A 144179-nucleotide genomic window follows, 5' to 3' on the forward strand; every position below is an offset into this window, starting at 1 on the left:
CTAAAAATATTGAACTTTTGAGAAAATGATAAAGCACTTATTACCAGGAATGTGTCTGTGTTCTTAAGTTATTAGAACCACCTATAGAAAAGTGGGGTATCCTGTCACTTAGACCAATAGACACATTTTTACACGGAGCTAGTTTTTTTATCTACCCTTTATTTTTTCTCCTAGTAGACCCAGGTATTTGGCTCATTTGCATTTCTTTGTAATTGCTTTATACTAATATTCTGCCTGGATTTTGTCCACAAATCCCCCCCCTTTTTTTTTTCTTTTCAGCTTTATCCAGATACAAGCACATGAAAATATAAATTTGGTTGGACAATTAAGTTCACCAATGGGCTGCAACAATCTTGCTAACCTTTTTTGATATCAGAGGGATTATTCATTATGAATTTGTACCAACTGGACAAGTTTACTATTTGGAAGTGCTTAAAAGGTTGTGTGAGAAAATTAGACCTGAACTTTTCGCAAAACAATTCATGGCTCTTGCATCACGACAATGCACCAGCTCACACTGCACTGTCTGTGAGGGAGTTTTTAGCCAGTAAGCAAATAACTGTATTGGAACACGCTGCTCACCTGATCTGGCCCTCAATGACTTCTTTCTTTATGTGAAAATAAAGGAAATATTGAAAGGAAGACATTATGATGATATTCAGGACATCAAGGGTAATACAATGACAGCTCCGATGGCCATTTCAGAAAAAGAGTTCCAAAATTGCTTTAAAGAATGGACTAGGTGCTGGAATCGGTGCATAGCTTCCCAACGGGAGTACTTCGAAGGTGACCATAGTGATACTCAGCAATGAGGTATGTAGTACTTTTTCTAGGATAAGTTCTCAAACTTAGTTGTCTGACCTAGTGTGTATGTATGTGTGTGTGTGTGTGTGTGTGTTTAAATTCAATGCAGAATGCAACAGTAGTACTTATGTAGAATGACAAGAGTTAACACTGCCATATATATTAGAAAAGTAGCTTATTAAAATGAAAATTATATTATAGTAGATTAAGAGCATGTGATTTGTATTCTAATTTTCTTATTACTAGTGTACTGTGGAAGAACCTGAATTCAAATCTTAGCTTCATATTTACCAGTTAGGTAACTTTAGACAAAGCACCATACTATTGCCTCATGCCTTGATTTGTGGTGAAGGGCAAAATATACGTAATATATGGCTCTGCTCACAGGTGTGCATGGGGTTTGGGGAAAGAAAGGGAGAGAGAGAGAGAGAGAGAGAGAGAGAGAGAGAGAGAGAGAGAGAGAGAGAGAGAGAGAGAGAGAAAGTAGGTGTGTGAATTTAAAAATATGGATAGGTAACAGATAATGGAATGCACCCCCCTTCATACAAGAGTTAGACTAGCCACTGGTACTGATGATCCCAAATGATAAGGATTCAAGCCAGATACGCAAATAAGTTTTCTCAATATGTTACCCTTGGTTTTTCCATAATGGGACCACAAGGATAATTACTTGAATGTTATACGTCCTCATGACATTCTCAACATATTCAACCAATGTTTATTAAGTATTTACAGTGTGCAAGGATTTTAAATGTTCTTGAACTGTTTAGACTAAATACCCTGAGCATTCATATTTACTATTGTGTTTGTTTCTTCCCTTGCATATTTTTGTTTTACCTAAATGTATTTTTCCATCTGATTCTACATCTGTTCCCTAGTTGTATAAACTTCAGCCTTATCATCATAGGTCATATTGATGTACCCTCCTAGCAGTATACATAGTTATTACCATATCATTGACTATATTCCCTATGCTTCGCTTTACATCCCCTTCACTATTTTCTAACTACCTATTTGTACTTCTTAATCCCTCCACCTTTTTTACCCTGCCCCCAAACACCTTCCCATCTATAGTATCACCCTGATAAATCTAGTACCCATCTGACACCATACATAATTGTTACAATTCTCAACAAACACCATATTATCATGGGTTATGAATGATTTTATTCTAGATATGACATAACTTCAAATTTCCCTAGTCAATCTTTACTGTTATTTTTCTTATCACTTTTTAAAAGTTTTATAAATTGTTGTCTCTCAGGCAAATTTTTTTCTTACCAATTTGAATTTTATATATATTTTGTCTGAAATTTTTGCCTGAAATTTTGTCAATATATATATATATATATATATATATATATATATATATATATATATATATATATATTATAAAAAAGAAATATATATATAGAAGTTTTAGAGTAGAAAAGACTAATTTTCAAAGTAGAACTACTAGAGTCTAATCCAAAATTGAATTAGACCTTTATAACTTCTAAACCAGTAGTTTCTTCCTTTCTCCCAGATCCTATTTTTGTAATCTGTTACTCAGCAATTCTCCACAGACCCACAGATGCTGCCCAGAATTTTCACTTCAAATTAACTGTTTAGCAAAAAGAGCCTGATTTTCTTTTTCTTTCTTTTTTTTTTTTTTTTTTTTTTTTTGCAAATGGAAAATTACCCCCTCATATCCCCTCATAATTCTGAATTATCTGAAGACAGACATGGATATTAAGGTTAGACATGGATATTAAGGGAACAGATAGATGATTTAAAAAATGACAGAACATTCTAATCTTCATTGAAATTAGCTATGTATTTACAATTGAAGTTCCCCATAGACCACCTCACTTTGTCAATGTGAGTCCCAAGGTCCTGGTAGCAAAGGTATATTTGCTTTTATAGAATACTTGAGAATTTAGAATACATATCTGGGACTCTGTATTCCTAGGTCATTTCTATTTTAATTATAGCACTCTACTCTTCAGTCATTCCAATTAAGTCACACCCATGGCCTGAAATTTTCATTATCCATGGGCTTAGGTCTTTAGAAAATTACTGTTGAAATGTAATCATGTTATTTAGGATAGAATTGAATTTATTGATAGCTTCTTAAATGCCAATGTATTAAGGTAGTTTTAGTTTTAGGACAAATTAAAGACATGTTCTTAAATTTGAATATTAAATTTAAAAAGTTGTGACATCAACACATATTGGTGATATAAATAACTTGATTTGGGAAAGTAGGAAAACTGAGAATGTGATTAATCCAGATTGCACTTTGGAACAGGATCTCATCCAGGGGCAAGTCCTATATTTCTGGAAGTAGAGGGGAGTTAGAGATAAGGGGTCTGCTCTTGATTAGACTGGGTACCAAAACAGAAACAGAGGCAGAAGTAAAAAATTAAGATTATCTTTTTTAATTAGTGTTTTGATTTCTCTAGATAAGCACCCAGAAGTAGAATTTCTGTGTCTTATGGTAGTACGATTTTTAATTTTTGAGGAATCTTCATTCTGTTTTTCATAGTGTAAACCAGTTTACAATCTCACCAATAGTTCATGAGGGTTTCCTTTTCTCCACATCCTCACAAGTACTTATTCTTTGTTGTCTTTTTGATCATAGTCATTCTTTTTTGACATGAGATATTATTTTATATTAATTTCAGGTGTACAGCATGGTGGTTAAAAATTTATGTACTTTAAGAAGTGGTCCCCCTGACTAGTCTCGTACCCACCTAGCAGTATACATAGTTATTACCATATCATTGACTATATTCCCTATATTTTATGTCCCCTTGACTATTTTCTAACTACCAATTTGTACTTCTTAATCCCTTCACCTTTTTTACCCTGCCCCCAAACACCCTCCCATCTACGGTATCACCCTGATAAATCTAGTACCCATCTGACACCATACATAGTTGCTACAATATTATTAACTATATTCTTATGCTATACTGTACATCCCCCGTGACTACTTTGTAACAACCAATTGGTACTTCCTAATGACTTCCACTTTTTCATTCACCCCCAGCCCCTTCCCTTCTGGCAACCATCAAAATGTTCTCTGTATCTATGAGTTTGTTTCTGTTTTGTTTGTTTACCATCAGTGAAATTTTAATACAGTTTTTATCCTTTCTTAAAATGTGTGTACATTTATTTATATATATATATATATATATATATATATATATACAAAGAGAGAGAGAGAGAGAGAGAGAAAGAGAGAGAGAGAGAATAGTGAGACATAGATATAGATATATCAGTTTTTTTTAACACTTCTTTCAATTTAAAATTATTTAAATATAGAAAGCTTAAAGTCGACAGGAACTACCAAAACCAACTGCCTTAATACTGAATTACCTTCACTAATATTTATGTTAAAAGCATTATTTGCAAAAGTACAAGTCTTCAGACTAAAATAGCTTCATTTTGGGAAAGGACAAACACAAAAGTAGCCATTATGAATTCATTTAAAAAATCCCCTTGCCAGAATATTTACTCTGAAAATCTAGAAAATAGAAAAAAAAAAATTGAACTAACCACTTACAAATTTCGAAAGTATTGCTGCATATTTGGTATGAGGTTCTGGGGTTTGATTTCCTGGTCTTTTGAGATAAGAAATATGTTTGTGTCAGATTTTGAGATGAAATTTTTCTTGCATAAGAAAAAAACTAAATTATATTGGAAACCCTATCTTAGGAAACAATTTTAATATTAATTGACCATAAAATGTAATACTGCAAAAAACATTAGCTTCTTTGTCAGTAACTTTTATGACTGCTATCAACTGTCTTTTTTTTTTTTTTTTTGACAACATAGTGAAAATATAAATTGTGTGTTTACACCCACTATATATTTTTGGAATAAAGAAAAAAAATCCTTCTATCCATACCTTTTCTTAACCTAGAAAAATGAATCACTTAAAGAGTTATAGTGTAAAGAACATGGTGATTCCATTTCTAGCATTTACTTTTTTAACCTGAAACAGGTAGTGCAACAATTAAAAGACTGTCATCTTTTTAAGGTTAAAGTAATTAACTTTAACCTTAATGATGTTGAACTTCATTATAGGATTATCAAGTGACTTGATGGGAAAATATATGAAAACTAGTTTATAAACAACTAAAAGAGCAATGTCAGTGTTAATATTACTACTTATATTTCTATAATGATTTATAAGAATAGTATCAATACGATTTATGCCAACTAACATGATGCACAGTGGAAAAAAATTATATTGTTACTAACACTGTGTCCTTATGACAAGTTTCGAGATTAGCTTGAAGATGTGTAACCAAGAAATGTGTAAAATAGTCATTACAAAAGTCTAGGTACACTTGACCTGAACTTTAATCCCATCATCTGACGAAGTCCAAAGTGCTCTCAGTATTTGCAAATTTTCAGGGACATGTTTTCAAACTACTGTCTACTCCTGGTGTCTGTGTTGTTACAAGCAATTCTCCTTTGCCAGCATCAGCCTGGAAGCAAAATTTTCTTCTGTTATGTTTTGGCATGCATGCACATGTGACACACACACTGCACACTCACACATGGTCCAATTACACCAACTACTCTGGACTAGAATAAAATGAACATTTATGGGTCACCATAGATGATTCATACTGTATACAACTGGTACCTCCCTCTCTTTTTACATTCCCTCATCTCCTCATTCTTCCCTCGATGCCTTTCTCTAAAGGACCAATATTGTGTTAGTCATGGTTAGATTCTTTGAAAACTTAGGGTTTCTATATTGAATATTATGTGAATATAATATATATATATCTTTCTTAGATGAATTATGGTGTCAGTGGTAGAAGTAAAATATTTTTGCTATAGTTATCCAAATTTTGGTGGCATGTTAGCCATCTGATGAATATTCAGCCCCATGGGAGAAGCCTGGATACCATTTTAAACTTAATTCAGATAAGAATTATTTCAAAAATATGTTATAAATTAATACTGGCTATAGTAGAATATCTGTTCTAAGCTCATTTTAGGTATCAATTTTCCAATTATTATAAAAGGTGAGTAGCTAGAAATGTCAACAAAAACTTCCCTTCTATGAGTGGTGGAGGGCACTATTTAGAATCTTATTTGACTTTGAAATGCCATTTGTGTCATTCAATTTCAAATGTCTCCAACACACTATAGTATTTTATATCCATATGTTTTGTCTGTGTGCTCAGCATTGTACATTGTGGCTTTCAGGTAAGATTCAATTAATAAAACAGAAGCCATTGTAGGTATTGCAAACATGAAGAGTTTATATCAATAAATAGAAGCTTAAAACATGTTGGCAGGGTTAGGAAAGTAACTATCAGGGAATCTCCCTACCATTGAGTATTCAAGAAATCAGGAAAGCAGTATGGAGGTTCTTCAAGAAATTAAAAATAGAACTACCATATTATCCAGCAATCTCACTTCTGGATATATATATATATATATATATATATATATATATATATATATATATTAATAGGAAACTAAATCATTGTCTTAAAAAGATATCTGAACTCCCATGTTCATTGCAGCATTATTCACAATAGCCAAGTTATGGAAACAACCTAAGAGTTTGTCAACAGATAAATAGATCACAAAAGTGTGGTATATACTGAATGTGCAATGAAATGACATTCTACCTTAAAAAGGAAGGCAACCCTGTTGTTTCTGGTAACATGAATGAACTGGAGAGCATTAGGCTAAGTGTAATAAGATGAAGTATGACAAATACTGCATGGTATCATTTACGTTTGTGTGGAATTAAGAAAAAGTTGAACAGAGTAGAATGGTGGTTGTCAGGGAGGTGGAAATAGGGAGAGGTTGGTAAAAGGGCTCAGACTCCAGTTATGAATAAGGACTGAGGATGTAATGTATAGCATGGTGTTTACTGTTGATGACACTGTACTGTACAATTGAAATTTGCTAACAGAGTAGAACTTAAATGTTCTTACCAAATAATAAATAAATAGATAGATAGATAGATAGATAGATAGATAGATAGATAGATAGATAAAATGAGGTGATGGATTTTTTGATTAACTTAATGGGGAAAATCATTTAGCAATATATGTGTATACAAAATCATCACACTGTACACTTTCAATAACTTACATTTAAAAAAAAATGTACCTCAATAAACCTGAAAAAAGAAAATAAATTTTATGGAGCTAATAAGTGATGGAGCTGGGTTTTAAACCCAGGCAGCTGGGATCCAGAATCCATACTATTAACCACTAATCCTTCTTGGCGGAAACTATTCTCACAAATTACATCTTAATGGCTTTACAATGTATTATGCTTATAGAATAATGTAAGGGCATTAATTAAATTCAAGGCTACTGCAGAACACACAGTGTAGGGACATCCTTTCTTCTGTGGGTTTCAAAGCAATGAAAGGGTTGTTTGAGCAGCAACTGTTCATGAAAATTTTGCCATGTAGAACTTATCTGAGTCAGCTCCCAATACACCAACATACACTATGCTTCTATTAATGAGTGATTTAGCAAACCGCTTCAATGGAGCAAACTTCAGGAACACTGCAGCGACATCCAGCTCCATATGAAATCACAAAGAAAAGAAAAAATACTTGGAATCCTTGATAACTGTAAGGCATGTTTGAGCCATTCTGATACAGGATCCTCCCAAAACTGATGTGAATATACCCTTTTCTTAATGCATGAATCTATTTAAAATAAACATCACTGATAACTTTGAACATTTAAAGCTATGTAATACACATTAGGAAAAAGCAATCTGATAAGGTGTAAAAAAAAAAAGGCAAAGGAGCCACACGTGTATTTCAAGAAGAGAAAAATAGTAGGGAAGCCTATTGCACATTGAAGCTAGAGCAATTTCAAAAGGTAATTCTTAATTGTTTATCATTCATTGCTTGCTAGTTACGATGGGGCTTCAAATTATCAGACTGGTAATTTGAAATGCTCATGTTATGAAAAGTTTTTGTTATTATAAACTAAATTTCATAATAATGTTTTTTTCTCATCTATATTTTATTTTAGTCTTATTGACAATTAACATAAGTCATTATTTCCTCCTCATAGTAAAATAGATGCTTTGGTAGAAACTTGCCAAATATGTGTTTTAAAATGCTTATAACAGGTAGAAAAATAACTCTATGATTCTTTGTTTCATTGTTTTCATCTTTTTTTTTTTTAAATATTTCACAAGTTTAAAGAATTACCTTTTTATAGTTTCCCTAGTTTAAAATTCCAGACATTAATGGAAATACTAAAACAAAATATGATTATAAAAATGATTCTTAAATAATGCCCGAGAGAGGGCCTAAAATCAACTTTATCTATTCCCTGCAGGCACAGCCTTAACATAACATGTGAACTCTATTTAGCTGACACTGGTGGTGTAAGTATTTTTCACAACTAATCAGCACCTGAATAATCAAAGGTGTGTACCATCCATCAGCTTTAATGAAGCATTAAAATACTTTAATGGAACTTAAGGTAATTAGAAAGTCTCTTATGCAGTTCATCCACTAACAAGAAGAAAATCTTCAGGATTAATAATAATGGAGTAAAATTTCCAACAAAGAATGGGCCCTGTGGGGACAGAGCCAGGAGTGCAGTTTCCAGGCTCTCAGCCTCATGTGGAAAGGTGCTCAATCGGGTAGTAAATAGCCATCAACTGTGATTGGATGGCCATCAGCTGTGGCTAGTTAGCCATCAGCTGTAACCAGTGAGCCAGTGGCCACTAATATAACTGCTGTGGCTACGCTAGCAGAAAATGGGGGCTAGCAAGAAGATGGTGGCTGAGCTAGCAAAAGTGGATTTCAGTTAGCAAGTGAGATGGGTTGGCAGAGGGAAGTGGACAGCAGGTTGCAGATTGTGTGGCTCCTGCTTCCTGTGTCTCCAATCCAGCTGCTAGCGAGAATATAGTGGTAAGACTCCCCTATCTATGGCTTCATGGGTGTTCCTTTTTGGCCTAGTCACATCCTGAATTATTATGTGGGGAGTGGGAGCTGAGACCCTTCAGGCCGCCCCGAGTGACAGGCCCCTATTTTACTTCAGCAATCCCATTTGTAAAACTAGATTTTGTGTGTTTCAAGGAGGATATTGGGTCTAATTAATGAGTGAACTGTTATGAAATATTAAAAGCACAGTAGTTGAAATTATTCCTGTTGTTCTTGCTTAAGGATCATAAGAGATAAAAATTTAAAAATACAATACAGTTCTGTAAAGATTCAGAAGTACATTTGAAGAATCTAGTGACTTAGGGGAGATATTTTATCCTATAGAATGATATTTATCTAATAAGGACCTTAAGACTATTGGAACAAAGAAAATTCACTATGTATAAAAGATAGGTTGTGTATTATAATTTAACAAAATTAGTTGTAATAACCGATATTTAACATTATATTTATGATTACTTGACAATCAACCATCAGCTGAAAAGCAGAATTATTAAACAATCTTGTTTTTGAAGCAGCTTTAGTGACAATATGTCAGCAATTGATTTTCTACGGAATCTATTCTCTCTTTACTTATTACTTATAGAGCATTTATTATATTTTGGGTGGCTTTCTAAAAGCCAAATTTCCCAACCTGATTTGTGGCCAATGCAATGATAAAAGTGCATGAACAATTATTCTGCTAGAACTATGGCCTTTTACTTTCCTAACCTCTCTCTTACCTGATGTTTAGAACTTGTGCTCTGGTCATTATTTTCCACATTGAGGTGACCTCTGTGCTCCAAGATGGTGGAGCAGAGAGAAGGAATGAGTCTAGGTCTCTGAATAGTCATGAAACTTGTCACAAGCCCTGGACATCTCACATCAACTTATTTTATGTGAGAGAAAATAAGCAATTCCAATAATTTTACTGAATATAAATTAAGAGATAATATGATTTAAGTTAAATATGTGGTATACAACAGTTTTTAACAATGAAAGATACATATTTAAATTATAAAATAAGTGATATTTTATCAGTGATAATATGTGATAAAATAAGATGTATATTTAAATGATAAAATGAAGTTAATAATATATTATATTAAAAATAAAGATTAAAAAGTAAAAAATAATAATTAATATGATTATAAAGCTCAAATAATATATGTTGAAAAAAAATTAACGTGTAGGTCCTGGATCCAAGATCCTGGGCTTCCAAAAAGCTCCACTACTTATTAGCTGTTTAAACTTGGGCAGTTTATTTTACCCTCTACTTCAATTTTTTAACCTGTAAAATAAGGATACACATTGTGCCAATTTGACTAGCCTTGTTGTGGAGGATCAAATTAGATACAGATAAAATACTTAGAAGACAAGCTTGCCCTTAGTAAATTTCTAAGGTTAAATTTCATTTATAAAATGAAGTTAACTGAAAAATTATGTTGTCATAGTTTTATTTTAATTTCTCATTTTTTAAATCAAAATTATTTTCTCAACCTTGTTTGTTTTACCATTTTATATTGGAGTATTAAAATATTTTTATCTTTTGTAATTGTTTTCCTTCTTGGTTTAAAAATAGTAGGCAAGAATTATATTGCAATAGAAGTGTCTTCCAAAAGAAGAAATAGTTAATTTTTTTCTTCCAATCACTAATAATATTTTAATGTATGTTATTTTTGAAAATAATAGTTCAGATCATTTTGTTCTGGTGCATTTGCATTCCTGGATAGGCATACAGAAGTAACATATGACTGGGAATCTTAGGGGAAGGTGGAAACAGGTCTACTTAGGTTTGTAAAAGGGAACTCACCAAAGAATTTTCACCAAATAGGTGATAATTCAAAGTGAATATGATTTGACTTAACATGTGGCAGTAGAAATGGCAAGACCTACAGCACTGTAGGAATATAGTGACTGGAGGTAGAACTTCCTTATATTGTTTACAAGGGACATGTAAACAGTTAGATATTTAAGTCTGGATTTTAATGTAGAAAGCATTCGGGATTCATCAACCTAGAGTTGAGATTTAATGCCACTGAAATGGGTGAAAGAATAGAAAAAGGAGAGAGTAGTGAGGCTCTTTAATGGAGCCCCAAACCATTGGGCCTACTATAATACAGTGTATGGAATCCTGCCTAAATGATTCATGTGCAAAAATGTATTGTAAAGGATGCTCAGAAAAGAAAAATGTTTAAGAATAAAAGAGTGGCCAACTGGTCAGTCTCTCTCTCTCTCTCTGTCTCTCTCTCTCTGACTAAATTCATAGGACTGAAGCTTCCAGTAGATGTGGTAATATGTGGTCTTTGACCATGACGAGAGAAATTTCAGAAAAGTGCTAAAGAAGAAGCTAGGTTATTTTGGTGGAGTGATTTAAAGAGAAAATGGGTGAAATAAAATAGTGTCATTTGTGACAAAATAGATGGATATTGAAATTACACTAAGGGAAATAAATCAGACAGAAAAAGTAGAGAACCATATGATTTCACAGATATGTAGGATATAAAACTGAAAGCAACAAAGGAAGAAGACAAACAAACAAAGAAACAAAAACTGATAGACATAGACAACAGTTTAGTGGTTACAGAGGGGAAGGGGGAAGGGGGTGGTAGATGAGGGTATAAAGGATCAAATATATGGTGATGGAAGGAGAATTGACTGGGTAGTGAACACGCAATGTGATATACAGATGATGTATTACAGAATTGTACACTTGAAACCTATGTAACTTTATTTACCATTGTCACCTCAATAAACTTAAAAAAAAAAAAAAAGAGCAAGTGGGAAATGAAATGGTGGATCCACAAAGTGCAGACAATACTTCTGAACCAGTTTTGCTCTGGAGAGGGTGGCAGAGGGTTGTGGGCAACAGCACAGTATAGCTTACAAATACTGAAGTTAACAGGACATATCATTATGCCGACTTGAATAAAAGGAGAGTTTGAATGAACTGAAGGTAACATAAATGAGGAATAATGAAATCACAAATTTACTCACCCTAAGTTTGATAGGTAGAGAAAACATAATTTCTTTGTCTCTAACTGATCTGATGTCTTCTTAAGATCTTGCCATCCCGAGTAGCTGATACACTGACTTTTTCCAAATATATTCCTTCAGGTTTAAAAAAAAGTCTTCATTTTAAAACTTGTGTCAATTCAGGACTCAATATTCTGTCAAAATTGGTTCAGGCATCTTTAAATGGTATAGTATATCATCAAATTTTGTACCCTCTCCTTTTTGTCCCATTCTGAATGCGAGGAACAGTGGCTGGCTTGCTGTGTTTTTAAGAAGAAATATGAGAGGGAACGATGTTGTTCCACATGCATTTGCATTTTAGCTGACACTGTCGCTGGTGTCCATTCAGGTGTGATAGCCTCATTACTACACTAGTTGTTCTGAACAATGTATGTGGCCTCAGTGCCACTACCTGTAGCATTTGCTATTTTTCTGTTAGCAAGCAGGATTTGTTAGCAAGCATGTGAGATATGTAGGTATCTCTTCACTGGAGCACAGAGGACATTCACTGTATCCCACAAAAGATATTAGGAGTCAGGAATACTGCCACAATCCCTTTTTTCTACTTCCTCCCCACCATCAGTGCTTTGTTATTTCTTTCACATCACCTGAGACATGAAACCAAATCTATCTTCAAGTTCCCCTAGCTCAATTCTTTCCCATATTAAGTCCAATGAAGAAAGCCATTAGCCTGAAGTCTTCAATTTCTCTCTACATATTCAAATATATCTAAATTACTTCAGGCTCTGTTATCAGCCTTCCTAACTTTGTCTCTCACTTATTTTTCTTCATACAGTCTTTCAGGAATAGAAGGAAATGAATTAAGGATTTTAATATATTTTTATGTCATATCCACCTACCTTCAGTCTGCATACATCATGACCTACGAGTATGTGCCACCTGTTCTTTATCCATTCATCCCTTCAGGGACACCCAGGTAGACTTCATATCTTGGCTATTGTAAACAATGCTGCAATGAACATATGGATGAGCATGTACCCTCGAAGTAGCATTTTGAGTTTCTTTGGCTAAATGCTCAGAAGTGGAATTTGTGGGTCCTTCTTTTTCTCTTGTTATAGGCTTTGTTATAAAGTCTATTTTGTCTGATGTAAGTATTGCTTCCCACACACACACCCACTGCACCCTATTTTCATGAATTTTCTTTTTCCCAGCCCTTTACTTTCAACCTGTGTTTGTCTTTCAATCTGAAGTGAGTTTCTTGTAGGGAGCATATATAAGGGTCTTGTTTTCTTATCCATTCAGCACCTTATGTTTTGATTGGAGCATTTAATCCATTTACATTTAAAATAATTGTTGAGAGAATGTAGTTATTGACATTTTATTATTCATTTTTTATTATTTTTTTTTATTTTGTCTTAAATCCCTCTAAGATTCCTTGTAATACTGGTTTGGTGATGATGAACTCCTTTAGCCTTTTCTTGTTTAGGAAGCTCTTTATTTCTTCTTCCATGCTAAATGACAGCTTTGCTGGATAGAGAATCTGAATTATAGGTCCTTGTTTTTCATCACTTTGAATATTTCCTACCAACCTCTTCTGAAATGCAAAGTTTCTGTTGAGAAATCAGCTGATGGTCTTATGGGAGCTCCCTTGTAGGTAACTGCTTTCTCTTGCTGCTGTGAAGTTTCTCTCATTGTCTTTAACCTTTGGCCTTTAATTATGATGTTTCTTAGTGTTAGACTCTTTGGGTTCATCTTAGTTGGGACTCTCAGTGCTTTCTGGGCTTGTGTATCTATTTCCTTCACCAGGTTAGGGAAGTTTTCTGTCATTATGTTTTGAAATAGGTTTTTTGATCCCTTGCTCTTTCTCTTCTCCTTCTGGTACCCCTATGATGTCAATGTTGGTACACTTGGTGTGGTTTCAAAGTCCCCTTGAACTATCCTCATTTCTTTTGGATTCCTTTTTCTTTTTGCTGTTTTGATTGGGTGTTTTATGCTACCTTATCTTCTAAATTGCTGATTCGATCCTCTGCTTTATCTAATCTACTTTTGATTCCCTATAATTTATTGTTCATTTCTGTTATTGCAGTCTTTATTTCTGACTGTTTCTTTTTTATGTTTTCGATTTCCGTTTTTATGTTTCCTATCTCCTTGCTGAAGTTCTCCCTGAGATCATTGAGCATCCTTGTAACCAGTGTTTGGAACTCTGTGTCTGGTAGATTGCTTGTCTCCATTATATTTAGTTCTTTTTCTGGAGCTCTGTTTTGTTCTTTTACTTGGGACATGTTTCTTTCTCTCCCCATTTTGGCTGCCTCCCTGTGTTTGTTTCTATATATTAGGTAGGGCTGCTATGTCTCCCAATCTTAGTAGAGTGGCCTTATGTAGTAGGTGTCCCATGGGGCTCGGTGGCAATCTTCCTGGTCACATGAACCACACATTCCCGGTGTGTCTCTTGTGTGGGTTGTATGTGCCCTTCTCTTGTAGTTGAGCCTTGGTTGTTGTTTGCTCATTAATGGGAGGGATTGACTCTTGAGTTCATTAATTGTGAGAAATGGCCATGAGTACAGTGGAGGAGGTGAAGTCAGAGGCTGATCCTACAGAACAGGATTTGCCTCAGCAGGGCTCTGGTACCTTCCTAATCTGCCCTTTGGATGTGTCATCCTTGGAGGTGCCTGGATGATGCTCCAACTCATTTGGAAGCTGGCCACTGCGGGACACTAGCCCCAGGACCACCTGGGAGGGGACCCACTACAGTTCAAGTGCCCCACCTGGAGCCACCTGGTAGAAGCCACAAGGCAATCTGCAGATGGCCACTGTCCCCACTCAAGCAGTGATTGGCAGTGTCCTAAGAGGCCAAGCCAAGAACCCAGGCCGGCTCCTGTTAGTGCTGAGCTTATGGATGCTCAGTCAGAGGTGCGGACACACTCAAGCCAGATGCTGCTTGTCTGGGTTCTGAAAACCTTTGACAAACCCTAAGACAGTCTGCAGCATGAGCCAAGGCAGGCAGTCTGTATGAAAAAGCATTGGAAGTGGCTTCGGTTTGCCCAAAGGTTAGGTGGGGCTTGGTCTCAAAATCACCATGGTTTGGCTAAAAAATGGCGTCAGCATGCTGGGAAGGGGGAGCACTCATCAAAGAAACAATGACTTCCACCAGCTCCACTGTCAAGAAAAAAAAACTGCCCCTCCAGCCTTTACTCTGAGGCTAGACAACTCAGTTCCTCCCTGTATGTCGCTGGCACCCTTTGATTTGCTGTCCCGCACTGGAGCTCAGAGTGACTAAGTCCGTCAGCAAATAAGACCTCCCTGCAGGGTCTCTTTAAGTGACTGGAAGTGCAGCCTCCCTCCATCTGACTAAACCACAATCTCATCTGGTTTTCACAGCCAGACGTTATGGGGACTTCTCTCCCTGGCACTGAAACTGAGCTGGGGAGAGGTTGGGACCCCTTGCTCCTCAGGAGGGACCTCTGTAGCTGAGATATCCCTCCTGATTTTTAATGGTCACACGTGGGATTGGGACACCCTTTTCACCTCTCTGCCCCTCCTACCAGTCTCAAGGTGGCTTCTTCTGCACATCCTTAGTTGTAGTGCTTCAGTTCAGCAAGACTTCAGATGACTCTCAGTGAGTTGTAATTTTGATGTGGTCACGAGGGAGGTAAGCACAGCGTTTACCTACTCCACCATCCTGACCAGAATTCCTAAGTGCATCTGTTTTAAATAAAGATAAAACAATTCACTCTAAGCATAGGGAAAAGAAATTAGAAAGTGAAAGAAGACAGAAAGCCTTCAGTTACAATGTTCTGCTCCATATAGAGAGCAATGTCTTTAATTACCAATCAGTGTTTTTGAATTAAATCTTATCAAGTGGAACCAAATCTAAACTACATCTCATTGGAAATTAGTACACTCTTAATGAGAAGTGCAATTTAATAATAATTATAATTTAACCAATCATGAAAGTTAATTGCAAAAAAAAAAAAAAAAAAGCTATGTAATTATTGAGACCCTAAGAACTTAAAATAGTATATTGTATAATACTGAGGGTCTTATATGCTGGTATACATAGTACAAGTTTTGATAGATTAGGTTCAATGGTGTGATGATATATTTTATAATACTTGTATACAATCTTACATAATACGTTTTGTAATAACTTTTTTTTTTAATTTATTAGTTTCAGGTATACAAGACAAGGTAATACTTAGACGTTCATCATTTATATCCCTCACACTGTGAACCCCACTCCCCCCATCCACTATCCCTCCGACCTCACACCGAGCCATCACATTATATATAAAAATTATAGTTGGCATTCATTAATGTTTAGCTTCTGGTGTACAATGCCATGATCAGGCATCCATAGTACCCCTGAGGTGGTCTCCCAAATAGGACACATGTCCATCGGATACCCAACAAAATCTTTACATTATTGAATATGTTCCCCAAATTAATTTTCAAAAAACCCTGAGGCCATCTTGTGGTTACCAGCTGCTTCCTAATCCCTTCTCCTTTCCCCTTATCCACCCCCCCCCCGCCCATCTAACAACTCTCGGTTTTTTCTTGACCATAGAAATAACATACATTCTTCCTTTTCTCAATTTTTATATATTGAATGTTAATCTTGTACATTACCAAGATTTCAATGGATTTTTTTGAAATGTCATTAAGTTCTAATGACATCATGAACAATTGGTTTCCTTTGCATGTTAATCTATCAATCTATTGAGATACCATTAATCTCATTTTGTCTATATATAAACTTACCCCTGCTTTCAGAAGTGAAAACATATTCTACAGTACCTGACAAGAAAGAACATAAATATTGAAATCTATGTGTTGTAAACTTTACCTAGTTATTCAGGATTCAGCAGAATATCATCTCAGAGCAAATACCTAACAAATACTTGCTGATTAGTTGATTCCACAAGTTAAAAAAGCCTCACAGATATGATAAAGAAATTGAAAGTACAGTATCTTGAATCAAATAAGCAGAAGTCAATACACAATTCTCTGATAATGTTATGATCACATCTTTTAAAGTAGATTTTTATTATATTAACATAATTATTTTATGTATATCAACATAGAATATAGATACATAAATCCATGTATCACATTATTCTAGTGTTAAAATACTTGTTAGTTGTAAGTATTTACAAGGTCAAAAAAATCAAATATAGATCTTCAAGTTTTAGTTTCCATACCCTTAAGAATGCTATAGCCAGATTTCTCAGTAACTGAGTTCTAATATCTTCATCCTCCTTTTCCTGTGCTTTATTTTCTCAACTTAAAGAAAGCATAATGGTCAGTGTCATAGCTGAAGATATATAAATATTATCTAGAGATTTGCATACCTTGCTAGGTATTTGAAGAACAAACAGAGGGTCTCTTCTATTTGGTGCTCAGAAACTGCATAGTTTATGTTATGTTATCATTGCAAAATGATAGCATAAAGAATTGTCTTTTTTATTTGGCAAATTAGAAAACAAAGTACAACACAACATGGCTACCAGTACCTTATTACTTTTACCATTTTAAATAGATCTATTTCAATATAAATATTTCAGCCATCTTAAAGAAAATACACTGCATGTAATTTAACTTTAAAGATTTGCTCATGTGACTCAACATAGACTCTGAACACTGATTGCATTGTTGTGTTTTGACAGGATGATAGCCCTTAAATTATAAAGACATGTGCTTTTGTTCTGAAACATTGATTGTAAAGTTCTGCTCCATAGTCCTGAAGCTTTCAAGGAAGCACCATACAATTAACCTCTTAGGAAAATGTTTAAATAAACAGTGACTTTTAATCAAGTTATCACAAAATCTGTATACCACTCTTTATGTAGTGTCTCTCTAATGTCAATGCACATATAAATCAGCTGGGGATCATGTTAAAATGTTGGTAAATGATTTTTATTGAAGAAATTTGAGCTATCACTAGAGAGCCTACATTTCAAACAAACTCTAAGGTATTGTTCATGCCACTGATACAATGACCACAGTTTATGTAGCAAGATTTTACCAAATGATGTACACTTATTACCACTTATACATGTGACATTTGGAGAATTATATGTAATGTTGCAACTGCAGAAAAGAAAGGAAGCTGCCCATGGATTCTGTCTCAAACAAGATAATAACATTTTTCATTTGTTGTAAATATGATCCATTATTTCTGCTCCAGATAAAGTCATAAAATAGGCCTCTACTTCTTTGAGGTAACCTGGTTTTGACCTGTGTGTCACAAACTGCCACCTTTAAAATGAATGTTCCATATCTATTTTTTTCTAAAAAGAAATCTATCTCAGTAGCCACTACCTCAGTGTAAGTACTACATTAAATTTAGTTAATATAAGTACAGTGAAAATACATAGGAAATATACAACAGTTTGGCTCTTGCTATTATTAAATGTCTGCTTTGATTAATTGGGACTTATATTCTCCCCTGATTTTAGCGAGGTCCAAACAATACCTGTTCAATAAATATCCCCAACTGTCATGCTCTGACATCTTGTGTCAACTTTAAGCAGTGTTTCTTTCTTACTGTCTCTCCTGATTTTCCAGCTGTCATGTCTCACAACTGTCAATTTGCCTGCTTCTTGTAAAATTACCCCCTTTTAATTTATTGTTTTTGTTGTGGCTTAACAATCCAAATGAATGGTCTCATTAGGTTCATATTTAAAATAAGAAAATAGACTGTGTATAAAGAAGGAAATTTGGGGTATTTTATGAATAGTGTAAGACCTTTTAGTGATTTCATTTCATACTTCCTTTCTAGTTCATGAAATACTTGAATCTTAGCTCTGGGTTTTTGTCTAAATTCCAGATATTTGATGTTGGATAGCAATTGCTAGAAAAATTGTCTCTTATTGGTTTTAAACCAATAATAAGTAGCATAAGTTGATAAAAAAAATCCAAGTTATTTAACATAACGGGTGTATTCTATCCCTGGATCTCATGATTCATAGTTTACAGATGAAGAAACTTGAGAGTCTCTCTTCCTTATTCAACATGAAAAACTTAACAAAACTTAACAAGCAAATGCCATTTTATATTGCTGAAAAACTGAAAAAAAGATTTCTAAAATCTTCAGCTAAAAAGCAATTTGAAATTCCAGACCTCATCTGTATTTTAATTTCTGCTCTTGGATCTAATAGCCTTGCACTGAATTGTGGTTAGTCTATTCACAGAGACCTATATCTATGGTCATGTCAATATAAATAAATACAAAACATAATGAAAAATAGATTTCCATCAATTTATTTTATTGTGTGGCTAAGATCCAGAAATCCTACTTCCATTGTTACCCTAGCATTCTTATTCTCGGCAAATTAAATCACCTCATTTCATGCTCATGTTCACAATTCACCCACAATGTAAAAATCTGAAGTATAACTTAGCTCCATATGAGGAAACTGGTGGTGGACATGTAATGTAAAATAAAACATTCTTGTAGACTGCTGGTTTGTGCATGCCTCTCCAGAACTATCCCCCAATATCAATAATAAAAAGAACTCCATTGGCTTGGCAGATCTAATGCTTATGGGAAAGATTTTAAAGTCTTGGCAAGCTGATCATCCAAACTGATCACCCAAACTGATCACCATAGTCCAGATGTTACCACGCTAAATTCTGTGCTCTAAATGTCCTGACATTACTTGTATAATTCATCTTAAGTTTTTTTAAATCTACTTAGCCTGTCATTCTATGTTCTTTTCTGTTTCTTAATTCTTCCCTTCCTTTCCATCTATCTACTCTCTACCATGTGCCATACATTATATTAGGCACTGGTGATGTTGTGATACTTGTGTCTTTCACGTATCCTCAAAAAATTCAAAATCTTAATTCTCAGGTCATTTGAAAATACTCTCAGAAGTTTCTTTATTACTAGATTCATTTGTAATTTTTCTCAGCAAATTATGTTTTTAAGATTCTACTCATTGTCTTGAATTTTTATCAACTTCTCTCTCTCTCTCTCTCATGGGATTGCAACCTCAGTTTGTCTTCCTTTATTTATTATGTGGATTACAATATCACCTGTTTCATAGAGTTGTCATCAGGATTAAATGGGAAAACCATATGAAGTGCTTTGATTATTACCTGGCATATAATAAGAGTTCAATACATTTATCTAAATAATTATCAGTATTAACATCATTATAATTATTACATCTATATTATCTCTGCAATTAAAAATCCTAGAAACATCTGCCATTAGAGAGAGCAATCAGGAGAAATCATTGAGCCTGGCGAGATGCCCACACCTGATAGATACTGCATTAAATAAATGCAAAGAGGTTTATCCCCTTTTAACTCCCTTTTGAGTATTTGGATTATGTTGAGGAAATAGATAATTTGATTTAAGTTGTCTTTGACATTGCTCTAACAGGAGCTAATCTTCTTTTTCCCCAAAGAGAGATCAAACCACAGAATAAGTCTTGCCTGTGCAAGACTACTCAACTCTATTTTAATTACAATGCGTGGTTATCTTCTATTAATAAAAAGTCACATGACTTCCATGTGTGATATAATATTATACTTTCAATTTAAAAGTCATATTTGTAATAAAAAATGAGTTAATTAAAATATTAAGTAAATAAAATTAACAAATAACTTGTGGATATCTCAATGATGATATGTGCAGCATTTGAATAACTTAAGTTTGGGAAATACCAATATAGCCCGACATCTTTATTTTACATAAGGGTAATCTGAGTCCTTGAAAGAGCAAGTAGTTTATCTAAGATTAGGATACAGGCCTAATTACTTTAAAAACTTACTAATGTGTACCAATATCATACCAGTTTTTATTATAGAGAATAATGTTCCGTATGTTTTCATTCTAACCCTATTAGACAGTTTAGATATTTTTTTATAAAGAAGGAACTATTACCATTATGTATACTCATGTGCCTGCTTTATGTACAAGAACTCAATACTATTTGAACTAATCTGAAAATTAAGAAGGAAAAATGCCTACCAAAATAAAAATTTTAAAAGAGATCAACTTAAGAATTCTTAAACCTAGATCACATTTAACCTAAGATATGATAGAGAAATGTAGTGTTGATAAACATACTGGAGTGTAAAAATGATTGTCTCTGATGGAGCACTAGTTTTGAAACTTGTTTTATGGAGCAAACAGAATATACTTCAAAATATTAAAGGAAGGGGGATTTCTATTCATGAAAATTATTTACAGAAATGGTATGTTTCTCAAACTTCACTAGCTAAATTATCATAAATATGTTATTAAAGCTGAAGCCTGAATCTTTTGCTCGCATTTTTACAGAAATTAATTCAATATGAATTGGCTTGCTGAATCATAGCCTAGAAGCTAAGGGTCAATCTGAGAACTGATGATTTGGTGTGAGAAAGGAGAATTTCTTTCGAAAGAAAGAACTAAATCTTTTCAATCCTAGAAATTTTGAAACACACTTTGACAACTCTGACACAAAATTGGAAGAAAATGAGAAAGTTTTGAAAAACAAATTTTCTAGAATGGTGAATAAATTTTAAAATTCTCCATAACTTTTCAATAGTAAGATAGAGGATTAATTATTTATCATTGATATAAGAATATCCACAGCTTGTACAACTTTGAAATATGTCTGTATGAGGGCACAGTGTATGAATTAATTTATAATGATACCATCATTTATTGACTGCTTACTTGGAAGTCACTGGGCTTAACAATTGGAACTATCTCATGTAATCATGAAAATATTCTACAATACCCTAATAAGGAGAAAACTGAGGTCTATACCGGTTATAAGGTGAGTCAGAATTTGAACCCAGACTCCAAAGCCGTGAATCTTAGCTGTACTCTTCTTTGCTGACTCATATGTATATTTATGCCTTACATCTTATCTTTATTCTAAAAATATACTTTGATAACTTCTGAGGCTACCTGACTATAGTCTTTGATTTTCCTTTTTTTTTTAAGACTAAAGCCACTTTGATATGTTTTAAAATAACATTTTATTCTTTGTAATTGGAAAAGTAGCTGTAAAATGTATTTGTCCTTTGATGATTGATTATCATAGTTTCAAAGTTAGTTATTCATACTGTGTTGCTTTTCTTTTATTCTGTCCTTGAATTGCTTTGAGTTTGTATTTTAAGTAGGGAGGAGACAGTCCTTTGCTCAGCATATTCAGAGGAGAAAGATCAGGACAGTGAGAGGATATTAAAACTGTTTTTATGCTGAATGGTTAGTGAAATTGAGTTTGTTTGTTTTGAGTAAAACAAAAATGGAGATGTGATTAAAAACAAGGGAACATGACTATTGTATTTTAAAACACCATATTTATAACACTCACAGAGAATCTTTATATAAATTAACTTTAATAATTAATCTTCAAAACAACCTAGGAGTTATAAAGAGTCAAGAGTCAAAAGCGTTCTAGTCGTTTGGCAATATGACACAATTAGCAAAGTGAAAATTCTACTCATGAACTGAAATTTTCTGACTCCAAACTCTATGTATGTGTCCATGTACGATAACTAAATTATCATAAACATATTATCAAAGCTGCAGCCTGATGCTTTTGCTTGCATTTTTAAAGAAATTAATTCAATATGAAATGGCTTTCACAGATACCTCTATAAAAATATGCATAAGATTTTGACTATATAAACCCAGGAATAAATTAAAAAATGAAGGATGGGAGCTATGAGAGAGAGATTATGGGTAAAAATAAGGAGGGTCTTTCTAATAATGATGCATACTTCCTAAATATGATAAAATGGTTTTTTTTAGAAGAAAAAGAGATTTTGTAATTCTAGTTGTTTGACTATAAGTGTGATAACCCCTTGAAAGGACATTCTTAAAACAAAAACAATCATAAATGAATCTAATACTAGGTGACTGGAACCTTCTGCTCAATCATAGAATTCAGTAATTATATGGGATTTCATTATATTTTCTGGTTTGGATTAAATGTATATGCAAAAGTTAAATTAATAATAATAATAATACAATAAATAACCACTTACCCAACCCCTAAGTTAATAATTTACCATTTTACTCAGATAATTTTTTTTTTATTTATTAGTTTCAGGTGTACAAGACAAGGTAATACTTAGACGTTCATCATTTATATCCCTCACACTGTGAAACCCCCTCCCCCCATCCACTATCCCTCCGACCTCACACTGAACCATCACATTATATATATATATAATTATAGTTGGCATTCATTAATGTTTAGCTTCTGGTGTACAATGCCATGATCAGGTATCCACAGTATCCCTGAGGTGGTCTCCCAAATAGGACGCATGTCCATACTCAGATAATTTTTAAAAAGGTAAAAATTATATAAAAAGATAGTACTGAAGAGCCTCATTTGTAATTTCCCTTGATTCCATTTCTCTCTTCTCCTTCCATCCCAAAAGTATTAGTGTGATCTATGCATCGATGCATCCAATTCAAGCTTACTTGGTGTGTGCATGTGTGTACGGTTGTGTGTGTGTGTGTGTGTGTGTATAAAATTATCAACATGTATTGTCAAAAACTGTGAAGAGTCTGAAACATCACTCTACTTGAATGCTAACAAAATGAGCCTGCCACATTTCGTGAATGCTGGTAGAAGACGCTCCTGGATCAAAAAAAAAAAAAAAAAAGACTCTATTATTCACAGCAATAATAGTAGAAAGAATAATAGCATTTTCATGCATGGTTTTTCCAAATCCCTGTTCTCACGGGTAATACAAAGAGAGCCAGGGACTCCTATATATTCAATGGATATCATTACAGGGGAGGAATCATGAGCTAAAAGATGCCAAAGTTTTTATAATGCACAGTAGATATGTCTGCCTTTTGCTCCAGAGGGAGACATTGTCTCTATCTTTGAAGGATGTTCCCTACTTAAAAAGTCCTTGAAAAGATAGTCTAGTATATTTGGGGATGATTTATATCACAGCACTGTTTTATGCTTTATTCCATATTGTTTCACAGGAATAAAATATTATATTTTGAGATTAGGCAGAGATTTGGGCACCACTTTTGGATTATCCTTTTCATTTAAGAAATGTTAAATTCTATTTGATTCAAATTATAAGGTACATATTATATATGTACCTTAGCTCCTGAATCTTGTAATTTCATACACATACATAGGAAATAGTTTTTGAAGAGTTGTTTAATATTACAGCAATTATAATGACTTAAATATATAGTAGTTAATCCTTTTGATTGGATTTTAAATTTGCTTAGAAACAGGATGGATTATATCTCTAAAAGAAAGTACTGAAATGATTGTAATAAATTGAAATTTTATTATTATGCCATTCTCCTATGTATATTTTAACAGCTATTTAGTATGCCACAAAGTATGATTATGATTATCCATTTCTTTCCTAACTTGATATGGGTATATGAAATATGAGCAAAACATAAAAGAAAAAAGAAAATGAAAAGAATATTTGTAAACAATATTTAAAGTGTTACTCAAGAAATAAAATAGAATGTCATTATATATATATATATATATATATATATATATATATATATATATATATATATATAAAATTTCTTATTGCCTGGGAAGTATGTTCCCCTTAAGAGATTAATGATTTTACAAATAAGGAAACACAATTAATTTGGGAACTTAGCTTGATATAATCAAAGCTGGATAAGTGTCATAGTAGCGTCTGATCTGAGACTACCCAAGATGCTGAAATTAGAAACCCTGAATATAACCACCACTGGGAGAATCCCAGTCTGTTCTTTTCATCTTATTTATGCATTAAAGAAAAAGATCAGCTTCCAGGAAAAGAATATTCAAGTGTAACTCCAAAAAGCCAGAAAATAAACAACCAGATATCTTCACCTTACTGGATAATCAGAGAACATTCCGAGATAAATCCAAAATTTTATCTGACCTCAATTCCAGAAATAACTCAGAAAGAATATGTTCCTTTCTGATTACTTGGGAAAAGGCTGATTTTCTGTAATATTTTAATAATAACAAGAACACATTGTATAAATCCATGTATATCACAGTGACTTTCTGTAGATATTTATATTTTTCAGAACTATATTAAGTTCAAGAAGGTATTTAGTAAAAGTAATCAGGTATATAATCATTAGAACATCTTCATTTCTAGAATTAGTCTTTTGGCTCTGTGACTATAGTAATGCATAATTATATTGGTTCCATTTAAATTATAATAGCATAAAGTAATTCATTAAATAACTACTAAGAGTGGCATGATGCTAAGCAGTATTTTTGTGTGTCTCCTTTGTTTTTATCAACAGTCTAATAAATATGTGCAGTACTTAGTCTTATTTATAAACAATTTCTATTATAGACACTTGCACCCATGTTTTCTAACACTTTCATCATCTAAGACGAGTCAAATTTTGCTTAGACTAGCTTATTAGTCTATTTTCTAGACCAAATGACATATGTAAACATATATATATATATATATATATATATATATATATATATATATATATATATATATATATTCCTCACATATAAAGAAATGTACTAGATTATTTGTAAGATTCTTCCATTTCTTGATATGCTGCTGGGGAAAAACAATTGTTGAGTAGAAGAGTAGAGTGGAAAACCCAGGGGTTTGGCTCTTATCTCTGTAACCTTCATCAAACTGCCTTATGTTTCTCAGCCTCAGTGTCCTCACTTGCAAACAATCAATATGAATATTTTGGAGAAAGTTAAATGTGATTAAAAATATACCATATTTAGCATACTCTTTGGCACATGCAGTGAAAACATAATATAGTGTTAACTACTTTAATTAGTGTCATTTTATAGTTGATAATTAATTGTAAGTAGTCAAGGACTAGCTTGCTGGGATATTTGGACATAAAATCCTTAGGAGAATGTGCACGTCTTGGCAGAATTAAGAAAGGGAATGACATGCTTATATCGGTATTTTATAAATATCACTGGGGTAACACTCGGGAGGCCAGATAAAAATGATACATTGGCAAATTTTCCCTCATTAACTGTTTTGAAAAGTACCCCAGCTTCCATGATTTGGCTTATATTGTTGCCATCCTTGATTAAGAGTTAACCAGTTTAGTTTAAACCAATCATCAGATCTTATCCTGTTGGACAGTATTACTTCATAAGTAGGTACATGACACAATTCAGAGAAGTCAAATAAAGAAACTGTATTCTGGACCTTTTTCTATTTAATGTTTTGTTTGTTTGTTTGCTTTTTTCCTATTTCTTTCTGGAGTTTATAGTTTCAGGAACTCCTGACAGCCATGTTGAGACAACAACAGAATGCCAAAAATGGAGTCAATACCACCCAAAATGATGAAGGCTTAGACCAAAGATGTAGCAGTAAATACAGCTTAGTGCTTTGTCCTAAATATTAGAGAAGACAATGATATGGATTTAGTAGTTGTTGTTTCATTTGGAGAAGGGGATGGAGATGAAAGAAAAGAGAAGATAATGATCCCAAGTTTTCTAGCTTCTGCTCTTAGGACTCTAGTGCCATTTGCTGAAGCAGTGAATACTAAAGAACATTCAATAGGGGATAGATAGATGACAGACAGACAGACAGACAGACAGATAGATAGATAGATAGATAGATAGATAGATAGATAGATAGATAGATAGATGATAGACAGACAGACCGACAGATAGATGATAGAAAGAGAGAGAGAGGGAAGGAGGGAGGGAGGGAGGGAAGGAAGAGAAAGGAAAGGAAAGGAAAGGAAAGAAAAGGAGAGAGAGAGAGAGAGGGAGGGAGGGAGGGAGGGAGGGAGGGAGGGAGGAAGGAAGGAAGGAAGGAAGAAAGAAAGAAAGAAAACAGATGGGCACATTTTAGAATGCTTTATCAGTCAGGATTTAGTTCAGGAAATAGGAAATAAAAACTACTCCTGTTAGTTCAAATGAAAAGAAATTTAATTCAGAATTAGATCCTTATAAAGTCATGGAGAGCACTACAGATGCCTAAAGTCATGATAGATCATGTGCTTTTGGTTTCAAGGTCATTATCTATTAGTTCTGACCTAGAGATCAGGAAGCTATCATAGGGTCTACCTCTACTGTTCACGCTATAATCTCTCACATCCATGAAGCCTGACACCAAGTGGTAGAATATTGGTATCCAGTGCTGCAAATGCTCACTTCTGTTTTACCTGGATTGCCACAAAACATGGCAGAAGGAAAGTAGCCTTCACCTCGTCTATATCTTTCAGATATCAAACCAGGACACCTCATTGTCACAGTCAAAATTAAATCTGAAGCATTATTTAAAAAACAAACAAACAAAAACAACAACAACAACAACAAAACAACTTTATAGTCTCTGTGATATAGATAGAAATACAGACAGGCTTCAGATAGATGCTATGTGGCAAGAGATCACCTCTAGTTAAAGTGCTCGCAGGTCTCTCAGATAGAAATTACTAGTGTGAACAACGGGATACACAGGTCTGAAACCTGTGTTTATAGGTTTCAGAATGTACAGAACTTGTAAATTGGGCGAGAAAAGATGAGCTATTGTTCTGAATTGTTAGAAACAAAACTAACCTCTTTAGAGTAAGGATTTTAGACTAAATTTAAAAGAAAACGACATCTACCTGGATATAAAACCAAACATTTGCTTCCCACAAGGGGACTAGGTTGTCTCTATGGGAGCTGGAAGTCTCAACCCAAGATCCATGTTGTGAGGACCCAAATAGTCTTTAGGCAGTCAAACTGTAACAAAGCAGGTATGTGCAAACATATGCTTTTTCTTCTGAGGAGAGAACAAATAGCTTTAATCAGATTATTTAACACAATAAATGGTAAGAACCTTTGTTTGGAGTTTCTGTCACTCTAACACAAAAGATAATAAGCTAACTTCCAATTGGGTCGGGTCAGAAGAGGGCTCCTTAAGGCCTTCACTTTAAATGTGAAGCTTAGTCTACTTAGACCAACTACAAAGTGCACTTTTGTCAAGGAGAAAAGCAATGGTGAGGTCAGGACTTTTGCCTCAATATAATTTCTATCAACAGGAAATTGGATTAGCCTCACAAGATTGGATCTGAGAAGGGACTCATACTAGTGGAGCTTATTCTAGGAATTAAGAAAGGCAAGGGGGGTATTATGAGTCATTGAAATCCCCAGGCATTTATGCTACTTCTATAAAAGTTAATTCTGTTTGACTGTTTCTTAATTAGGTTCCAAATGCCAACTTTGTCAGGGAGAATAGAATTTTGATTACCTCATATTTCCTACCAAGCAATAGTAGTTTGATACCCTCAGAAAGGTAATCTAACACTGAGTACTTACTTGTGTTCTATCTGGCACAGGTCTGGGAATTCATATAGCACAACCTACTTTGTAAAGTTTCTTTATTTTGGCATCAAACATTGGGAATTAATTATGGCTGTAGCTATAATCAATGTGTATATGCTCACACCTAAGTTCATTAAAAAATGAACGAGAATAAAGAACATTTTAGGATCCAAAATATTTGGTAACAAAAATATACAGGCTTTAAGCTATGTAAAGCTGTATAAATATTCCAATTGAGTTCACTTTTTAAAATGAGTGAATAAGAGTGAGAAGGACAAGAGGGAATAGAATGAGCTGGAGCAGAGAAGGGAGAAAGAGCTTTGCAAAAGAAAGGAGAAAAAGAAAAGAGATAAATTTCAGTAAAAGGATATAGCTTGCAGTTTATCATAATAATTATATCATATCAGCAGGAATTCTTCCCTACAGAAAGGCCTATAAAATCACATTTCATGTTCTCAATGAAGTCAGTTGCCTGGTGTCTTCTTCCAAATGCTGTTAAGAAGCAGTTGCCCTGAAATTGATCAATGTAAAACATGATATAGTATGGGAAATCATGCTATATTATAAAAGAATATTGAAATTTTTAAAAAGGAAAAGTAATGCTAAATGCTAAAAGGTGAGCATTTAAAGATCACAAAACGGAGCCCTCTGTGAAACATTTCTCTTGTATTAGAGTAAGCGGAAAATCAAATATATTGCCATAGTATCTTTATCACATTTTAGAGGAGAGTATTTATCATACTGATAAACACAAGTTTTCCTGTTGTCCTGATAAGTGTATTCCTTTATATACTGGTGACTGAGGAAGCTGCCATGCCTTTTTGAAATGCATTGTAGAATCATTCAACTCTCTTAACACATTCACCATGTTAAAAAAAAAAAAAAAAAAGTTTGGCTTTTGAAGTGATTTTGAGGTAGCTTTCCCACCTGGGATGATAATATAGTGAGCAACTAATATGTATTCTGACCTGCTTAGCAATAATATTTTTTGTGTAAATTAGTTTTCTTTCATGAACTAAATTTGATGGAAGTGTGGGTTTCAAAAACTCACTTTCCCAGAGTTTCATGAGCCCAGTAGAAGCTGATTACAAAAGATGAGGCACTTGCATATGTGATAAACATCCTAAGGTGCACAGATTCATTAATTGCAGTATAAATAATAGAGTTACTACTATACTAAAAACAGTTAATTTTCAAGAAAATGAATCTGTCTCATTAGGACATTAATTAAATAAATTAAACATAATTATATTATTTTTACTGAAAAATAACATGGATAAGACCACAATGCTTAAAATTAATGGGAAAACATTGCAGAGCTCAACAGTAAAGAAAAATAATCAATGCCTGCAAACTCACTCCACATTAATCTGTTTTATTTTATTTCGTTAAAATTTTCATTAAACTTATTGGGGTGACATTGCTTAGTAAAATGACACAGGTTTCAAGTGTACAATTCTATAATACACATCTATATATTGGATGTTCACCACCCAGAGTTAGTTCTTCCATCACGGTATATTTGACCCTCTTTACCCACTTCTACTACCCCTCTCCTCCTTTGCCCTCTGGTAACCACTAAACTATTGTCTGATCTTCTTTAAATGACTCTCAAACAGTGTGGTTTATATGCCTCACCTAAAAAAGTGAACACCTAATGTAAACATCCACAGTTTAATTGAATTGTTGTAGGAATTCTTTCGGCTACTTTGAATTTGCATTTGTCATGTATGATTTATTAGTTTTGCTTACTTTAGGGTAATGGGTATGCTTGGCAGGAAGGAGAATGACGGATGACTCACCATATGAAGATTTCCCTAACACAGAGTAGTTGTACAGCAACACAACTGAGAGGTAAACAAACAACTGAGGTAAAAATAAGTAAGCCTTCAGCTGAAAATGTGCATTATGCAATACCAATTCCTTGAGCTGACTATAAACAGATACCAGTATCACGTTTCCACTGCTTTCTGGCTTAGGGTTCATTTTCTGCCAAGAAATGAAATTCATTCTGAATTTTCCCCAGAAATTAATCTTCTGCTATGTGTTAAATCATATGTATGAACTAGGGACAGGAAGCTGATGCAATAGTTTGTACCTTGAAGTCAGAAAATTTACCAATGCACATGCTTTTTATAGTCAGTGTAACAGAGAGCAGGCCTTTGGCTTCACATAAAATATACATTAATAGCCTACCCTGAACATTATGCATTCTTTACCTCCCTTTAATTCTCTGTTCACAGTGATTTTCTTCATCTTACTGTTTCAGTACCCAATATCTGTGCTCCAGGTTGAGTCTCCAGGCAAGCCGTCTTCACAATCATTTGTGTGGTGATCTAATCCTCTTGTTTAAAGGGTTCACAGAACTGGATCAATAATCTATTTCTTTCTGACATGGGCCTACAGCCCTACCGCCACTTTGTTCTACATAGGAGAAATGCTCTAAGTTGTTGTCATTTTTCCTTTTGAAGGTAACAACTCCAAGTTTAGGAGATATTCTTTGTATTTCTATTTGTATAGTCTTCGTTCTAGTTTTCTTTTTGGGCTTAAGGAGTGTCGAGGAAGCAACACTCTAGGTGTCATCCTAGCAGCTGGACTGAAGATTTATTTTTCTTCAATTTCCACAGCATACTCTCCTCCTGTTCCGACTCCACATTCTGCACAAATTTTCACTCTGTCTCATCTTTCATCTTTCCATTAAATATATCTGTAACTCTCTCTATACTTCTGCAGTAGGTTTCTTGTCACTGCCGATGTGCAAGGGCAAATGAAATCAGTGCTTTAGCACCAGAGGAGACCTGGGGTAAGGGTTTATGCTCTGGAGAATCTACTAGAAAGGAATAAATTTATTCTGTGAAATTCACTCCTTCCCACTAAGAATACTATTGGATAAATCCTGATTTCACAAAGTTTTATTTCCATTTTTCATCAAATGACTGTCAAATGTAAGGAAATATTGTGAGATAGAAAGAGACATGGGCTGATAGATCATGTCACATTAACATTCTTGGAGAGCAGCAACTGACTACTTCTCACAGACAAAGAATATGTAAGATTTGTACCTTTTTTTTTCCCCCGCATACAGCCTAGATAAGGTAAAATAGAGATATTTCACTTTATTTCTGGAAAGAAGGAATATTGTAAGCAGACAATAATTTTATATTTTAAAGCTGCAGTCAACAATGATCTATCATTTTTAAAGTAGTCATTAACTAAAAATAGCTCATTCCTTTGTAATTGCCAATAAAACACTTATGTGTACCACCCTCCCCCCCAAAAAAACTGGGTTGATTCTAAATGCTTGAATTGCATAAATCTACTTAGCCTCTTTATAACTATGGGGCAGATAGGCTGATACATGCCTTAATGTCCTTACCTGGCAAGGTGAGAATTCATAAATAAAACTTTAAGAAGTCACTAACAGTTTCTAGACCTACTAAAATATGACTACCAAGCATGTGAAAGAGAAACAAATAGAAAACTCATGAACAATGTGTTTTATTCTTTATAATTCTATCATGCATTAAACTTCCCCCTAGCCTCACCTTGTGCTTTACAAGCTCATGGTTTTATTTTTCCCTTGGCTCCAAAAGATAGCAAAACAGTGACAAAGAAATATGTATATACTATGCATATACTATATATATATATATATATATATATATATATATATATATATACATGTATATATACATATATATGTATGTACGTATATATGTATATATGTATATATATACTCACATATATATATACTATGTACTTTGCTATACTATACATACTATATATGTTATATATATATATGTATATATATAGAGAACAAGTTATTGCAAAGTATTTCTACATAAAAAATAAATTGCAATAATCACTGTAAAAGAATAATCATATATTTAGAGTAAAAAGAAATTCAGATTTCCCTTTATGTCAGGTACTGTATTGACTATTTTAATTATATTCTCTCTGCTGTATTATCTTCATCTCCACAATAACCAAACCCATGAGGGTAGATATTGTTATCCCCATTACGTAAATAAGGAAAATTAAACTTAGTTTAAATATCTTGTGGAAAAACACCCTTTGAGTTAGGGGCACGTTCAAAATTTTGATCCACGATTGCCTGACTTCAAAGCACTTGTCCTTTTTTAAATACCATCCTGTCTCTTATTCCACATGAAAGGGTCCATTATCTGAGATCTGCTTAAGAGCGTTTGCTAATGATTTACAGGGCATATTTGAAACCATGAAAAGTGTAGTCTTATTTTAAAATAATGTTTATTTTTTTTTTTACTAGTTTTAGGTGTATAAAACAACATAGTGATTAGACATTTATATACCTCACAAAGTGATAACCCCAATAAGTGTATTACTCATCCAACACTCTATATACTTAATTACAATATTATTGACTGTATTCCTTATGTTGTACTTTATATCTCCATGACTATTTTTAAAATTTCAGTTGACATTCAGTATTATTTTATATTAGTTCTTGGTGTATAGTATAGTGGTTAGACACTTATATAATTTAAGAAGTAACATTCCTGAGTAGTCTAGTACCCACCTAGCATTATACGTAGTTATTACCATATTAATGACTATATTCCTTACGCTATACCCCACATCCCCATGATTATTTTCTAATTACCAATTTGTACTTCTAAATCTCTTTTCCCTTTTTCACTCACACCCACAATCCCTCTCCGATTTCACAACAATTAAAATAATTTCTGTATCTATGAGTTTGGGAGGGTGTCTGGTGGTATTTTCTTCTTTAGATTCCACATATAAGCAAAATCACATTGCATTTGTCTTTTTCTGACACTCCACTCAGCACAGTACCTTCCAGGTCCATCCATGCCACCAGAGATGACAAGAACCTGTTCCCTTCCATGGTCAAGCAATATCTCATTGTATATATGTACCACCTACTCTTTATCCATTCTTCCATTGATGTCAGGCTGCCTCCACATTTTGGCCATTGTAAACAATGCTTCAATGAACATATGGATGTACACGTCTCCTTGAAGTAGTGTTTTGGGATTCTTTGGATAAATACCCAGAAGTGGGATTACTGAGTCCTTCTTTGTTTCTTGTTATAGTCTTTATTCTAAAGTTTACTTTGTCTGGTATAAATAATGCTACCCCAGCTTTTTTGTTTTCTTTTGTTTGCATTTTCATGAAATTACTTTTTCCGTCTTTTTGCTTTCTGTCTATGTGTGTTTTTTTTTTTTCACCTGAAGTGGGTTTCTCATAGGCAGCAGAGATTTTCTTTTTTTTTTAATCCATTCACCTCTTTGTCTTTTTTATTGGAACATTTAATCCATTTACAATGAAAATAATTATTGATAGATAGGTAGCTATCGCCATTTTATTATGCATAATCTTAATTCTTTTTGTCTTAACAAAGTCCCTGTAACATTTTTTGTGTTACTAATTTAGTCATGATAAACTCCTGTAGCTCTTTCTTGTCTGGGAAGTTTTTATCTGTCCTTCCATTCTAAATGATAGACTTACTGGGTAGAGTACCTTTGGTTGCAGGTCCTTTGTTTTTCATCACATTGAAAATTTTGTGCCAATTCCTTCTGGCCTGCAAAGTTTCTGTTGACAATCTTATGGGAGCTCCCTTGTAAGTAACTAATTGTTTTGTTTTGGGTTTTTTCCTGCTTTTAAAAGTCTTTTTCTTTCTTTCTTTCTTTCTTTTTTTTTTTTTTTCTTTTTGTCTTTAAACTTTGCTATTTTAATTATAATGTGTCTTGGTGTGGGACTGTTTGGGTTCATTTTGTTTGGGACTCTCTGTGCTTCCTGGGCTTCTATATCTCTTTCCTTCACAGGTTTGGACAGTTTTCAGTCATTATTTCTATGTTCTCATATGTTCTCAATCCCTTGTTTTCTCTCTTCTTTTTCTGGTACGCTTATGAAGTGAATGTTGTTATGCTTGATGTTATCCCACAGGTCTCTTAAACTATCTTAATTTGGGGGGATTCTTTTTTCTTTTTGCTGTTCCAAATTATTTTTTTCTGCTACCTTGTCTTCTAAATCGTTTATTTGATCCTCTAATTCATCTAGTCTGCTGGTGATTTCTTCTAGAACATTCTTCATTTTACTTATTGTATTCTTCATTTTTGACTGGTTCTTTTTTATGGTTTCTATGTCCTTCTTTATGCTTGCTATCTCTCTGTTGAAGTTTTCATGAGTTTCTTAAGCTTCCTTATAAACATTGTTTTGAACTCTGTCTCTGGTAGGTTGCTTACCTCCATTTTGTTGAGTTCTTTTTCTGGAGTTTTCTCCTGTTTTTTCATTTGTGACATCTCTTTAGTCACCTGTTCTGGGTGTTCCAGGAGTGTCCCTTGGTGGGTTGTGTATGCCCTCCTATTATAGTTGAGTGTTTGTTGCTATTGGCATGTCAGTGGGAGGGATTGGCCTTCACGATGATTGGCTGTGGGCCTTCAAGATGATTGCCCACAGGTATTGGCTGCTGTGCAAGGGGGCTTACCCCACTGAGTAGGATTTACCCCAGTGGGCTCTGGTGCCTGTTGAGACTGCCCTTTGTGTGTGCCTCTGGTGGGGCTAATTTAGTGGTGCTCTACTGTGGTCTAAAGCAACCTCCAAGTATGTTGGTTTTGGGACCTTTTGGAAGGGGCTCTGGTGCAGACCCACGTAACCCACTGCCTGTGACTATCAGTAGCTACTTGGTAGGAGCTACAAAGTGATCCACAGTTGTTTGCTTCCTGTGCTAAAGTTAGAGGTATGTTGGAGAGGCCTCTAACTGTGAAACAAGGATGACAGCCTCCAGTCCCAGGCCTGGAATAGCTTCACAAAAAGCCAAGAAAGATATTCTGAGGCCTGCTGCCACTGGGCTCCTTAAAGTTTATCCACTGGTAAAATGTGTGGTATGCAAGTTGGGTGAGGCAGGGTCTCAAAGAGTCACTAGAGTGGGAAGGGTTGTGTTCATCAGGTTAATGTAGACTCTGGTTTGGTGCCATTGCTGAGCCTGGACCTACTCAGCTAAAGTTTCAGAGCACACTGCAGCCAGTTGCTGGCCACCTGGGGGCCAATGGGCTCTCATAGTTTTCTAAAAAAGAGTGCAATGCAGGCTGGCAGCTCATTGCTTGAGAAAGTGCCCCTGGCTTTGGGGGAGTTGGGTGGGGCAGGGTCCCAGTGAGCTCACCAGGCCAATCAGATTCAGATTTTGTGGTGGTGGGGGGAGGGCTCAACACAAGAAAAATGGTGCCCATCTGCTCACTGGATGGGAGGAGGCCCCCTCACAGGAAAACTGGAGACTGTCCTCCAGCCCTCACTTCAAAGCCACACACCTCAGTCTGCACACCATATGCCTCTGATGCCTCCCTAGACACCGTCCCACCACCGGAGCCCATGGTGATTCCCTGTGAGCAACTGAGTCTGTGTGCACACTGCTCAAGTGTATGTCTGTGTTTCCCTCAGCCTTCATCACACTCAGATGGTCCAGAATCACCACTGTTTTTTACAGCCAGATGTTGTGGGGGTTCCTCTTCCCAGAATAAGTACTGTGGGCTGTGGAGGCCAGTGTAGGGCTGGGGTCCCTCACTCACCCAGGAGGAAGCCTCTGCAGCTGAGATATCCCTCCTGATTCTCAACTGCCACAAAGAAGTTTGGGGCCAGCCTATTTCACATTTATTATGCATGGTTCCTACCTATGTCGATGTGGCTTCTTTCTTATATCCTTACTTATGAAACTTCTATTCAGGCAGACTTCAGTTGATTCTCCAGGTTGATTATTCTATAATTTAATTATAGTCGTAATTTTATTTTTATTTTTATTTTTATTTTTTTTTTGTTTTCAGGTGTACAAAACAATGTAATAGTTAGACATTTACACCCGTGGGTGTCTATCCTAAGAAATCGAAAACACTAATTCAAAAAAATATGTGCACTCCTATGCTTATTGCAGTGCTATTCACAATAGTCAAGACATGGAAACAATTGAAATTTAGTTGTCATTTTAATGTGTTCATGGAAGGAAGCACACATAGTGTTTATCCACTCTGCCATCTTGGATCAGCCTGTTTCTGTTTTGTTTGTTTGTTTATTTTGTTCTTTAGAGCCAACATATAAGTGAGATGATATGGTATTTGTCTTTCTCCGTCTGGCTTATTTCATTTAGCACAATACTCTCTAGGTCCATCTATGTAGTCACAAATGGTAAAATTTTATTCCTTTTTATGGCAGAATAATATTTCATTATATAAATATGTACCACGTCTTTACTTAATCTTCTATTGATGGGTACTTCAGATGTTACCATATCCTGACTTTTGTAAATAGTACTTCAGTGAATACAGGGTTGCATATATCTTTTCAAATTAGTGTTTTGGATGTCTTTGGAAAAATACCTAGAAGTAGAATTGTTGGGTCATAAGGTAGTTCTATTTTTAAATTTTTGAGGAAACTCCATACGATTTTTCATAGTGGCTGAACAAATTTACAATCTCACCAACAGTTCCTTTTTCTCCACATCCTCACCTACACTTATTATTTGTTGATTTATTGATGGCCATTTTGACAGGTGTGAGGTGGTATCTCATTGTAGTTTTTATTGGAATTTCTCTGATGATTAGTGATGTTGAACATCTTTTCTTAAGTCTATTGGCCATCTCTTTGTCCTGTTTAGAGAAATGTCTATTCAGGTCCCCTGTCCATTTGTTAATTTATTATTATTTTTTTTATGTTCAGTTGCATGAGTTTTTTTTGTTTTTTTAAATAAATTTTATATTTTATTAATACAAAATTAACCCCTCATCAGATGTGTCATTTGTGAATATCTTCTCCCACTCATTAGGATATCTTTTTGTTTTTTTTAAAGGTTTCCTTTGTTGTGCAAAAACTTTTTGGTTTGAGGTAGTCCCAGTTGTTTATTTTTGTTGTTGCTGTTGTTTGCCTTGCCCAGGGAGATGTATTAATAAAAATATTACTAAGGGTAATATTTGAAAGTTTACTGCCTATGCTTTCTTCTAGGAGTTCTGTGGTTCCTGATCTTAAAGGTAATGTTTTGAGCTTTTCCCCTTTGGGTTTGATATAAGCTGTAGGTTTGCTAAAATAATGTTTATGTCTTACATTTTTTTAAAGTAGCACATGAGTATTGTAGAATTAAAATATATATATATATATATATATATATATATATATATATATATATATATATATATATATATATAAATGAAGAGCATTTTCCTTGGACTTGGAGATTGACAGCCAACATAGTGTATCTACTCCAGTTACATCTTCACTTTTCACTAATTTTTCAGGACTTATTCAAATCCCATGTTCAAATGAATTTTGCTTTGCAGAGCCCATGTTAAAATGTTGGTGGTTTAGCTGTTCACTCTATTGAATTGGGTCTGAAATATCCTTTACTCTTATTGCCTGCCTCTCTGTGAGCAAGTCACACAATTATTTCCAAAGAATAAAAGTTGTTTGCATTTTTTTATTTATCTGGAAATGATTTCTGAAAAGCCAGAAACTCTTGACAGCACTGATCTCAGTATTCTCTCTTTCTCTCCACTATCAATAGCAAACTTGATATCTAAAAATATTGCATCCCTTACCCACCATTGCCTTTTATCTTTGATATTCTTGCATTACTGGGAGTTAGAATCTTTTGATTGCATATGGCATGAAAGATTCTGAGAAGAGGGGATAAAAAATTTAAATAACATTAGTTATTCAGAAATTATTTTCTCTTTGTATATTTGTACCTGAATATGAATAGATTTGAGACAGAGACAGCTTCTCATACATTTTTAGGGCTCCCATGCTCTGGTAGCCTGTCATTATTTCTCCTATCTTTTTTTCTAATTGGATGTATAGATCTCAATAAATGCTAGCTAACTATTGTAATAATGATACATAGTAATGTGAAATAACTTACCAGACTTACCATAGTTAGAAATAATTCTTCTCAGAAGTCGACAAAGTATTGATTATTGTGTTCATGGTATCTGTGGTCACATCTTTCCTGAAGGAAAATTAGAAAGCCTTAGAAGAAATAACTAACTTCTATAACTTTGGGAGAACTTCCAAGGTATTTTTTAAATTTTTATAACTTCCTTCCTGATATATCATTACTCCTTCACCAAAGAGGTCTGTATATAAAACACAATATCTTCTGAATTGCTAAATATTTAAATAAATACATTAATTACATGCTCCAAAGCTTTTGTAAGAATTGTAATTTATAAACATAATTAATAAAAATTACTAAGCATCTACTGAATTCACAAAATGAACTATAGGACATTTGCTAAACCCATTCAGAATGGAACTATAAATAATTTAAACCTCTATACTTGTCAGAGTAAATGAGCAAAATCTATTTTGATGTAATGGTCTTGTTAACTCACTAATTTGGTGGAACTACTATTTTCCCATAGATTTTCTGTCAAGGAAAATAAAGGCATATCTACATATTTTATGCATATGTAAAACATATAGTATGGGTTATATTTATACCACATAATGGAAGCATATCACAGTAAACTGCATTTCCTCTGTAGATAAACCACATAATGTTGATCTAATTCATGGTTAATAGGATGGCAAGCAGGGGTTATTCCAGTTTGATAGTACAGAGTTTTTCAGAGTCTAGTCTAAGTCAACATTATGTTTAATTTTTAACCTAATTTAATATTCATGTGGCAATTTGTAAAAAAAAAAATATTACTCAATGTTTTTTTTATTAAAATGATTATGTTTTCCCAAATAGTTACTATCATAGCATATATATCGTACATCTATTACCATCCTCTTTCAGGGTAAAATCTGATGCTTCTGGGAAACACTGTGGTAAAACCTTCCTGTGCAGATTATCTCTAGAGTAAAAATCTTTCATTACCTCCTCACCGGTTTGCTAGTGAAAATGCTAAGATACTTTCTTGACCCTGTCCATTTTCTTATCCCTCGTGTGTGGAAAAGCTGCCTTCAGTTTCACTAAAAAAGCAGCAAAAGATGTTGTGGTCTCATCACATATGTTAGACAGCAGGGTGAGCTGCATTAATTCATCTTCTTGTCAAGGAAAGTTTTTAAAGTTTCCTTCTCTTTTCAATCAGATATTCTGGTGTTTGACATTGCTCATTTTTACAACCCCATATGGATTCCTTCATTTACTAACATCTGAGGATATAAAACACCTTGGAAATCTGCTTCCAATTTTCAAACAGTTGAGACTCCTTTATACATACAGAGACACATTAGCACACACATTCACAAACAGCCTATCATACTTATGATTTTCAAACATAGATGTAATGATTTAAATTGCAAAATGAACCAACAGAATCTCTAAATACCTGCAGAAGCAAGAAGGGAAGAAAGAACATGTACTATATGTGTAACATCCTCAATTTCACGGAGGAGAATTCACTTAACACCAACAATAAGTTTGTACCTTAAAACAGCATCTGGGGCACAAATGCAGATATCATCAAATATGCAGTGCTGAAAGGAGACAAATAAGTGATATGAACTTGAAGAACCATTTATATCCAATCTTTTATATTATTGCAAAAATATTAGTATAATTTTTATATATGAGATTAATTTTATTTCAGAGTACATACTACAAATATTAAGTAAAAATGTCATGTACATGATTAAAAAGTATAAACCTTTATGTCTGTTGTCCATAAATTAAAAGATTATCAGCCAGAAGTTATCTATCACTTAATGACTTTAAATCACGTTCATGCTATCAAATAGTAATGGAAAGTTTACACATTGTTTCATATTGTGTAGAGCAAAATTAAACCCTAACTGTATTACCAAGTTTAATTTTGTAATGTTAATTTGTAAAGTTTTGTTTACAAGTTAATTTCATAAACATATATTTTTCAAATTATTTTACGAGACACAATATGAATCTATCCTTTCTTCTTTTAACTGCTCCTTCTGTAACCACTTTCATCTACTTTTCCCCAGTTCTCATTCCTCTTTTCACTAGTTTCTCTTTCATTTCTAATCGTGGAAAATAAAAGAGACACACCCACACACACACACACACACACACACACACACACGTTCATATACACATAGAGTAAATAGTATTGCCATGAAAACAAATATCAAGAATTAATTGAAAACATGTGATAACAGTATTAATCTTCTAATTCTGAAGAAACCTAATCTATAGCATGCATCTATAGAGTTATGCATATAAAGATACAAAGCAAATTGAGTGTGACATGATAGAAATGGTTGGTGTATTTTTCTTAGACAAGAATTTTTCATATATAAACTTAGTTGAAACTAAATTAACCATGAAAATTATTTGTTACATTTGGCATGAAAGTAGTTGCAAATGGTGCTTGAGTAGCTTAGCAACATCAGAGTTCTGACATATTCATAAATGAATATTTTCATAAACTAGGCTTTAATGAATGTATATTTATATCCATAATCCAAATAGAACATTGTGTTGTAGTTAAATTAATCACTGCATATGCCCCAAATTTTAGTATATACTAAAAATTACCCTAATGATATAATTAAGGAAAATAAGTATCAGGAGCAAAATCAATGAAAAAAATTGTAGTAACATTTACTCTCTCTCTCTCTCTCTCTCTCTCTCTCTCTCTCTCTCTCTCCATATATAAATATATACACACTTGTATATACATCTATATATGTGTGTGTGTATATATATATATATATATATATATATATCCGTATATGTATATATGCATACATTTGTGTGTGAATAGTATTTTTTCAATGTAAAATAAAAATATGAATACTATTCATTTAGTTTCACCTTAGTCTATTGCTTGCCATCTTTTGGAATACATGAAATCACAAAAATTCACATGCAGAATTTAAAATATTTATTATGAGGTCCATCCTTTCTATGTGAGCAAATTATGAGGAATTATACTTTAAACTTAGAATATATAGAACTATGAAAAACTAAGGGTAGTTTAACTAAAATATGTTTATTCATTATGCATTTACTGATTGAGATTACGGATTTTTTTAAAATTAATTTTTTATTTATTAAGTTGTTTTACATGATAATCTGAATGTACACATGGTGCCAAAAAAATGTATACACATTTTAAGAAAGGAAAAAAAAAACTATTAAAATTCTAAGACTCAATATATATACCAATAACAAAAGATGAATACAAGTCACATTTGACTTCTGCAATTACAAGAGATGCTCAAAGTGGTTACCGTCAGCATTCAGACACTTCTGATTATAGCGAACTACTGCTTGAGCAACATTGACCAAAGTGTCTACTTATATACATTTTTGGCATCCCTGATATATATTAAAAAGAAATAAAATATTGTCATTCTAACACAATGATATTTCAGGCTTTGTTATTAGTGCAGCATAATCTGGCCTAACCTGATAGAAATATTTTATAAATCACTTCTCAATATATATTTTGATACCACTGAGAATGGACATGATGAGGGAAATGGGGCAATGGATAGCATGGCACTTGTGAAGGAAAGGTTGGATTTGAGAAAGCTGATTAAACAAAATTAGAATACAAGTTCCTACTCTTTGTGTCTTGCATGATCCCACTTATTTAGTAGAAACTCCAGGTCCATGTTGAATAAAAGTAATGAGAGAACTTATCTTCATCTTGGTTCCAATCTTAGGGGAAAATCATTCACCCTTTTAAAATAAAGTAGAAGCTAGGCCTAATTTTTTTATAGATTGCTTTAGAAGGCTAGGGAAGTTAGTATTTATTTTTAATTAACTCAGAATTTTTATCATGAAGGAAAGTTGAATTTTATCATGTGAGTTTTCTACATCTGATAATATCATATGATTTTCCTTGTTTAGTCTGTCATGGTAAGTTATATATATTGCTTTTTTAAATGTCTAAGCAAGTTTTCATTCTGGAATGATCCAAACTTGGTCATGACGTCTTATCAATTTTATACATTATTGGATTTGATTTGGTAAAATATTATTAAGAATTATCACACCTCTGGTCATGAATAAAATTGGTTTATGGTATTTTGCTTTGTTTTGTTATTAATGTCTGTCTGGTTTTAGTATTGGACTCATAAGATGAGTGAGTAAATGCTTTGCTTTCTTTTATTTTCCAGAAGAGTTTGTGTAAGAATCATATTATTTCTTCCTTAAATGTTTAGTTACTTAATTCACTAGTGAAAGCACCTAGTCATGGTGGGGATTTTCATTATGGGAGTGTTTTATTTCAAATTTCATTTTATTTTTATTTAAAAATATAGGGTAATTCAGATATCTAGGATAATTTAGCATCCTAGGATAATCGAGTTTTCCTCGAATGAGAATTGGTAGTGTTTTTTTTTTCTTTTTATAATATCATTCCTTTTAATGTGAATTTTTGAATCTTTGGCCCTAAGTTGTTCATAAAATCTTCCTATAATGTCTATAATCTGTAACGATGTCCATGCTTTAATTCTTGATATTAGTTAGTCTGACACAGTTTTATAGATGCTGGTAGAAGACAAGGGATTCCTATGACAGAGACAGAGCTCTTTATCTCATCAGTTTGCCAAGTCCCCATTGAAGTTGCTCCTAGCTTCAATGCGGGCATATGAAGTAAATTTGCATCACAGCTGAAAAAATCCAAGCTCAAGAATTCACAGTCTTTTAAAGGGAACTACTGGCAAACTTGCCCTATACGTACCCCAGAGGGAGACATTATCTTTATTATCTCAGCAGCAAACAGCTCTGTCCTCTGCTCTGGGGGGAGACACCATGTTTATTTATTTATTTATTTTTCATGGTGTTTGTTATGCAGACATTATTATGAAGTAGTCCAGAACAAAACCTATTAATGCCTTTACGTAGAAGACCCTTAGAAAAGTGAGATATCTGTGGAGAATCATTTCCCAACTGATTTCTCCTTTCTTTCCATGGTTTATTAGCCTTGCTAGATTTTATCACATTTATTAAAATTTACAAAGGATCAACAATTGGTTTCACTGATTTTTTTTACTTTTTGGTTGTTCTTACTTTTTAGTATTTACTTCTTTTTTCTTGCTTTGGATTGAATTCATTTTTCTTTTTCTAGTTTATTTTTTAATTAAAAATATCTCATATATAAGGTGGGAATATAGATCATTCATTTGAACCTCTATTTGTAATATAAGCATACAATTGTATAAACTTTTTTGTTAAACATTGACTTAACTGCATCCCATAAATATTAATATGTTGTATTTTCATATCATTCATCTAAAACATTTTCTAATTTCTGTGAATTTTTTTGACCCATGGATTATATAGAATTGTATTTTGTTTTGTTTACCCTCAGTGTGTATGAATGAAACTAGTATATTTTCAGTTCAAATATTGTTTTATTTTTAGATCCAAATTTATTATTTTTTGTTTTTGTTTTCTTTTTGTATCTTCTCTGTCTCTCCTCTTCATAATTATGTTTTCCTCTACATTCTTAAATGTATAGAGTATATTTATAATGGCTGTTTAAAATCTTTGTTACTATTCCATTGTCTGGATCTTTTTTCTATTGATTAATTTTTTTCATAGTTATGGGTTATATTTTCTGTTTCCTGAAATACTTGGACATTTTTAATTCAATGGTGGACATTGTAAATTTTACATTTGTGTCTGGATTTTATAGTATTCCTTGGAGAAGTGCTTAATTTTATTCTGACACACAGTTGAGTGATATATGATCAATTTTATTATTTTGAGTGTCACTTTTAAGTTTATTAAATTGCAAAAGAGGAACCATTTGTGTGAATCTAACCACTGCTCAGGCTAGAACTCTTGAGGACTCTTCCTGCTTATCCATATATTGTGAGGTCTTTCCATTCTGGCTAATTGGAATATAAACTATTATCAGCTCTTGTTATTTCTAGAAATTATTTAGTCTACTGCTTTTTCTAACATTTGGTAGTCTTACTACACACATGTACAGATCAACATTCAGACAAAGATTTAGGGGGATTCACCTTCAGATTCCCAGATATTTCTCTTGAAACTCTCCTCTGGCACTATTCACAGATTGTAAGTGTCTTCATTTTTCTGAGGTGCAATATCTATCTCCTCAACTCAAAAAGACCACTGGGCAGTATTTTTGTTAACCCATCCCTGAACTGAAGCATAGAAATGGCCTCTAGTCAGTAAATTAAATTTGGGGAGTTAGGTAGAGAGAGAAAGAAATGATAACCAAGAGAGACTGATAATAAACAATCTTTACCACTTCTTGCCCCTTCAAAAGTTAACTTGTACATGTTAAACTTTTATCATTCATTCTTATCACTAAATCTTCTGGGTGGTCATATTGGGTTAGGAGGTGGAGTAAATGGCAGGCACTTTTTGCCAGAATCCTTACTGAAGAAGGTAAATATTCACAGCATTTCTCAAGAGTCTGAAATGGTTGATGTAAAATATATTACTTGTGTTCAAAACATAACTAGAAGAGACATAGTAGCAAAGGCAAATTTCAGGGTTTCTTGCTATCTTGGTGTTAATCATTATTACAAGTATTTTTAAAAACCTAAAGTTAAGATATATCCCTGAAGATGCTGAAATAATAAATTGTAAAAAAACCTACACAAAGCAAGATTTAAAATCCATATGATTTCTCAGTCAGAAATGTGTTTTTTTTAAAAAAATGACATTTAATTCAGTATTAAACTCAAGTTCAGGTAAGATGTCATGTTCCACAACTGTTAGTATGATATCAAGATTACCCACAGGTATCTATAGAGAGTTTATTAATATTAACAAATAGATTATCTGTAAAAACGTAACTAAACCTCAAAATTAGAATTCTTATAGAAGTAAATATATAATTCTAATAAAAGTGATTGCCTACTTGTAGTCTAGTTCTATAAATGAAAAAAAAAAAGAAAACAAAGAAAAAAGTCTCAGGATTCTAGTAGCCTCTCAGCTTGTAACCTGAACCTGCTTAAATTGAAATAGACCAGTGTTTAAAATATTAGGGTATTTGTGCCTCCAACACCTGCCATACTTTCATGGGACAGAGCAGGCAGGCATCATGTAGCTATAGGACACCTCTAATACAACCTAGTTTCCTGATAGCTACACATAAATTAAAATACATTTAGATAATTTGTTGTAACTGCTGCTGCTTTTGTCATGAAACATCATGTCAGAGAAACATACCATGTCACAAAAATTCATCTACATTCATCTCATTTTTTTTCTGGTAAATCTCTGTCATTATTCAGTTTTTTCCCTATTTCCTCACATGTACTGGCTATGAAAGTGCACCTCTCATGTCTCCAAATTAAGGAGTTTAATTGACCAACTGTCCTAGATGCTGTAATCTGAAGTATATCATTGTGTTTTTCTGTGACCGTGCTTTCAATGACAATTACTGCAAAAGTATTGAGCACGGCAATATGAGGCTGACCTGTTCCTAGAAGATGTGCAACTCTTCTGATGGCTGACTTTGGTTGAAGGACTCCCTTAAGTCTTGACAAAAACTTCATAGAAATCTGCTACACTCTAAATTCTTCTTTCTGTATTTTCTTCTCTCATTCACTAAGGTCAGGCCTGCATTATAAAAAAGATCTGGAACTTTGAAGCATGACATGAAGAAATGTAGATGAATGCTCCTGAGGATATTGGCTCTGAGTTCCTCTGAACCTTCTAGGGTTACAGAGATAGCCTGTTATTCCCTTGTGAGGGTTAGCACATCTTTCAAGATAGAAGATGCAGCAGAAGCATTATTTATACAAAGCAATGGATCTCTCCTCACTCAGGAACTGTCCTTGCCACACCTTCTGGCTTCTCAGACAATAAGTGGGTAAATTTCCCAACATAACCTTGTAGGAAAAGTTCAGGGTCTAGTAAGAATATAAAAAGACTACCCATTGAAAGAATTACAACAATTAGCTGGCATTTATAAGTAAGACCCAGAGAAGTATTTTAGGAATATATTATGGGATTTCTTCATTAAGGCACTAAAGTATAAAATTGAATAAGCCAGAATTTATTGACTTCAGGGTACTTTCTTAGGCCAAGGGGTATCTTCTCAATGGCTGGGACAAAGTTATTGTTAGTGTGGCTCTTAGAAGCAAAACATATGATACAGATTTGATTAAAAATGTGAAAATACCTTAGATGCTTTGGTAGGTAGTAGAGGGAGGACTACAGAGGCGGAAGGAAGTAGGAATCCAGAAATGCATGTATTATGTGAGGCCAGTGGTCCCACCCAAAGGTAATGTCCAGTAGGAGTGCCCAGAGCACAAGTCTTTCACCAAAGCCATTAAGAATGCATAGGTAAGAGTAGCACCAGATTTACTAAGAAATTTAATTGTGGCCTTCTTTTGCAGATCAAGTTTAGTGGTAGGAGAAGGGGTCATAGAGAAGAGTTTATTAATATTCGCATGAATGACGTGATCCTAGAGTAATACAGTTTCAGCCACCAAAGTCGGTACATGTCAATTACCATAATGACCTGCAAAATGGAAGGGGTAGCCAATAGGGTTTGATATACAGGAACTTGTGAAGATGGTTAATGAACTCTGGAACCCATAGGGGTAAGATATACAGGCAACCAACAAGGGTATCTATTAACATCTGTAGCCAAAAATTATAATAGTGAAACAAACAAATAAACAACAAAACAAAACCAAAAAAAAAAAAAAAAAACATGAGATTGAAGGCCATCACCAAAACAAAAAGTCACAATTTCTTGATTAATTTCTGAACCCAAAGATATGGTTATGTCCCAGGGAGGAAGAATTCTGCAATAGTGTGGTAAGAACCTACCATAATAATACACACAGTTTTGTTTTTTTCTTTTTATTTTAATAATCTTATACTCATTCACACAAGTGACTGAATACTGGACTAAGAGGGGAGTGAATACACAGACATCATTAAGGACCATTAGCCTGGGTTCTGAGTTGACATTAATACTGAAGATACAAGGCATTATCTTCAAACTCGTGTTAGAGAGCCATGTGTACAGTCAAGGCATCATATTCTACTTAAACTAAGTATACTTAGAACATATAATGAACAATCAGAATAACAAATATACACCTTTCCAAAACTTCCCCAAATGTATTGATCCTCAGGTATGTATTATATATCTTGGTTACTAGCACCGCCATCTGCCAATTGTCCAAACTAAGGACTCGAGTGTCATCCATAACTCCCTACTCCTTACCTCTTACTCTCAATCAATCTTCCAAATCTGCTGATTCTACTGGTTTTATGTGTCTTGAACTGATCAAATCTGCTTCATTTCCTAATCGACCTCCTTCCAGTCTCAGGTTTCCAAAATATATTCCAAAGACATGATGGATAAATCTATCTAAAATACACATTTAGACACTTCTTTTCCCTGCCAAAAATCTTTCAGTGGCTCCAATAGCACTTAGGACAAATTCCAAACTCCTTATTTTTACATACAAGAGCATTCATAGACTGGTTCCCACCTAATTTTCCAACTCCATCTCTCAACACCCCTACTCCCTTGCAAAAACTACAACCCCCACACCATCTGTAAACCCGTGCTCCCGCCATGTTAGAGTGCTTACAGTTTCTCAACTTCCTCCTGGAAGCCTTCCATGATTCTGACAACTAGATTTAAGTGCATTCATATGCACCCTTATAACATCCAGGGCTTTTCCCATCTGAACAGTCATTATGCTTAAACATTAGTATATTTATTTTTCTCTCCCATTAAACTATTCTATTTATCTAGTACCTAGTATTTTCTCAGGTACGCATGTTAGATATCCAGCAGATGGTTTTTAAATGAAACAGCATTTCAAAATATTCTAAAATACTTGAAAGGAAGATAAAGTTCTCTTTGGGAGATTTATTACCTCAAATGGAGAATGTATCACATGCAAATAAATCAGGATTCATAATTTAAATTTAATTTAAATGTAAACTTGGAATTAATAGAAATAATGGTCTCAATTAAACCAGTAAAAGATGTTTCTTCCATCATTGCTCCAGACTGTGGAAATAGGTGTTTAAGATATAAAAACATCTGCAAAAAGTCATGAGCAGTGTAGTTCTTTAACAAAAAAATACTTATTGCATGTGTTTGTTTTCTGTTGGGTTATCAGACATACACACAGTTTTCATATTAAATGTTAGTATTTTAGTTTGAGTTATGGTTGTCAACCCATGTAAACTCCATGAGGTCTGAGAACTGAGAGAAGCAACTCTACTCCACAAAATTCTTAGCTCTTTAATTAACATGGGAGTAGTCATTCTAGACTCAGAACTATGCATTCAATGCGCAATCCTGCGTTGGACACTTAGGAAACTTCTCTTAGGATAATAATATCGTTATTCTCTCTTCTATGCCCTTCAGGTATACTAATTTTTTTGTTTTTCCTACCAAGGATATGTCCTATTCTTCTGAGAAGGCTAGATTGTTTTTTATGTAACTTCATCCAATTTCACAACTGGATGAGGCTGCTTAGTAAGGGTAGAGACATTTCAATTTACATGTGTGGCGGAGATAGGGGGTAAAGGGGCTGTTACTTTAGCCCATTTTGAAGAAAAGAATTATTTGATAACAATCATATATTTCATTGTAGCATTTCTCTTAGAATATTTCCTAAGTGTTATTTTAAATATTGGAATTCATGCTGGGTGGACAGGCACTAATGTCTACCACATTTCGTAAGCATAATTGGAAACTAGGGAGTCAGAGTTAGATATTACTTCACCTTTTTACTCAGTAGCTGTGAGAGTTAATCTGTTACTTGCTTTTCTTAAGTCTCAGTTTCCTCATATCTAAAATTACTTTAATGGTATTTATTCCATCATTTTTTTTGTTGTCGTTGTTGTTGTTTTTAGTTATAAAGGGGATGATCTGTATAATGAACTTAATTTAATGCCTGGTGAACAATAAAAGGCCAAGAATGTAACATCCACTAAGATTAATAGCCTTTCCTCTCTGCTAGACACCCTCAAAAATGGCTTTATCCAACAATGGTTGTACTTTAGGATGCCTGTCTCTTTAAATATCTGCTAATCCATCTGTGGATATCCATCTGTGTCATCCATCTGTGGATACCATTGTAATAACACAACTCACAATATGTTCTGGGTTCTGCTGCTTTTAGCTATTATAATCTAGGATATGTTATTTGTGTTTGTGTTGCTACTGCTGCTACTCATAAATGACAGGTGTAGATGAATATTATTTGATATCATAGATGCAGGATAATTCCCTCTTTAAATTATATCTGTGTTGGTGGGAGGGCATGGAATTAATCTGAATATAGCACTGGATATAAGAATCAAGAAGTCTCAGAAAAACAAAATACTTGAAAATCTTGGAGACTTGGAATTAACATCTCCTTATTTTATGCAAAAGTAATATTAACCACACAGAGAAGGAATCATTTTAAAAATGCATGATATCACTAAAGGCAATATAAAACACATGCGGTGTCTGCACATACCAAAGTACACTAGAAAATATTTATGATATATTTCCAGTATGTCATTAACCTTTAATTATGCCCCAAAGTTTTGGGGAGAAACATTAAGAATGCACCAATAACATAATTGCTATTATCTGCTCATAAGACACCCAGAGTCTCTTGTGTAAAGCAATTTTTACTTTACTTATCAAGTACATATGGGAATTACATTGGATTTGCATTATTGATTTTCATCTCTCTCTGTCTCTCTCTCCCTGATGTCTTAAACTCTTATGTTCTCTAGGAAATCCGCTTTCTTTGCTATTCCTTTTTCTACTCCTCTTTCCTCTCCCAGGGCCTGGAAATACAATAGCATCATATCTTTGAGCCTCTGACCTGCTAGATGAAATTTAAGGACTTCAGAACCTTCAGAGTAAAACACCTACAAGAAAATATTTGTATTTTCCTAGTTAATACTGGTAAATTCTCAGAGCATAATTTTGATGAATTACTTTAATAGAATATGATCTTTACCTGTCTTATGAAAGAACCTTTCTCCCTATATAGTAAGTGAACAGAAAGGGGGGGGGGAAATGGATGACAGGAAAAGAAAATCTTGTATTGCCTACATATGTATTCTCTTCTCTTTTTGACCCTCAAAGTTAATTATTCGTCTCTAAATGCATTTGCAATCAATTTATTTGAGAAAACTTCATAAAAGATCTTACAAATTGCATGTTCTGGTGACTGACTGACTCTAAACTTTCTGCCCCTTACTCATAGTCTTGATAATTTTAATGGATAAAGATAACCTAGATAGAGGTCAAATTTAGGTGGCTTCAAACCTATAAAAAGAAGCCTAATTTCATTTTTTAGTAGATGGAATGGCCTGTGTGGCCTTAAAAGTCATTGCAGTTTTATATGAGGCTTGGCAGATTTCCAGTCCTCTCATAGGAACTCATGCATAGGCATAGAGTACAAAGGCCTTGTGCAGGTTGAGATGATCTCAGTATTTATGTTTCAGCACCAACAATCCGTGAAAAATAAATTACTTATCTTAGAAGGTTTCTTCATATTTTTAAGAAGTCATTTCGTTTTAGCAATATTTCAGATTAAGAACTCCTAAGATTATTAGTAAACTTAAGGGGCTGTCAGTCAAGTTAAATTCTCCATCATGAATTCACTATGTCTGACTCTTTTGTTTTCAAAGACTGTATATGTGGATATAGATGTGTCATTAAGAGTTTAAAAACATTTTCCTAGAAAACATTCTCTGAGTAAAGTCACTAGGTCCCCTTTCTTGATCAGCATTGGTCACACCGGATAGCTTTTATGAAGATTCTCAAGTCTATCAAAAGTCTAGAGATATAAAAACCAAAATTTTTGTTGTTACTGTTTTACTTGTTTTGTTTTCATGTAGTCAAACACAAACTGGAAACATATGCCTCTCCATATGCCCTGCCTATTTTGTTCTTCTTTAGTTGTTTTTCTTTCCCTTGCTCTATACTTTTGCCTTTGCAAACTACATTGATTTAATTAACTTTCATTCCCCACAAGCATAAATTGCTGTTCTCTCCCAATCATACAGAGCCACATAAAACATACAAATGTGAGACAGATGCTTGCCTATTTTGAGGCTCCCCTCGTCATTGACACTACTGAAATATTCATTTGATCTGCAAATGATATTTAGTGAGGAGCTACTAAAATTGAAATATTTTCTAAGAATTTAGAGGACAGAGAAGAAAGCAAACACATACACACAAAAATATGAATGGTCATTTCATTCTCCTCAAGAAGCTTGCAATCATGTAGGATGAATAAAATAAAGATAAAATATATAATTAATTATGTGAAGGATTTTTATTTATTTTTTTTTATCTTATTTTTTTAAGGGATCATAGAAAATCTGCTAGAACCTTACTACTTAGTGTTGTCTTCAAACTAGTGATGCTGGTATCCCGTGGTACCTTGTTATAGATAAAGAGTCTCAGGGCCGAATCCAAACCTAGTTAATCAAAATGTGCATTTTAACAATATCCATAGTTAAATCCTATGCATATTAAAATTTGAGAAGCTCTGTGCTAGAGCTATCAGTTCTAAGAGCAGATCAAAAGCTTATATGTGGAAATGAAAGTATTGGGGCTGGATCGTAAATACAGAAATAAGGCAGGAGCATAATATCAAAATCATGTCAATTGTACAAAGAAAAGTACTATCTTATGTATAGCTTACCATATTTGGACAGATTATGAGTAGGCCGTGTGGAATGAAACCAGAATGATAAGCTTGAATATTTGGTTGATTCAGAAAATGACATATATGACTGCAGAAAGCTGTGAGTACTATTAAGTATCTTTTTTTTTTATTTTCCAGGAAGTTAGAAACCAAAGAAGGAATGCTGCTATACCTAAATTTAATAAGAAGGTACAAACATAATAATCAATAAATTTGAAAGTTCATAGTTATAGAAATTTAGTCCTTTCGGACTGCTATCGCAAAATACCAAATATTGTATTTATTTCTCACATTTCTGGAAGCTGGGAAGTCTAAGATCAAGGCTCGGGGTTAGTCACATTCTGGCGAGAGCCAACAAGTTCATGCCTTCTTCCAACATGTCAAAAGGAAGGAAAAAGAAAGCTCTGTGGAGTCTCTTTTAGAAGAACATTGATCCCGTTTGTGAGGGCTCCACGCTCATGACCTAAGTGTTATGTTATTGGAATTAACCCCTGGTCATTCGCAAAAGGTGAAAAGAATTCACAGACTCAGTCTGAAATGAGGAGAGCAAGAAAGTAAGTTTATTCAAAATGCCAGGGTAGAAGTTGCTGGGGCAGATCACTGTCCCTAACTTTAGGTTAGCTTTTTCTTATATAGGAAAGTGTAGGTAAATTTCCTTATGGCAGGAGATGTAACGCATAGACCGAGGTCATTTGATTGACCTATGTTGGTTATATAAGTAGTTTCTTTCTGTGCATGCTCTTACCCAAAATGCATACAGAAAACCCCACATTGGGGGGCGGGGGGAGCCCAAGCCTTAATGTCCATTCCTATCGAATTGCATTATAATTAGGCTAGAGTTCAACTAACAGGAAGATTTTAACAGTTTGCGCATGTGTGAAGAATCAGTTAATACCAGTTGGGTCTTATCTCTTTTTATAAGGGTTTGGACATCTTAGATTTATTTCTAGGGTATGAGCCTGGGTGGTTGCTGAGGAGAAGATGCAGGCCTGGCCAGTCCCCCTTCAGGTTCACTTTTATTAACCCTTTTCTGTCTCATTACTAAGCACCCTCCCAAAGACCACACCTCCCAATACTATAATCTTAAGGGGTCAGGATTTCAACATATTGATTTTGGGGGGACACAGACATTCAGACTATAGCAGATACTGATACAGGAGAGTTAGCATGTTCCTAGGTAGACAGGGAGATCCCTAGTGGAATAAACAAAGACAGTCATATCCTAAAACTTCAGGTTTTGAAATCACTGTTTTGCTCCAGGACATAATGTAACAAGGCCTTGAGATTTAATCATAAAATTGATTTTGGCCTGACAAATGGAGCAGATCTGATAGATAAAGAGTAGGGTTACTTTGCTAATTCCTTTAGTATGGGCAAGCAGAACAAACCTGGTAGATGAATTTTATTAGAAGGCGTCAGCTCCCTTCTTCAAACAGTTCCCTTCTCCAAAGACATCCCCTTCCTCAAACAGGCAAAGGGAAGGTATAAAAGTAGGAGCTTTTGCCTCAGTCATGGGACATCCCCCATTTGGGACCCCCTCCCACTCGGGAGCTGCAACCTCTTCTCCTGCCTCTAGTACACTATTCTCTTTTAAAAACTTTTTGCCTCTCGCTGGTCCGTGTTTCCATTCTTCAGCTTCACAAGACACAATCCCGGCCCACACTCAGAAACTGCTAGCAGATCCAACATCACTTACATTAATACATTCAAAAGTAACATCCAAATCTACTTTTTATTTACACTCCTAGTAGTTCTATTTCAGACTGGTAATCATGGAAATTGTGGACTTTATATTTGAGACATGGTACTTACTGAGTTTCTTTTCATCTGCCAGTATTGAGATATAACAATTTCATTCTTACTCTGTAATACTATATACTATGAACCCAGGTTTTTGTCAGAACCTTTCTTTTTGGCTACTATACTAGAGAAAACTGAGTGCTGTGGAAAATGAAAAGTCTCCAATTAATATAAAAAAGGACATCTTAGCTGCTTAAAACTGTGTGAGTTGATGGTTAGATCTATTCAAATACACTTATATCATTACTTGAATATAAAAATGTGAATTTCTAGTAAGGTCCACTTATGTTTTCCAAACTCATGTACCAGTACAATCCTCATATATATATTGTGTGTACACACACACACACACACACACACACACACACACACGTATGTATCTTTTTTAAGTAATAAAAAAAAGACAAACTTTTAAACTGAAAAATTTTTATTTCCTAAATTGAAAAATCTTTACATACATCTTTAACAAATAAGTATTGATCTGAGTCCTACTTAGGGAACAGGTAGTGTCATTGATATAAAGTAGATCCCAAAAGACATACACATGTCTTTTTAAGTCATTAGACAAACAATTTGGATAACTAATAATGAATACTTCACCACAGCTAGGAAGATGTAGTCTACTCATCTGTTTTACGTGTTTTTTATCAAAATACATGTGTAGACATGAAGTTAACAAGCACGTTTCATTGATCTCTATATTCTCTAGCAAACTATACAAACAAAGATGCTACTAGGAAGTCTGTCACTGACTCACTCAATTCTAAATTCAATTCAAAACATATGCTAAGCACATCAATGATCCAATATTATAATCAAGTAATTAAGACATCAAAATTAATAATACTAAGTTTCTGTCTTCAAGAAACTATTAAAAGAAACAAGCATATGCAAATAATTGTGATATAAATAAGGCTAATATAAATACTTTGAGATAGATATTAATTGTCTGTGACTGTCTCGATGGATTGGTAGGATATCAGACATTAGAAAAAGGGGGAAAAGACTTTTCAATTCTATTCATTAACTTAACCATAACCCAAAATGTGTGAGCAATCATGGCACATGTAGGAAATGGCAATATTCAGATGTTGCCATTGGGAATGGTGTGTTAAGAGCAGTAATGGGGGGAAAAAGAAACCAATGTTGAAAATGGGTGAATGGATATAAGTATGATACTGTAATTTATAATGAGAAATATGTATTTGTCCCTGTACCTGGCACACAGATCCTAAAAGCCTTGGAATTTCCTAAGTGATAAGAGCAATGAAGGTAAATGGGTAGTCTTCTGTTATTCGTAACAAGCTCCTTTCAACCACAGCTGAGTTTATGTTAATTAAGCGACTTTTGGAAAGCCCCAGGGAAGGAGGCTTCTGGCCTGAGGAAATAATTATGTGACTTTGAGCCCTATCCCTCAACTCCAGGGAGGGGAAAGAGGCTAGAGGTTGGATAAATCACCAATCACAACTATTTAATCAATCATGCCTGTGTAATGGAACCTCCAGATAAAACTTTAACTGTAGGGGTTCAGAGAACATCTAGGTTGCTGAACACATTGAAGTGCTAAGAGATAAGCTTCCTTGGAGAGGGCTGGGAATGCTGTACCCCATCATACATGCCTTGCCTTATGCATATGTCAACATAAGAATGTCCAAACCTGTAGAAAATGTTTAGAAGAGTCAAACTGAAGACAATTAATTGAAGCAGGATATCAAATGCTCAAGAAATGACAGTTTTGCAGTTCCTTTTATATATTTGGAATTAAGGAGGGAAGTAAGGAAGATTATATGAAGGTGGGAGACAGCAAGGTGAAAAAATCTCAATGATTAGATTACAGGATAACAAGATTATACATGCTCCCTTGAAGGTGGTACCTCCAAGGGGTTTGAAAAAGAGGATTACTCTGATATTTCAAAGGCATGTTAATGTAGATGCACAAGAATAATAGACAGGGCTTACTTAAATGGAAGATAAACCTTTTACTAAAGAAATTACATGCCTGGGGTATGACTATCCACCATGACCTGCCCAGTTAGGAATTTGTGATCACATTGCCCTATGAGGTTACTTTCAGTCACGGATTTATTACAGAGCCCCTTTTTTTAATCACACATATCTTCCATCTGGCTGTTTTTAAGCAATACCCTTTTATAATTAACTGTTAATCAAGCAAGTAAACTACTGTCCTGTGTTATATGAGACAGCCATTCTAGGAAATTATCAAACTTGATGAGGGGGTTAAAAACACTTCCGATTTTTAATCAGTCAGTGAGAAACACAGGTGACAATCTGGATTTGTGATTGGTGTCTGAAGTGAGGAGTAGTCTTAACCTGTAGGTTCTGCTCTAACTCCAGCAGTTAGTGTCTGAATTGACTTAAATTTTAGGACACCCAGTTGATGACCACCAAAAATTGGAGAATTGCTTGGTATGGAAAACCCCACATGTCTGATGTTAGAAGTGAACTGTCAGAAGTATTGAGTGTGGTTGTAATGGAAAATAGAGTAGAAAATAGTTTTTTTTTCCTTTCAGGGAGAAAAGTTCTACACATAAGCAATTATTTCAAAAGCTATTGTGATAGTTGAGGCAAAATGTTATAAGGACCTACTTATGTAAAGGTGTTTGATAGGAAATGGAGGAGAGAAATTGGGGACAGGGAGTACGGCATTTTTTTTTTTTTTAAGAGTGTAGCTATAAAGGGAAAGTGAAAAACAGAGTGATAGCTGGAGAATAAAATGGGTTAAATAAACATAATTGATTTTGTTCTGATTGCTGTGTTGGGGTTCAGATTGAGTCACCCCAAGATGTGCCTCAGTGGTATATGGATTATTTTTGTTACAGATACCAGGATCGGAAAGAACCCAAGGGGCAATCAGAGAGTTAGGAGAGTCAGCTTAATATGCTGGTGAGCTCAGCAGGATCTTTCCCAAAGACTGAGCCCCTAGCAAGGTTTTGGGGACTTCCTTGAATTGGGGAAGGGGTAGGTGTTGGCTGGTGATTGGCTGGGGTGTGGCTTGGAGGGGGCTATGCGGAAGTGGGCTGGGGCTTAGGCAGGGGACTTCTCTCTCCACTTGGGCCACCATTTTAGGTCAGTTCCACGTGGTAGGGAACCATTTTAGGTCAGTTTCTCCGTCATTTTTAGCTAAAGACACCTGAGACCTTGTGGGCTCAAGAGAAACTTCTGCTACCCAACCCTTCACTATCTGGAGGAATTTAAATTAGAAGTCTTGCACATAATAAGAGATTATCGCAATAACCTTTTTGACCTATCTATATGGCAGGAAAAACTACTAATTACTGAACATGTGTTCTCCCTGAAATGACCTTCTGAAGCTTCAAGGTGTCTTACTTCATATACTTTATAGCATATATAACACAATCTTCCTTTTTGTCTTTGAACCTCTCATGTATGCAGGGTCTCTGACTCTCTCATGTATGTGGGGTTCCCGTATATACAGAATTAAATTTTATTTTCTCTTGTCAACTGTCTGTTTTTGACTTGATTATTTGACCAGTCAAAAGGAAGGAAAGGGGAATTTTTGTCCTCCCCACAGTTGTGAAAAATAAAGAAATGTTTATTTGCTGATAAGGATAATGTAGTAAAGAGGGAAATATTGATGATATCTTGTGTGTGATAAATAATGAGATTTGGTAGTACAGTCTCAGTAAAAGGACACAAGCCCAGGTAAATAAGCCCAGATGAATATTTTGATGTAGAGTTGGTAGAAGAGGAATTATTTTATAATTGAAACTGGAGGCCAACTGAGTCTGGGGATCGTGTTGCCTGCACAGCTCAGCCAGTAGATTCACATAGGAGTTGAGTCATAGAATAAGCATTTATTATCAGAGAATTAGTGGTCTGAGAAGGCAATGGTTTAACACCTCCAAAAACTGCCTTAACATTCTCAAACTGCTTGGGGTATTTAAGGGAAAATCTGGGTGTTCCTCCAAAAGCTACATGATGGTTCTGAGGGTTTGCATGGAGCCTTCCCTCTGGCAATGTGATTCTCCGGTGGAGTCAGCAACCCAGAAAAAATGATGAGAGTAGCCGGGAAAGAATGCTAGACCATAGAGATTGTGATCAATAAGGCTAAGGGTATCAATCATAAGTTTCAGGGTAATTTTCTAAAACAGGGAACTGGGTAGGACAGGAGACATCCTGAGCTCTAGTGGAGCTCAAGCTGCAGGGAGATAATCTATTACTAAGCTTTAAGTCAAGGAAAGGTGAGGCCTCTACTATGGTGGTCCCAACCAAGCCCTGCCTCATAATCACTTCTATTTACTTTGTTAATGAGAATAAAATAAGCTGATAATGAGGATGGAGAAGGAGATTGTACGTTTTAGAGATGAACAGAAAACAGAAAATTTCATATTTAACAGAAAAGACAGTGGACTAAGCATCAAAATCCCCTTTTGGTGACTAATTAGTAGTTTAAAGTGAGACTAGTAATATGACAGCACTATATTTTAGGGAAGTGCGCCTGACGAAAACAAGAATGGGGAAAGTTATTAGATGTAACTAAGTGTGTGGCATAAACAAATACAGTATTGCAAAAGAAAAAAAAAAGTGAGTGAAGAACGTATGAAAAGGGATGCTCAAAATGACTGACAACAAAATAAAGTTAGCTAAAAAGGGAATAAAGTTCGTGGGAAGTGGGATGACAGGTGAATTAAAAGTATGTAATTGGGTTTAAAGGTGACTTGAATTAAAGATTTGCTGTCAGTGGAGTAATAGAGTATGATTAGGAAAAGCATTGCTATGATAATGATCTGGCTGAGCTAGGATGTAGGGTAAGATCATTGGAGGAAATTAGACCATGTAACTGAAAGTTTAGGATATTGGAAGTTCAATTTACATGAATATTGAAATTATCAAGAATGATAATAGCAGTATTGTTGGAGATAGGGGTAGTGACCCAGGAAGTAAAATATTCAAGGAGATGAAAGAGATGAAGGCAATATTCACAGAAGACCTTACACATTGAGGAGGCTTTTATTGTTGGACCCTCAATGTATCATAGCACAATGCAAGTTAAGTAAATGGAGAGATGTGACAAATTGGGTTAGAAAGAGGAATATGTATATGATCCTATGGGGATTATAGTCCGGGGAATAAAATATGACCTATGACCCTGGGGGGAAAAAATGACAGAGAAAATCCTGAAGTCCCAAGGCTGCAGATGCTGAAGGAAGGAAAGATCGGAGATGTCTCACCAAAACTGAGGATGTATTCTGTGGCCCCTACCTAATATTGCTATTGAGATTTGGATTCCAATTGAGGGATACTCTTACTTCTAAAATCAATTCAAAAGTATGCAATAATCTTAGCATGAAAAACTTTTTTTTTTAAGTTTAAGAACAATATAGAAATATGTCTCTGTGACCATAGACAAAGATTATTTAAACAGGCACAGATTATTAAAAAACAAACAAACAAAAAAAAAAAACACACACACACCTGAAAACACTTCCTTACTCTTCAAAATTCAGTATTTTTACAAGTAAAAAGACTATTTGCAGGCTGTGAAAATATATTTGCAATTCTTATAACCAGTAAAGGGCTCCCATCTAAAATATTTAAATAATTCTTATAAAAGTATAAGGAAATTATAAATGATCCCATAGAAAAAATAGTAGAAAATATGAGTAGGCAATATTATGATCAGGTATCTGAGGAAAATAAAAAAAAAAAAAAAAAGCTCAACCTCAAGCACAAGCTATGAGAAGCCATCTTATAAACCAAATCCACTGAATATGAAAGTGTCATGATACTAAATATTGTGAGGATCTGGACCAAGTGTAAATCTTATTAACGGTGAAAATAAAACTGGTAAAATCATTTTTGAAAGATACCCGCAATATCAGTAAAGTTAAAGGTCTCAGTGCCCATGACTCTGAAATTCTACTCTAGATAAATCATTTTGATAAATTCTGGCTCATACACACAAAGAGAAGTATAGGATGCTAATAGCAATATTGTTTATGAGGGAAAGGGTTCTTGGAATCTCTCCAGATTGGTTCGTCTCCAGAGGGCCCTTGAATACCCATGGTCCAAAACTTTTAAAAAATGATTTGCTTTTTTCTCGTGGTGTGAAGAAGAAAAACAATTAACAAGGCCATCCAACAAGCTCAGTCTACTTTATCTGAAGCTGTTCAATACTTCCTCTTTAACTGTTACCCCCACATCTATCCAACTGAAAAGATAATATCCTGTTTTCCCATATTCCCTCTTCTTATCATTCTGTTCCTCCAAACAAGTTCCTATTTCTATCACCATGTCCTGACCCTCCTTGTATTTATATATTTATCTTCAAACTTGTTCCTTTTTTTTTTTTTTTTAATTCCTCTCTTTCCTAAAGGTGCTCAAGACCTTGGCGTGTGCCCCTAGCATTCAGACCCAGCATAAGGGAAGCTTCCTTTTCTCTCAACTAGTTACTTTTAAACTTTGGTCTGTATCTGGCTTACATGCAATATTAAAGGACTCCCTTGACCCAAACACACACACATACACACACACACACATTCACTCACACACACGCACAAACAGGGACAATTCTCTATAAAATTTTATAAAATTGAGAGATGGAATAACATCTCCATCAAAGTGCTCATATGAATTCAAACTACAAATCCATGGGACAATTATTTCTGTGAATCCTGGATAGCCTCCATTGAGACATATTTTATTTTTTGCAAGTGTGCCTATTGGTATCTGCATGCTAATTGAACTGGATCCTGCTACCTAATCAATTTCACTATCCCTTATCAAATTTTTAAACAAGCTATCTTCTTTTTTACTTTAACTGATCTACGACCTCTGATATAAGTTTTTCATGCAGTAGGTGATATTAAAGGTCTATAAAATGTGTTATAGCTACAAGCTTAGGTGTAGAAGTCCATCACTAAACAGAGTCTATGACCTTCCTCTCTCACAGTGTCCCCAAGAAGACTTAGAATATGAGGCTAAGAAATTTGGAGTAAATCTATAAACCTTGACTTGCTATAACAGATCATTTATGGGCAACCTTTGTACCTGTCGCTGTTGCCATGTGGACCACTTAAGAAGTTCACTGAAACTCCTCTAATTTTCATGCTCTGCTCTGGGAAATAACAAGGATTCTGGACACTCTTACCAAACAATCACTATCATCAGCAATTCACAAACATATGGAGATTAAAGAGTATGCTACTGAAAAACCAGTGGATCAAAGAAAGAAGCAAAAGGAAAACATTTTTTTTAAGTATATATATATATATATATATACTCTCATATATATATATATATATATATATATATATATATATATGAGAGTGAGAGAGAGAGAGAGAGAAATTAAAATGTACTAAAACTTATGGAATATAACAAAAGTAACTCTAACATGGACATTTATATTGATAAATACTTATATTAAGAAACAAGAAATAAGTTGTTTATCAAATAAACAACTTTATTCCACAAGGCACTGGAAAAGAAGACCAAATTAAGCCCAAAATTGGCAGAAGGAAGTAAATAACAAAGATTACAGAAGTAAATAAAATAGACTAAAAAAAATAGAAAAGATTAATAAAACTAAGAGCTGTTTTTAAAACAGGAAAAAAAAATGACAAATTGTTAGCTACGCTTATCAAGAAGAAAAATGAGGACCCCAATAAAATTATAAATGAAAGAGAAGACATTACAACTAATATCACACTAATACAAAGGTTCATAGGAGACTATTAGGAACAATTATATGTCAACAAAGTGGACAATATAGAAGAAATGGATATATTTCTAGAAACATACAACCAACAAAGATGAAATAATGAAAAAATAGAAAATCTGAATGGAACAATTACTAGTAAGGAGAATGAATCAATAATCAAAAGCCTCCCAATCAAGAAAAGTCCAGGACTACATTGCTTAACTGGTAAATTCACATATTTGTGAATTTTCTAGTTTTCTTCATGTGATTAATTTCTGGTTCCATGCCATTGGGGTTGGAAAAGATGCTTGATACTATTTCAATCTTCTTAAATTTATTAAGACTTCAGGGAAAGATTGGGGAATATGTGATTTTGGGCTGAGCCCTTGTGGGATAGCTGGTTAAGAATTACTCCTTTGTTTGCTACAGTCCTGTTGGACTCGTGAATGGAAGCCCTTTTGGCTATCAGAGTCAGACATCTGGTCACCTGTCCCCCAGCTGCAGCTGTAGAAGCTGGAGTGAAGGTGTGCATATAAGTTCTTTCCAGGAATTTTCTGGTGATTTTGGGCAGACTGGAGTGATTCCAGCTCTCTTGGTCTCTGGGTAGGATCATACTCAATGCCCAGAACCAACCATTTTGATGTGAGTGTTTTCTCATTTGTCTGATGTGTAGAAGTTGCTCAACTATTTTCTGGGTCTCTTTCAAGGGGAATTGTTCATTACATAGCTGTACAGTTGGTGCATCCATTGGAGAAAAACATCTCAGTAGCCTTCAATGTTGTTATCTTAGTTGATTCCTCTTTTACTATATTCTTAGGCACAGTTCTAATCAAGGGCATGACCTCTTAGACATTCCAGTTGCTGACAGTCCAATGACATGCTCAAGATATGATATAGCTAGTCATTCAAGGTCAACAAGAAAGTTAAGGCCAACCTGCCCCTAGAAACTAGAAACCTGAACTTGAAATGACTCTTATTTCATCTCTATATTTAAAGACAGATTTTGTCCATCTCAAAAAACAGAGTCACTGATCAGGTGTACACAATTGCCTATTACTTACTCGTTGATGTGGCTTGACCAAAATTTAGTCAGGCTGCTCCCCCTCACCTCCAACCCCTTTCCCACAGCCCCATGAGCTTTAGCTAACTCCCAATTTTAAGGAACTACTAAGGGGTAGAACATCCTCTCTTAAAAGCTCATTTTGATAATCAGTGGGCCACAGCAAAAAACATTTCCTGTTAAACCAGCTGTCTGCTGATTCCCACCTGCTTGAGTGATTTCCCCTCAAAGTTCTGGCTGATCCGGCTTACTACTCCCTATAAAAGAAAAACCTTTTCTGTTTGATTTTGAATTGCTTGCATATTTCAAGATGTGAGTGTTCTCCCTACTGTACTAGTGTTTTCAAATAGTCTTTCTTTATCTAAGTTCAGATTTGTTTTTATCTAACAACATATTTAGAGTAGTATGCAATTATGCACAATAAAACAACAAAAAAAATTATGATAGTCTCATATCAATTAAATATGTCTTCAATATATATTTTTTATATCATATAAAATTCCATGGGAATAATAACCACCATATTAAGAATGGTGGCTACATTGTAAAGGAAGGGGTAGTTAGTACATTTTTTTTCATAGGAACTATGCAGAGAGTTTCAACAGTTTTGTAACATTTTAGTTCTTAAGTTGGATTTGGGGTGCATAAGCATTAATTTAATATTGTTTATGTCATATTGTATCTTTAAAATACTTTTATTTCTTTTTAAGGCTTACACAGTAAAGAAGGGAACAAATGAACTGTAATAGAAGCGACAACAGGATAAAAGGTAGGGCTGTTTGGGGGATTTAATATTTTTTACATATTTGTTTTATTATCAAGGGAAGAATAAAAGGAAAATGGTGATTCTCAAGATGGTGATTCTCAAACGGTTTTCAATCAAAAGCTTGGGTACTATAAGGTATCTCTTGGCATAGTGCTTATAAGTGTGGGATTTGGTGTCAAAAAGAATTCTAGAATTAAATTTGCTGTTGATACTTTCCATTTCTGTCACCTTGAGAAACTGACATAACTTTTTGAGCTTCGGATCTCTCTTCTGTTGAAATGTGGAAAAAGTGCTACCTCTTTGGACTATTATGAGATAAAATAGGTGTTTAAAATGTTAAAGTTTATTTTTCAAATGAAAGATTATCACACAAAAAAAGTATATAGTAATATGTCTTCCACATGATTTCTACAGCTGGACTCAGGACTACAACAAAGCCTGAGATTTCATATTTGAAGAAATTTAGTCTGCAGAATTTGAAAAAATAAAACAAAACAAAAAATTTTAAGAGACCCTCGTCGAGTTTAGAAGACTTGCATTATAGTTTCAGCCCTGACACTAATAAGGTATATTATATTGTCCTCTGTGAAATATATTTGTTGAGCATATATTAGTAATATGCTTCAGCAAAGTGATAAATACTGAGGAAAGGCTGTTAAACATGACAAATGTATTCCTTTTGTGGAACTTTCATTTTCTCTTCAACAAAATGAGTGGCTCAAGTTAAATGTTATCTTTGTTTTTTATTCAAGCTCCTATAATTTCTAACAATTGCTTTGCCAGAGCTGATCTTGATTTTTTGATTAACACTGAGCTACCATAAAAAAAGTGTCAACTATGTGCACCAAAGGCATAAGTTTGTAACTGGCAAGGATCTGTGATCATGCATGTTGATTGTGTAAAAGGAGGAAAACAGACAATTGAGACAAAGGTGGGGTTGGGGATGTGGAGGAAGCTGAAGAAATTAGTGAGCATTAGCATCTCAATACTATCCATGCTAACAGTAAAACCGATTCCAGATGGGTCCACTTGTTACCTTTTTTTTTTTTTCTTTCTTTTTTAGCTTCTGCATCCTTGTCCCAACCTTTACCCTCTCTTAGTCTTCTGTACACAATGAATGTGTTGGGGAGGAAAATATTTCCTCTACACTTTAAAGTTCTTCTGGTTGGTCTAATAACCAAATTGACATGAGACAGATTATCAAGAGAAAAGCGAATGAAAGTTTGATAATATAGATGCCTTCTATATACATGGGAGAGACCCAGGAACATTGAGTAACTTGCCCAATGGCAGAAGCTATCATCTTCAATATGACCCTCAGCTGAAGACAAAGGAAGATCTTGGGGATGGGGTGTCAGTGATGGGTTATTACCATGAAAAGCACAGGAAACAAGGGTAAGATTGTTATGCAGATTTAGGTCCAGGCCTTATCCATTGATAATGAAGGCAGGCCTGGTACAGTGAGGGCAACACCTTTACAAATGCAGATTTCCCTTGAAATTATAGATGTCTTTTTACAAAGGTAAATTGTTACTTCATTTTTAAAGCATTTTCCATGTCCTCTGCTGTTTATAATTAACCAGCCTAAAATAATCAATATCCCCAAAGGAGGATATTTTGCAATGGCAAACTCTGCTCCCTTTCAAAGGCTTATTGATTTTATTGGTTAGTCTCTCTGTTACCATTTTGCCTCACCCCCTACAGTGCATTATAATCAAGAACAGCCAGATTAATATTTTTAAAATAATTATATCATGTGATTTCCCCATTTTTAATCTTGGAGCAGCTTCCAATGCAATTATAATAAGAATTTGTTTTAAAAAATATTCAACTGAGTATATTTGAGGACCTAATAACCTTGAGGAAATGATTCATGAGTTGAGTAACATCCCATCTAACAGCTCCAAAGGGACTCCAAAGGTTTGGAGTGATGCCATTTTGAGTCTATGATTTTTTCTTTAACGAAACAAACATTCATCCTGGCCTACTCAGACTTACATGTTGCACTCTTTGCCTGTGCACCTCACTTCTGGCTCTCTTCACTTCACAGAAACCACACCAGCAAAATAGCATTTCTGTTTCTATTCCTTTACCCCACTGAGTGAACTTCTGCTCTTGGGTCTAGGCACATGTTGTTTGCTCTTTTTTATTATTGACTCTTTTTTAGCAGATCTTTCATTGGTTGTCTCCTTTCGATGGCTTCTGTCTCAACTTAAAGTTTGGCTTCCTTATACCCCAATGTTATGTAGCTTCTGGGTCATGAATTCAAATCCCTGTTTAGAGTACACTTTAGGCAGGTGTATTAGTCAGGGTTCCCACCAGAAACAGCACGGGTCAACATAAGAAATGTCCAAACCTGTAGAGAATATGTTTTAAGAATTTATTTGAGCCAAACTGACAACAATGCTGGGACACAAGATCATAAATCCTCTACATAATGACATTTTTGTGATTCCTTTCATACATTTGAAATCAAGGAGGGAATATAAAGAAGATTACATGAAGTTGGAAGAAAGCAAAACAAAAGACTGGATTATAGGATAGTTAACAAGAAAATGTGATCTTTTGAGGATGGTTACTGCCTCAGAGGAGTTTAAAAAAGAGGCACTTCAAAGGTGTGTTACTCTAGATGCACAGAAGCAATAGACAGTCCTTGTTTAAGGCAAAGATAAATCTGTTACTAAAGAAGTTATAGACCTGGGGCATGACTACCCACCATGACCTGCCCTGCTGGAATGTATGATCAGATCACCCTGTGAGGTTACTTTAGGTCACTAGACTTGTCAGATTTATTGCAGAACCCCTTTTTCATCCACAAACCAAGAGAGCTAGGGCCATATATATATGGAGAAAGATTCATTATAGGAATTGGCTCATGCTATTATGGGGGTAAGTCCCATCATCTGCCATCTGCAAGCAGAACCAGGGAAGTCAGTGTTATAGTTCAGTCTGAGTCCAAAGGCCCGAGAATCATGACAGCTGCCCATAATGTTGATGGCATTAATTGTTTTTTACTTATTCTACTAATTCAACTGCTAATTTCTTCTGAAAACACAAGCTTTCTGGATATCCCTTAGCCTAGTCAAATTGACACATAAAATTAACTATCACAGTAGTGAGTAAAGTTTTATTGTTAATTATTTTGTTTACTTGTTTATCATTTGACATTTTTGTAGTTCCTTTTACACATTTGTAATCAAGGAGGGAATATAAAGAAGATTACATGAAGTTGGAAGAAAGCAAAACAAATAGTTTTAACTAATAGGTAGTTAATCCTGTAATCCTGAGGATGGTTACTGCCTCAGAGGAGTTTTAAAAAGAGGCACTTCAAAGGTGTGTTACCCTAGATGCACAGAAACAATGGACAGAGCTTGTTTAAGGCAAAAATAAACCTTGTACTAAAGAAGTTATAGGCCTGGGGCATGGCTACCCACCATGACCTGCCCTGCTGGAATGTATGATCAGATCACCCTGTGAGGTTACTTTACACATGCATACATCTTGAAAATATGTAACTGCAGGGTCTCATTAGATTTATTTACTGCTGTATCTCAAATGTCTAGTACCACCTCTCATTAATAGCAACTGCTCAATAGATAATAACAGATGAAATGTATGAAAGAATGAATGAAGTGTGGAGGGCTATATCTCCATATTACATATATATCTGTATTACATATATATTCTCACATTATTATGTTTTCAGGGAAGAGAGAGTGAAAAAATATATATATAATACAATATTGTTTAACTCAGTATCACTGGAGTAGTATCCATTTTTTTAGAAATTGAAATGTGCTTTTTAATATTCATAGTCAAAAAGGAAAATGAGTCTATGCCTAAGAGTACAGATTAAAAATGCTTTAATCTGTACTTTTAATATATGAGCTCAAGTATATATTAAATAGCATAGATGATATTATCCTTCACCAAATCATACAGATTTTAAAGATCACTTTTAAAAAGTGATTAAGAAAACATCTAACTTGAACTTCAAAAAGATCAAATTAACTGCTCCAAAAAGAATAAAGAGAATATTATTTTAAAGTATTTTCCTCATTGTAATTTAATATCTTTAATCAAATTTGAAAATACTTCCTTTCACATGGACACATAATATAATATGTTTGCATAATTATCCAGTATACTCAAATGTTTGTTTATTAATTCAGGATAGTAGGTATGGCTGAAATAATTTTTTTTGGCAAAATCCCAAAAAAAGAAAGACAAACCTCAATCACCCATTATGCAATTGAACTTTTACTATATGGAGAGACACACACACACAAATGCACACACACACACACACGCACACACACAAAGTAACTTGTAAAATTTTCTTTTTTATAATAAATATAAAATGCAATGCATCTTTGTATATGGAATTTTTTCTTTATTTTTAAAAGATATTCAAGAAAATGATGACAAAGATTGCTTCTTCATGAATGAATATTAGAAAATATAATAATTATATATAGTACGCTCATAAACCTTAATTATAAGTATTTAACTATGTTTCATGATATTTGAGGAAAAAACAACTATAAAACTGAAAATCAGCTTGCAGTATAAATTAAGAAATTGTTATAAAATAAAGCTATATTGTGATTGAAAAAGTTTATCTTTTCCAATGCAAAGCAAGCTGAACTAAATTTAGCAGTATAATATGATATTGTTTTTAGTTTATGTTTATGGTAAGCATTTCCAATAAACCATATGGTTATGCAATATTTGTTTTTTAGGCAGTACAAATTGTGCAAAACTGGTTTAGACTTTTAAATGAATTTATTCATCATTCCAATCAAATAGTATGTCAATTCAATAAACAGATAAATCAGTCCAAGACTGATTTAGAGAAGTATTGGAAAGAGATTGAAAATCACTATGTAGTCCTTTAAGGGAAAGTATGTTCGAATACTTGTAGAAATGTGAATGTTAGATAATTGACTGAGTTAACTGATGAATTCAGTAAAACATTTTGAACTACATGTTCACCCAAACTTAATGTTTAGGATGATTAAAGTGAAAATTTTGAATTTAATTTTATCAAAGGGTTTTTATGTAATAAAACAGATTTATTGAGTCTATAAACATCTGGCTCATTTTATTCTAGGAATTCCAATAAAGAAATAAACATATTTGCATGATTTAGAGTATATAATTCTAGTGAAAAAAAGGAAATATATCTATCCTAACCATTATATTTCATTTAAAACAATATGTGCCAATATCTATTATAAAATGAATATCTTTACAATACTAATGTATTCTCTGATATTTGGAAGATTAATAAAAAAAATATTATTATTTTTTTCCCCAAGGCAGAACTCTATTTTGAGAAAAACTATCAGGGATTTTTTCCTTAGGACTTTTATTTTATTTTATTTTATTTATTAAATCTTTATTTAGATATGTTATTTCCCTCATCTCCCTTTTTTTTTTCTTAGAAATGGATACAGTTAAATACAGACTATAATAGTGTTTTCAATACAATTAAAATTAGAACTCCAATGATCCAAAGATGTTCACGGAACAGAACCATAGGTATTTGGGAATTGGCTCATCACACTCGTTTCTTCTATTGGCAAATTCCTCAGTGCTTTAAATAGTCACCCTTAGTGGTTCAGAGGCTCCATACTGTACAACCATAAACACTGAATGATAATCTACCTTGACTTCAGAGTTTGATAGATAAAAAAGGAGTATAACTGTAACCACAGAGTTGGGTTATTACCTTGTTTAATTGTTTTGTCTAGCAGAAGGTAACTGTTTTGATGAGTAATAATGAAGCAGGGTCTGGTACATAAAAATTAAGTATGCACGTTCACAGTTTCTTTAGTAAGTACCAAAAGGCCAAGAGAAATCTGAATACATAGACTATAAGTGGAGAAGAAAGTCATTTAATAAATAGAATAGATCAGGTGTTAGAGAAATCATTTCAACTCTTTTCAGCCAATTGCATGTCATAATAGGCTGTTATATTCCTATTATATCTTAGGAAGAATCTTAACTTTTTCCAGATCTATGTATTACAAATATTTAAATATGGATATGAAAAATTGACAATTCACTCTATATGCAAAATCAGAAACTGTCAATGTAATAAGGGGAGAAGTGCTTGCCTATAACCTATATTCTAGCTTTCTCCAAATTGAATATATACTAGGAATAATAAAAATGTTAACTGTACTAAAATACCAATTACACTAATTAAAATAAAACAGCAATCTCAACAACAAATAACAAGAACAACCAGAAAACATGCCCTGAATCTAATATTAAGAGTTCTGATAAATGTGATTTAAAATATCGTGTAAACTTTGAAGATGTTTTGACTGATGATGTGTGAAATGGGGGTTTAGGGGCTATGCTATTCTTATTCCCTTTTAGAAATCTGAATGATTTCATATCTTCAGGGCTGAACTGACTCCATAATTAATGCCAAGTGTGTTTCACTAATGCCAAGTTGGTAGACAGTGTTTCCAAGGACAACATGTTGTCCTTACATCCAAAGGGCTTATAATATGGATTAATTTATGTGCCACCAAATAATTTCAGATGGCCATCCTTGTTGAATTATTGAAAATATTCTTCAAATGTATAAATTATTCTTTTTGTGAATTACATTTCCTAAATATATTTTTATTCCTCCAGAGGTAACACCAATATAAAAGCAGTATTTTAAGCACAGAAAAAGTGTAATGGGCCAAAAGAGTTAAAAATAAAATTTGGAGACGTTTTCCAACCATAGATACAAAACCAATGAACAGAATTAATTAAATATAAGTACCTAGAACAGAACTTGAAACAAAAATTTCCCTCTTAGGATGGCTTTGGCTGTGTCCCATAGATTTTGGGTTATTATATATTCAATTTTATTTGTCTCAAGGTATCTTTTGATTTGTCCTTGATCTCATTGTTGACTCAATCATTATTTAGTAGCATGTTATTTAGCCTCCATGTGTTTGTGTGTTTTTCTGTTTTTTGTTTTTCCCTTGTAATTGATTTCTAGTTTCATACCATTGTGGTCAGAGAAGGTGCTTGATATGATTTCTATTTTCTTTTATTTATTGAGACTTGTTTTGTGACCTAACATGTGGTCTATCTTGGAAAATGTTCCATGTGCACTTGAAAAGAATGTATATGCTACTTCTTTGGGGTGAAATGCTCTTAAAAATAACAATGAAATCCATCATGTCTAGTATGTCATTTAAGGCCTCTGTTTCTGTGTTGATTTTCTATCTGGAAGATCTGTCTATCAGTGTCAGTAAGGTGTTAAAGTCCCCTACTATGATTATGTTACTGTCGATCTCTGCCTTTATGTTGGTCAATATTTGCTTTATATATTTAAGTGCTCCTACGTTGGGTGTGTATATGTTTACTAAGGTGATGTCCTCTTGTTGGATTGATTCCTTTATTATTATGTAATTTCCTTGTCTCTCATTATAGCCTTGATTTTAAAGTTTATTTTCTCTGATATATATATGTATTGCTATCCCAGCTTTTTTCTCATTTCCATTTGTGTGAAATATCTTTTTCCATCCTTTTACTTTCAGTCTGTGCATGTCTTTCGATCTGAGGTAGGTCTCTTGTAGACAGCATATGCATGGGTCTCAGTTTTTTTTAATCCATTCAGCTACCCTTTGTCTTTTGATTAGAACATTTAATACATTTACATTTAAAGTGATTATTGATAGGTACATAGTTATTGCCATTTTATTATTCATCTTTTTGATCTCCATTTGTTTATTTTTTCTTTTCTTCTGCTTAAAGAAGTCCTTTTAATATTTCTTGTCACACACTGGCTTGGTGGTAATTAATTCCTTGAACCTTTTATTTTTTGGGAAACTTTCTATCTCTCTTTCAATTTTAAATGGTAGCCTTGCTGGGTAGACTGATGTTGGTTGTAGCTTTTGTTTTTAATTATTTTGAATATTTCCTGCCACTCCCTTCAGGCATGTAATGTTTCTGTTGAGAAATCAGCTGATAGTCTTATGAGAGCTCCCTTGTGAGTAACAAATTGTCTTTCTCTTGCTGCTTTAGGATCCCCTCTTTGTCTTTATGTTTGCCATTTTAATTATCATGTGTCTTACTGTGGTCCTGTTTGGGTTCATCTTGTTTGGAACTCAGTGCTTCCTGTGCTGGTATGCCTATTTTGTTCACTCAGTTAGGAAGATTTTAAGTTGTTATTTCTTCAAATAGATTCTCAATTCCTTGCTCCCTCTTTTCTCTTTCTGGTACTCCTATGATGCAAATGTTATGCTTGTTGTTGTTCCACAAGTGCCTCAACTATCTTCGCTATTTTTTTATTATTATTCTTTTTTCTTATTGTTGTTCTGATTGGGTATTTTGTGCAATCTTCTAAATTGCTAATTCAATCCTCTGTTTCTCTAACATCCTGTTAATTTTTTCTATTGTGTTCTTTTCAGTTACTGTATTTTTTTTATTTTTCTCTGTTTTTTTCTTTTATGGTTTCTATATCCTTCTTTATGCTTAGTATAACTTTGTTGTAATTCTCACTAAGTTCCTTAAGCATTCTTATAATCAATATTTTAAATTATATCCCTGGCTGACTGGTTGCCTCCATTTTATTTAATTCTATTTCTGGAGGATTCTCTTATTCTTTTATTTGGGACATGCTTCTTTGTTTCTTCATTCTGCCTGCCTTTCTGCTTGCTTCTATGTATTTGGTAGATATTCTATGTCTCTCAGTCTTTGCTGGTTGGCCTTCTGTAGTATGTGTCCTATGTGGTCAGATGGCACGGTTTCCTTCACCTCTTGTGCACGTGTTCCAGGAGTGTCCCTTGAGTGTTGTGTGTTTTCTTCTGTTGTAGTTGAGACTTGATTGCTTTTGGTATATCACTGGGAGGGGTACATCACTGGGACTGACTGTAGGGATTGGCTATGCCCAGTGTATGAATTGCTGTGTGGGTGCTGACTTATCAGAGGAGGATTTGCCCCTGCAGGCTCTTGTGCCTGTTAAGACCACCCTTTGGGTGTGCAACTTGTGGGGCTAACCAGGTAGCACTTTGGTGTGGTCTGAAGATGTCCTCAGTGTTTGTTGTTTCTGGTATCTCTTGGGAGGGGCTCCCATGCAGGCCAATTTCAGCCTTGCCTGTGACTGGCCTGTTGCTACCCGGTAGCATCTGTATGTGGTCGGCTGCTCCCTGTGCAAGACCTGAACCTGGAGGTGTGTAGATGTGGGCTCACTGTGAACTGCAGCTGTCTGCCACCAATATTGAGCCTGAGGTAGCTTAGCAAAATGCCCAGAGCCCCCTAAGCCTATTTTCACCTGTCAGTTGCCTGTAACGCAGAGCCATTGAAAGAGCCTCATTAAGTGTATGGGCCAGTTTGGTTAATGCTGTGTTGAGAGTGCCCTCAGCAATGCAGCACTACCTTGTTTCCCCCAAAATAAGACCAGGTTTTATATTAATTTTTGCTCCAAAAGATGCATGAGGGTTTAAGTTCGGGGATGACATCCTGAAAAATCATGCTAGGTCTTATTTTTGGGGAAACACAGTAGCTGGGTTGGGTGGGGTCCTAGGGAGTCACAAGACGTGGCAGTAGTTTTTACAAAGTTAATGCAGTTTTAGTTCTAAAACTGGTACTGGTCCTGTTATCACTTTGCAAAAAAACCCTGAAAACACTGCAGCCATCCACCACTCTCTTCAGACCTGTAGGTCTCTCTGAGCCACCCAAACAGAGGCTGCAGCATGGGTTTTGGATCACCGCCAAACACTAAAAGTTTTCCAGGCTACTGCTTTAAAAGGCTTCCACAACTTGTGGGGGGCCAGGGTGCTCAATAGTAAATAGTGTTCCAGACAATGTAGTACTAGCTGTGTGGGGCAGGAACCCAGGGTGACACTAAGGTGGTATGTATGTGCAGATTTTACCAGACCAATGAGGTCTCAGATTTGGCCCTCTGGGGGAGGGTTCAACATAGAAAAGACAGAGCCTTCCTGTAGGCTACATGTCAGTCAGGCTCCACACAGGGATAATGGCGGCTGTCCCTTTAGTGCTTGCCCTGCAGCCACACAACTTAGTCTTTCCCTGTATGTCTCTGGGACCTCTCAAGTTCTTACCCCTCCACCAGAGAACAGGTGAGTGTTTGCAAGTGAGTGAATCTGTGTGGGTGCTCTCTAAGAGGGCAACAATGTTCTCAGCTGCCTTCCATCTAACCGGAATGAGTAGACAGAGCCCTCACTGATTTTTCACTGCCTGATGTATATTTTCACTGCCAAATGGCACTCCCCTGGCACAGGACCCCTGGGTCGGAGAGCCCAGTGTGGGGCTAGGACGCCTCCCTCCTCTGTCCTCTGGAAGTACCTCTGACACTGAGGTGTCCATCTCAGTGTTCAACCACTATCTGTGGGTTTGGGGTCAGTCCATTTCCTGTCTCCATCCCTCCTACCAGTCTCAATGTGGCCTCTTCCTTATATCCTTAGTTGCAGGGGTTCTGTTCAGCTGGTCTTTAGACAATTCCTGAGGTTGATTGTTCTATAACTTATTTGTAATTTTGGTGTGATCCTGGAATACAGTAGGCATAGTGTTTACCTAATCTTCCATTTTGCTGCATCCCATGCTGGATTTATTTTTAAGGTAGCCCTTCTACCTCATTACTTTATTCAGAAACACAAGCCAACCTTGGAACACATGGCATAATTCTGGTCACAATTAGACATCAAAGACAGTGAAATAGCAATTATCTTTCATAATTAGACCTCATATAAAGAGAAGTTTGATGGGGCTTCTGGAGAAAAAAAAAATGTTTCCTTTCTTTTCAAATAAAGCTACTTGAAAAGAAAGCCCAAGTAGGAATCAAACCAGGAGATGAAGTATTAGGAAGAATTACAGAGGGCAGTTAAACATACCTGGAGCCAGGTCTGTTTCTAGATTTTCAGTAAAGTAGGCCTAAGGAAGTTCTTGTTGCTTAAGACAAGTCTTCTGTTGTTTCAAACCAATAGAATTTTAAATGTTTTTTCAATGTTTATGAATAGAATCCTATTTATACTTCTGATAACTAATAATGGTTATCTACTCTCTTACAATTGCTCTTTACTCATAGTAAAGTTAGTTTATGTAAAATACCGGTTTGTTGGTGAAAAGACTTAACAGAAAGTTGTTGCTGGAATTATTGCTATAATGCTAGTAGTTAGTGTATAGAAATAAAGTCAACAGGGGTCACTTGATATACATATGGAAATAGAGGTACAAGAACATGTTTGTGGATATTGCAAATATTAAAAGTTAATTCCTTGAATTGTTAAAAGTTAAAACTAAAAAAAAAAAAAAAATACTGGCGGGGAGAGGGCAACCACACCATATATATTTTTGGAATGGAAACCCACAAACTGCCATAATACCAATCTTAGCTGACCATCATATTCCCATTGGAATATTCTGAGAAAATTATAAGACCACTGAAACACTCAGGACAATTATACTGCAAAAACACAACTCCAAAACCTCAGAGACTTGTAAAAACAATGGTTAATATCTTACTAACAATTCATGTTCATCATGGATGGTTATGGCTTTTTGCTCAATATCATCTTGATTGTTAGAACAGGCTGACTAAGCAGGCTATCGGATAATTTGCAGTGTTTTAGCAGAAATAAAAGGGATCTTACAAGTCAAGTGTGACACGTAAAATATTCTGTTAAGAAGTGACAATTTATTTTTGCCCACAATTTATTTCCAAAGAAAGTTACTCCTTACATAAATAAAATGGGAGAATGGGAATATCAAATCTTCTTGCAAGAACTGGTGGGGAGAGACATAAGTCATATGGCTAAGCCTAAAATTAAAGGACCACAGATGTATGGTCCTCCTACAAGAATAATTGAATATATATTATTAATAACACAGTCTACCACAACCATACCCATCCCTTTTCTTATCCACCTCTATCAGCCTTAGGGACATTAGAATTCATCTTACTATGTCCATTGCCTTCATTTGAACCATAATATGAGGTCCAGATACCCTAAATAACCCACCATCTTATTGACTCTGACTTCCACATAGCTCTGTGAGTTCTATGTTTTGCATTTTCTGACCCTATTTATCAACTCCTGAAACCGATTCTGTGATCTCTTTAGAATGCATATTCTTTCAAAATACATCCCCTTATATCTTCAAAGAATTTTCTAAATGTCCCTTTCTCTATCTTGTTCTACCTGGAACCTGACTCTATCTTGAGGATACTGCTTCTTCCTGCTGCCCTTCTCATGAGTTAATATGTACTATACCTCTTTAGATATAGTACATTTCCTCCTGGTTCTTTATTGCTATATCCAGGCCATTTACCCACTTTTGTGAACAACTTTCTACCTCCAGATATGGAGTGCATGCCATCCGTTTCTGTGTTTCAGTCACACTCCACCCCCAGCTACTTCACCTCATTTCTTGAAGATTTTAGTCATTTCTTCACTGTCAGTGTCTCCAAAATTACTCCATTCATATTTTGTTTAATTTTAATACCCAGTCACATGATATTTCTCATGCTCTAGTCTCTCAGTTACTCTAATTTGGGTGTGAAGGGATTTTGCAAATGTAATTAAGGTCTCAAGTCAGTTGAAATTAGATAAGATACTTATCTGGGGTGGACCTGACTTAATTAGGTGAGCCTTTAAAAGGGTCTGGAATCTTCCTGGTAAAAGATACTTAAAGCATGAAAGGGATTTAACATGTGGGATATTCTCCATTACTGGCTTTGAACATGAAGGGGGGCATGCATGCCATCCATGGCAAGGAATGCAGTCAACCTCTTTAAGCCCAGATGACAGCCAAAAAGAAACTAAAATTTGCTAACATTCTGAATGAACTTGTAAGTGGATAATTCACTATAGCTTGGCCAAAACCTTGATATCTGTCCTGGCATACAGTGAGCAGAGAACAAAGTCATGTCATGCTTGAAATTTTGACCTATGGATTTGTGAACTAATAAATGGTTGTTTTATGTAGTTATTTGTTTAAAGTTTATTGGGGTGACAATTGTTAGTAAAGTTACATAGATTTTTTACATAGATTTTACAGATAGGTATACTTTTCTGTAATACATCATATATATGTATATATATGTATGTATGTGTATATATATACATATACATATATATACACATATACATATACATACACATAATATATATATATATATATATATATATATATATATATCATATTGTGTGTTCACCACCCATAGTCAGTTCTCTTTCCATCACCATATACTTGATCCTCTTTACCCTCATCTACCACCCCCTCCCCCTTACCCTCTGGTAACCACTAAAGTATTGTCTGTGTCTATAAGTTTTTGTTTCTTCATTTGTTTGTCTTGTTCTTTTGTTGTTTACAGTTTTATATACCACATATCAGTGAAATCATATGACTCTTGATTTTTCTGTCTGACTTATTTCTTTATTTTTTTGAAAGAAAAATTTTACTTTGTTAATGTGATTACATTAACCTTTATAATATGAACTATCTACTTATAGGTGGCTAAATGAGTTAACACGAAGATTGTAATTGGAAGTATAGATTGCATTTCAAATCTTTTTTTTAGATGTTTATTTAAAAAATATAGCTAACATACAGCATTATATCAGTTTCAGGTGTCCACCATAGTTGTTCAACATTTATATACCTAAACTAGTGATCACCATAAGTCCAGCAACCATCTGACACCATGCCACACTATCATAATATTATTGACTATATTCCCTATGCTGTACGTTACATCCCCATCACTTATTTGTTTTATACCTGTAAATTTGAACCTCTTATTCCCCATCACCTTCCCCCCACCTTTTTAAATTTTTCAATTGTAGTTAACATTTAATATTTTATGTTAATTTCAGATATGTTTTATAGTGGTTAGGAATTTGTATAATTTAAGAAGTGATCTCCCTGACTAGAACTCACCTGGCACTATACATACTTATTACCATATACATACTTATGACCGTATTCCTTATGCTTTACTTTACATCCCCATGACTATTTTGTACCTACCATTTATGTTTAATCCTTTCACTGTTTATACCATGTCCAAACCCTCTCCCATCTATTACCCTCATAAATGCAGTACCCATCTGACACCATACATAATTATTATAACATTATTGACTATATTCCTTGTTCTATACTCTATATTCTCATGAGTACTTTGTAACAACCAATTCGAACTTCTTAATTCCTTCCCCTTAACTACCCATTCCCCAAACCTTCTCCCATCTGGCAACCATCAAAATGTTCTCTGTATCTACGAGTTTGTTCTGTTTGTTTGTTTAATTTGTTCATTGCATCTGTCTTTCACTTTGCATATGTCTATCTGACATACTTCACTCAGGTCCATCCATGCCACCACAGATAGGAAAAACCCATTCCCTTTTATGGCTGAGCAATATTTTATTGTATATATGTACCACTTTCTCTTTATCCTTTCATCTATCTATGGAAACCCAGGCTGCCTACACATCTTAGCCATTGTAAACAATGCTGCAATGAACATATGGATATACACATTCTCTTAAAGTAGTATTTTGGGTTTCTTAAATAAATACCCAAAAGTGGAATTACTAGGTCCTTCTTCGTCTCTTGTTAGAGTCTTTGTTTTAAAGTCTATTTTGTCTGGCATAAGTATAGCTACCTCAGCTTTTTAAATTTTTTCCCCATTTTTATGAAATAATTTTTTCCATCTCTTTACTGTCAGTCTGTGTGTCTTTTGATCTGAAGTGAGTGTCTTGTAGGCAGCACTTGTAAGGGTCTTTTTTTCTTATCCATTCAGCCACCCTATATTTTTGACTGGAGCTTTTAACCCATTTACATTAAAAGTAATTATTGATATATATATATATAGATATAGATACAGATATAGATATAGATATAGATATACATATAGATAGATAGACAGACATAGACATAGATATAAAGATATAGTTATTATTCATTTATTTAATTAATTTCTTAAAGAAATCCCTGTAAGATTCATTGTAATCTTGGTTTGGCAGTGATGAACTCCTTTAACTTTTTCTTATCTGAGAAGTTCTTTATCTATCCTTTGATTTTAAATGATACCCTTGCTAGGTAGAGTAATCTTGGTTGTATATCCTTGCTTTTCATCACTGAATGTTTCCTACCAATCCCATGTGGCCTGCAAAGTTTCCATTGAGAAATCAGCTGACAATATATGGGAGCTCCCTTATAAGTTATTGCCTTCCTCTTGCTGCTTTTAGGATTCTCTTATTGTCTTTAATCTTTGCAATTTTAATGATATTGTGTTTTGGTGTAGACCTGTTTGGGTTTATATTGTTTGGGACTCTTTGTGTTTCCTGGGCTTATGTGTCTATTTCTGTCTCCAGGTTAGGACAGTTTTCAGTCTTTATTTCTTCACATAGGTTCCTATCCTTTGCTTTCTCTCTTCTCTCTCTAGTACACCTATGATGTTAATGTCGTTATGCTTGATGTTGTCCCATAGATATCTTAAACTATCCTCAATTATTTTTATTTTTATTTTTTATGTCTTTTTTGCTATTCCAATTGGGTGTTTTCTGCTGTCTTGTCTAACAAATCACTGATTAGATCCTCTGCTTTATCTAGTCTGTTGGTGATTCCTTTTGGTGCATTCTTCATTGCAGTTATTGTATTCTTTACTTTTGACCGGTTCCTTTTTATGTTTTTTATGTCTTTCTCTATGCTTGCTATCTCTTTGTTGAAGTTCTCATTAAGTTCCTTGAGCATCCTTATAACCAGTGTTTTGAACTCTGTTTCTGGTAGGTTGCTTGCCTCCATTCCATTTAGTTCTTTTTCTGGATTTTTCTCCTGTTCTTTAACGTGGGACATACTTTTTTTGTTGTTGTTTCTTCATTTTGGCTGCTTCTCTGTGCTTGTTTCTATGTATTAGGTAGATCAGTTACGTCTCCCAGTCTTGCTGAGTGGCCCTATGTAGTATGTGCGCTGTGGACCCCAGTGGCACAGTCTCACTGGTCACCTGTGCTGGGTTCTTTAGGAGTGTCCCTTATGTGGGTTGCATAGGCTCTCCTATTATGTTTGAGCCTTGATTTCTATTGTCACATTAGTTGGTGGGATTGACCTTCAGGCGACTGGCTGTGGGATTTGGCCACATCAACAGCTTATAGGTTGCTTTGAAGGGGGGCTCACTACATCGAATAGAATGCCTCTTAGCAGGCTCTGGTGCCTGTTGAATCCATTCTTTGGATGTGCCACTTGTGGGGCTAATGGAGTGGTGCTCTACTGTGATATGAAGCCAAACTCTAAGTATGTTGGCTCTGGGGCCTCTTGGAAGGGGCTCTAGTGCAGGCTCAGGTCAGCCACTGCCTATGACTGGTCAAGGACTATCTGGTAGGAGCTACAAAGTGATCCACAGTTGGTAGCTATCTGTGCTATACCTGGAGGTGCATGGGAGAGGGCACTGTGAACCGTGGACAGCTGCCATCAGTACCTGGTCTGAGTATATCTGCAAAAAGACAAAACACCCCAAGGCCTGTTGCTGGTCGCTGGCTCCTCTAAGTAAGTTTCAGCTGCTGATAAAGCCTCATGCAGTATGGAGTTGGGTGAGGCAGAGTCTCGGTGAGTTACCAGGATGGAGCAAACAGAGCTCATCAGACTAATTAGATTCCTATTTGACCATGGACATGGGGGAGGGTTCAACTCAGGAAAGATGGTGCCCACCTGCCAGCTGCACAGCAAAAGGAGCCCACAGGGAAAATGGGGACTATCTTCCAGCCCTCATTTTGAGGACCCCTGAGTTGCTGTCCTTCCACTGGAGCCCAGGATAAGTGCCTGCGAATTAGTCTGTATGGGCCCTTTAAGAGGACGCCTGAATTTCCCAAAGCCTTTTGTCCCACCCAGATATTTGGTATCCCACTGTTTTTCACAGCCAGATGTTGTAAGGGATCCTCTTCCCAGCACCAGTACTCTGGGCTGGGGGGTTAGGGTCCTTTGCTCTCCCATGGGAACCTCTGTGCCTTAGATAACCCTCCCAATTTTCATCTGCCACATGGAGGTTTGGGGTTGGCCAATTTCATGTCTCCACTCCTTCTACCAGTCTTGATGTGGCTTCTTCTTTATATTCTTAGTGATAAAACTTTTGTTAAGCTAGACTTTAGATGATTCTCCAGCTTGATTATTCCATTATTTAGTTTTAATTTTGATGTGTTCATGGGATGTGGCAAGTACAGCATTTAACCACTCTGTCATCATGGATCTCTCTTTGCAATCCATAAATGTGTGTTTTAAACCACCAAGTTTGTGGTCATTTGTTATGTAGCAATATAAACTAAGATACTAACAATTCAATATCTTCCCATATCACTCAGAGTCAAACCCAACCTTCCTAAGAGCCTACAAGTTCTTTCTCTACCCACCCCCTCATTTCTAAAGCTCTCATACATCATCACGTCACCTTTTTCCTTCTTCCCCAAATGTTCTCCTAGCCAACACAGACTTCTTGACATTCCTTGAAGTTCTAAGAACATGCAAGCATGTTCTGAACTCAGACATTTTTATTTGTTCTTCTTACTTCTTGGAATGTTCTTCCTGAAATATTTGCATAGTTTACTCCTTCACCAACAGTAGTCTTTTTTTCAAATGTAACTTCTTAATGAGACCTTCAGTAGCATTTTATGTAAAATCATAATTTTTTTCCTATCTGCAACATTCTGCAACCCTCTTCACTACCTATTTTTTAAAATAACAGTTAAACAACTAGACTATGCTATATTACAGTGATAATTCACTTACCTACTTTACTGTTTGTAATATTGATACACTATAAAAATTATTTCCTGCTTCATCAGTGAAGGGATTTTTTCTCTATGTTAAATGATGTGTACATAATTCATAGAAGAATATTTAGTATATAGAAAGTATTAATTACATATTTGTAATAAAAATGAAAACAATGCCTTTTCTTATTCTACTGTGAATCTTAGTAATCTTGAGTATTGTAAAAGGCTAAAAAAAGATTGTGGCAGTGATAATTGTATTGGAGATCTACCTTTTAGAATTTCAATGACAAATTTCAGATCCATTCTAAGTGTGGGGTATTCTGTAGTTGGGGTATTAATTATCTTTGGCAACCTTTAAAAATAAAGGTTATAAACAAATTATCATAATTATTTCCAACAAATACAAGCATGAATAAAGATACGTAAATACATAACTTTCAGAATTATGCAGATTAAATCCCATCCATGAATATCATCATAGAGTTTTTCCATTAATTTATAATATTTTAGTTCTAATCTATGAGCAATTTACGTTGAACAATTTCAAAGCACTAACATTGAAATATAATGTGAGACCTGATATTCATTACAACAAAATTTGATCTGAGTCATTCTATCACTTCTGCATGAATCACCTTGTGGTAGCTGAAAAAAAAAACACACACAAGGAATCATATATATGTTTTCCTTAAAAATAATTGAAGATTCCTTTCTTTTCAAATGTCTTTGAGTGAGTTATATTTCCTCCTTACACATAAACTGCCTTCTTCAATATGAATCATTGCATGTTACTGCTTATATCTGTTTTATATCAGTCTTTCCTCAACATTACCATTTAACTACAGATGTATATATGTATATACATACATATATAATTTAGACATGTAGCAAAAATAAGCAAAGATTGATTTACCTTTGATTCATGTAATACATACAGGGCGATGTGTTTTTATTACTATGATTATTGAAATACTATTCATAGCTACTCAAGCTATCTTTAAAAATGATCTATTGAATTTGTATTTAATAACTGTTCCCATTTTGTCTTACATGTAAACCTGGCTAAACTGGCATATATTGATTGCTCTTTCAACTTGTCCATGCTTTTAAAATCTCCCTGGATATGACAAATCAACATTACTCTCTACCTGACTGACCGATCCTTTACATATATCTGTAATTTCATTTTTTCATGCCCTATCTCAAAAGTGTTTTTCTGTACCTTGTAATATGCCCATGGGAAAACATCTGGAAATTACATATATTTTTATCCTTCTATAGTGTGGATAGTGTAGTGTGGATCCTTGTATAGTGTAGTGTGGATCAACTACATTTCTGCTTGTCCCCCAAATTTTCAATTTGCTGGTAGAGTGAATAACTGATGCTCATCTCATTACACCAGAATGTACTACACTAATCTGTCCCGTTTAGCTGAAAACACATATTTAGATAGCTTTCTGGGGCTCTGTTGGTGTAATGGAGAAAAAAAGGAAGATTCAGTCACCCATAAAAAGCAATGAATTGAAAACCAGGATATCGCTAATTCTATTTTTTTGGTTTTCCTATTAATTCCTCATCTCCTCTATTAACTCTACAAACGGACTTAACGTCTCAGAGATTATACTGTCAGGGATTTTAAACTAGCAAGCCCTATTTTTGTTTTGTTTAGTCCAAAACTGAGTATTGTTTTTAAAATAGTCTGGATTTCTAGCTTCTTTTGCAAAAATATTGGCGGGTGGGGAGAGTTATAGTCTAGTCCTGCTATGCAGGACAACAGTGTCTGTTCTCAGAGGGCTGCCCTCTCCAGGAACCATAACCCTGATTTTCATGAGTGAAATATTCATAGAGTCCACTTCACTCACTTGTATTATGTGCTTGCGTCTGTGTATATTTGTGTTTGCAACACATAGACTAAATTATTTCTTCAGTCCCTCCTGTCGTAAAAGACAACTTTTCTTTTTAAATCCTACGATGACCTCCTATTTTATCAAATCAGTTAGTTTGGGTCACTTCCTAGTTTGAAATGTTTGTAGTCACTGCTGGGAACTTCCTTAAGCAGAGGGAATTCTGTTAAGAGGATTGGAATATATTTTATTGAGAAGAGGCAAGATAGTTTGATTCTGGTAATAAATAGGTTCTGACATGAGGTCCTGGATTAAAGGATAAAGGTTCTGATAGAGCCAGAGTGTGAAGGGGAGCCTAACATTCAGCCTGAACAATACCTACCGGAATGTAGAAAGCAGGTGATGGGAATCATCTAGCGAGGGCAGGAAGCATTCTACTGTAATGGAGCCTTTGGTGTCTTAGCTGTGTGCCTCAAGCCAGCCAGGATCTGCTGGGAATATTAATTAGTCATAGGGTTAAACTTATACGTGTTGCTTGATTGAAAATTTAGTGTTAACCTTATCTTTTAAAATGATAATAAAAAATGTAATTTAGCCTCTGAGATTTATGCAAAATTGCTGGCACTTTCCTTTTAGTTCATGAAGAAGTAAGGGTTGAGGTTATCTAATTCAATATTTGATCTGTGTTTAGGGTTACGTTGACTTGGAAATCCCAAAGATGATAAAAATAAGAACTAAAGTAGTGCTTCATTATGTAAACATATTCTTTTTCCCTTCAGTTAATGCACATATTTAACTTGCAGACAGAAAAGTAGTAGTAGCATTTCTCTCTCTCTCTCTCTCTCTCTCACACACACACACACACACACACGATGACGCAAAGTGTTACATTGCTGTCATGCAGGGTGGCTTGTGGGGTCTCAACTCCCGCTCCCCACATAAGAACGCAGGACGTGGTAAGGCCAAAATGGAACACCCACGGAGCAATAGATAAGGGAGTCATACCACTATAGTCTCGCTGGCTGCTGGGTTGGAGAAACAGGAAACAGGAGCCACACGATCCACAACCTTTACTCCACCGCTTGCTCGCTCAGCCACCATCTTCTTGCTAGCCCCCATTTTCTGCTAGCATAGCCACGGCAGTTATATTAGTGGCCAATGGCTCACTGGTTACAGCTGACAGCCAACTAGCCACAGCTGATGGCCATTCAATCATAGTTGATGGCCATTTACTACATGAGCCAGCACCTTTCCACGTGAGGCCGAGAGCCTGAAAACTGCACTCCTTTTTCTGTCCCCACAATTGGTTACAAATGTAAAAGTTTTCCTCCAAATACCTAAAATGAGACTACTGCTGGTGTCCACCATTCGTTTCCCATATGGCTACCAAACTGTTTTAAACATTTAATTCAGATTAGTATATCACTATGTAAATAAAACCTTATTTTCAATGCATTTACAATGAAATTTAAAGCTCTTTGTCATGAATTAGTACACTGTTGGTATTTTTGAGTAGGGAAGGGCTTATGGTGGTTTTCTTGCCATTTTGAGTAGAACAATTCTGCATTGTGTGGGATGGTTTCCTGCATTGTAGGGTGGTGAGCATCACTGTTCTCTGGGCATTAAATGCCAGCAGACTTCTACCCACATACATGTCCAAATGTTTTCAAAGTGGCTTGGTACTGCTCGTGCCTCCATGTAAACTACTTGGTAAAGGAGGGACGTGAATTCCTGTCAATCTTTCTGATCTTATCTGTATTCTCTGCCTTGCTTCTTGACTCTAGCTTTCTTTTTTATTCCCTCAAACACACCAACATGTTTCATGAAATGAGAGTTTTGCATTACTTTTGAGGTGGCATGCTCATTTTAATCTACCACAGCTAAGCTGAAATTCTATTTCCTCAGTACTCTTCACTGACAATCCTTTCTAAGTTTACACAACTCATCCTTGGCCTTTCCTGTGACATTACTTTGTTGGTTTCTTCCATTGCTTTTGACACAATCAAAAGCACCCATTTATTTATTTGTTTACATGCTCATGTGCTCCCTGCATTAGGGTGGAAGCTGAATGTGAGCAAGAACCTTCTTATTTCTATAATGTATCACCTGAAAAGCACTAAGATCTCTTTCTTTCTTTCCCTCTTTCCTCTTCCTTGTTCTCCTCCTCCTCCTCCTCCTCCTCCTCCTCCTCCTCCTCCTCCTCTCTCTCTCCCCCACCCTTCCACATACCTCTTTATTTTTATTTTTTTAAATTTATATTTGAAACAAAAGCCAGTGTCATCAGTGTTGAAAAATTTCCTGAACACCCTGCCCCTACTTTAAAGAAATGGTGTAGTTTTATAGAAACAAATTAAGAAACAAATGCTTAAAACTAAATTGCAGGTGGGATTTATAACATAATATACTAGAGGAGTAACACTTGTTTATTTGCTGTGAAGATACCTGGCTCCCTTTTGTGTAAATAAGGTTGATTCAAATCTGTTAAGACTTGTGAGGACATATTATTATACTTTATTCACAAAACACAATGTTCATGTGACTTTTTAGATTAATAGTGCCTATAAATACAGAGCCAAGGTGGTCCAGTACAGGTTTTTCAGTCATAGGCCTCTATGGGACAGAAATACAAATTAAGCTCTACTTTACTAAGATGTCCAAGTCATTCCACTGTGGTGACACTCTATCCTCTACAATGCAATTTAGAATTTTCAGTAAGTCATTTCTCAGCCATGTAACAGTTTTACATATTAAGAATGAGCTATATTGGTGCTTTAAAACTATACAGTTGTACAGATAATCGTGGGTTATTTCCTGGGGGATATTTTGAAAGTATATATATATCAGCTTAACCGATTTACAGTTTTTCTAGTATGGCAATTTATCTCCCTGACTTCTTGACCCCCTTTGAGATATGTTGAAATTCCTGAAGATCCTTAAGAGCTGATGGTCCATAAGATATTTCTACTTTTTAAATGTAGAGCCTAGACAATAAGAAGACAATAATTCTCCTAAAATCTCATTACCAGTAATATGAATTTGAGATGTTTAATAGCAAATTTTATCTCCATTACTAAGAATTACAATCTTAAAATGGTTGTATTTTCATGTAGTCCCCAACCTGTTAAAATTATTGTCTATTTTAACATACCTTGTTCTTAGATAATATTTTTAAATTTTGACAGGGCTGTGCAGTTTATAAACTGTTTTCAAATATGTTTTCAAATATGTTGTCTCATTTAATTCTCACAACTCTAAGCGCAGACATTATTAAATGCATTTTCCAAATGATTCTTTTTAGGGCAGGGGCAGAATCAGGCCAGAAGCCACTTCTTTGACCTCAAAGTTCTCCTTGCTCTAATTTACCATGACTAATGATCCTTTAAATAAATTGATTTGTAAATGTTTGATTCAAGCCGAATATTACCCAAATCCTTCAGCTTTTCTAATAGATGAAATAAAAATAGGTGAGGGTGACCATTTGTAACAATAAGGGTGACCATTTCTCACAGTTTGCCTGGGATGTTCCAGTTCATGCCTATTTGTCCTATGGTCCCAGACTTCTGAATGGGATATTATCTGCCCCACCTTCTTTCATTTTCAAGTGTATGCTGTCTTAGACCATAAACAACATGACACCTAATATTATACAGTGAATACTTGTTGAGAAAAATGGAAAAGAAGGCATTTATGTGAATCAGATGACATAAGGTAGAGTACAAGTAAGCTGTAGAAACATGGAGATTATTTATAGTTTCTAAGAAAGTTCAAGCTAAGTTATATTTGGAAAGCCCTAGTTTACACAACCAATATACATCTGGCAGATAATCCATTCAGGTAGTGATTTGAGCAGCACTGTAGGTCAATGTTTACTCAAGTCTGCATTGCTCTCAATCAATGTTATTAGAAAGCCTACTCCCTTCATCTCCAATCCTCTTCTCCTAGTCCTTTGTTCAAAACAAATTTGCTTGTCAGAAAATTGAAGTCAAAACCATCAGGGTCAGGCAGAAAGATTTTACTACTGCTCAGAACTTCATTGAGAATTCCAAAGACTGGGCTGGACTCCAGAAATCTGTTGTGAGATGATCACAGAATGGGCTGTCAGATCATCTTTGTTCTCCACTCCTAAAGCAGAACTGATGGCAATGCTTTGCATTTGCTTTCCAAGCATAAAAAGAAGATATGGGATAGGAAAATAGGTAAAGACCATATGGAGATTTCCTTTCATTGTATAAGTAGCCTAGGGGTGCCCATTCTTTATGCAGAATGTTCACCAGCTGCGAAGAATTAAGTGACAGTTTTCCAACCATCATACCCGACCCCTACCTTGATTCATTGAAGTGAATCAAAGGAGGCATATTCCACACCGGCATATTGTTCTTTGCCAGGACATGCAAGTGAGTAAATTAAAATGGACAACTTTCTATAACTTCAAAAGCTAAGAAAATGATGTAAAGTGGCCATTGATACCAAAGACCTGAAGATGGCAAGAGCCACATTGTAGTTGGAAGAAATGCTTATATAAACCAATATCACAGCCTCTTGAAATTTTACAGCTTCTATCAAATATTCTATGCATATAAAAGCAAAGCTCAGGGTAAGCCCTAGATAAAATTAGAATGTAGGTGAAATTCTCCACTTTTTCTTTTTTTTTTAACCATGTTTTCCTTCAAGAGTCGACTATTTTCCTGTCTTCCCTTCATCTGGTCCTTACAATTTCCCTGGGATGAGTAAAGAGCCCTTGACTCAAGCTCCCACCATTTACACTGCATCTAATCACCATCAGGACTATTTTCCAACTGTATTACCTTTTATATTAAATAAATTCCTCAGCAATGATCAAAAAAAATGGAATGATCAAGAAAATGCACTGCCATATTTTTTAGTGCATATTACATTCCTGAATGAGAGCTTTGTGTTTCATGTCAATTATATTATTTGATCTTAAAGCAGCCCTGTGTTTAAGTATCATTATTCCCAATTTACAAATGAACTAAATTCTCAGAGAGATTTAGTAACGTACAAATGTCATAGGATTATTGACTGGGCTAGGTTATTTATCTTTTCTACTCCTTCCATCAAAGAAAGTTTATCATATCTCTAGCTTTTTAAATTTAGATTGCTGGTAAGAAACGATTCTAAAATTGTAATTTGTTTTAAATCAGGAGTATGTGTTTAACTCAGTTTGCTCTCTATATTGTAATAGTTAACTCTTAAAAAAAGAATGCCCTCAAGGAAAATAAAATTTAATAAAGTGCACTCATTATGTCATTATGTCAAAATAATTGGAGACATTTTTAGTAGGAAGACTTGAGGTTTCTAAACACATCTTGAAGGTTTTAGTTTTTTTTCTTATCTAAATACATTATGGGTACAGTTTTTAAAAGATGTTGATACATCATAGAATTCATTTTTCAAAAACATTATAAAGGGAAATGTTCAGCTTGATCCTAAACCATTTTAAAAATATAAAATATTCAAGTTAAATTCATGACTATAAAGAAATAAACTCTCTGAAATAGACAGAAACTATTATTATTATTATTATTTTTGTATGAGACAGTGAGCTAGTATACCACAAAGTAATTTTCTTTTGCACCTATTACTTTCAAATGCAAACTTCAAAGAGTCTTTACCATGAAATGCTTCAGACCTTGTCTCAGTGCCTGAGCTCTGAGAAAAGACTGCTCCTATTGGAGAAGGCATTTCTGCTGCATTTCTTTCTTTAATGCTGTCACGGATGATCAGAAATAATAAAAAAAGTATTTACCACATTATATGCTCTCCATTATGATAGAACTTTTTCTATTTGAAAAGTATTGAGCATCTGTGAGTCCAGAAACTGTACTTTTCAAAACCATCTTTGTTACCTGGTTGGATAGGGCATATTCCTTGTTGTCTGCTTTTTATGTAACACTTGCAAACAGTCTTTGAATTTTACTCTGTGAATTGATTCTTTTTATACTAAACCAAACCATTTATATCAGAGATAACACAGAGAATATATGTGTGTGTGTGTGTGTGTGTGTGTGTGTGTGTGTGTGTGTATATATATATATATATATATATATATATATATATATTTTTTTTTTTACCAAAGCAAAGCTAACAAATGTGAAATCCTCTCTCCACACTCAAGATATCAAGGTAAGGAGGATACGTTTGAAAAATTGCTCTAATACATCAGAAAATACAAAAATCAATAAGCTATAAAAGCTAAAAAGCTTCTTCAATTTTGTCCCCTTATTGCTCAGTGTAGGTGGCCAGGGCCTGGAGAACAATCCAAGGTTGCAAAAAAGCCATTATACATCTAGTTGTGTATTGCAGACAATATGTGCAGCTCTGCCAGGAAGGGACAAGTGTGCATCTGCCAAAGAATAGGGAGCTCTGAAAGGCCTCTGAGTTCCTGTTTGTTTGATTGAGAGCTGGAAAGTGTGCTTGAGAAATCAGGCAGGGGAGAGTATGGGTTTCTTTGCCACTTTTGTGTGAAAATAAAAAAGGTCTGAAGGGCATTTCCCTCTTCCTTTTCTTCCTCTGCTGCCAGGCATGGGATGCGTAGGGCGCTTTATTTCGTGGGCATTACCATCAGACTTTGGGAAGGCAATAAAATGCAGCACCCCATGTTAAATAAAGCCTGTGTTTCAATCATATAGGGCAAAATTATAACTTTTCCTGAAAACTTTTAAATTGTATTATTTCCAGACCATGTGTGGGGCATGCAAGTGTTATCAGAATCAGTCAGTGATGGATATGACTAAATAAAATTGTTTTACACCAGTGGTCTCCAAATATTTTCATCATGCATCACTATTACTATAATATTTTTGAGTAAATGTCATCAATATCTAATTTTAAATAGAAGCATATGATATACTAATACATTTTGTATGTTGGACATCATATTTAACAAATGCAAATGTAAAGGATTAGATAAAACACGAATACACACAAAAGTTCTTCCATCACCAAAAATCATCTTAAATACTACCTGGTATGTTAAATTTAGAGGTCTCTGTTGTTCAATGTTCTCATTTGATTTGAGGCTGCAACCTTTATATCCTAAAACATTAAAGAAAGGAAGAGTCCAATTACTCCCTGTCTTTACTTTTCCCTTTAATGGTATTTAAGTACAGGAATAAGTATAAGATCCTTGATATTTAAGAAGAATCATCCTAAGATCTTTACAAAATCTTAAATTTCCAAATATAATTCCAACATTTTGGTAGAATACGTGCAATTAATACTCAGCATACATTCCCATTTTTTCCTAATGTGCTTTCCTATACTATAGAAATATTCTCACAAGTCCCTCTTATTTAGGGTTCTGAGTACAAACAAAGTTTTAGCAATTAGATGTACTCCACAAGAATCAAAGCAAATTGATAAGGCAGATGTTATCTCACTGACGAGCTGGGGAATCTCCTAGCAACTATGGTTGTCAACATGTGAAACTTTTTCTGTACCTGACTTCCATTGGAAAGTTATGAGTTTCATGAGTTGAAAGACACTGGTTTTGTATGTAAGGGCAGCTTCCAGCACAGTAACTGCAGTGATGTTTTCTTGAGCTAAATTGAGCTAGTGGTGGTTTCTTTCTTTCCTGGCTTTCTGACAGTGACAGAATTAGTAGCTCCTTTGATAACTTCACTTCTGGAGTTCATTTTTGCTGTCCTTCTAATGTATCTATATACTCTTAATTACCTCTATTAAATTAACTTCTGCTTAAAATGTTTGGTGCAATGTCTGTTTCTCGAACTCAAACCTGACAAAAATTAGCATAAAACATGCACATAACAAATGAAGAACCACAAATCAGCCCTGAGATGAGTTTCCTGGGTAAACTATCAACTTCTTTCTCAATAAAAACTTCAATTCAAGAGTAATTCAAATTAGTACTTTAATAAGAATTAAATATTATTCAGTACTCAAGTACTATTTGTCATGTAACTTTAAGGTTGTTTATGAATATTTGAAATTTTATGCTAAATGCCTGAATTTTAAGAGATGGCTATACTTGGTGAAATTTCAATTTGAAAACCGTCACAGTCTCAATAAAGGAAACACAATGTAAACATAGAAGCAATCAGACAAACATGCTCATATAAAGCTTATAGCTGCTATTTTATTCTGCAAAGTTATAGCCAAAACATAATAGTTAATAGTGGAAAAGTCACTTGGCCTTAAAAAACAAGTATGCTAGGTAAGGAAGTCATGTGCTAAATTGATCTTTCACCAAGAATTACTGATTTCCATTCATTTTCAATTTCAACAAGGCACTCTAATTTCCATTGTGAAAATTTGTCATATATATTTTTGTAGAGAGAATTTGTAAGCATAGATTTCAAAATCACATAAAAATAAATGTTGAGTGCTTTTATAAATCTGGGTAACTCAAAGTCTTCAAGGAATTTGTCCTTGTAAAATCTGTGATTTTTTTAAAACAAATGTAGAATCCATTGAATGGTAGAAGTTTTATAGTTAAAATTACCTAATTCAGATAACTGATCAGCCAAATGTATATTTTCTTCTTGCTTAACGTGAAAATAAAACATTTCCATTTTTGTTAAATTTAAATGTATGTTTACGTCCAAGTTGAAGGAAGATGTTTAGTTAGATACTCAGATAAGCAAAAACTTTACAGATATTTTATATAACATTCATAGTAAATAATGTTAGAAAAATCATCTAAGAGTTTATAAGTTTGCACAATAATTAGAGAATTAAATTATTTTTGAAGTTATGTATGATATTTCTGCTACCTCTAATAACTAGAAAGATAGAAAGTAGAAACATATAAATCTTGAGGAAAACAAGTGTACAATAATCTCTTATGGTTAAAAATATAATGAGATAAATTTATCATTACCTAAGTAATAATATTAACTTTGTTCAATGAGCCCAAAGGGTTAAAAGAATAATGAGTATAAACTTTTATTTCAACAAATGGAAGTACTCTCATTTTACAATCTGATATGTTTATAAATATATGCATGATAATAAACATAAATACATGTAGTGATTTCTGTTTTTATATGTATTCAAGGGTCTTAGGTTGTCACATCTTTATAATTCAAATATGACACATTACCTAGGAGTTGCCTAGCCATCTGTTTGCATTAATCTTTAGAGGCTAATATTAATATAATTGTAAAGACACAAAACACACATATGTGGGCACACATACTCACCCACAAAGCCCTACTGTCAAGAAACTTTAAAAGTAGGGCCAAGCTTTACTAATTATGTGAGACTAGAAAAATATATCACAATAAGACTTCATAAAAGGATTCTCTTTAAATATTTCACTCTTTTCTTAAATGTTCCATGGCTGTCATAATCGCCTACATCTATTTTTCTCAAAAATTCTCTCCAACTCCTGATTTACTACTCTTTTTACTCAAATTACTTAACTTTGCTTAGGTCTTGTGTTAATCTGTCCCCATTCGGCACTATTTAGCCTCTTCTTGTCTTCTCCAGTTCTCCTTTAGATTCACTCCTTCCTTCAACGCAGCCTTAGATAGCAGTCATCTTACTCTTTCGCATGCAGAGTAAACATGGGATTGTACATACCAGTGTTTTTCCTTTTCATACATATAGCTTCTCAATAATCTCATAGAATTAATTTGTTTTGTTAATTAAAGGCAATTCACATAGTATTAATGCTATTTAATTAATTGGAGAACAGACAAAATGAATGGTTAAGGTTAGTAACATTACATGTTTACTACATACATTTGATCGTTTTGTTTTTGAAATAAGTATTTCCACCTGAGCATAAATTAGCATTGTGTATTGCCGCCGTATGCATATCTGCTAACAGTGGGTCTGAGTAGGAAATAGACTAACATAATCATGTTTTCTTGAAGAAAATTGTGGAGAAAAACACATCATATCTTGATGGATTATAAACTAAATAAAGAAGTGGTATTTATTAATATTGAAGATTTTGGTTAGAAATTGTGATACTAGAGTTTAAAATATTAAAAATGAAGTACAGCTAAGTGATAATAAAGTTCAGAATGTGGCTATGTGTTGGGGTTGATGACTTGTGATGGCACTGTCTGATCTTCTTTGAAAATTGTATTGTAGCTTGACTAGAGCTCTACTTATGTTTTACATGAACATTTTACTCCCTAACATTTAGATCTTGTCTATGTAAGTATGATGCCACGTGACATGATGCTGGCTCTTTTGACATTAGTATAATTGTCTATCTTCCACCTCAGCAATTATGCATTTAATCCTCCAACATTATCACTGTAATAGTCACTGGCAGAAGAAAGGTGAATACATAGAATCGACCCTCAATGAGTTCATGACCTAGTGTGGGATGGAATTAGACCAATTTCTCTGGGTCTCAGTTACTTCATTTGTAAAATCAACACCATAAGGTTAATGTAAGGATTAAATGAGCTGATCAATAAAAAGCACTTGGCATAGTGCTTGGCACATTTTAAGCATGCAATAGCAGTTAAAGTTAACAGTCCTGGCATGAGACTGGCAGGGGTCAATGTACAGAAGCAGCTGAATAGATGGTGTGTTCAGGGCATGGCAACAAGCCTGATGTGGCTACAATATAAGATAAACCTATTATATAAATTCATTTTAATATCAGTGCAACAAAAGTAACTGGTAAAATAAATATGCTCTGATAAATTTTACTAAGCATTCCAAAGCCAAACCAAAATTACTTTTTGATTTTAAGTTCATTAGTCATGATTTCTTCCAATAATTAGGTAAATAAGAGCTTATCATGTGTGTGTGTGTGTGTGTGTGTGTGTGTGTGTGTGTGTCTCTGAAAGAGAAACAATAAAAAGATAAGAAACAATAAATTGTAGGGAAGTGAGACTAGTCTCTTGCGGAGAATCTCTTTTCCTTTCTTGGTACACAAATAAACCTATTTTGGAAAATCTGTCTACTTGCTGATCTAGAAGTCCATTTACCCAAACAAATTCTCCAAAGACAATCCATCAATGCCATCCCTGTTATCAGAACGAAGAGGAATCCTTACTCTTAAGAGGAAAAGATCCACCTTTTAAAATTGACTTTTCAAACTCTTCTGGATACAATTTACTTACCACCATCCCCCAACAAGACATATGATGTATTAACACTGCTTTCTGGTGAGACCCACAGGCCATGTTCAATCCTGATTTCTTGGATTTACTTCAGTGCTGCACTTTCAGGAATGCTTGCCGCTATTCTCTTTAGCTCTTTAAGTCCTTTTATTCTTCCTTAAAAATTAAACTTAACTCTTAACTTTTATATAAGTCCTTTCTTGAAGCCTCAAGACCACTCTACTCTCACAGTTAAAACAATTTGAATAATGTTACATCCAGCCTTCTAATAATCATACTGTTCACAACTTTCTGCTACTTAATATTCTTGTGAACGTACTATATCCCCAGTCATTACCATAAATTCCTCTAAGTCAGGTTCCATTTTCTATTACTTACACTTCCACGATTGCTGGTATCTGCTCGATACGCAATAAGTACTTAGTAAATTTAAAGGTCATTTAGACTGGCTCACTGTTGTGAGCACAAATATATAATTTTGTTTAATGAGGCACAAATAATTGAGAAACACAGTTTTGACTCCTTCCTTTCTCTGAATCTTCATACTGTTTATAGAGGATGTGGGAATACATCATGGCACAATTTATAAAGACAGATCACAATTTACAGCTATGTATGGGCTCATTCCTGTAACTGGCTTTAGGAGAATATGAACACTGTCAGTAAATGGCTAAGAAAACTAGATTAAGAGAGTTACATAATTTAAATGACTGTTCTACATCCTGGCAATTATTTTTGAAAGGGCTAAGACTTTCACTGAGTATCACCATTGAACTTTCTATTGCTTTTATTTGTGGAAATGAGGTAAGTATAAAAGCAATATATATATATATATATATATATATATATATATATATATATATATATATATATATATATATTTACCCTAAAATAGCCTCTTGATATGAGAACTAAATAATTCAAGTTATTAATTTAAGTAGTTCCCCAATACTAAAAGCCAAATTTCTCCCATAAATGTATATGAAAGGTACATTAAGAATAATTCATTTGTTATAAAGCTGAAGCAAATTTTATCCTTTGCTATTGATATAGTGCAAATATTACAAGCATAAAATATTTGTCTTGCTTGGATATTTGTCATGACATGTATCTAGAACTGTGAATTTTTAAAGGAATTTGATATGTATTGCTTGTTACTTTATACTTCTATTTAAAAGGAATAATAAAAATGATGATTAAGTGTAATTTATTTATAATGAGTTCTACATACACACACAGAGTTAATTCTGAATTATCTGCTTTAATGGAAGGGAAGCTTGTCTAAATATCTAAAAATAATTTCTGTTTGGCTTTTGGAATATGCTCTAAGTTTAACAGAGATTGCATTTGTTAATTATGATGTATTAACACTAATATTAACATGAGTTTGTAATTCCTAGATAGACATCCACAGAACATATTGCATGCCAGAATAAATAAGTAACATTGTAAATGCAATTTAGCCAATTTAGTGGCAATATAGATTTTTTTCCACTCACATTTAGATATGCATTCCCCTAAAAATTAATGCATGCTCAGAACATTGAACATATACACAAAACTTGATTTCTTGTCTAATTAAATAATAATGATAGAGTTAACTTCTTTTTTGATTTAGAATGAACTATAGATATAAGTAACTTAAGCCTTGGCGATAGCTTATTCATTATAGTAAAACCAGCAAATTGATGAGATATTAATGTAACTGGCCAATTAATATTGGGTAAGGTATTTTGAGATTCTAAGGAAAACAATGAATATACATTAACTCTATGCATTTTATACAATTATTTTTCTGAGTGCTTCAGATTTTTCCCCCTATTCTTATTCTAAAGAAAGAGTGAGCTGCTACTTTTTTCTGCCACTATTGATAGTAAAAATTTTGGTATGATTTGTTTCAGGTAAAGTTATAAAATCTGCAATATAGATTATTCTCTTAAAATATACTTTTCTAGTATATATAGCTGAGAGCTGTAACCTAGTAGTGGTGTGGCAAACATACATTATAATACTTATAATTATTTAATGAGGCAAAGGCAGAATACCTGAGTTTGCTGTAGCAATCCTTTCCCTTCTCATATTGTTGTTTGAGACAGAGATGATTTTTCTTAGTTGAGCAAAATCTGTACATACAATATTAATAGGATTGGCATTTTTTAAATGAACAATCATTTTTCAAGATATTTCCACATTGACTGCTTTTCCAATATCAAATATAACATCCATACAGTATTTCACATACTTCTTTGAGGCCAAGTGGGGATTACTAATGCCCAAAGCAAACCACCCCCATTAAAGAGTGATCACATAATTAATTCAGAAATAAGCATTAATTAAATTCCTGTTTGAAAGATTCACACCTCCCTACAAATTAAATTTATAAGTTCAGTCAAATATTTAATTACCTTTTAAAATTATATGTTGCTCAATTAAGTCATGTAGTTGGTTGTTGCCCTTCTTAAACAGTTCCGTTTACAGTATGTAGCTCTATCTCTGAGTTCTTGCCCAGAATGATGGGCAATGAGCCGGATTTGAGTAGAACCATTTTGATGTCAGTGATGCCCAGGGTGACCTAAAGGCACACTGTAGGGCTGAGCAGCCAAATGACTGCTCATATCCAAAATTTCATATACTGATAGCAATCTCAGAGTCTCAATCACATATTTAAAATGGAAATTTGAAACTGAAATGCCTTTCCTTACAAAGACACCTTGTCTATAGAAGCTCTATGCAATCTTTCCTGTTTCGCATTTGTATGTAGAAAAATCCCATGAATGCAATAGAGTAAACAATTAATTTAACGTAAGTCTGTCACAAAAAGGAAGTATAATATTTGATGACAAAGCTCATAGTATTATCTTCAACACCAAAGAAGTTATATTTGATTAGAAAAGTTAATTGTATGCATAAAGAGAACCGAGATGCTAACAGCTAATCACTCATAAAGGGAAATTAAATCTAATTTTCTAACTGACAGTTGCTATCTGGCAATATTTTTATTAAACAAAACAAAGTCCAATTTACTATAGTGAGAACTCTAAAATTTTATGGGGCACGAACAGATGTATATAAATTAGGTTCAAATGAGCACAGAAAGTTGCGGCAAATCAGCACATTTTTTTAATGAATATTTTTTTTGTTTTTGTTGTTAGTATTAACTATTAGTAGCTACACTAAATCATAATGATACATTGCAGAAATCTTTGGGATCTAATTTTCTTTGCTGCTTTTCCATTGTTACCTAGACTATTAGTATATGGAACTAAAGTGAGAAATTTACCTGGGAGATTGAAGCCTCATGTACAATGAAAGCTATTTCATACTGATGATCTTATCTGGTATTGGATCTTCACTATTGACCCAGAAAGTATTCATTTATCTCATAATGAAACTAGACCTTTAAAATGCACTGAAAAATATACTCCTAGTTAGGAAAATATTATTTCAATTCTGGCCAACGATGGAACAAAAAGAGAACTAACAATAAGAGTAAAAATAGGAGGAAAAATTTTTGTGAAGAGTCTTCAACTGTTTTAAATACCTTGGTATAATGGTTTTGAATGAAATAGCTCCACTCAGTAATTGTCTCTGTGAAGGCATGACCTTCAGGCAAGAGGAGTTACTAGTCAAGATGGCAGAAAGATTACACTGAGTCTGAAAGAGCATTTTTTGTAGTTTGTAAATACTGGCATATAAAAAAAAAATTCATCATTGAAGTACTGATGTTGAACACATTTTTTGAAGATGATTCTCTTTCGCTTTGTTTAGTGCAATTGTGTTCTTTAGCAGCTAAACAGTGTCCCAAAGACTAGTGATCATCTTCCTTCCAATTATCCAGTTACAGATGGTCTCTTCTGAATGTACCCAATTCATTTTTGTCATAAGGCAATGAGCTACAGGTGGGAGTCACTACAATTTAGAAACATTGCATAGTGATCTTCACACATAGCCATGTGAACAAAAATAAAACTTTACATTTAAAATAAATCCAAAAGGTAGTCCTAAATTACAGCAATTTGCTGCAAAATTTTAGCAAACAAAACACACACGTGTTTTTGACTTATTTTTTGTGGGCTCTCACAGTTGAGTTTACCTGGCATTATATGTAATAAAGTTTTGGTAGGAATAAATAAAAAAATTTAAAAAAATGAAATTAAGAGATAAATTATCCTAGATTGGTAAGCATGGCTGCTTATTAAATGGAAGCCATTACATCCGAATATTGTGCACACATCTAGATGTAGTACCATCACTGTATGGATGGAAAATATTGTTTTTTATCTGGGAAATAAACTTTAAAGTAATGAGAAAATAACTTAAAATTTCCTAGTGAACAAACAAACTGTATAGTAAACAGTGATGATAATTTATGATCAAGTTTGTAAGGAAAGTTCTATGGAAATGTTTTAAGTTTTGTCATAATTTTTGTAGCAAAATCAGGAAGCATTGTTAAATGAGTAATATTCCAGCTTTGCAATACATAGGAACAATATTCTTGATGTAATTACTCTCTTTTAACATCAATACTGTAATAGAATATAAAACAGTGCATACAATTAATTGGTAGAGAAAAATATCATGAAAAATCAAAGATTTAAAAGCAACTGTTAGCTAACTTATCACATTTTCTTTCACCTATTCATTGTTATACATATCATACTTCCTTATGTAAACAAAGAAAAGTTTAAAACAATGAATAACTAAGACCTCTGATACTTTCTCCAAAAGATTATCCAACAAACCATTTCCATCAAAACACTGTTGAGAGATATAATATATTGCCTAGGATAGAATCCATCAGCAATACTTTTGATAAGTTAAATTTAACTCTGAGTTTATTTTGTTACTAGAAATAGTAGTTTCCCAATTATTATTTTATTGATAATTTATACAGGTTGAAAGTTTCTCTCACTATTAAATCAATGAACCCCATCTCTCCCCAAAATTTCACTTTCCTGATTCTCTCGAACCTTACATAAATTATATAAAGGCAGTAAATTACTTTTCAAAAAAGACCAAGCTTCTAGAACTATAGGAGTTTATGGGATGCAAATTACTAGACATAACCCTAGCTAAAATTCCAAGAGAATTTTTACTACAAATTAGTAGATAATTGGCAAATGAAATGAGTCACAGAAGTCCAAATGTTTCCCAGTGCTTCCAGGGATATGTTCTTGTATTTATACTCACCTCAACTAGAAGCCAAGGTCAAAATTGTCGAGTAAATACTTTTTTTTTTTTTGAAAGGACACTTATACTTTTAATTCAGAAAATAAATGGAATAGAAAATGTAACAATCTTCCATTGAAAATACAAACTAACTTGAAACATTATTATATACATTATTTTATTTTATTTTCGTTTTTCTTTTTTTTAATTTATTAGTTTCAGGTGTACAAGACAAGGTAATACGTAGACGTTCATCATTTATATCCCTCACACTGTGTACCCCCCTCCCCCCATAGTAAATACTTTTCAGTACTGTCATCAGGGTTTCAAGAAAGAGCATGCCTCAATGTTGCTCATCTTCTGTTTGAGCTCACTCCTACCCCTAATTCTCTAAAAACTGAAGCGTTCAATATCCACTACTTTTCTTCTCTACCAGACACCTTTTTGAGACGGCAAAATTCATTTTTCCATTTTTAGAACCTAGTCATTTTAGAGTGGATGTATGTTTAAACCAGTTGAAAGAGAAGACGTTTGTACTTATATGGTCTTATCATTCCCTACATAATTTCTTTTACTGAAGTGTTTTTTGTTTGTTTGTTTTTGTTTGTTTGTTTGTTTGTTTAATTTTCTTGTGGATTTGATGTCACTTCCTTTTAGCTTGAATAACTTCCTTCAGTATTCTTGTTAAGTTAGGTCTCCTAACAATGGAATCACTCAGTTTTATTTATGTATGAATGTTTAGTTCTTTTTTTGAAAGACAGCTTTGGTGAATGATTTTATTTCTTTCAGCACTTTGAATATATTATGACGATTGCCTTATGGCTTCTGTTGTTTCAGATGAAAAATAAGTGGTTAAGTTTTTCAAGGTTCCCTTGTATGTGTCGAGTCATTTTTTTTTTTTGCTACCTTTAAATTTTTCTCTTATCTTTGCCTTTCAACATTTTGACTATTATATATCTGTGTTTGGATCCTTTTGTATTTATTCTTCTTCCGTTTCCCTGAGTTTCTCAGATGTGTAAATTAATGTTTTTCATCAAATCTGGGACCTTTTCAGTCATATTTCTTTAAATATTTTTTCTTTCATTGTTTTTTTAAATTAAAGTTTATTGGGGTGACAATTGTTAATAAAGTTATATACATTTCAGGTGTATAATTCTGAATTACTTCATCTATATATCACATTGTGTGTTTACCACATAAAGTCAGTTCACTTTCCATCACCATACAGTTGATGCCCTTTACCCTCATCTACCACCCTCCACTAAACTATTGTCTGTGTCTATGAGTTTTTCTTTCTTCATTTGTCTTTTTCTTTTGTTGTTTTCAGTGTTATATACCACATATCAGTGAAATCATATGGTTCTCTACATTTTCTGTCTGACTTATTTTGCTTAGCATTATAATCTCAAGATCTATCCATGTTGTCGCAAATGGTACTATTTCATCTTTTCTTATGGCAGAATAGTATTCAATTGTATATATATATATATATATATATATATATATATATATATATATATATATATATATATATACACCATATCTTCTTTATCCATTCATCTACTGAAGGACTCTTTGGTAGTTTCCATGTCTTGGCCACTGTAAATAAAGCTACAGTAAACATTAGAGCACATAAGTTTTTATGGTTAAATGTTTTCAGATATTTTGCATAGATACTCGAGAGGGATTGCTGGGTCATATGGTAATTCTATTCTTAATTTTTTGAGGAACCTCCGCACTGCCTTCCATAATGGCTGCACCAGTCTGCATTCCCACCAACAGTGTATGTGGGTTTCTTTTTCTCCACAGCCTCTCCAACACTTGTTAATATTTGTCTTGTTGATGATAGCCATTCTGACTGGGGTGAGGTGAGATCTCATTGTGGTTTTTATTTGCATTTCTCTGATGATTAGTGATGTTGAGCATTTTTTCATATGTCTATTTGCAATTTGTATGTCCTCTTTGGAGAAATGTCTCAGCCCACTTTTTAATTGGGTTGTTTGTTTTTTTATTGTTGTTGGGTTGTATGAGTTCCTTGTATATTTTGGATATTAGCCCTTTATCAGAGTCATTGTTTGCAAAAATGTTCTCCCATTCAGTTGGTTGCCTCTTTATTTTATCGATGGTTTCTTTTGCTGTGCAAAGGCTTTTTGGTTTGTTATAGTCCCATTCATTTATTTTAGCTTTTACTTCCCTTGGCTTTGGGATCAAATTCAAAAAATGCTCTGAACCCAAGGTCCATAAGTTTAGTACCTGTGTTTTCTTCCCTGCATTTTATTGTTTCTGGTTTTATGTTTAGGTCTTTGATCCATTTTGAGTTAATTTTGGTACGTGGTTGACAGATAGCAGTATAGTTTCATTCTTTTACACATGACTTTCTAGTTCTCCCAGCACCGTTTATTGAAGAGGCTGTCTTTTCCACATTGTATGTTTTTAGCTTCTTTGTCAAAAATTATCTGTCCCTATTTATGTGGGTTTATTTATTTATGTGGGTTTATTTTATTCCATTAGTCTGTGTGTCACTTTTTCTGCCAATACCATAGGTTTTTGATTATTGTTGCCTTTCTGTACAAGCTAAAGTCAGGGAGTGTGATACCTCCAGCATTGTTCTTTTTTCTTAGGATGGATTTGGCTATTCTGGGTCTTTCCTGGTTCCATACAAATCTGATGACTTTTTGTTCTATTTATTTAAAAAATGCTATTGGGATTTTGATGGGGATTGCACTAACTCTGTATATTGCTTTGGGAAATATGGCCATTTTTACTATGTTGATTCTTCCAATCCATGAACATGGAATGTCTTTCCATTTCTTTGTGTCTTCTTCAATTTCTTTTAAAACATGTCTTATAGTTTTCAGTATGTAGGTTTTTCACATCCTTCCTTAAGTTTACTCCTAGGTATTTTATTCTTTTCTGTTGCAATTACAGAAAGAATTATTGTTGTTCTTGTTGTTTTTAATTTCTTTTTCTGAGATTTCATTGTTAGTATATAGGAATGCAATGGACTTTTGTACATTGATTTTGTACCTAGCAACTTTACTGTATTTGTTTATTGTTTCTAACAGCTTTTTGGTGGAGTCTTTAGGGTTTTCTATATATAGCATCACGACATCTGCAAAGAGTGATAATTTAACTTCTTCATTCCCAATTTAGATGCCTTTTATTTCTTTCTCTTGCCTGATTGCTCTGTCTAGGACTACCAATACTGTGTTGAAAAGCAGAGGTAATAGGGGACAGCCCTGTCGTGTTCCTGAACGTAGAGCAAAAGACTTCAGTTTCTCACCATTAATTATGATAGTAGATGAGGGTTTGTCATATATGGCCTTTATTATGTTGAGGCATTCTCCTTCATTACCCATTTTATTAAATGATTTAATCATAAACGTATGTTGTATCTTGTCAAATACATTTTCTGCATCAACTGATATAGCCATGTGATGTTTGTCCTTTATTTTGTTTATGTGGTGTATCACATAGATTGATTTGCATATGTTGAACCATCCTTGTGCCCTTGGGATGAACCACATTTTGTTGTGATATATAATCTTTTTAATGCATTGTTGCATTTGATTTGCTAGAATTTTGTTTATGATTTTTGCATCTGTATTCATCAGAGATACTGGTCTGTAATTTTCTTTCTTTCTGTTGTCTTTACTAGTTTTTGGTATAAGGGTAATGTTGGTCTCATAAAATGTGTTAGGGAGTATTGTCTCCTCTTCCATTTTTTGGAAGAGTTTGAGTAGGACAGTTATTAGATTCTCTTTGAAGGTTTGTTGGAATGCACTAGTGAAGCCATCTGGTCCTGGACTTTTGCTTTTGGGGAGGTTTCAGATGACTGATTCAATTTCCTTACTGGTGATCAGTCTATTTAGATTTTCCAATTCTTTGTGATTCAGCCTAAGAAGGTTACATGTTTTTAAAATGTGTCTATTTTTTTCTGGGTTATTGAATTTGGTGGTATATAGTCCTTCATAGTATTCATAGATTATTTTTTGTATATCTGTGGCATCTGTGATAACGTCCCTTCTTTAATTTCTGATTTTGTTTATTTGTGTCTTCTATCTTTTTATCTTAGTGAGCCTAGCCAAGCTTTTGTCAATTATATTAATCTTTTCAAAGAACCAGCTCTTTGTTTCATTAATTTTTTTCTATTGTCTTTTTGTTCTCTATTTCATTTAGTTTTGCTCTGATTTTTATTATTGCCTCCCTTCTACTGACGTTGGGTTTCATTTGTTCTTCTTTTTATAGTTCTTTAAGGTATAACGTGAGGCTATTTATCTGGGATTTTTCTTGTTTCTTGAGATAGGCCTGTAATGATAGAAATTCCCCTCATAAAACTTCTTTTGCTGCATCCCAAAAATTTTGTTAAGATTTATTTTCATTATCAGTTGTTTCTATGTATCCTTTGATTTCTCCTCTTATTTCTTCTTTGAGCCAGTAGTTCTTTAAAAGTATGTTGTTTAATCTCCACATTTCTGTGGTTTTCCTGCTTTCTTTTTGTGGTTGGTATCCAATTTCAAAGCCTTGTGATCAGAGAATATGCTTGGTATAATTTCAATTTTCTTAAATTTGCTGAGGCTAGTTTTATGTCCCTATATATGGTCTATCCTTGAGAATATCCTATGTATTCTAGAAAAGAATGTATAGTCTGATGTTTTAGGATAAAGTGCTCTATAAATGTCAATTATGTCTGTTTCATCTAATGTGTCATTTAGGGCTGATATTTCTTTATTTTCTGTTTGGATGATCTATCTATAGCTGTCAATAATGTATTTAGATCCCCTACAACAATTGTGTTTTGGTCAATTTCTGCCTTTAGTTCTGTTAGTAGTTGCTTGGTATATTTCAGTGTTCCTTAATTTGAGACATAAATATTTATGACTATTATATCTTCTTGTTGTATAGTCCCTGTTATCATTATGAAATGTCAATCTTTGTCTCTTGTTACCTTTTTTATCCTGGAGTTTGTTTCATCTGGTATCAGTATGGGTACATATGCTTTTGTATGAATACCATTTGCTTGGAGTGTCAATTTCCACCCTTTCACTTTGAGTCTAATTTTGTCCTTATAGCTGGTCTCTTGGAGGCAGTATATGGTTGGGTTTAGTTTTTTGATCCAATCTGCTATTCTGTGCCTTTTTATTGATGAGTTCAGCCAATTTACATTTAGGGTGATTATTGATACATGAGGATTTCTTATCATTCTATCTTTGGTTTTCTGGTAGGATCATTGTTTCTTTGCCTTTTTATTGCTGTCTATTATTTCAGTGTGGTGGTATTCTATGATTTCCCCCTCTTTTTTTATTTTATTATGTTATGTATTTCAGTTTTGGATTTTTTTTTTTTTTGAGTGGTTACCATTAAGTTTATATAAAAGAAAGTTTCATATTAGAGTATTCCATTTTCTTCAGCATGCTTTATTTCTCCATTCCATTAGGCCAGTTCAGACCTTTACTCTCCCCCTTTTATGTTTTTGTTGTTACAAATTATCCCTATTTATGCTGTGAGTTGATTCCTGAGCTGCAGTAGCAAGTTGTCTTTTTCCTCTTTAAGATTTTTTTTTTCCTCCTTCTTTACCCTGTATGTTATGTTTAAGTGTAATTGTCTTTTTTGGTGTAAGAGTTGCCATTTCCTGCTTCTGTCTATTTGTAATACTAGACATAGCTTTGTATTATTTTGCTTTTTTGTTTCAGGTCGAATAGCCTCCTTCAGTATTTCTTGTAGTGCAGATCGTGTTTTTAAAAAAATTCCCACAGCTTCTGTATGTCTGGAAAGCTCTTTATCCCTCCTTCATTTTGAAAGGATATCTTTGTTGCATATATTATTCTTAGCTCATAAATTCTCTCTTTGAGTCATTTGAATATTTGAGTCCACTCCCTCTAGTCTTGTAGAGTTTCTGCTGAAAAATCTGATGATAACGTAATGCATTTTCCTCTTCGAATATATTTTTTTTGCTTCTTTTTTTCTCTTTCTTCTTTTGATATTTTTATTACATGTATGTTTTGATATGTATGCTTAGTGGCATCTGAGACTGTTCATTTTTCTTCATTCCTTTTCCTTGCTTAGATACACCACATCTATTGGTCTACTTTCAAAATAAATGTGCTCTGCAACTCAAATATACTCTGAACCACTTTACTGAACTTTTTAATTTTGGCCATTATAATTTTCACCTCCAAAATAAAAATTATATCCCATTATTTGCAGTCCCTATTCATAAGCCATTATTATCATAGCTTCCTTTAATTTAAGAAAAAAAGGTTTATTTTAATTCTTTGGGCATATTTATACTAAGTGTTTTGAAGTTTTTGTCTGTTAGGTCCAACAGCTAGGCAAAACTTAACCTCTCAAAGTTAGGTTTTATTTTATGTATGTATGTATGTATGTATGTATGTATGTATGTATGTATGTATTTTGCTATGTATAGCTCACATCTCTGTTTCTTTGAATGTCTCAATTTTTTGTTGAAAATTTGACATTTTAGATCATATATAGTAGTATCTTTGGATACTGAATTCCCCTACCCCTTTTTGAGGGCTTGCTTTTGTTTATTTGGTTTTCATTTGTTTACTGATTTGGTTAGACAAATTCTCTGAAGTCTGTTTTCCCCACAGTATGCAACCTTGAATGGCTGTGCTCAGAACTTTTGTTTGTTTTTATTTTAGCCTGGCTTCCCAGGATCCACATAACTTGCTTACTATTTAAAAGCTGCACTCAAGCCACCTTAGGCAGATACATTTTTACCCTTTACTATTGGATTACAGACTGTTTTCATAGTTTACAAAGTTTAATTTATTTTTTTATTTTTTATTTTGTTTTTCTTCATGTTAAGCCAGGAACTAGTAGCTCAGAGATTGCCACTCCAGGCATGCATAAGAGTGTGCAGTCTTGAACGTGTGAACAGTCTTTCAGGCCACCATTAATTAGTTTGATTTTATTTATTTTTAATCCTGGATTCCTAGGATTTGTACTGGATTAGAGTAACTTACTGTTCAGCTAGTATTTGGTGAATGCATAAGCCCCTTGAGCCTATTGTGTTTTGCTGTTGGATCTGTGAGTAACTTAGGAAATACTTTCCAGGATTTCTGTTGTGAGAACTCTGATTGCTCCTGAGTAGGTGTAGTATAGCTCATAAACACAACCTTCCAGGCACCCAGGAAATAATGTGATACCAGGAAAACTCTTATTGACTGCTGTTTTACCTGGTTCTGCCATTTTGCTTTAACATTAACAATAGCACCACTCTATAATAAAATAAGTCCCTCTTGTGTGCTGACCAAGATATGCTCTGTTTTTGAAAACACCATTAAGAAGCATGGACTTATTGAGGCTCTATTCCAAATAGTCAGCTTTCCCAGTCAGAGTTGTAAATCTTTCCATCCATTATGGTCTGCCTCTCCCCCTAGGTAGAAATTCTGCTCCAGTTCACTGAAGCTGTTAGCAGGAGAGGACAGTGGCTCACCCTTTCCTTTAGTGACACCACTGCTCTAAGAATGGGTACTGAAACAGTGGGGGCAGGAGAGTGCTTGGTGATAGCCTCTTGTCTTCTTGGCTTGCCCCTTCTGCCATGGATCCTCCACCCTATCAGCAAGCTGTTTTTGGCATGATTAGGGCACAAGTATTCTTGGAACCCTTATCCTAGGAGCAGGATGAAGAAAGGGAGCGAGCGCCAGTCTTCTCAGCTGTGCCTGCATCACAGGACTAGGGATGATAATAGATGCTGGTGGCCTACCCCTCCTGGGGTGCAACTGTCACTCTAGACTATAAGCTGGCAGGAGAGGAATCCTATTTCCTCTTGGTCACATCTGCCTGGAGTAGAGTGCCCAGAACAGAACTTCTGTCACTTAGGGAGAGAGTGATTTGGGAGAAGGTCATAGCTCTAATGCTATAGTCTCTTGGAAATATTAATGAAATTTAGCAAATTCTTTTTATTTTTTTATATATCTATTTTTTTAAATAAATGTCTATTTGCTATATAGCCTTAGAAAAATTTCCAGCAATTTGTGATTGTTTTTCTGGGAAGAGTATTCATCAATTTCCTTACACGAACACTCCAGAATATTTAGAACATCCATTTGAGGTCATACTATTATTATCCTAAATTTCAGATGGAGAAACTAAGACTTAAAGAAAATACATAATTTGCTTACTATTGAGTTTCCTTGACTTACTACAATTTTCTGGCCCATAGTATTGAATTCAACACATATTTAGGAAAAAACAGTGGATGAATAAAATATATATATATATATATATATATATATATATATATATATATATATATATATATATATATAAGCATTTTTCTGGAATTATACAAGCTTGAAGTTCAGCAATTAGAATCCATTATTTTTAAGTGTTTTATAGAAAAATTAGATCAAATACATGTCGATGATCTGAGTTGAGTCACACTGCCATAATTATTAGACAGAGATCAGTGAACAGTTTCGGTCTTGTTAGTTCTGTCTTTCAGAATGCAGTCTTTCTCTCAAGTTGCTAAAAGTCAATCTTCATAGAGTTTATTGAAATTAGTATTACAGTACCATTATGAGAATCCCTCTTTTGTGAAGCAAAATTAGGAGTGATACATATTGAGAGATATGTAGATCGATGGTTAAGTCTTTGTGTGACACATACCCTTCATGCATGAGGAATCTGAGTGATCTGGGATTTGAGTGGAGCTCAGTGCCTACAGCACATATGTTTCCCAGAACCAATCATCCCTCTTGACGCTGAACTTTGCCACCTGACCTCAGCTTTGGGAAGGAGGCAAAGTGCTGACTGAGGCTCTCTATGCCAAAACCACTGTCACTGGTCAGTGAATGACTACTCTCTCCAATATGCATAATTTCATTCACATTGCTTCTATGGGATCATTCAGGAAGGCACTAATGTGGCAAAAATCAATCTTGTGTCGACATTCAGTTGCGTTCACTTAAATGTGTTCTATTATGTTAGGCTCCATGTACTCAAAATTTAAGAATGACTTTATAATTTACTATAGGGAAAAATTCCTTGGTGAGTGGATTTTGTTTGGCTTTTTACAATTCAGAATTGCACTTTCTGGCCAAAATTCACCGTATATTTCCTTTCTCTCCTTTACTTTCCTTATGTAGCCATTCCTTAAATAAGTAATTATATTTTGAAGAGAAAAGTAATAAAATTAGAATTATTGAGTTGGTTCACTTGGGCAATCTTAAGCCTTCCAGAGTCCAAAGTCCTGTGTTGTGCTTGTCAGTTTTAAGTGAGGCAATGATTTAATCCCTCATGATGGACTGTGCTAGAGAGAGTATGGGTACCTGGGGTTGTTTTTTACCTCTACCACTTAAAGGATCTATGACTGAACACCTATTTTGTAATCGCTGATTAGCAGGTATGTATTTTTTTTTTTCTATTCGTAATTTCTTGAGAAACCTCCACACTGCCTTCCATAATGGCTGCACCATTCTGCATTCCCATCAACAGTGTATGAAGGTACCTTTTTCTCCACAGCCTCTTCAACACTTGTTACTATTTGTCTTGTTGATGAAAGCCATTCTGACTGGGGTGAGGTGATATCTCATTGTGGTTTTCATTTGCATTTCTCTGATGATTAGCGATGTTGAGCATTTTTTCATATGTCTATTTGCCATTTGTATGTCCTCTTTGGAGAAATGTCTCTTCAGGTCCTCTGTCCATTTTTCAATTGGGTTGTTTGTTTTTTTGTTGTTGAGTTTCATGAGTTCCTTGTATATTTTGGATATTAGCCCCTTATCAGAGGCACTGTTTGCGAAAATCTTCTCCCATTCAGTTGGTTGCCTTATTATTTTGTCAATAGTTTCTTTTGCTGTGCAGAAGCTTTTCAGTTTCATATAATCCCATTTGTTTATTTTAGTTTTTACTTCCATTGCCTTTGGAGTCAAATTCATAAAATGCTCTTTGAACCCAAGGTCCATAAGTTTAGTACCTAGGTTTTCTTCAATGCAGTTTATTGTGTCAGGTCTTATGCTTAAGTCTTTGATCCATTTTGAATTAATTTTGGTACATGGTGACAGATAGCAGTCCAGTTTCATTCTTTTGCACGTAGCTATCCAATTCTGCCAGCACCATTTATTGAAGAGGCTGTCTTTCCTCCATTGTATGTTTTTAGCTTCTTTGTCAAAAATTATCTGTCCATATTTATGTGGTTTTATTTCTGGGTTCTCAATTCTATTCCGTTGGTCTATGTGTCTGTTTTTCCGCCAATACCAAGCTGTTTTGATTATTGTAGCCCTGTAGTACAAGCAAAAATCAGAGAGTGTGATACCTCCAGTATTGTTCTTTTTTTAATATTGCTTTGGCTATTCGGGGTCTTTTGTGGTTCCAAACAAATCTGATGATTTTTTGTTCTATTTCTTTAAAAAATTCCATTGGGATTTTGATGGGGATTGCATTAAATCTGTATATGGCTTTGGGTAATATGGCCATTTTAACTATGTTGATTCTTCCAATCCATGAGCACGGAATGTCTTTCCATTTCTTTGTGTCTTCTTCAATTTCTTTCAAAAATGTCTTATTGTTTTCAGCATATAAATCCTTCACATCCTTGGTTAAGTTTATTCCTAGGTATTTTATTCTTTTTGCTGCAATTGCAAAAGGAATTGTTTTTTCTATTTCTTTTTCTGAGATTTCATTGTTGGTATATAGGAAAGCAATGCACTTTTGTACGTTAATTTTGTAGCCAGCAACTTTACTGTATTCATTGATTGTTTCTAATAGCTTTTTGGTGGAGTCTTTAGGGTTTTCTATATATAGCATCATGTCATCTGCAAAGAGTGACAATTTAACTTCTTCATTCCCAATTTGGATGCCTTTTATTTCTTTCTCATGCCTGATGTCTCTGGCAAGGACTTCCAACACTATGTTGAAAAGCAGAGGAGATAGGGGAAAGCCCTGTCGTGTTCCTGAATGTAGAGCAAAGGGCTTCAGCTTTTCACCATTAATTATGAGATTAGCTGAGGGCTTGTCGTATATGACCTTTATTATGTTGAAGTATTTTCTTTCTATACCAATTTTATTAAGTTTTTTAGTCATAAATGGATGTTGTATCTTATCAAATGCTTTTTCTGCATCAATTGATAGAATCATATGATTTTTGTCCTTTATTTTGTTTATGTGATGTATCACATTGATGGATTTGTGAATGTTGAACCATCCTTATGCCCCGGGGATGAACCCCACTTGGTCTTGATGAATAATTTTTTTAATGCATTCTTGTATTCGATTTGCTAGAATTTTGTTTAGGATTTTAGCATTTGTATTCATCAGAGATATTGGTCTGTAGTTTTCTTTTTTTGTGTTGTCCTTACCAGGTTTTGGTATCAGGGTAATGTTGGCCTCATAAAATGAGTTAGGGAGTACTGAATCTTCTTCAATTTTTGGAAGAGTTTGAGCAGGATTGGTATTAGATCCTCTTTGTAATTTGGTAGAATTCACTGGTGACACCATCTGGTCCAGGACTTTTGATTTTGGGAAGGTTTTTGATGACTGATTCAATTTCATTACTGGTGATCAGCCTGTGTAGATTTTCCAGTTCTTCATGATTCAGCCTTGGAAGGCTATATGTTTCTAAGAACTTGTCCATTTCTTCTAGGTTATTGAATTTGGTGGCATATAGTCCTTCATAGTATTCTTGGATAATCCTTTGTATTTCTGTGGTGTCTGTGATAACTTCTCCTTTTTCATTTCTGATTTTGTTAATTAGTGTCTTCTATCTTTTAATCTTAGTGAGTCTAACCAAGGGTCTGTCAATTTTGTTAATCTTTTCAAAGAACCAGCTCTTTGTCACATTAATTTTTTCTATTGTCTTTTTGTTCTCTATTTCATTTAGTTCCGCTCTGATTTTTGTTATTTTCTTTCTTCTGCTGACCTTGGGTTTCGCTTGTTCTTCTTTTTCTAGTTCTTTAAGGTGTAATATGAGGTTATTTATTTTTGATTTTTCTCGTTTCTTGAGGTAGGCCTGTAATGATATAAATTTCCCCCTTAAAACTGCTTTTGCGGCATCCCAAAAATTTTTGTAGGATGTATTTTCATTGTCATTTGTTTCTATGTATTTTTTGATCTCTCCTCTAATTTTTTCTTTGACCCAGTCGTTCTTTAAAAGTATGTTGTTTAATCTCCATGTATTTGTGTTTTTTCCTACTTTCTTTTTGCAGTTGATATCCAATTTCAAAGCCTTGTGATCAGAGAATATGCTTAGTATGATTTCAATCTTCTTAAATTTGCTGAGGCTGATTTTGTGTCCCAATATATATATGGTCTATCCTTGAGAATGTTCCATGTACACTAGAAAAGAATGTATAGTCTGATGTTTTAGGATGAAGTGTTCTATACTATGTTAATTATGTCCATTTCATCTAATGTGTTATTTAGGGCTGCTATTTCGTTATTTATCTTCTGTTTGGATGATCTATCCATAGCTGTCAATGATGTATTTAAGTCCCCTAGTATAATTGTGTTTTGGTCAATTTCTCCCTTTAGTTCTGTTAGTAGTTGCTTGGTATATTTCGGTGCTCCCTGATTGGGGGCATAAATATTGATGACTGTTATGTCTTCTTGTTGTATAGTCCCCTTTACCATTATGAAATGTCCATCTTTGTCTCTTGTTATCTTTTTCACCCTGAAGTCTGTTTCATCGGAAATCATTATGGCTACACCTGATTTTCTCTGGGTACCATTTGCTTGGAGTGTCAATTTCCACCCTTTCATTTTGAGTCTATGCTCGTCCTTGTAGCTGAGATGTGTCTCTTGTAGGCAGCATATGGTTGGGTTTAGTTTTTTTCATCCAATCTGCTACTCTGTGTCTTTATTGGTGAGTTCAGTCCATTTACATTTAGGGTGATTATTGATATGTGAGGATTTCCTGTCATTCTGTCTTTAGTTTTCTGGTAAGTCTGTGTCTCCTTTGTTTCTTTGCCTTTTTGTTGTTGTCTATTATTTCTGTGTGGTGGTATTCTATGATGTTTCCCTCTGTTTCTTCTTTTATTACAGTATATATTTCAGATTTGGATGTTTTTTGAGTGGTTATCCTTAAGTTTATGTAAGAGAAAGTTTGATATTTAGAGTATTCCAGTTTCTTCATTATGCTTACTTTCTCTATTCCCATATTCCAGTTCAGGCCTTTACTCTCCCGCTTTTTATGTTTCAGTTGCCACAAGTTGTCCCTGTTAATGGTGGTCTAATAGACTCCTTTAGTATTTCTTGTAGTGCAGGTCGTGTATTAGAAAATTCCCTCAGCTTCTGGATGTCTGGAAAGGTCTTTATTCCTCCTTCATATCTAAAGGAGATCTTTGCTGGATATATTATTCTTGGCTAATAATTTCTCTCTTTCAATAGTTTGAATATTTGGTTCCATTCCCTCCTAGCTTGTAGAGTTTCTGCTGAAAAATCTGATGATAATCTATCTGCTTTCATTTGTAAGTTACCGTTGTCTTCTTTTTCCTGGCTGCCTTGAGGATTCTTTCTTTGTCATTGATTTTAGACAGCTTCAATACAATCTGCGTTGGAGATGGCCTGTTGGGATTGAGGTAATTAGGTGTTCTATTTGCTTCTTGGATTCGAGGATCCAGTTCTTTCCACAAGTTTGGGAAGTTCTCATCGACGATTTGCTTGAATATATTCTCTGTTCCCTTCCCTCTTTCTTCTCCTTCTGGTATGCCCATTATTCTTATATTGCTCTTTCTGATAGAGTCAGAAAGTTCTTGTAGAGTTCTTTCATTTTTTTTAAGTCTCAAGTCTCTTACTTCTTCCATCTGTGTAAATTCCAGGTTCCTATCTTCAATGTCACTGATTCTTTCCTCTATCTGATCAATTCTACTACCTAAGCTGGTTATTTCATTCTTAATTTCTTCAATTGAGTTCTTAATTTCCAGAAATTCTGTTTGGTTCTTTCTCAAAATTTCAATCTCTTTTGTAAAATGCTCATGGTGTTCTTTGATTGTGTTTCTGAGTTCATTAAACTGCCTGTCTGTGTTTTCTTGCATCTCGTTCAGTTTTTTCAGAATTGCAATCTTGAATTCTCTGTCATTTAAATCACATATTTCCATATCTCTAAGTTCCTTTTGTGGAGACTTTTCACTTTCTTTTTGAGCTATCTTGTTGCCTTGGTTATTCATGGCAATCACTGATTTACTATTTCTCTTCCTAGACATCTACAGGAGTGGCTTCTGCAACAGGTTGATAGGTATGCGAAGAGCTTTTGAAGTTCCAAAGCTCTTTCTGCACCAGATTCAAAGCCCGTGTGTTTCAGCAGTTCTGTTTACTCCTGCAGGGATCCGCCCAGATAGGTGGGGCCAGGGGCAGGGTGAGGTGTGAGAGGTGGCCCAGAGCAATGGTGGCGACCACCACCACAGCCAGTCCTGCTTCTACAGCTCCCTCCCCTTTGCTGGAACTAGTTGAGCTGCGAATCTGTGTCTGCGGTCCACAGTTCTCAGAGCAGCAAATATTCTGTCCTTTCATCTGACACTGCTACTCTATAGCTTCTAGCACCGGGCAGGTGGGGGCGGGGGGAGCTCTGGGAGGGTCGGGAGGGGGCGGCTAGTCTCTGTGCCTAAGGCTTCCATTCTCCGCTTGGCAGTGAGGGCTTAAACCACCGATTTCAGCCCTCTTCCCTCAGTCTTTGCTCCGAGGTCTGCCGTGAGCGAGCGTTGTGTTCAGCCGTGCTATATGCTGCCCCCTCAGCCCTGTGGGCCGTAAGCGGAGCCCTAGCAGTCCAAGTCCTTCCCTCTCCCGCAGCTGCGGAAGATCCGGGAGCAGCGGGCTCCGAGCACTGAGCTAGGTCTGTGTCCTGCGCCTGCGTGGCTTTGTCTCCGCACTTCTCCTCTCCCTCCTCCCCCACTCGCGCGATTCACCCACCTGGAGGTGAATTCAGTAGTCGGCCTCTTCGTCTTGCCTGACTGCTGTGCAGGGAGTCCTTTGTGGAGTTATTGTTGTCCGATTCGTTGTAAATTCCAGGGGAGCGCTACAGAGGCTCACCTCACGCGGCCATTTTTCCCCCTCTCCCAGGTACATATTTTTAAACAGCTATGTCTACTCCACATGATTTTTGTAAGTGCTGACTAAGATAACAATATAAAAATATTCATTTGTTTACAGTACTGCTAAGTGAATATAAAACACACAATTATACATGCACAAATATTTTCTGTCTCATATTCCATATAATGGAGCAGAGATTTTGAGTGAACAAACTAAGTTTATTGATTCTTAAATGAAACTATACACAACTATAAATGAAACTATTTATAGGTAATATATAATTTACATATATAATTTAGCGGCATGTTTTATATATGTGTATGTCTATATAATGTTATATATGGAGTGCATATATAGGCCTGTGTGTCAGTCCTGAAGCACAAGTCATTAGCCAAAAGATTGTTTTGTTGCATAAATGGATCTGAGACCACTGAATAGCCTATGTGAAAAAAAACCCTTTGATCTCTACCTCACATCATGTATACAAATGAACACAAAATGGTTTATAATTCTAAAATTAAAACATAAATTATGAAACTTTTAGAAGAAAACATAAGAGAAAATGTTTGTAATCTAGTATTAGACATCAATTTCTCAGATATGACACCAAAGCAAAATCCATATAAGAAAAATTTGATAAATTGTTTTTCATAAAAATCAAAATGTATGTTGTGAAAAAAAACACAAAAACCACAAACCAAAAAAAAAAAAAAAAAAAAGAATGGAGACAAAATAAAGAAAGACTGGCGGAAAATATTTACAAATTTTATATGTGGTAAAGAACTTGTATCAAGAATACATAAATAACTCTCAAAACTCAAAACTCAAGAAGAAGACACACACACAACAAACTAAAGTTGGCAAAATATCTCAACATTTTATCAAAGAATATGTATGAATGGAAAACCAGCACATGAAAAGATACTACACATTCTTAGTCATTTGGAAAGTACAAATTAAAACTATGAGATAATACTATACATCAATGGGAATGGATAAAATTTAAACAATACCAAGTATTGGAAAGTATGTGAAGACAATCTTTTCGAAACATTTTTGGGAGCAAAAGAGTGATAGATCACTTTAGAAAAATGTCAATTTCTTTTAAAAAATGAAGTGTACACCTACCATGAGATCCAGTCACTCCCATCCTAGTTATTACTATTTACCCAATAATAATGAAAGCCCATAGAAATATCCATATACATACTTCTACAGAAGTGTTCATATAGGTTTTATGTATTATAACCAAAACCTGACAGAAACTAAGTATCCATCCACATGTGAACAGACAATTGGTAGCAGGTCTATACAATGTAGTACTTTTTATGGCAAACAAACTAATGAATCGTTGATACTTGTTATAAGATGGAAGAATATAAAAGTAACATTGAATAAAAGAAGCAAGGTAAAGAGTATATAATGTATGTTTCCATTTATATAGGATTCTAGGAAATATAAGCTAATAGATAATGACAAAAATCAGTGGTTATCTGAAGAATGGTTTGAGTGGGAGGAAATGATTACAAAGGAGCACAAGGAAACTTTACATATGTCCATTATCTTGATAGTGGTGATAATGTCATATATATATATACATATATATATATATATATATATATATATATATACACATATACATATATATATATGTACATTTTAAACTTATCAAATTATACACTTATAATATGTATACATTATGTCAATACAGCTTTATTATACCTCAATACAGCTGTTTTAAAAAGTTAACAGTCATTTTAAATATTAAACACCACGTCTGTCTCTCATTTATCACTTCCCTGTCATAAAGTGGTCGAAAGGGTACTTTACAACATCAGAATTTTGAAAGGTGAAAATCATATTGGTAGTTTCACTAGTTTTATATCAATTTCTAAAATAGAAGTGAAAATTTTATCATATAGATATAAGGCATTCAATAATAAAACCATGGCATATCCTGTTATTCCCTATTTCCTAGTTATTGGCTACGTTGCAATGGACAAATTTTGGTTTACCCAAATATTGCTTCATTCAGATGTAATTCAACTCTACCAGCATTTGAATTATCTTATTTCTCAAAAGCCTTTAAACCTCTCAAAACACCTTAACTATGAAACCCTATGGATGGTTATATTTGAACAGCATTTCAATGTTTTACATATATTGTATTTAGCTACAAAGAGTTCAAATATGGATTTAAATTAAGATATGAATAATATTTGTTATGTTATAATAGTATTTGTCATTGTTATGTTAAAACTTTTGGGTTCCTAATATTATATACCATGTTTCCCCGAAAATAAGACCTAGCTAAACCATCAGCTCCAATGCATATTTTGGGGCAAAAATTAGTATAAGACCCAGTCTTATTTTAATATAATATAATATAATATAATGTAATATAATATAATATAATACTGGGTCTTATATTAATTTTTGCTCCAAAAGTTGCATTAGAGCTTATGGTCTGGTTAGGTCTTATTTTCAGGGAAAAACGGTATGTATATTCAAATATGACAGAAGTCCACATATTTTATAATATTATTTCAGGAAGCAAATTTCTCCTGTATCCAGCAAGATGTGTATTATAACATAATTTACCTTTGGGATGAATATAACATTTTTAACTCCACTACAGAAAAATATATGTGTATGTGGCTTTTGTAATTTTCTTGGAATATATAGTATTTTCTTCTCTCTTTTGTTGTAATTCTTTAATGAAGTGACATAATGACTTAATTTCAGGATTTAAAAAGTACTTCTATTACTCTCTCTCCAAGAAAATGGCTGGGTGATGGAATTAGAAGCTAATTGGAAAAATTGTGCCGAAGTTAGAAACTGGTCTTTATATTTTTGAGGTCTGGATTCCATAAAGTAGCTTCATTCTACAATTGAGGAAGTGAATGAGCTGAACCATTGTAGACCAGAGTTGAAAAGTGAAAGAGAAGCGTCTGGAGCTAGATTCATGATATAACACAAATCTGAAACCAGGAGATGCCAGTTTCACAGTCTGTTAGTGACCCTGGAGAAGGCAAATGCAATGAATTATAAATAAATAAATAAATAAAATTACTTTAAGAAGACCCCTCAAGTGGAGCTTCCCAGAAAGGATCTATCTTAGTAGCTCATTTGAAGAATGGGCAGCCAGTCAGGTAGATTATCAGTGTTCCTGTGTTAATCCTTCACTCAGAACATGAGATAGTTCTTAAACCCAAAATATCCTGAACAAAATAAAAAAGAAAAAAAGAAGAAAAAAAAAAGAAAAGAAAAAAAAGGAATATTGGCTAAACTAGTTACTTTCACCAGCAGAAGGAGCTTCAGTACCAATACTGTGGGAAAAGACTAGAGTAAATTAATGTAGCCTCAGCTGTAAAAAGAGCAGAGGGAGTCCTCTATTAAACATGTTAAATTCCAAAAATAATATATTTCACAAGAAAGAGAAAGCGTCCTCAAGCTAAAGACAAGATTTTTTTGTTTGTTTGAAGAAGAAAAAGAAATCCACACTGGTTTAGTTTACCTAAAAACACTAAATTACTAACCTTGGTCTTTTCCTTCTGAGATTATCATTACTGCAAAGATAGACATTGAAGGAAGGCTCATAAATGGAAATCACACTTTAATCCACCAATAATATACACTACTATTTGGTTGTATTTTGGACTTTGTCATTCTCTTATCAAATGTTTATTTGACAATTGAATGCACCTGTTGTGTTAGACTTTATGAATTTACAAGTTAATAAGAGCTAGCTAGCTATCCTCAATAAACTTATTTAGGATTTAGGGGAGTAAAGGAGAGAATACTATCAAATAAAATAATTAGGAGTAGGTACCAAAAAGATGCATGTATAACTGTTAATATTACTTTACCTTTTTAGGATGTTAATAATTTATAAATCATAAAAGTATGTGCTGCTTATGATAAGTAATAGAAATTTTACAAATTGCAACTACTTTTCAAGTCATCTGTGTAATTTCCTTCTGACTCCTTGATCTTACCAACCATGTTTATCATAAGCTCTTATGTGAAACACTGGGACCAGTCTCATCACTAGTTAAGGTTAGTGTAAGGCATAGTAGGTGCATAACTTTATGACAAACCTTAACATAAGCACTGATGCTTTTTAAAATTTTTATTAATTTTTTATTAATACCTCAAAAACTCTTTTGTAGAGAATACCATGCAGGGGCAAAGCAAGAATGGATGAAAAGAAAGCAGTTAGTAGGCAATTGCAGGAATCCAGGTGAAAAATGATCAAGGTCAAAGTGAGGAAATATGATTATATATGAAAATAATCAATAGAGTTTGTAAATGATTTAATTGTGGGATATGCAAGAGTAAACATTCAAAGATATCTCCAAAGTATTTTTAGCCAATACAATTAAGTAAAGAATGGTGACGTCTACTAAGATGGAGAACAATGGAAGTCTGAGTTTTGGGGGATTTGGTAATGAATGAAACTCCTATATTTGTATATAGGAAATAAAGAAGTAAAAGAGTGGCAGATACTGGTAGTCAGATTTCTCACAGTTGGAGTGGGAGGCCACTTTACTCCAGATAAGCAAAAGGAGGAGGTAAATCAATCCACGGGGTAATGGGTTAGAATTAGAGACAACTTTATGTCTTACCACAGACATAAATGGTTGCATAAAATGTTTATAGATGTTTAGCTTGATACAGATATGGATGGTTACATAGAAATATTTATAGATATGCATATACACACTGGTTAAGGTGTGCACATATGTTTTCTTGCTCTGGCAGCTGCTATAACAAAATAACAGAGACTGGGTGGCTCATAAACAAACAAAAAAACCCATTTATTTCTCACATTTCTGGACGTAGGGAAATCCAGGATATAGCACCAGCACATTCAGTGTCTGGTGAGGTCTTACTTCCTAGATGACAGTCTTTTCACTGTAACCTCATATGGTGAAAGGGGCAGGAAGCTGACTCATGCTACTTTGATAAGAGTACTAGTCTCATTCATGAGGATTCCACTCTCATGATCTAAGCACCTCTTGCAGGCCCCATTTTTTCACGACTATTGCATTGGGCATTTGGTTTTAACATAAGAATTTTGAGGAGAAATAAACGTTCATCCTGTAGCAGGCAATAATGATAGAGTTGAGAGACCAAAACCAAGAGTTTGTTTTTGGATATCTTCACACACTCCTCATAGCTCTGCTCATGGGAATGGTTTCTATTCACCACCATTTTTTAGCACTTCTCCTAAATGAGGCTATAGTATGGAAGAAGTCAATTTGCAACTGATGCCAATATGTTTCTCCACTCCATTGTAAACAGGAATAGGTTCTTTTTTGTCTTGTGAGTTAGTTTTAAGGAATGTGAAGCCTTCAATCCAGGTACCCAAACATGAGATGAAGGGGAGGCACTGACATAACAGAGGCAAGTAACATGAAAATGTTGTTCAACTGTTCATGCAATTGATTTTACTTGAGTCCAGATCCAAAGGTATCACCTCATATCATAATTGATTGAAATTATACTCAACTGATCTTATGACCAAATATTTTGAATAACAATTAGGTCATTATGGGAAATTCCAATTACATAGTCATTTGGTGTTCCACAGTCAGGAGCTAACACTCTACTGAAACCCAAAGGCCAATAGCATGCCATGAGCACCCCCTTCACCCCAAGTGGAAAGTAATTTTCAGCTATTAAGGCATTACACGGGTTTTGTCTGGTCATTGCAATATCCTCAAAAAATTAAAAGTACTACTACCACATGATCCAGAAATTCCAATTCTGGGTATATGACCCAAGGAAGTAAAAATCAATACTCCCATGTTTGCTCCCATGCTGCTCCCATGTTTGTAGCAGCATTATTCACAATAACCAAGATATAGGAACAACCCAAATGTTCATTGATGGATGAATGGATAAAGAAAATGTGAATATATATATATATATATATATATATATATATATATATATATACATATATATATACATATATGTACATATATATATATACACACACATCTCAAAGAGAATATAAAACTAAAAGCAAAGAAAACACGTTCAATAGTACTGTTAGCACTTACCAGATTCTTTACCAACACCCATCTGGTTTCCAACAGACTCAACTACCTGTCCAGAAGAAAGCACTTTCAAAGCTAGGTAATCATAGCCTGCATTTGTAAACCGATAGCCCTGGACAGCTAGACAAAAACAAGTGAGAAAGACCACATTTTAGTTACACTGTACCGCCAAGTCACATCAGTTCAATTCATGAAAAGAATTCAGACAAGGGAAGTCTTAGCTGGAAAAAGATTAGCTGCCTAGATTTATAGGTTTGGCATTTCTTCCTATAATTTTTATTTCTTCTCTAGAACAGGTGTTACTCAAAGTGACCCACAGACTGAACATTCGTTTATGTTTGTTACCAGCCTGTGACAAGATACAGAAGCTGAAATGAAATAGTTATATTTTAAAAAAATTTCTATCAATTTGACCAACTTATTGTATGTCTTCAACTCTAATAAGGAATTTGACCTAAAATTTTGTCAGTTAATTTCATTTTTTAGTAATTACTTTATTATTTTAAAAGTATGGATCCATGGTAGGTGAAAAAAAGGAACTCAACCCTGAACACAAATGGTTTGAGTAGTACTGCTCTAGAGTCTTGTGGCAGATTGTCTTTTCCAAAGATGGCACCATCAGTATCTCTATCCTGCTTGCTCTTATGCAACTGGAATTTGCTAAACCCCCATCAGGCAGTGCAGATTATTTTCCACCCTCTTTGATCTGGGTGGGCCCTATGAGTGCTCTGACCAGTTGTAGAAGTATGTGATGTCAGTTCTAAAGCTAGTGTTTTCCTGGTCTGGTAACTTCTATTTCCTCCATGTGTATATACACATATATATACATAAATACGTGTGTATATATATATATATATATATATATATATATGTGTATATATATGTGTATATATACATATATACGTGTATATATATACGTGTATGTATATACGTGTATATACACGTGTATGTATGTGTGTATGTGTGTGTGTGTGTGTATATATATATATGTGTATATATATATATATATATATATATATATATATATATATATATATATAAAATGGAATAATGTTGAGCCTTAAAAAAAGAGAAATCCTGTCATGTGTGACAACGTGGGTAAACCTGGAGGACATTATACTTAGTGAAATAAGCCAGGTAAACATTGCATGATCTAATTTATAAGTGGAATCTAAAAAAGTCAGATTCATAAAAAAGTACAGTGTAGAATGGTGATGGCCAGGGTCTGAGAGGTAGGGTAAATGGGGAGATGTTGGTCAAAAGATACAAAATTTCAGTTATGCAGGAGAATATGTTCTGAAGATCTTTTGCTGCATAGTGACTATAGTTAATTATACTCTATTGAAATTTTCTAGGAGCTATACGAGTATAGTCCCTGGCCTTGCATCTTTAGTTCATCCCAATTGACCAGAAGTTAAAACTTTAGTGACTGTGTTGTCACCACATAACAGGGTTTAATACCACACCACTTATACCAACAATATGACCCATAATGCCTTCATTCAAGTATGTGATTCAACTCCAAAAGCCCATCTTAAGTTTGAGGGAGATTTCAAGAGTGAGAAAAAAGAAGAAATGAAAAATCAGAAGCAAATTTAAAGTCATTCATAACTGAGCTAGCCTTAATTTCCAAAGAAGACAGTGTCACCTACCAGATAAAGTGGGAACTCTTACAGATAGACTATGTGAAGCTAGCACACCTTGGAGGAAGACGGAAGAGTTCATTGCCTGCTCTAGCCTATCTATCGTTTCTCATTTTTCTGACATCACCCAGTGCAGAATTAACACTCCATATTCCTGGGGTGTGATGTGGACCCACTCTGGCAACTGATCAGAATGCCTTGCCTGATCAAGCTATGGTGTCTTCCACCATAGCTTTGAGAGAGCCTACAACAGCTATGGTTAAGCCAAATCTTTATATCTTGGGAGGGTGGAACAGATAGAAAAGGTATCTGGGTTTCTCCTTTGAGCAATAGTCTAGGCCCAGGGTACAGGTGGGACTAATGACTTCTGGAAACTGTATACTGGATTTGATAGAGAGCACATTCCTAATTTTCTTCCTATCCAGATGAGGTCTCAAGTCTCTTGACTTAAATCCTATGTTTTATGCCACCTGACACTGACTATTCCTCTGTATGGGTATGCTTCAGTGCTAGCTGGTGCTCTGCCTTGCTAGATGAGATTTCCTACTTGTCTCCAGCTCATACCTACTCTGAATATCTGTCTTGGGCTAGGAATCCTGGATAATGTGTGCTGACGCATTATCAGCAGCTGCTTACTAAGCTCATTTCATAATAGTTCTTAATTTACGATGGCCTACTTGTGTCAGAAATAGGCATGAAAATAGCATTTTGGGATGACAACCCTTAGTGGAGCTGGATTACCTTTATGTTTTTTTCAAAAAAGCAACTCAGTCAAGAATGTTTATTTGAATATATTAAGATTACACTAAAGGTATTGAGTGACACCTTTTTTTGATACTATCTTAATAACAATTCAGTTTTTGCTGTTTGTAATAAAATGAAATACTTCGTTCAATTGAAAATGGAAAAAAATACCTTCCAGTTTGATCTATTCCTAGGATGTGCTATATAAACATTAATAATTCCTTTTATAATTCATGGATTCTCATTTGGTTATAAAACGATACTCTTTGCTGTGTAAAATCACAGGTAAACATGCTTATTCAGTAATCACCAGCCAAAGAGTCTACTCAGACAATGGAAGATTGGTTCTTAATGTTGCTGAAATCTATGCCATTTTATACCGTCACTTTATATTTAAAATATTTTATCTGAATCAGAACTGTGATTATTGAGGACCCTCTCTTACATCCTACTGTCTGCCAGCAGAATTACATGGGCTAAGTTGAATTTTTAAAATCTACTGGATTTTTCTCAAGAAATAAAATGCATAAACTAATCTTCTAAGATAAATGGGTCATCTAGTACCCAATGGATTAAAAAAAAAGTTTGTTATCGATGAAATCTTACATCAACAAAGACATGTTAGCACTGTATGTTCCAATAACCCTCAGTTAAATTCACTTCCATATTTATTCTTATTTTCATTTTATCTTTCATAAATTGAAAGCACAGTTCAGTCCTTTTAATACTAAAAATAAGAATAACTGTTATTAGTCATGTCATCTCCTAATTGAGGATAGAAAGAGCCAAGAAAGCAGTGTCTTGTAGGATCACTATAGCTGCAGATTTGAAGCACAGGAACTGCCCAGCATGTGGTAAGAAACTGTTCAGTTCATCTAGGCACACAGTCAGCAAGTAATGAAGCAGAGAGGAGGAAGGTAATCAATAGTAATCATTTCTGTATTTTTCCCCTTCTCTTCAAATGCCATTGTCATCTCATTTATGAGAGAAAAACAAAAAAACAATTTAGACAGTTATCAAAATAAAAAGGACAAAAGTGCAATTTAGAAACAGGAAATATTCATGTGTGTTTAAGGGGAGGTTTGATTTATTGAACATTAAACGAGTACACTTTTGCAAGGAGATAGGATAACAGTATGTTGTTACAGTGATAGTGGACATTGCAATGGAAATCCAGAAATACTGAGCAATAAATTGAATTATACTATGTATATCAGCAGGAGATAAGCAGACGAACTGGATAACAAATTATAGTAATACACAGTCTGGTCAGCACTATTTTATATTTCAACATAACCAATGAAACACGTTCTACAATATTCTCAGTGTATGTTTAACTATTGATAGTTTCTATACTAGTGTGGCTGATTATAGTACTCATTAACTAACTTTTATACTTCTCTAGTGTACACATTTGTAGATGCCATTGTTTATAGCAAGGTTAGAATGAGCTTCAAGCCTCTATCATTCTATATCACTCCCTATTCAGTTACATACATATGTATATTTTCAGGTATGAGCTCAATTTGAATAAAGACGTGCATTCAAAGTAATTTAAAATTGACATCCAATTCAAAATACCCCATATAGATATACAAATTACAAAATTTGATTTTATAATATCCTTATATCACCAAGGCATAATAAGGTAAATTCAAATCAACTCACTTAGATACTTAAATTTCTTTTCTTGTTTTGGGTTAAATAGGAGTGTTTTATTTAAAATGCCTGAGGAAAGGGTGATTATTTATTAGTTGTTTTTGTTTGTTTCAGATATTTTTGCTCATAATTCATGATGAATATCAGATATTATATTTTGGGAGATGATCAAGTCATAGTTTATGCATATTAATGTTTACTTTATGATGATGACATTAGAATCACTCTACTATCATTATATTTTTTGTTCCTAATTTCTCGTTTAATGGCTGGAGGAGTGGGAGTTAAGAGCAACACATTCAAAGAAAAGCTGACCCAACTTTTAGGTATAACTTTAACATTTAGATCTTACTTGCTGCATTTTATTTAAATTTATCAAGTTATTTGATTGTCACATAACCACCTTAATTAAGTTGATCATTCTGGATAATATTCTACATATGATGTTTCAGATGCCCTGGTTACATAGACAGTTACTTCCAGACATACTGGGTAACTAGTTCTTTAAAGTGAAAATTACTTTTCAGCCAACATTTTTATAATTGAACACAACTCATGAGTGATCACAATTCAACATGTTTACCTCTTAGATAGTATGACCCACGATGAAACCTGAACAAGTTGTGAGCCAGTTAACTTTAGATGATATTGGGCATAAATAAAGCAAGCTGCTAATGCAACTGGATGTGTAATGACGTTAAACAGATACGATGGTCCCATTTTCTGTCCAGACTTGAGGATGAAATTAGCTTATTGCATGACAAAGACATCAAATCTCCATTTTCATAAATAGAATACATGAATGGGACCGATTAAAGCGAAATGATAATTACAGTTAATGAAATGGAAACTATAACATCACATAGTCACAGCCAATATTTTTCTGAGCATTTCCAATGAAATCAAAGCCAACCCTAGAAACAACTGATGAAGACTGCATAATTAAATGTTTTTCTTTGGGAAAATGAATAAACAATAAGTAATTTTTTTTGTTGTTTTTTTAAGAAATGATAGTCCTGAACCAAGGCATTGGTATCTCTGTGAAATTTCTCATTAGAGAATGTAGAGGATAGAATCCATCAAAGAGAACAAACATGATTGTTCATGATTGTGTTTAGATACTTGGATTCAGTGGGTTCTTTTAAATCATCACCTAGTTAATTCACATTTTTGGGAAAAGGAGTTAAATAGTCTCTATGAAGGACATAATCCTCAAGTAGATTCTGTGGTAAGCAGAACTCTAGATGTCCCCTAAGGTTTGCTTGTACCAGACAGTATGCATGTCTTCTATAATCTGTTTCCTTGGTTGTGGGAAGGGCCTGTGAATATGATGAGATATAATTCTAGTGATTATGTTATGTGATAGGACAAAATATTTTTTTTTCAAATGCAATTAAAACTACTGATCACTTGTCTTTGACTTAATTAAAAAGCAGATTAATCTAGGAGGGGTTGACCTCATCAGGAAAGCCCTGTGAAAGGAGGACCGGGACCCTCATGGAGGTCAGCTGGGTTCTCCTCCTGGCGTTGAAATTTGAAGCTGCCAAGGCAGAGTGCCTGAGCAGAGGCCAAATGGCAAGGGCCTGTAGGGCACTCATGGTACTAAAAGTAGTCTCCAACAGCTAGTGAGAAAATGGGACCTCAATCATACAACCCTAAGGAACTGAATTCTGCTAAAAAACACTTGGGTTTGGAAGAGGGCCCTGAGTATCAGAAAGGAGTGCAGCATGCCAACCACTTTTATTTCATTCTTGTGAGATCCTGATTACAGGATCCAATGAAGTTATGCCCAGATTTCTGTCCCACAGAAATGCTGGGACAATGCATATATGTTGTTTTATACTGTTTAGCTTTTGGCAATTTGTTACGTAGTCATAGAAAACTGACATAGACGCTAACCTTCAGAGTATTCTCCCGCTCCCATCTATAGAGCTAACTTAAGATTTATCTTCAGAGGTGAAACCATTGCTATTCCTTTTTTTTTCTTTTTTTTACATTGTTTACATTGTGAGAAATCATAACACTTCAAAGGAAGTAACTATTTTTCATATGATTACAGTCTGTATGAGTAAAAAGGAGTATGATTTCCTGTTTCCAACTCCCCTGCCGATAAATGTTCATGAATAACTTTAACAATTTATTTAGCTGCTACAGTGGGTAACCCTGTTGTGCACATTGATCTCATCAGTAACCTGAAGAGGTAGTTTTTAACCTGAAATGAAAAGGCTAAAGTTTAGCAACTTACCCCAAGGTCATAGGCAATGAAGCAGAGAACAGATGTAAACCATCTAACTGACCCTGATGCCACTTTTCTTTCCCAGTTTAAATGCCTCTCCATCTTGTCTATCCTATTTATAAGTAGCACTAAATAAATCGGTTTCCTCTCCTTGACTTCCTCAAAGTGTATCCTAAGCATTATTGCCTCTAACCACCCAATTCTGAAGCCACAGTTAATAGGGAGAAAAAAACAAGATGGAGAAAAATAATCAGATTCTACCTTTTATAGGCTTCCATTCTGAAACTGGTCTAAAAGACTGAATGTGGAGGCAGGCTTAAAGTTTTTATTCTTCCATGGGACTGGGCAAACTTATTTCTGAATCCCTAAAACTAAAAGTGATTTCTTAGACTGTTTATGATATGTAATGTGAAGTAAAATCATGATCCTGTTAGAATTTTCATCTGAGTTAGGGAAGTTTGCATTTAATGAATAAATTTTAAGGGGGCAGTGGAAGATGGTAAGTTGTGCTTGTTCTAAACTGGTTAGAACATTATTTTACAGAAGTCTATTTGCTTTTCATGCTGCTGTATCATCTTGCTCCATTAGATGTAGCCTCTATAATTAACTATTTTGGTGACAGAGAAATCAATGCAAACCAGCTTAAGCAGCAAGAGAATATATTGAGTCACATAAGCACAAACCCAAATAATGATACTTTCTTTCAACCTTCTTCCTTATGTTGACTTCATTCTGTGGCTGTGCATCATGGCAAGATACAACTTGTACTTCCTTGTTTAATTCCATTGGAAGGGAGATCTTTTTTTAAGGTAGTCTGAAAAAGCTTTGAGAGTCACTTTGCTCAGACTAGTTTAAATAGTGTTTAGCTCTAAATGAATCATGTGACCAGGAAATGTTATTCAAGGATGAGCCTAGTTTGTGTGTTGTAGAGTGGAACCTCAGTTTCAGGCCGCAAAGATTGAGAATGGGGATGGATGGAACACCAAATGAAAAGCAGGGCCTAGCTCAGAAAGAATGAGGAGTGGATGGTGGGAAAACAAATAATAACTATCCACTGAGAATGTTTTGCTTTTTGTTTTTTTGTGTTTTTTTTGTTTGTGTGTGTATGTGTGTGTGTGTGTGTGTGTGTGTGAAAGTTCTATTCTAGCAGGACTTACTTATTTCTGAACATTCCAATTATTATACCAGACTTCAAGAACCAGGTTCATCTAATGTAAGCCTTTCTGCTGTTATAACAGCAGTCTTCATACTTTTTCTTTCTATATTAGCTTTTTCCGTCTTTGACTGTTACCCACCATCTGCACGTGTTCAGCTCTGGGTTGTTATAAGCATTGTTCAGAGACTGTTTCACAAGCTTGATGGCAGTCTTTCTCCCTTGTCTCATTTAAAGGTGGAGTCAAGCATTGCTCATAAATGTTTTAAGAAGTTAGATGAAATGTCTAAATCAACCAAATGAATAGTTAAATGTGATTTTCATTACACGCAGTTTTTAGTTGTTGCTATGTTACTGGGATTCTCAGAAAGACTCCAGAACTACATCCTTTTTTTTTGTTTTTTTTCGAGAATTTCTTTGTCAGAACACTTAACGAATTTGAAAAGCTGAACTGCAATGATGAAGCCATGTAATGGCCTCCAATTCCATAGCCATTTGCTTCCACTTGTGCATTCAAATTTGTAGCAGAATTCTAAATGTTTGGCTTAATTGCCCTGCTATGAAATACAGAGATTTATGAAAAGACTCTAACAGTCTGTCCCCGTGACATCATTGAAAATGCTCTGAAAATGCTCGCTGGGTAATCAATAATAGGAAGGACAAAAAGCATAAGTATAAAGAGGCAAAAATTACATTTAAATTAACATGGCAAAGGTCTTAATGATACAAAGAAAAATTAAATCAAACAGTGGGGTTCTTTTCAATTGAGGCCTTTAAGGAAATGGGCAAGATGTAATGTTCTTTATTTATCAGACAAGTGACATAGTTAATCAGTGATAATTCCCCTGGATGGGCCTCTCAGTTATGTTAGTTAATTAAAGTGCATTCTCATATATACTGACCAAACCCCTCTCTGTGGTGGGAAGGCAGCAAAATGAAAAGCACATATAGTGGGTCTCTCTACTACTTGGAAAAAAAAAAAATCAATACTGATTTAGTTGTAGCAGAATTGAGCTATTTTGTCTGCAGTCTTTTTATCTGCAAGGCCCCCTGGCCATCAGTGTGGGAAAACATTCATGGAACAAATGCATTTAGCAGGAGTAATCATCATCATTGTGAAGTGCTTATCAGAAATGAAGACAAAATGCAATTAGGCTAGATTTACAGTTGGACCAATAATTACCATTCAGATGTTTCAGCTGAATGGAAAATACATGATTCCAAACCATGGCATTTGTGTTCGATTGCTTTCTCCTCCTTTCTCTTGTGATCTCTAACCCTCCTCCATTTTCTTTTCTTTTCTTTTTTTTTGCATTTATAAAATATGTCAGTCATGATGTAGCACAGCTGAATAATTGTCATAGAGTCAAATGCTTGCAGATGGTTAATGGAAACAGAAAATTAAATGAACAGCAGTAAAGAAACTCATACAAAATTAAAGAACTCTATTGCAAATTTAAAGGGTCATTTGGTTTCATCAAAAATCAAATAATATGAATATGTTATCCTCTGCATGAAAGAGACTATGTTAAATTGTTTTGAGAGCTGAAAAATGAGCAATCAATGGTGTGCTAATGAAATTTGTGAAAAAAAAATCATGCACTATTGAAATATGCCGTCAATTGTCATTCAGTCTCTGAAGAAGAAGGCTTACTTTGGGGGATCATTTTTTCTTTTTTCTTGAATTTATTGTTTAGTTAAATTATTGAACTCACAAAAGGAATTGAAACAAGTTAAGATTGTTACTAAAAAGAAATGAAAGTAGGATTAAGCTAAGCAGACCTTTCTGAGTTGCAAAAAAACTCAAAAAAACAAACTAACAACAGCAAAAAAAAACAACACACCACACCAAACTAGTTATTGTTTCAAATGTATTTTCAGAGACTTTTTTTCCCTTATATGACAGAAACCCAACATTCATGATACGTCCAAAGAACAGAATCAATGGCCCCATTGATTTATAAGGACTTAACACGGGTAAGGCCAGCTAAGCTCTCATCTGCCTGGTATTTTTGAAATAGTACATAATTGACAAAACTTTTGTGAAAAGAGAAACTATCTTTCTAGTGAAGCATTAGGTATGATGTTGTATGGTATCATTTAGAAGTGGATTTCAGTTACAGATTCTTTAAGAATAGATTTTGAGATTACAAAACATTATATTCTTTATTCAGTCCTTTTTTATTTTTCATTATCCTCTCCTTTCTTTGGGAAACCCAGAAGTCAATATGAAATGCCTTTCCTCCATCATAGAAATGATTTCTGTCTTTGTTGGTTGCTCATATCAAAGGGATCAAAGAAAAATAAAGACATATAATTGAGTCTTCATTGAAAATAACTCAGACATTTATGACATTGCCTTGCATGATTTATCTAATAACAGAATATTTTTAATGACTAACAAAATCTTAGAGGGTGTTTAAAAGTGAATAAGTTATTCGCATAAAAAAACAAGGCTGAAAAATAAATATTTCTGAAAGAATAGCTTTAAAAAGGGTAAGATAAAACGTGTTTGGTTTTGTTTTTTAAATCCCTTAAGATAATTCAGTCTTTTCAAATGCAAAACGACATGCATCTTATCTTTCACTAATGAGAAAGAAGTCATATTATAAACATACAGTTTTTGTTTCTATTATCATTGATGATTTAAACCATTAAAAGTATTTTAGTTGCTGTCGTTTGTTTTTCTCTTAAAGTTGTCAGAGGATTGTATATAAAATTGATGCAGAGGTGATAGTATCGATTCAACTTTCCATTTGACTAAATACAAATACCTTATTTTAAACCACACCTAGCAAAGGTAAAGTTTAGTTGCTTGCTATCTCATGTTAAAGTAGAATAAGAACAAAAATAGCTCAACGTTTTGAATAGTTTGCATGTGTAAGTTATAATACAACGTCTAATTTTGAGGTAAAGCATTTTTTTACATATTTTTCAAATGTTACTCAAATTTTAAATAATTTTTGCCCTTTTTCTAGCTAAAGATCATAATACATCTATTATTACATAACAGTAATATTTTCATTTTAAATCTAGCCATCCAAATACCAAATGTAGAAGAATTATCTATACAATATCCAACAATAGTGCTCGTTGAAGATTCATCACTAAAAGTAATTATTATAGATTAAATTTGTAGCAAGGACTTTGCCATTAGTTCCACTATAGTTTTTCTTATAAATTAAACTTTAAAATTTTTATTTTTACTTTTCAAATAAAATGTAAGAGATTTTCACGTCAGAAGCAAACATCTTGATTTTGATATATTAAACTATAATTTCTACGAATATCCCAATCCCACTAAAGGCCTGTTTTCAATACTTCTGATCAGTACAAAGCACATTTTATACAGATACAATACAATGCATGGATGTGACGGAGACTTTATATATCTTGATAAATATATCCCTTTTTTGCTAAGTATAGTCTCTTAAATTAACACATATTGCAGCTGCAAGTGTGAGGGGAAAATATTAAACATTTATATTAATATTTAGAGTGCCCTTCTGGATATAGGATGACACCAGAGGCTAGGGAAGATGCTTGTTTAGTAGTTTGAGATCCTGTGGATGAAACAAATCTAACAAATGTGAAATAAGTGCAAAACTAAGTAGAAGTACATTGTAATTGCCAAGAGCTGTCAACATCAAAAAGTTGCAGGAAAGTCTGTTACCCTGCCCAGTTCTACCTTTACTTCTAGAGCACTCATTATCCCAGCTGTCAGGAGTGTTTGCCATTACCTGCTCACAACTCAGTCCCTCCTCGGGAATTACCCTTCACCTAAGGCAGCTACCTCACAGACTTGTTTGCCTTCACTTCAGTCTGCGCCTGGTGATTAGTGTGGGTACAAAGTGTCAACAAGCTCGCCTCAATTCCAGGCATCTTTAAAAGGCCACCCCCCATTTCAGTACTCCCCAGGGGATCAGATAAAGTCATTGTCATTACCTTCTTAACTTGCCCAATGCTTCTTCCCTTATTTCATCACTGAAGATCGCTTGAGTGCAATCCTCCGTAAACTTTTTACATTCAGGCAGATCTTAGTCTCAGAGTCTGGTTTCCAGGAACCTGATTAACCTGATCTAAGAGAGAGAGAGAGAGAGATCTTAATTTGCATTTGAGAGACAGGCAACATTTGGATCATTAGAAAGATGGAAGGAAAGCATGGTAACCTGGTTTGGCATGGAATACACAAACCAAGTTGAAAAAGTGGAAGTGAATTGTTGTGTTTGTAAAAGGGTGAAGAGACTCTGGTCTGACAATCTGAGGGATTTTCAGAGCATTATTTGAAATGAGAATGGAGAAGATGGATGTCAGTAGAATGTGAAAAGTATTAAAAGCCATGTAAAGGATTTTGATTTTATTGAGTAGATGTTTGCAAGTCACTTTAAGACTCAGATAAAAATGCAATGTTTAAGGAAGCTTGGTATGTCACGGAAATGCAGTGTGGAATAGAATCAGGAATGACACCATAAGTCCAAGTCTTAGAGAATGTAGGCGTGCCTAGGCAACAACAGAAAAGATGGGAAAATTTTTCTTTCCTGTTCCTTCACCCCATTCTGTGTGTGTGTGTGTGTGTGTGTGTGTGTGTGTGTGTGTGTGTTGTGTTGCAGAAAAGAGAAAACAAAATCTTGCATATACTTTGTAAAGAAGCACTGGGAAGAATAGGTCTTTTGAGGCTCCTCTGTTATGAATTGTTTTGACAGAACTACCATCGATGAGATAAATTACTTGGTATATTTTTCCTTTCATTGCATATTTCCTATTTCTATCTTGTGGAGATACTAATGAAAAAATAAAACAAACATGGGGAGAAAGCCAGAGGAAGAAAGAGGATAATTAAAGGACCTGGATAATCGTACATAAACTAAATGATTGACTACTGGCATAACTGAGAGTTAATTGTTTTTCTTCAACTCATCCTGAACTCTGTGTTCAAATCATCTCCCTGGGATACAATTTGAATAACAAAACACCCAACTGAAATAGTAAATTTACAATAATTGAATTGCTTATTCACCATACCTCAAATAAGACATTAAGTGCTTACTGCACACCTTGTTTCCCAGGATCATTTTCAATATTATTCTTTCCCATTAGGAGCAGTTTGAGTTTGTCTTTGAATATGACAAAATCCATGGTTTTTCATTGAATTAGCAAATGTATCAGCAGATTATCATTCACATCCAAATAAAAGTTCTAGAAAAAATTTCCTGCAAGTGTCCTCATTACTCTTCAGCCCTATAGATATTTCTATTATTTATTTGTAATTTCTTCAAAGTCAGGAAGATGTCCACTTCAGATAATATCTCTTCATACACAGATGGAAAAACAATTTACAGGGTCAATATTATTTCAAGTCACAAATAATAGAGTTGCGTTTAGAACAAAACGGAGCCTACCTTAACATATTCAAAGAGTACTTTACTGGCTCTAGCTTAGGTTACCCAGAAGTCTACGGAATGCAAAAATATTATATTGCTCTGGAATTCTCCCAATTTTTTATTCCCAAGAAAGGAGTCATCCAAATTCTTTGGTTTAAATATTTCAGTATAATAGCTTTTGAATTTAAAAGGTTCCTCTTCATTTTGAATTTACCTTCTTAAATAATACAGTATAAAGCCAGCATCTAAATACCTCCAAGAAATGATGAGGAAAAGGAGGGTAGAATAGAATACCTACTTTAAATTTTTATGACATTAAATTTCCATCAACTTAACTTAATAGTTCTAAATGTGAACCTGAATCTCCTATTTTTCCAGAAATTCTGCTTGTTTGAGAATGGAAATCTTGATTTCTGACAAATGCTTTATTAAAAAAATAAATAAGCAAGCAAAACCTTATTCAAAAATTAAAAGGACATATTTTTTTTTACAAGTCATTGATTCTTACAAATAGTATCAAATAGCAATGAGGTTTTACCATGCCTAGGATAATGCAGGCATTTAATACTGAACAATACTGAGGTCTGTTGTTCTTTCCACCTAGCTTTCTAAGAGTGGGTTTTGACTTGATTTTGTGATAAAGCAAACGGAATTGTATGTATGTTTTTTTCCTCGGTATTTCCTTGTCATAATTGTACAAATTACCTTGAACAAAATGACAATAGGACATGTTATATAATGTGAAAATCAATTAGAGGATTCTTATATTGGTCTGGCCGCACTGATGCTGTAACAACATTCTGGCATTCAAGTTTGGTTATTGGAACTGGAGTTGGGCAATCAGTGCTTGAAAATCGCAAGATCCTCCAAAACTCTTTTAATACCAGCCCCTCCCCTACTATTGATGTATGTATGGGTTATGCAAGAAGGGTGAGGGGAATTAGAGGCCTTTTAAAAGTCATTTACCAGCAGTAAGGGAAAATGGTTCTTCTTGGACTCTAAGTCAAAGGAGATGAGGTTTATCAGATGCAATAGGTGATTTTCTTCAATCTAGATCATTTTGATTATGCTACTAATGTTCTCTCATCACAGAAAGTTTATCAAGAAAACACTAGGAAGATTGCCAGAAGCATTTTTGTTTCACATAATTAAAGACTTCTATACTTAAAAAGGAATTAAATAATGGAACAAAATTATGTGGAACTGTGGACATTTAATACTGTAATGAAGGGTTAGGGACCCAAACTGTTTGCTTACTTAGGTAATTACAGCAGATAATTTCCTTTGAGAATCAATCAGTGTTTTTCAGGTGTTTAAAAATCCTTCCAATTGAAGTGCTATGGGCTTTATTTTGAAAACACAATTTTTTATCTTAGTTTTACTATTTGTGATTGACTAAGTGGATGATCTCATAATGGCTAATTTTTATTTGGTAACTTAATATGCAGACAAAACATAATGGAAAATAGGTCTAACAATTGTTTGGGGCCATTTTAGGGTATAACAAGTTAATAATTAGTATAACAATAGCAATGAAAATTATCCTCCACAGAGCATGTCTATGTTTAAAGCATGGTATGAAGCATAATTTTACACAATATCAACTCATTCACCTAGTTTAGTATAGTAATCTCAAAGAGCCTTCTGTTTCTTGGAACTCCTTTTTAGACTTGCCTGAAATTTCCTTCTTACAATCACTTCCTTGAGTTTCACTACAAAGATATGGAAACATTTAATAACTTTTTCATTTAATTTTAACTGTGACTTTGTGGAAGAGATCTGTACTTGACATGTGTGATAAACAGAAAATCATAATATCTTTGGCTGCTCCTGATTCTACTGAGTTATGGCAATTTATTGAACATTTATAGAACTCGAATATGAAAGCAAATTTAGCATTAAAATAGTTTGCAGTTTAGAAGTTTCTATTCTTAGGAACATATCACCTTTGATCATTAATAATAGCTCTGAGAAGACGTGATTCAAGAGAGGTGAATTTCTTGAGCTTTTAGGGAAAGGATTCCAGAAGATATCAGAGATCGTGGGAGGTGAGTGATGCCTCAGTGTCAGAAAACATATCCTGTTAGTTTGAGAGAATAGCAAAGGACAATTATTTGTGAAAAAGTGTCAGAAAAAATATCTAATAATCCTGCCAACTTCATGGAAGGACAGGATGGTGGACATCTGATACCACACATGCCCTAAGAGGCAGAGCAACATAGCTTTCAAGTTGTCTTTCTCTAGGAAACCCTGGGTCACTAATTACAACCTTTCTGCCATCTCAGTAGCACTAGTTCTACTCCCCTGCCATCTCATTTCAAGCTTAGGTAATAATTGGCTTACCAAATACATAAAGTGTTTCCAGGACAACCCCATCTTAGGGCAGCTGCAACTATTAGTAGCCATCAAAATATTATTTGGTTTGTATTTACAAATCTAAATTATCAACGGCAGAGAACAATTTTATCACTAGTCTTAAAAATAATACTTGCTTGGTTTCGTAAGAGAGAGAAATATTATCCATAAATACATCCCCATGGATATATTCAATTTAATTTATTCATAAACTCAAAAACTACCCCTTCATGGTTAATGCAATCTATTGTGAACCATGAAAATTTCTTCACAAAAATACAGCTCACAACGTATGAGGGCTTAAGTCATTGTGTGGTGGTTGTGGAGATGTCTCATTCAATTTGTAGAGACATCTTTAGCTAGAAATTAGTTTTTGAAATCACTGCTCAGCACAAAGCATTGGTCACATCATTTGTTTTCTGAATATTTCTTTGACTAGTCTAATTTGTTTAATCATGCTAATAAGTTGTAGGTAGATCTGTGAATCATTTTTTCAATAACAAGTCTACTGAAGCTTCAGATTTAGATTTCTTTACACACTGGTATTGTAATAGGTTTACAAAATGAGCCTTGAAAATGCCTTAAGGGTACCTAAATATTGTTTACTCAGAATAGTAGATGATAGAAATAAACTTGTTTAACTTCAGGCTATATTCTGGGAAAATCCTATATTCATCCTGTCATTATGGAACTGAATCAGCTGAAGAATAATCTAATACTTCTTTAGAAGGGCTATGTATTGAAGATATGCAGTAGAAAATATTTTTAATGGGGAAAATAATTTTCTTTAGTATTGGACATTTTTGTGGACTTATTCAAGATTTTCAAGTCTTTCTTCAATTTATGTTTTTCATAATTTCCCATGAGTAAGAAACTAATCAGCAGTCATTTGAGACAGGGGAAAATAACTTTTAATCTTGAATTAACTGGGAAAGTAAAAATGGATACAGTATATTTGCTACTTAGGCTCAAGGGGTACAAAAATGTTTTGAATTATTTTATTACAAACAAAGACATATGATCAACATTCTTGTCCTAAATAGTAGAGAAAAATGCTGCATTGAAAAGCTTTATCTTACCACTTTAAGTCAACATCTGACTGCCTGAAAGTGGTCACGCATGTGTTATTTTTAAGGAATCAAAGGAATTTACTTATGGATTATGAAACAGAATTTATTGAAAAAATATGCCTCTTTGCATCCTGAATCTACACATATGCAACATTCTCCAGTGATAACTACTCATAATCTAACCTAAATCTATGAATTTGTTTGTCCAAGAGATAAAAAAATAATTATTAGTAAAAAGTTATAACTAATTCCTGTGATATACTGTAGTGGGTATCTATTATTTTTACTGCTAACCAAATTATTATCTTCTGATACTAGCACCCAGATTTTCCTTTGTAAAACCTCACCTTCCTCTTCATCAACAGTTCCTTTTGGGTGGGGTTGATCCTAACTGGTTACTCCATGAGTGGGCATGAGTATCACATAGCTTTGGCCACAAAGATTGTTTCAGGGATGGGCATGTGACTTAAATTCAGTCCACCAAATGCAAATAGCATTGACACTATACATTTTATTATAAATTTCAGAAAGAAAAATCTCTTCCACTGGGATTGTCAAGCTGGAATTTCTGGTGACAATTTGATCATCAATTATGAGAAAACTATTTGAGAATAAAAGCAAAACATGGGAAAATACAATTAAGATGCACAGAGGGACAGATTTCTGATGATGCCATCTGAGAACCAATATCCTCTTAGGTTAGAAGTTAGGTGGAACACAAAGTATCTTTTTGTTTGAGCCAGCTTATATTGGGTTTCTTTAATGTAAAATGTATAGAGTCTTGACCTACAAAATTATACTGATATTAAGATAAAAGAAAATCATCTTGAAATAATCTTAAATTGTTAAGAAAAAAAATTAAAATATTTTTCATATATGTGACATTGGTGGTCTTAAGCCATGTGTAGTAGATATGGCTGAAGGATTTACTCTATCCTTTTTGATCCATTTGTAGAATGACTTACTACAGTCTCAATCTCAGTGTGTTTAGAGACTCTAATGGGAATCTTGTTAAAATGCAGATTGTGACTCAAAAGCATTGGGGAGGGACTTGAGGTTCTGCATTTCTTACAAACTCCCATGTGATGAGAAGGCCACTGTACATCATTTTTACTACATTGCAGTAGTAAAAAAAAAAAAATCACTGCATGCTAGTGGTCAGACGTCCAAAATGGACATTCCCCAGATGTCTTTGCAGCTTGGATTTGGATTGTGACTTAGCTTCCATTAAGGAGACATACAGCAGGAATTTGGAAGGAATTTATGGAATGAGAGTATTCCTATTCTTTAGTTGATCCTTGTTCTGTTAAGTTCTGTGATAGCATGGGACACTGTCTTTGCTGTTATGTATTGTGGCTGAAGTATTATAGTAATGTCCTGCACTCAATAGTTTTAAAGGTAGCTTTTTGGTCCCCAGGTAAGCAGGGTCAATACGCTTCTCAAGTTAATAGTTGGCGCAGCAAGTTCCTGATTCTTCAGGTTTCTTTTCATGTTAGATAGAGCAGCTTCCTTAAGACGAGTCCTGATGTGTTGTCCTGGGAGTGTTTCCTGAAGACAGAGTCTAGAGTCTTCTTTTCCAGTCCTTACATAACCTGGCAAATTGATAATTCTCTGTGTTCAATCTCTTTCAATACAAACTAGCAAAATGTTTGTTGTATGCCACGTTAGAAAGTACAAATTAAATACCTTTTTAGGGTATAAAAAAATGAAAAAATATATGGCAAAACGGAAGGGCAAAAGGAATACTTCTAATAGCAATGGAGGGACGTGAGTTCCTGTCGACCGAGCATTCTCCTTCTGGTGGGTTTCCTATACCTTGCCAAAGAGTAGGCCAGTCCACATCACATGAGGCAACACGCTGTAATGGAAAGCATGATTATATGGTATTCAAGAGATCTGGATTCTTCTCTTAGTTTAATAGTTACAAATACCTGTGAAGACTAGATAGTCTTGTCTGGGAACGTTTAACCAGGCAGATATGAAACCCTTTGCAAGAATGATTACCCAGTCCTGGCAGATCTGAAAATTTTCCAAGATAACACAAATTAATATTATTCTTATTTTAAATACTTACAATTACTCTTTTATTAAACATTCTGTTGGATAAATAAAATATATTCCCCAGGATACATTAACAATCATTTGGAAACTTCATGGCTAATTTTATAAATTACAATTTTGCAAACTTGAGCCTCAGTACATTTTCATATACAAAGGGTGCCAAAAAAGTGCATACAGATTTTAAGAAAGGAATACTCTATTAAAATTGTAATACTATATACCAATAACAAAAGATGAATACAAGTCACATTTGACTTCTGCAATTACAAGAGGAGCTCAAAGTGGTTACCATCAGCGTCCAGACACTTCTGATTACGGCGAACTACTGCTTGAGCAATGTTGACCAAAGTGACCATTTGTATACAATTTTTTGACACCCTCCAGTATATTATGTAAATAATGCCTAGAGTACAGAAAGAAATCTGCAAAGGATATCTGTAACTATTCTTAGCATTTACGGAATTCTTGGAAATATGGAAAATCTTGAAAAGAAAAAGGAGCACATGACTACATTAGCCAGGTTATTTAAATGTAAAGCATTAGTTTTGACAAAAGTTCTATTTTATCACCAAAATAAATGTCAATAACATTGTAAGGCAAGTTGCAGAACTACTCAAAACAGGTTTGCGTTTCCTTTGATTTGTGGAGCAAATACTCAAAACTTTCCTCTGATGAGTATCAAATAGGTTCTGTATTTTTAACATTGTTATTCTCATATGATCAAGATCAAGTTATAAATAGTGCTTGACCCTATAAATTATGGGCTTATCATGTACACTCAGTAGAGGATAGACAGTGCATGAATTAAAACCTTATCCATAGCTAATGTACAGCTAACCTAGTTGACTAATTGTATATTAATTACTGATTATAAAAATAGTCCATCACACGCTTTATTTAATTGGATTATAAAAAATTGTGGCCCAGATGAGACTAATTTGAATACTCCACCTTAAAAAAGGGATTATACATTAATCAATGTCATTAAGAATTGGTAGACTTTGAATTCAACAATAGTATTTTTACACAATGAGTCATTTCAGTTTTATTTCAATAACATCAATAATATAAACAAGTAAAAAAAAGAACTAAAATAGATACCAGAGATACATTTGAATATACATTTTTAGTTTTAAAATAAAAATGAATTTGCATTTTCACAAGTTTTATGACAAAAGCAAGAATGTTCTATTTTACTTTCCTCTTAGTTTACTTCAATTTCTCCCTAATAAATGATGTAGAATTCAACTAGTTTACCATTCCTTAATACATATATATCTATATCTATATATATCTATATGTATCTGTGTGTGTTTCAATTTAGTGCCTTTTTTTTTCTTTATAATTTGACTATTTACTTTTTGAGTTTTATTGTAGCAAAATATCATAGTTTTTACTTAATAATTATATATACAAGCATTTATACACGCACAAATGTGCTCTGTGAATATCTATATTCTATATGTCACATATATAACACTTTTTTGAGCTTGAAAAGGTTGGGAAGCCATGCCCATGGTAAGTTCCATTTATTTATTTATTTATTTATTTATTTATTTATTTATTTATTTATAAATATAATTTATTTTCTAATAAAATCTGAAATTTGTATGTATACACTCTGTGGATTCAACTTATAGGAACTATCATTTCAGGTCAGTTAGGCTCTGCTAATACCCCAGCTGTTAGGACCTAGTTAACTATTTTACCCTGTGGGCCAGCCTTATTAAGAAAATCAAAGTGCTCTGAAGTATTTAAATATGGCTCCATTTCCTGGCCTCTTGCTGGAAGCCCGAGGGGAGTTTTCTCCTATAATTACTTTGGGAACCTGGCTGTGGTGAGATAAATCTCACAATATTGTGCAGGCGCACTTATGACTGTGTTACCTGGCTTCCAGTGTTGCTCACACTGAGCCGCCATCAACTTGGCAATTACAGTTCAAGTTTTCCTACCCCCAAAATGGTTCCTGGGGTGGTTTCCACTTGTGAGTCTCTGCTCAGCTAAGGCGTGGCTCTTTGTACTTACACCTCTGTCTCCCTAATCTTGAGGACAGTGGTTTTCCCTTTGTCCTTCCCGCTCCTATGAATCCATAAAGAGTTGTTGACTTTTCATTCTTTTTAGCCTTTTATTTGTTGTTAGGAAAGAATGGCAACTTCTAAGCTCCTTACATGGCAGAGCCAGAGACTGGATCTCTGGCACTATGTTTTAGTTTTTAAAATATTCATCTCCAACTTGCCAAAAATGTATTAGTTTTATCTTATTAGATCATTATGGAATGTGATACACAATAATTATTTTTTATTTATGTTTACACTGATATGTACATGTAAAATTTGCAGTAATAACACACACATTGCAAAGAATTACAATACATCATGCAAAGTTTCTTTAATTGTACTTTATTCATTTATACATATATTCTTTTATCTTTCTTTGTGTGCTTATCATGAATTAGAGAAAAATGAGAAATATAAAAATAACAAACAAGGACAATACATCCAAAACATTTACATACAGGGATTTTACTTTTTAAAAGTGCTTTATAGAAATGAAGATGATAACTTATTTAGAAAATACTGAATAAAATATTTAATGAGAATATTAAGTATAAGAGAGCCCTATTTGTAACACAACCAGTTCATCTTCCAGGTTGAAAATGTCATTGGAATCATATTTGCTGCTTCTAGGAAGGCTTTCTAACTCTGCCATCTTAGAAGCCTTGAGCAGTTTATCTAATAACTAACTGAAATGTTATAAATTGGTTACTCTGTGGAGGTATGGACATCAGGGTATATACAGGCCATGGGAAATAAAACTATCTTTCTCTGCAAAAGTGCCATTAGATCAAAGGTATCAGTGGGAATCATGTGTATTTTGGAAGCATAGAAGTTCATGGTTGCAATATGCCAAATTCTATGAAAGAAGAGAAGTGTGCTTTAAAGAGTTTGACAAATCATCGAGTGTTATTAAAACAATAAATCACCAGCCAATACTCTTTGGACATTATTTTTAACCCTACACTGAGGCTATCCATAACTTTCTTAGCTGTTTATCTTCATGGGGCACCAAAGACCCATGTATGAATCATGTGTGTATTGCTATGTGATGAATGGATTCACCAAAGACTTCATTGTCATTTGCAGCATTCTCAATAAAAATTTGTTTGGTCTTTCTGTTGACTAACAGAAATCTTTTACTATAACAAGTACATTCAGATGTGATTAAAAAACAACAACAACAAAAATACCCTTTTAAAACAGTGGAAAATAAATGCCTTGTTTGAAAGAGAATATTGCTCATAATTCACTCATTAAATCATTTAAATATAAAACAAAGTTATACCACAAAGTAGATACTTTATCACAAAACTGTGCATTGCTTAGACTATGGATTTCTTTCACAATATTCCCAAAACAAAATACTTTACAACCACAAACTATTATTTTAGTCAAAATAATTATAGCTTCAGTAAATATTTAGTGTATTAGATCTTTTTCTCTCTTTCTCTTTATAATTTCATTTGAGGAAACCTAGTTTCTTTGCTTTCAGCCTTTTTTTCTATCCTGTCAATTTTAAGTTCATTTTCCCTGTGCTTCCTCTGATGTCAAGATATTGTGCACACTTTTTCTTCATAATAGACAGTGTCAATCATTGTTTCATTTGTTATCATAGGTTATGAATGCTGATAGCTGACTTCTCTCATTGTTGCCACCAAGAACCTAGATGCTAAGGAAGCAATGCTACATTGGACTGTGAAAGACTTTTAGCTCAAAACTCAGTCCCACATTTGCTTTAGAAATGAACGGTTTAATAGAAATAAATTAATTCTCATGTACTTGAGACCATAAAGCCAATTGGGTATCTATAGAAAGAGGTGTGTATGACTCAGTTGCAACATTTCTGAAAAAAACACATTTGTGTTTTCCATGACAGTTATGTTCACTATAAAACAACTGTGGTTGCCAAGCCCTATATATGTGTGTATGGTATGTGTGTACACACACACACACACACACACACACACATACACCATACACACATATATAGGGCTTGGCAACCACAGTTGTACATATATTTAGATATAGATATAGATGATAGATATAGATATAGATATAAATATAGACAGAGAAAGGGAGTAGAATAAGGTGAATAATAAAATCACTCTGCTTGAAACAATTTAGAACTATCTCCTTTAGTTCCAGAAACTTTGATTTATAAGGATTTACAAGACATATTGGAAAACTTTGGCTTATTTAAGGGAAAGATTATTAGAATGATGATTTAGAATCATATCATGTGAGATACATTGCCTAGGAATTCGGATATTTAGAATTCAGTGAATTGGATCCAGGAAAATAAATCTGTAGTTATTTGAAAGAATGACATCAGAAAGTGATTGGACATATATATTGCCAAGGCTTAGATCTAGAAATGAAAGAGTAGAAGGATTACAAAGATAACTTTAAATTCCATATAAGCAAATATATTCTAACCATCAGAATTTTACCCAGACATAATTTATAACTTCATACATACAGTTAGATGGATCTATCTATCATCTATCTACCATCTATCTACTCGTATCTATGAACTACTAAATAACAGGCACTCTTCTAGACTCTAAAAGCAAATCAATAGATAAAATAATGGGTCTTTTTTCTCTTAAAGTACATATTGTAGAGGAATTTGGAATTTAGTGGTAATAGTATGAGATGATCAGTTCTAAGAAAGAACACATCTACCCCCAAATGGAAAATCATTATTCTATATGTACAAACAGATTAGAAAGCCCTCTGAGCCATATTTTATATTTGTCCTGAATTGTTGGTTATTAGCCCAGCATCAACACTACCAACTTTTAAGTCCTCTTTCCAATTACAGAGGTGTTGGGAGCTACATGTGCCAGTTTCCTTCCCTTATGGTTCTAGCTTACAGTCTTCCAAGAAATAGCCATTATTTTCCAGAGGTAATGGCAGCCACACTTGTGGGATGACTCACAATATTTGTTTCTTCATGTTGACCCCTGCTGAATCACCTGTTTTCTTGTTACAGACTGATAATTGTTTGTCAAAGCTTCTCAGAGTTGAGGTTTTCATTAACAAACCAAGATGCTCAGTTATAATAGCTTCCCTAACTTTTCCTCCAGTCATTATGATTGAATAAACATCTATTCTTATGTATTAAAATCTCTAGCATTTCTAATTAATAGTTAGTATTCTCTATCCCTAAATGAACACTGACTGACACATCTCCAGCTAACAGAAATGATTTCAGGGGAAAGAAAATCTTCAAAAATGATAATATGGAATTGGCTCTTTGTTCTAATTAGATTTGAAGTCAGTAATGATCTCTTTGACATTGGAATGAAACAGTCATAGACTTGCACTTCAAGTCCCAGACCTGAGCCAATTCCAAACCCAAATCTCCATGAGACACAGAGGCAAAGACCACTCCAATAATGGCCGTAAGATACTGCCACAATTACACAGTGTAACACTTCCTCCCACTCCCAGTCTTCCCTAAGGAAACCTAAACCCATTTAGCAGAATGGATTTGTTTTGGTGAAAGGAAAAATAAAAAAATAAAAAAAAAAAATATTAGGGACTACTTGGTACTGACTCCAAGCTGAAGTTAATTCCTTGGGACCCGAAACACTGCCCTGGCCTGCAAATACCAGTAGGGGCTACTGACAGTGAGGTGACAAATGGAGGTTTGGTGTTGGTCCATCTCACAGTGTACCTGATAGGTCACATATTTATGCTGTGATTTATCTCCGATTCTTAGATGAACAATATGAACAGATAAATTCCACAGCTGTCAGAATCCCCACATTAGTTCCATGATAAATGAAGTGTGGACTATCAGATGGAAAAGGCTAAGTACAAGTCCATGCAAATCCCTCTTCCTACCAAAAGAGTAAACCAAAAATAATACCACATCCTGGATGACTTGAGGAAATTAGTATTGTAATCAAAGACTTGAAAGATGCAAAGGTAGATATTACATTCACATTCCCAAGCTCTTGTTTTCCCTGTATAAAAGAATTAAAGTGTTTTTGCAGAAACGTCTTCCAATGGCAATTGTA

The sequence above is a fragment of the Rhinolophus hipposideros genome (assembly GCF_964194185.1).
Source record: "Rhinolophus hipposideros genome assembly, chromosome: 7".
Lineage (NCBI taxonomy): Eukaryota > Metazoa > Chordata > Mammalia > Chiroptera > Rhinolophidae > Rhinolophus > Rhinolophus hipposideros.